At 34.0% G+C, this 144,179-nt stretch overlaps 5 protein-coding genes, 1 long non-coding RNA gene and 1 pseudogene across 7 annotated transcripts; 1 reads left to right on the top strand and 6 right to left on the bottom strand.

Moving 5' to 3' along the window:
• Positions 1 to 5,317: 5,317 nt before the first annotated feature.
• Positions 5,318 to 6,043, top strand: LOC120158321. Its single transcript, XR_005519222.1, has 2 exons — positions 5,318 to 5,377; positions 5,835 to 6,043. It is a non-coding gene; the product is annotated as an uncharacterized LOC120158321 (long non-coding RNA).
• Positions 6,044 to 14,319: 8,276 nt separating this feature from the next.
• On the bottom strand, positions 14,320 to 16,728 carry LOC120158319 (NAC domain-containing protein 79-like). Its single transcript, XM_039169193.1, has 8 exons — positions 16,388 to 16,728; positions 16,031 to 16,314; positions 15,787 to 15,912; positions 15,454 to 15,681; positions 15,131 to 15,367; positions 14,796 to 15,017; positions 14,632 to 14,709; positions 14,320 to 14,558 (listed from the first exon to the last, which is right to left on the bottom strand). The coding sequence occupies exons 1-8, from the start codon at positions 16,563 to 16,565 to the stop codon at positions 14,472 to 14,474; spliced, it is 1,440 nt and encodes a 479-aa protein (XP_039025124.1). The 5' UTR covers positions 16,566 to 16,728; the 3' UTR covers positions 14,320 to 14,471.
• A 51,117-nt stretch (positions 16,729 to 67,845) lies between these two features.
• Positions 67,846 to 90,783, bottom strand: LOC120158342 (NAC domain-containing protein 59-like). Its single transcript, XM_039169209.1, has 8 exons — positions 90,749 to 90,783; positions 69,749 to 70,039; positions 69,386 to 69,663; positions 69,129 to 69,281; positions 68,837 to 69,019; positions 68,528 to 68,725; positions 68,376 to 68,441; positions 67,846 to 68,305 (listed from the first exon to the last, which is right to left on the bottom strand). Exons 2-8 carry the CDS (start codon positions 70,014 to 70,016, stop codon positions 68,030 to 68,032), a joined length of 1,422 nt encoding a protein of 473 aa, XP_039025140.1. The 5' UTR covers positions 70,017 to 70,039; positions 90,749 to 90,783; the 3' UTR covers positions 67,846 to 68,029.
• An 8,827-nt stretch (positions 90,784 to 99,610) lies between these two features.
• On the bottom strand, positions 99,611 to 101,898 carry LOC120158357 (uncharacterized calcium-binding protein At1g02270-like). The gene is made up of 10 exons (XM_039169222.1): positions 101,748 to 101,898; positions 101,568 to 101,672; positions 101,363 to 101,468; positions 101,043 to 101,263; positions 100,876 to 100,952; positions 100,647 to 100,758; positions 100,416 to 100,541; positions 100,206 to 100,316; positions 100,019 to 100,126; positions 99,611 to 99,928 (listed from the first exon to the last, which is right to left on the bottom strand). The coding sequence occupies exons 1-10, from the start codon at positions 101,880 to 101,882 to the stop codon at positions 99,698 to 99,700; spliced, it is 1,332 nt and encodes a 443-aa protein (XP_039025153.1). The 5' UTR covers positions 101,883 to 101,898; the 3' UTR covers positions 99,611 to 99,697.
• Positions 101,899 to 113,230: 11,332 nt separating this feature from the next.
• On the bottom strand, positions 113,231 to 113,525 carry LOC120158451 (the record flags this gene model as incomplete). The annotated part of the gene is made up of 1 exon (XM_039169279.1): positions 113,231 to 113,525. A coding segment is annotated over one exon (258 nt), but the record flags the coding sequence as incomplete, so codon positions are not given.
• Positions 113,526 to 114,065: 540 nt separating this feature from the next.
• Positions 114,066 to 134,552, bottom strand: LOC120158449 (annotated as a pseudogene).
• A 356-nt stretch (positions 134,553 to 134,908) lies between these two features.
• Positions 134,909 to 137,291, bottom strand: LOC120158335 (translocase of chloroplast 33, chloroplastic-like). 2 transcript variants are annotated; one of them, XM_039169203.1, is made up of 8 exons: positions 136,884 to 137,291; positions 136,594 to 136,701; positions 136,401 to 136,508; positions 136,172 to 136,296; positions 135,744 to 136,008; positions 135,440 to 135,508; positions 135,174 to 135,335; positions 134,909 to 135,080 (listed from the first exon to the last, which is right to left on the bottom strand). In XM_039169203.1, the coding sequence occupies exons 1-8, from the start codon at positions 137,274 to 137,276 to the stop codon at positions 135,012 to 135,014; spliced, it is 1,299 nt and encodes a 432-aa protein (XP_039025134.1). In that variant the 5' UTR covers positions 137,277 to 137,291; the 3' UTR covers positions 134,909 to 135,011. The 2 variants fall into 2 exon arrangements, with proteins under 2 accessions (XP_039025134.1, XP_039025135.1); XM_039169204.1 differs by having other exon boundaries at positions 136,896 to 137,291.
• Positions 137,292 to 144,179: the final 6,888 nt, after the last annotated feature.

Here is a 144,179-nt window from a genome sequence, read left to right as displayed (position 1 = left end):
ATCGGATTAATTTCGTTTTTATGGGTACATTATTTGAACATTGTTATGTATAAATTTGTTGTGAATGTATATTTTGGTTTGATTATATTGTATGTATATTTTCATTCAGATGAGATGGGTTGTGTATAACAAAACAATCTATCTCTTCCATGTGAGTACTTTATTCCAACCATGTGACAAGTGTGACAACCCCATCAACTCACAACTCAGCTTTGAACTCAATTAATATTGTCTTTTAGCTTGATGGTTCATAAAGCATGTTACTTGAACAGCATACATCAATTATGCAATTTTCATGTTCAATTTGACACTGCATTTCAAATTCATTTCATATGTAATTGGAGTTTGAATTTAAATTTCAATTTGAGTTTGAATTTGAATTTGAATTTGAGTTTGAATTTGAATTTCAATATAAATTTCGGCTCCACTATAGCCCAAGCCAATATGCATGTTATCATTGATTATTCTTAATTTCCATTGTTTTTTTTTCAACTTTAAAAGCGAGGGAAATCCTGACCATCGTATTTTTTGGTCAACTTTAAAGCGTCAGAAATGTTTCGGGCGTATGATCTGGGTTGTATACGAGAAATGCAACAAATGACAACTAAAATCCCGATAATTGAGGGCTATAACTTGTAATAATAACAAAAATAATAGTCCGAAATGCTTCTGAGTACCACCCAAATCATAAGTCCGAAATGCTTCCGATGCTCATCAAAATCCAAAGCTCATATGGTGCCAAGAAAAAGGAAATCAAAATCCAAATCTCATATGGTACCAAGCAAAAGGAAATCAAAATCTACAACTTGAGTTTGAACATTGATATGATCTGTTCAGTTGTTATCATGTTGGGATTTTCTCTTGTGTTTGATTTTTTGGATAGTTGTTCTTTTGCTTCTTCAAGTGTCCTTAGCTTGTATTTATAGCTTGGAATGTGTTTGATGTTGTATATACCTTGATGTTGTATGTTGCGATCAACGCGAAAGTTAAATTCGCAACGCGAAATAAGCATTGCGATAGTTAAATTCGAAACGCGAAAGTCAAATTCGCAAACCGAAAATCACGTTGCGAATTTGACTTTCACGTTACGAATTTGTACCTTCAACATGTCTTTTTTTCCTTCAAACATAATGAGCTTGAATTTTTTAGAAACAACAAATCAACTTTTACAAATCAATTAAACAAGCAAAAAAAATAATTCTTATTTACAAATCAAATTAAACAAATCAACTTTTACAAATCATCTTTTACAAATCAATTAATCAAAAATAAATCTTATTTCCTCATCAATTGACAAATCAACTTTCAATATAAAATTCAATTAAACAAAGAAAAAAAGTGTACCTCAGACTGTTGTTTATGCACAAATACATTTCACGCAGCTCACTTCAGGATTAACTTGCAGAAACCAAACATTTGCTCAAACAACACTTTTTATACATCTAAAACCAACAAACAACAAATTACTGAATTCTAGGTACTTAACCAAATAGTTTCAAACCAATTAAATAGTACATATAACAACACTTGCTCAAACTTACCAATTGTTTATGTACAACTTTCAGCACGCGGATGCAGGTAGACAGCGTCTCGCATATATCGATCTGGCCATATAATGCCGAAACCACAAGCCTACTGCAGCTCTATCTGTGGGAGGTAGATACTGTATACTTCATGTCGTCAAACGTTCCAAGCACAAGCATACGAGAGGACCACAATCCCCTCTAGCTCCCTGCGATTGTTGTGGCGCAGTCTCGTCTCTGATCATTGTAATTTTGAACTTCTTTGGCTTCTTGTTTCCAGAATTTGTCCAATAATTAAGCGCATTCAAGTATTTAGCCAAATGATCGCTCCATCTATTTGTAATAATATCTCTCAAATTAGACAATGGTATGTAATTCAACATGTTGTCATATACCATTGTCTTCAGGGATGGGAGCTGAAGCTCGACGAGAAGCCAATGACGAAAAACCCGACGTAAAACATCTACCTTATTGGGCCACTGAAAATAAATTAATATAAACCAGTAAATAAATTAATAAATAATGCCGAAAAAAATTTATTTGCATTTTTAGTATAGTATTAAACAAATTTACCTCATTGCGTAGAGTATTAACCTCATTCTGCAACAATGAAACAATCTCGCGTAGAGCGGCAACCTCATCACGTAAGGTAGACACCTCACTGCGTAGCGCACCATTGTCATCGCGTAAAAAATCCACCTCACCACGTAAAGATCGAACCTCATAACGTCATGCACCATTATCTTCACGTAAAGTACAGACCTCATGACGCAAAGCACCGACCTCATCACGTAATTCCCCTACCTCATCCTGTGGAGGTGGAAAACATGGAGATAAATGTCGTGGCCTCTTTGCCGGTCGCCTATCATGAGGTGATGGTGGAGAAGAGGCTCGATGATGTGATGGAATAGGCGATGGTGGAGGTGGAGAAGAGGCTCGATCAAGTGATGGCTCCGGGTATCGAGCTGTAGAATCGACCCGATCATGTGATGGCTCTCGAGGTGGGGAGTGCTCATCATCCGTCCAATCAAAAAATCGCTTACTAGCTTGCCACCAATCAGTGACAAGCTCAGCCTCTGTGAGTGTCAGCCTCTGTAATGGATAGTTGGCCACCTAACAATATAAAAGCTCAAACAAAGTTAAACTTGTACTAGTAATAACTTGTTTATATGGTATTATTTGTGTGTTAACTTACATCATTCATCGTCGTATATGGGAGTAACTCTTCCCAATCCAACATGCGGATCCTCATCCAGGTAATAGCCATAGGAATATTATTTGATCTTTTTATCGTATATGTCAGCAAGCTGAGGAAAGCCTCAAATATCCAAATCTACAAACAATATAATACACAAACATTAGTAATTGTTAAATAATTAATTATAATTTTGGAAACATTATAATATATAAATTCTTACCTTAAAGGCCCAAGTAAAGCCTGTCAAAGTGTATTTAGAACCATCGCCCCGCAAATTTTTTCGATCCTCAAAGGCAGACGACAACTTCTTTCAGGTAGCTTTCCATAGATATGAACCCCACGGAAATAGGTTCCATGCATTTAGGTCCTCTACCAATAATATTAAGTCCTCAGAGATTAGTTGTCTGCCCTCTTTGCCTAAAAAGCCGAAATGAAAAAGTAATAAATGGCATACTCAGACAACATCAAGGTCATCCATCCGAGTAAACCATCTTTATCAATAATCTCTTCAAGTCGTCGATGTGTATAATCGGCTTCGACTTTGTCAGCTCAGGAAAAACCCGATATAACCATGATGGGCGGGCGATATGACTAGTGTACCGACCTACATCATCATGTCCGAAGCGTAGACCGGTGATTAAGCAAAACTCCTCCCACCCAAAACAAGTATACGCCGGTGCCGGAGGAAAATGAAACCATATCTCCTCATCACCACGTTGTACCCTCTCTGGTAGATCGTTAGTCATGGTCTGAAGAAACAAATGTGTCAACATAGCATCTCCACCCGTATGTTGCACTTTCAGCCATGGCCCGAAGCAAGTGTCCTCAAACAATTTTCTTTGTAGAGGTGTAAGCGTCGACGCAATTTTAGTGGCTACGCTTAATTTATTCCTTAAGGTCAATGCAGGCGAAAAAAATTTCTACAGAAACAATAAACATACCAAGTTAGATATACTAAAAACTACAAATTATACACTATAAACAAACATGATATTAAACAGTGAAAACAAAGCCAAATATGTTTCAAACTAGCACGATATTCACCCAAATCATTATTCCATCATAGTTCACAAAATGCATCAGATAACATTCCAGAAGTAAGCACTTATATAAACATTTAAAATGACAACATATAGGTTTAGTGCAGGTTCAAGGACAACATAAAGAGTAGTAGTTTATTCTTGAAACTTAAATTAGCAATACTGTGAAGTTAATATTTGTCTTTTTTTGGTTGAAGTAATGCAATTCATTCAAGTTTCAATTTGCAGAATAAAAGAAGTTTCTGAAACTTAAATTCGCAACGCGAAAATGAAAATCGCAACGCGATTTTAGTTTCGCGTTGCGATTTTCATTTTCGCGTTGCGAATTTGGTGTTGCGATTTAGGGTTACTTCAACAAAAAGACAAACAAAAAGACAAAACAAAGACAAATACTAACTTCACATGGTTAAAGACTAACAGTTTAGCAGTATTGGCAGCAACCGAATGAATTTAACAATCTCAGTTAAATGGTTAATCTAATAATAATACAAAAATTTCAAAATAAAATAATTAAAAAACTAACCCTCGATGGTTGATTTTCTATTTCTGACCGTGAATGGTTGTGAGGGTTGCTCTGAGAGATGGAGATAGACGGATTTCGTCGGAAATGGGGACAGATTTCGTCAGAGATGGGGACGGATGTCGCCGTAGAGAGTGAGAGATGGAAATGGGATTGAGTTGTGCTTTAGGGTTTTAAGTTAGAGATGATTTGCGATAATACTGTTTACATTTGTGTTGTGAAATTAATATTGTGTTTCGCGTAAAAACATTTGACTATCGCGTTGCGAATTTGACTATCGCGTTGCGAATTTGACTATCGCGTTGCGAATTTGACTATCGCATTGCGAATTTGACTATCGCGTTACGAATTTGACTTCTGTGTTTCGATTTACAAATTCGCTTTCGCGTTGCGAATTTGACTATCGCGTTGCGAATTTGGAAACTGAGTTGCGAAATTGGAATTCGCGTTGCGAATTTGAGATCGCTTTGCGAATTTATTGGTCATTTTGGCAAATCCAAAAAAGTTGGTTAAATTCGTATATTATAAGGCAATTTTGGTCACTGAGGTTATTTTCTCTTTTTTAAATCTGTATAGATTGTTTTGATTTCTAATGAATGTCTTTGCTAATGCCAATTGTAGATGTTGGTGGATGTATTTCTGGGAAACTATATGTTTCTATGTTCTTTTTTCCTTGCAATCAAGAGCTTGATTAAGATATCAGCTCGATTCTCCAGGTAAATATTTATATTTTTTTAGTGGGCAACTATGAGACAAGGTACTCATTTCAGTATTTATTTGTATGGTTATCATGGACTAACTATTTATTGCATGGATTAATGTTTTGCTCTAAACGTCACAGTTTCAGAGATCTGCTGCCTGCAATTCTAATTTCAAGATTCTTCTCATTGCGATGATGGTTTGCTTTCTAATGCCACTTGGCCTCTGGACTAGAATGACATCTTATTTCTAGAAATCATAACACTTTTCTATCTTCATCCTTCATGATCATACATCCAACTCCAGTTTTGCATTCTGCAGGTCTGGGAGTTTCTTCCTGCAGTGATTTACATCATTGATTTATTTGTTTTCTCATCTATTACAGTGGCTCTAAAAGGTCAGATAATCTATACTTTGCAGTTTTTCACATGCTAGATAATCAACATTCGTGTTTATATTCATTCTTCATAGTTGTGACAGCTGTTTCCTATTACTATGTCAACTGTATGAGCCTCGAATGTGGTCAAGTAGGGTGTTTTCCCGTTGGATTGAAGATTAATATGCCTCTAGTGGAACTTGGAATTTATAAGATATTTAGTAATTGTTACAACTGACCCTAGCTGAAGGGATGGGGAGGGGGAGTGGATGAGGATATTATGAATGAAATTATAGATTCTATCCATGCAAGATGTTATCAGTTGTGTTGATTATCATGTTTATGTTATGATTTCAGTGGCACTTTGGTACCTGAGATCTCAACTATTTTACTGAATTATTTTATTTTCTACTTGAACTTTAACAAACTCCATCACGTTTGTCAGAAACTGATGAAATGTTTCTTTCTTGTGAACTAGTGATAACCAAGTCAACTATGAATCGATGTATAGGGGCCTGCTTCATCGCACATGTTGTAAAATTTTGTATAACACAGGTTTTTAGTTAAGACATTGAGATAGTTTGAATATTTTTTTGATTGTTCACACGATATTCAAACTAAAAATAGTGTTCATTCAATTTTCTGTTATGTTTAATCTCAATTATCCATAAACGCATCCATGCTACATATTCATATTCTCCTTCATACCTTGTCCTCTCATACTTATATTATAGCATAGATGCCCTGTTACACTAAGCTCACGTTGATATCCCTAATTTCTCATTAATTCTATCAATATTGTTAAGGCAAGGGCAGGACTAGACAATGCCCCTCAACCGTTTCAGGTGAGATCCATTTGATTAGTAAAAAGACTGGTGCCTAGGCACGCTGTTTTTTTTGCAAGGAAATCACGCAAATTGATATTATTGATTATTGACTGATAAAAAGGATTGTTTGTTTTGTAGATAAACTAGACTAGACCATACAATAGCCATATACACATATAGACACCATGTTACCCTCACACATACATATGGCAGTTCACACAGGCTAATGCCTTTTTTGTGCATTGTGCTAAAGGCAATATAAGGGTTCTAAGACATTACTTTAAATTCTGAAGTACATTTCCTTCACTCTGGCTGATTTTCTTGAATGGTAAAATCAACCACTTATCCACACACACATATAAAGGGTTCTAGTGCCTAGAGTGCGCCATGCCTAAATTCTTTGTTCATCATCATTAACACAAAGGAAGATAATTTAAAGAAGTTTGGTATTTTTGATTTAGGCATCTAACCTCTGGAATTGCAATGTCTGTACAGTGTTTTTCTAAGTTAGAAGGAAAACAAAGAATTGATTGCCCTTCTTCACATCTTGAAACATATACCTTCCCCCATTTTTTCTTCGGTTTAACTACAAAAAATTAAATGAGAAAGAAAACTTATCATACTAAGGAAATCAAAAACAATATAAGACTTGTAATTTAAGAAAACAATTCCATGGAAACCAAGGAATATAGAACATACTTGGTTTGGAAGATTAAGAGTGAGCTCAAGCTCATGCATGAGCCATGGGGTCTTATTTTCTTTTTTGTTTTTATCACTAACCCGACCTTAGTAGAAAACCATGGTCTGTCCGGTTCCAGTGATCTTTGAAAAGAGGACGAATATTAGAAGAAGAGTGAGGCAGTAGGAAATGAGAATATTAGAAGAGAAAATAACCTCAGTGACCGAAAATGCCTTATAATATACGATTTTAACCAACTTTTTTTGGATTTGCCAAAATGACCAACAAATTCGCAACGCGAACTCTAATTTCGCAACTCAGTTTCCAATTTCGCAACGTGAATATGTAAATCGCATTGCGATTTTCCAAATTCGCAACGCGAATCTGTAAATCGCAACGCGAATGTGTAAATCGCAACACAGAAGTCAAATTCGCAACGCGATAGTCAAATTCGCAACACAAAAGTCAAATTTGCAATGCAGAATTTCAAATTCGCAACTGAATTTCAAATTCGCAACTAGATTTTCGAATTCGCAACAGTTTTTAGTTTCGCAACACAAATGTTTTGGGTATATAACAACGCAACAACAATAACTCATAAGCTAAATCCCTAAATCGTAACTCATTCCATCTCCATCTATCACTCTCTCCGGCGACATCCGTTCCTATATCCAACGACATCCTTCCCCATCTCTAATTTTGTTTACATAATTTTATTTCTATATAATTTTTCAATGATTTCTCTCCCAAATTATCAACTATCACTTAATAAAGGTATGTTTTCTAGAAGTTAGTGATGATATCTAGTTTATAACTCGTTTGTTTAGTAAATTAATTTACAATTTGTAGAATGAAATCATCTAATGTTGATCATGTTTGGATAGATTTGTGTTTTGGAGGGTCATGGGAGAATGTTCATGGTGTTTTACAATATGTGCCTTTACCCATGAATCTTCAACTAAAACTGTCATTAAAAAGTTAACTTATGAAACTCTAATGTTACGTGTTGCAAAGAAATTGAATTTAGAGCCTCTAAGTGGATTTAGGCTATCTTATCAGAGAAAAGATAAATTTTATTTGTTAACCGACAATGAAGATGTTGAACGATTCATTGCTTACATTAGTGTTTCGTAAGAAGATGATGTTACATTGTATGTTGTTGAACCTAGAAGTAGTGAAGTTGGGTCAGTAGCGGTAGTAATCAAATAAGTTCTTCAACCCCAGTTTATAGTGCTCACAATGTACAACGTTGTTATCAACCTCAAAATTTAATGGTTCCACCATAATTTCATCACCAAGAAAATTTGTTTCACCACATTTCCAATACCAAACACAATATCAAACACAATCTCAAACTCACAATCTTTTCCTAATCCAAATCCCAATCAACTTTCAGCACCAAATTCCGATTTTCGTATTGATCAGTTAGATGATTATGAGCCAACAGAAAAAATTGTGAGTACTAGTCAGTATTCGAACTTTGATCTTGGTCAATACTCGGACTTTGATCTTGGTCAATACTCAGATTTTGATGATATGATGGAAGAAGAAACAGACCCTGCATGTAATGATTTTGATATTGGTCAATACCCGAATTTTGATGATGAAACAGCCGCTGCAGAGGAAGATGTTGTTGATGATAATGAGGAGGAAGTTACGACTGTGAATGAACATGTTGAACATCCATTCTGTAATTCATATAACCCTGAAGAAGATAAAGAAGAAGAAGAAGTCCCCGAAGAAATAAAAAAGAAGAAAATACCACGGGAGTATAACTGGAATATGCCAGAATTACTTCAGATACCGGAAGAAGAGTTGGTAAAGATAATAGTTGATTGTTACACAAAAGTTATTCGTATCAAGAAAGATGATTGTTTTGATACAAAGGAAGACTTGGAGATAACTTTGTATACAAAATGTGTGGAATATGGCTATCAACTAAAAGTTAACAAATCAAGCAAAGATCGTTTCGAAAAAAAGTGTATGATTGACAAAAACTGTACGTGGCGTATGATTGCAAAGAGGATAAAAGATTGCAAAATGTTTCAAGTTAGGACTTTTATTGATAAACATACATGTTCAAGAACCCAAGTTTTTCCTCACCATAGACAGACAAACAAAAAGGTGTTGGGTGGTTTTCTGGCTGAGTTAATGTTTTTAAATGGAAGGGTATATCGGGGACATGAAATTATGACTGACATAAATGCTCGGTTCAAGATTAGTATCTCATATTCTCAAGCTTGGAGAGCCAAATGTTATGCCTTGGAATTGTTGAGGGGGTCGCCAGAAGCATCGTTTGCCCAACTGCCAGCTTATTATCACAATTTAAAGCTGAAAATCCTGGGTCGATAACTCATATCAAAACAGATAGAGATGGACGCTTTGAGTTGTTGTTTATCTCCATTGGTGCTGCGGTTAGTAAGTAATTATAATTTTGTTGACTCATTTTTGTTAGTTGCATGCATTTCACATTTAAATGATTATATTTCTTGTATATATGATTTTGTAGATTCGTTCGTTTATTACTTGCATGCGCCCAATTATTATAGTTGATGGAGCACATTTGAAAGGTCGATACCTTGGAGTAAACTTATTAGTAGTAGCCATGGATGCTAACAATGGGATACTACCAATAGCTTACGGGGTTGGCAAATCTGAAACCTTTGATTCATGGACATGATTTATGGGGCATCTTAGGGATTACATAGGTCTTATTAGCAATCTGACAATCATATCCGATAGGGCAAACTCAATTGACAACGCTGTTAGAAGGTGTTTCCCAGATACTTTTCATGGACTTTGTGGTGTTCATTTGTACAGAAATCTAAAATCAAGGTCTGATGGTATAAAAAATCACAAATGGACATATTGGAATGCTGTAAAAGCTTATCGAGAAGTGGATTTTAATAAGCATATAAATTGTTTAAGACGTGTTTTGCCTCAATGTGCTCAAACACTAGAAGATATCTGGTTTGAAATATGATCAAGAGTACATCAACTTGGAGCAAGATATGGTTTCATGACGTCTAATAATGCAGAATCATTCAACGCTCTAAGTCGTCATTCTCGGAAATTACCCATTACTATGTTAATGAAGTTTTTTCGAGCCTCTATTTAACAGTGGTACTACAAGAAAAGAAACTATGCAGGTATTATTTCTTTAAATTCGTAACTTATCATATATTTTACTAAGTATTATTTATTTAAATTTACAGGAACATTGGAACGTCGTGTTACACCATGGACTGAAAAAAAGATAAGGAAACGTGTTGTGAAGTCAACGTCCTGGAGAGTTGAACAATGTTCAAACACTTTGTTTGAAGTATTGGATAATAACTTAAATGGGCTTGTCGATCTAAATGCAAAGACGTGTAGTTGTAAGAAATGGCAAACATCTGGTAATCCGTGTTGCCATATTATAAAAGTTGCTCTTCATCTAAACCAAGATGATTCAAGCGCATACACTATGGATTACTACACTACAGAAGTATATCGATAGACTTATGCCGAGATTGTCTACCCATGTCCACATCCTTCTGAGTGGGACATACCAGATGACTTACAAACAATTTTGCCACCAGTCATGGAAAGCAGGCTACCTGGCCGACCAAAAAATCACGAGCGTATACCGTCTAAGGGTGAAGAGAAGAGTATATCGACATGTAGTTGGTGCAAGGAAAGTGGTCATACAAGGTTGACATGTGGATCACCAGTGCCATCACAATCATCTTTTCCTCTACCAAAAAATGGATCCTCATCAAAATCCAAAGCTCATATGGTGCCAAGCAAAAGGAAATCAAAATCGCAATCAAAATCCCAATCACAATTGGGTTCACCTTTTGGGACTTATTAACTTAGGTGATTTTTAAATGCAAACGTTGTATTATGTGTATTTTATGTGTGAATGCATACATTTTCAGTTAGACATTCATTAGTAACTTGAGTTTGAACATTGTTATGATCTGTTCAGTTGTTATCATGTTGGGATTTTCTCTTGTGTTGATTGCTTGGATAGTTGTTCTCTTGCTTCTTCAAGTGTCATTAGCTTGTATTTATAGCTTGGAATGTGTTTGATGTTGTATATAACTTGATTTTGTATGTTGCGATCAACGTGAAAGTCAAATTCGCAACGTGAAAGTAAAATTTGCAACGTGAAATCGCAAACCGAAAATCGCAACGCGAATTTGCCTTTCGCGTTGCGAATTTGACTATCGCAACGCTTATTTCGCGTTGCGAATTTGACTTTCGCGTTGCGAATTTGTACCTTCAACAGGTCTTTTTTTCCTTCAACATAACGCAGATTGAATTTAAAACAACAAATCAACTTTTACAAATCAACTTTTACAAATCAATTAAACAAGCAAAAAATAATTCTTATTTCCTCATCAATTAAACAAATCAACTTTCAATGTAAAATTCAATTAAACAAGCAAAAAAGTGTATCCCAAACTGTTGTTGATGCACAAATACATCAATTTCACGCAGCTCACGTCAGGAATAACCTGCAGAAACCAAACATTTGCTCAAACAACACTTTCTACACATCTAAAACCAACAAACAGTAAATTATTGAATTCTAGGTACTTAACCAAATATTTTCAAACCAACAAAGAGTATATATGTTAACAACACTTGCTCAAACTTACCAATTGTTTATGCAAACTTTCAGCACGCGGATGCAGGTAGGTAACGTCTCGCATATATCGCTCGAGCCATAAAATGTCGAAACCATAAGCCTACTGCACATCTATCTCTATCTGTGGGAGGTAGAAGGTGTTTACTTCCTGTCGTCAAACGCTCCAAGCACATGCATACAAGAGGACCACAATCCCCTCTGGCTCATTCCGTTTGTTGTGGCGCGGTATCATCTCTGATCATTGTAACTTTGAACTTTTTTGGCTTCTTGTTTCCAGAATTAGTCCAATAATCAATCGCGTCCAAGTATTTCGCCAAATGAGCGCTCCATCCCTTACAAATAATATCTCTCAAATCAGACAATGGTATGTAATTCAACATGCTGTCATATACCATTGTCTCAGGGATGGGAGCTGAAGCTCGACGAGAAGCCAATGACGATGTTTCAAAATAGGGATAAACACCTGCAATCATAAATAATTGCCTAAAAAGCCGGCATGCAAAAGTAATAAATGGCATACTCGGACAACATCAAGGTCATCCATCCGAGTAAAACCATCTTTAACAAATAATCTCTTCAAGTCGTCGACGTGTAAACTCGGCTTCGACTTTGCCAGCTCAGGAAAAACCCGAGATAACCATGATGGGCGGGAGATATGACTAGTGTACCGGGTTACTTCATCGTGTCCGAAGCGTAGACCAGTGATTAAGCAAAACTCCTCCTGCCCAAAACAAGTATACGCCGGTGCCGGAGGAAAATGAAACCATATCTCTTCATCACCACGTTGTATCCTCTCGGGTAGATCGTTAGTCATGGTCTGAAGAAATAAATGTGTCAACATAGCATCTCCACCGTATGTTGTACTTTCAGCCATGGCTCGAAGCAAGTATCTTCAAACAATTTTCTTTGTAGAGGTGTAAGCGTCGACGCAATTTTAGTGGCTAGGCTTAATTTATTCCTTAAGGTTAATGCAGCCGAAAAAAAATTCTACAAAAACAATAAACATACCAAGTTAGGTATACCAAAACTACAAATTATACACTATAAACAGACATGATATTAAACAGTGAAAACAAAGCCAAATATGTTTCAAACTAGCACGGTATTCACATGCTATCATTATTCCATCATAGTTCACAAAATGCATCAAATAACATTCCAGAAGTAAGCACTTATATAAACATTTAAAAGGACAACATATAGGTTTAGTGCAAGTTCAAGGACAACATAAAGAGTAGTAGTTTATTCTTGAAACTTAAATTAGCAACACTGTGAAATTAGTATTTGTCTTGTTTTGTCTTTTTGTTGAAGTACTGCAATTTATTCAAGTTTCAATTTGCAGAATAAGAGTAGTTTCTTATACTTAAATTCGCAACGCGAAAATGAAAATAGCAACGCGAAACTAAAATCGCGTTGCGATTTTCATTTTCGTGTTGCGATTTTCATTTTCTTGTTGCGAATTTAAGTTTCAAAAACTATTCTTCTGCAAATTGAAACTTGAATGAATTGCATTTCTTCAACAAAAAGACAAAAGAAAGACAAATACTAACTTCACAGGGTTAAAGACTAAACAATTTAGCAGTATTGGTAGCAACCGAATGAATTTACTAAGCAATCTCAGTGAAATGGTTAATCTTATATATATTGAATTACTAGTAAATTTATCATCAATATAAGAAAAATCTAATAATAATACAAAAATTTCAAAATAAAAATAAGAGATTAAAAAACTAACCCTTGGTGGTTGATTTTTCATTTCTGACCGTGAATGGTTGTGAGGGTTGCTCTGAGAGATGGAGATAGACGGATTTCGCCGGAGATGGGGACGGATTTCGTCGGAGATGGGGACGGATTTTGTCGGAGATGGGGACGGATGTCGTCGTAGAGAGTGAGAGATGGAGATGGGACTGAGTTGTGATTTAGGGTTTTAGGTTATGATTTGCGATAATACTGTTTACATTTGTGTTGCGAAATTAATATTGTGTTTCGCGTTGCGAATTTGACTATCGTGTTGCGAATTTGACTTTTGTGTTGCGAATTTGAAATTCAGTGTTGCGAATTTGACTTTTGTGTTACGATTTACAAATTCGCGTTGCGATTTACAGATTCGCGTTGCGAATTTGGAAAATCGCAACGCGATTTACATATTCGCGTTGCGAAATTAGAAACTGGGTTACGAAATTGGAGTTCGCGTTGTGAATTTGTTGGTCATTTTGGCAAATCCAAAAAAAGTTAGTTAAAATAATATATTATAAGACATTTTCGATCACTGAGGTTATTTCTCATATTAGAATACCTTGCGTTGTAAGTTTTTTCTTGTGGAAAAAGGCAGAATCTTGAGTTCCTGACCCCACTTAAACCGCGTCAATCTTTTGTTCAGTAATAAGGAGAGGTCAATGAATATGGTGTTTGAAGCTCTGAATATGAGTTGAGAGTTGAGGTATTTGGAAACTGTTTTTGATCCTTCCTTTTCATCTGTTTCTGCCCCTCCTTTTCCAAGTTTGTTATGCTCCCCACTAACTATTCCACCCATCATAATCAATTTATTACTAGTCGTATTGAAAAAAACAATATATATTCATGCATATAATATGCTTTTGTTTTTCAAATTATATATGATAGTTTGCACCATGTATATGAGAAAAGCTTGGGATGTAGTGATTTTCGAATGAAGATTATTAAAAATTATTATTAATTCTCCTCCATAAAAAAATAAGTCATTAATTAACTTGCAACCTTCTTGATAAATTCATACCGAATACAACAAAAACTAAAGTATATAAAATACGAATTCACATAAGTTAAAAGATTCACTCATAAATGACTTCATATTACATATATTCTAATTCAGAAATCCCGTATCAAGGACATTATAGAAATCTACATCGAATCACATATATTCAAATGCACACAAGTTATATCATATACAAGCAAACTAGTTCAAATCCAAATAACAATCTTCTTTAACTCCTCCTAAAGACCCCCAATATTACAAAAGGGAGGGGGAGAGGGTTCTTTCTGTGCTGCTGGGAATTCATGCCCACAACTGTTTCCCTGTACCTGAATCAGAAATGGAATTAAACATCAGTGTTTACTTTTTTAAAATGTTTTTTTTTGCAAAGGAGTTTCTTACAAATCCATTTGCTTCCCCAAGTTCTTCTAGTTTTCCGAAGATTTGATCCATTGATGGCCCAGCCAAATTTGATAAATCCTATATCATAATAAAGAATGATTAGTTCTACATATTGATTACCAATGACTAAGCAGTTAGAGATGTTATGGCTAGCCATATCTTACTATCTGAACTGAATCTTCAGCAGTATCAGTTCTGGAATTAGATGGCATGGTAGATCCATCATATTGATTGCTTCTTTCAGTAGCAGACACTACGTTCCCTAAGTTTCTGCCTTGTTCATTGGTGCTAGATTGATCTTGAAGTTCCTCATGTTCGGTTCGTGATAATAATTCAGCTATGTATTGTATCCCATTGAGGAAAAATTCATTAAAATCTGATCCTTCCTGAATCATAGAAAGAGAACGAAGAAAGAAAGAAAAAGGGTAAAACCCACAGCTTAGTTATTGCACCATTCATCACCACATAATGTTGATTGAAAATTTCTCACAAGACTTACTGTTGGAATGGAATCCACTGGAACGTGATTTTCAAAAGCCAAGCTAGAGCCCTCTTCAGGAAATAAAGTATTCTGTTGATTGTCATCTCCATTTGAGTTGGTTGGATCATTAGCATAGACAACTGAACTCCATGATGAATTATCATGATCACTGATCCCAACTTGATTCATAGCTGGAACACAGTCATTAGGTGCCTTTAGCTTTTGGTTTATCAACTCCCCAAAGCCTTCCTGGTTCTGAATCATAAACCAAATTTTGTTTTAGATGCACTTTTTGTGAAATTTATTTTATTAGAAAACAATAAAGAAATCGCCTATCTTACCTTTTGAATATCAGTATTGGCATTATAAATTTGAGAGTCAGAATATAGCAGGAAGTCTTCTTTCTTATAAGGAAAGGTTGGTTGATTGCTGTAGAACTCATCATTCTTAATAAGTGTATCCACAAATTCATCTATAGTCTGTTCATTGTTGACTAATTCAGATTGAATTCCACTGTTTTCAGAGAATGATACTGGCTCTTTTAATGGCTCTTTCGAGTTTAACTGGCCCTGAATCAAAGAGAAATAGGTCATAACCTTTTGATAATGTTCATCATCATTAACGTAAAGGAAGATAATATAAAGAAGTTTGGTATTTTGATTTAGCCATCTAACCTCTGGGATTGCATTGTTTGTACAGTGGCTTTCTAAGGGCAAACACAGATTTGATTGCCCTTCTTCACCTCTTGAAACATCTACCTTCCCCGCTTTTTTCTTCAATTTACAAAGAGTTAAACTTTTCTACAAAAAAATTAAAAGAAAATTTATCATACTAACAGATCCAGGGAAATCAAAAACAATACATGCCTTGTAATTTAAGAAAAAAAATCCCATGGAAATCAAGGAATATAGAACATACTTGGTTTGGAAGATTAAGAGTGAGCTCAAGCTCATGCATGAGCCATGGGGTCTTATTTTCTTTTTTGTTTTTATCACCAACCCGACCTTTGTAGAAAACCATGGTCTGTTTGGTTCCAGAAATCTTTTTTCCGTCGAATGTTGTCACTATTTGACGGGGTTTTCCCGTTGGATTCCAGTAACCTTTCTTGGTTACTCTGTTTTTTCGTTTACTATTACGGTACCTGTATCTTGGTGTGCAAAAGAAAAACCAGACGTGGTCACCTGACTGTAACTCTGACCACCCTGCAAAAAAGAAAAAGAAACAACTTACAAAGTGGGCATCCCAAAAACTAGGACATGCAACAAGTAGCTTTACCAGGCAATTCTTCAGGTTCGAATTTGCAGATGTCTTCTAATTGGGTTATGAGTGGAACGCGTGCATCACCAACTTGGACAAACGAATCACGGTCGAGTACCTGTTTTTCCCATAGATGTTCCATGGCTTCTTCATCTGTTGGGTGGAATCTAAATCCCTTAACATGCTTCATGTTCATCCAAAGTAGCTCAGCTGGAATGAAGCAACAAGATAAAAGAAAATTGAAAGCCAAAGTTTGATATTTTGTGAAGATACTCTGCCCCCACTGCTTGAACTGCTGAGTATAATGCAAGGAAACAACAAAACATAACTTGGTGTTTCATGCTAGGTTAAATTGGGTGACCAATTACTCAAAAGTTAAATAAATGGAATAATCAAATTGCAACCAATGAGAATATTAGAATAGCTTGCGTTGCAAGTTTTTTGCTTGTGGAAAAATGCAGCATCCTTGAGTTATTGACCCCACTCAAACCGCGTCAATCTTTTGATCAGTTATAAAGAGACGAAAAGAGAGCCAAATGAAGATGATGTTTGAAGCTCTGAATACGAGTTGAGGTATTTGGAAACTGCTTTTGATCCTTCCTTTTCCACTGTTTTTGGTCCACTCCTTTTCCAAGTTTGTTATGCTCCCCACTAACTATTCCACCCATCATAATCAATTTATTACTATTATTTGTTGAAGGTACTCTTTGTGAGACTGACAAGTGTCGTTCTATTCATAAAAATTAATAAGTCTCTTTAAATAAAATAGAATAAAATAGTATAGTAAAGAGAGTCGAGCTAAAGGGAATTTGAAATTCCTAATCCAATTGTGTGTCGATTTTAGTCTAATAAGTCGAAATAAATAAAAAACAAAAAACAGAGGTAGGAGGCATCTAGCAGCCTCTGCCTCATTTGCATTATTTTCAAAATAATTCCCCAAGTTAGGGGTGAATTTCCCGAAAAATTACCATAACCTTTTTTTTATTCTCTGTTAGGTATCGTTTAGATTTTATTTCCTTATCTAACACCATTCGCAGAAATACGCGTTTAAGGAGGCGCGCCTTATGTTGATCTGGCGCCACGTGAGGTAAGGCGACCCCAGAAGTGCGCCTTGTGAAATGTATAAAAAACTCGGTGCTAATTTTGTAAATACTTTTAAAATGATGCATAATATGTAATTAATTTCGTTAGGATGATATTTGTGTAAAAACGTCAACGTGTGAAAAAAAACTTTCTACATTAATATCTTTAAATATTTTTTTACAAATTATTTTATAACTCGATAAATTTTGATTTTTGCATGAAATTAAACAATACGTATAATCTAGTATAGGAAACTTTGAGGATAAATATTTTAAAATATGAATAATTTTATAAAAGTTTTATAATTAGTATTTCTTTTTCAAAATGATGATGATGATGATAAAAAATAATTTATAATTTAAAAAATTATAAATTATATATATTTTTGAATTTTTTTGACTTTATATTCTTTTTGTATTGAATTTTATTAACTTTTAATTCTTTTTTTATTGCATTTTTATACTTTTAATTACAATTGATAGATTAAATGAATTATTATTCATTTTTTTTTTAAAATCAATAAAAATGCAATAAAAAAGAATTAAAAGTGAATAAAATTCAATTAAAACGTCAACTTTATTGATTTATTTTTTGTGTAATATTATTTTTTAACAGTTAATAATATTTATTGACTTTTAATATTAACTGTTTAAAAATATAAAAATATAAAAATAAACTTTTAATTATAATTGATAGATCAAATGAATTATTATTCATTTTTTTTTAAAAATCAATAAAAATACAATAAAAAAGAATTAAAAGTGAATAAAATTCAATACAAAAAGAATATAAAGTCAATTTTTTTTCAAAATTATATAAAATTTATAATTTTTTAAATTATAAAATATTTATTATCATCATCATCATCATCATTTTGAAAAAGAAATACTAGTTATAAATTTTTTATAGAATTATTCATATTTTAAAATACTTACCCTCAAAGTTTTCCTATACTAGATTATACGTATTGTGTAATTTCATGCAAAAATCAAAATTTGTCGAGTTATAAAATAATTTGCAAAAGAATATTTAAAGATTTTAATGTAGAAAGTTTTTTTTCACACAAAAAAAAATAAATAAATAAAGTTGACGTTTTACTCAAATATCACCCTAACAAAAATTAATTACATAGTAGGCACAATTTAAAAAATATTTACAAAATTAACACACCGTTTTTTACACGTTTCACAAGGCGCGCTTTAGGGGGCGCACATTACCCCACGTGGCATAAGGCACGCCATAGGGGCGTGCCTTTCTGCAAAGGGTGTTAGATCGAGAAATAAAGTTTGAACGGTGTCTGATAGGGAATAAAAAAAAGGTTAGGGTGATTTTTCAAGAAATTCGCCCAAGTTAGGAGGCAAATAATGACTCGACTGACATTCTTCAATGCATGAAACCTCATCTTTCCCGAACTTCCTCTTCAATTTACTGAGAACAAAAGTTGTCTGCATAAATGAAAAGGGCGACAAAACAGGCGATTTGACTAAACTGACACCTTTTTGCCGAAATTCTCTCTTTCTAACACCCTTTGACCAATATTTCCCGAAGTAGCACCCTTTCGGCTGAGGTGGCACAAAGGCGCATCTCCGGGGACGCGCTTTACCTGGGTTTATGCTGACTGTGATGCCACGCGTGTAAGGCGCATCCCCGGGGACGCACTTTCACAAGGTTCTGCTGAGTCGGATGCCACGTGGGTAAGATGCGTCCCTTCCATTAAATACCATAAATGCCCATCTGTTTCCCCCCCAACTACCCCTCCTCCTCCCCTATATAAACCCCCTCAACCCCCCTCATTCTTCACACCAAAATCATCTTCTCCTCTCTTATATAACTCAAATTCTCAAACTATTTGAGTTTTAAATTTCTTATTAGTGGTAGAAATTTATTTTTAAGTTAGTATTTTTTTAAATAGTTTTTATATTTTATAGTAATATAATTATATAAATAATATTTTTATTAAAATAATATTTATATAATTGTTATATATTTAAATTTATTAATTAATTATTTTTTGTGCTAATTATATTTTTTTGCCTACAGTTATAATGGAAAGTGAAATGCTGCTGCGATTGGATGCAAACCATGTCTCCAGACATTTTAGTGATATAGTACTATTTTTTTTATAATTAATGTTAATATTTATTATTTTTAATTTAAATTTATAATAAATTTATATTAATTATAAATTTTTATAATGCATATTATTTAGGAAACTGGTCTTATTTTAGAGACTTTTATTAAAAACCCATATATACCGACACCACAACATATTTTGTCATATTTGTCTTCTGCAGGGTTCGGGTATATTACAACAATTATTGACGGTTGCAAACTCGAACCTGTCCTAATTTCTACATTGATTGAGAGGTGGAGGCCCGATACACACACATTTCATCTTCCATGTCGAGAGGCTACAATTACATTGGAGGATGTCTCTATGCATCTAGGGCTTCCCGTCGATGAGAATATTATGTGTGGTATGGCGGATGGTGATTGGCAGTCAATGTGCATGTAGTATCTTAGAGCTGCTCCGCCAGAGTTTAATGGAGGTAGAATAGTTTTATCATGGTTGAAAGCTAATTTTAAAGTTCTGAATGAAAATGCTTCAGATGATGAAGTAAAGGCATATGCTCGGGATTATATTCTACGAATCATTGGAGGAATATTGATGCCCGACAAATCTCGCAACTAGGTGCATTATATGTTGTTGCGGCATCTGATTGATTTTGATGAAGTTGGAAGATATAGTTGGGGTGTTGCAGTTTTGACATTTCTCTTTAGAGAAATGTGTCGTGCGACAAATTATAAGAAAACTGCTATCGGTGGATGTCTCATGCTTCTGCAATCATGGGCGTGGTTCCGTATGCCTTTCTTATGCCCGATCGTCAATGAACCATACGTATTACCCTTATTATTGAGGTAATTTTCGAACTAAATTTTGATTTAAATATTTTTAATTAAATAGGGTGATATTTAGTTTATATTATATTTCATAGGTGGTCGATGAAAAGAAAAAACCATAGAGATATACCTACTGGACTAGAGGAAATTCGTTTACTTATTGATACAAAAGTTAAGTCTGAGGTATATTTTGAAATCTGTTTAAATATGTATATTTTAATTTAAAATGTTATATATAATTAGAATATTGTATTTATTTGAATTGTATATTTATACTTCAGTTTTAGTGGTACCTTATGCGAGCGATGAAGTAAAGGCTTGCATCCCACCCCACCTGAGTGGGCCATTAGAGGTTTGGATGTCAATTGTACCTCTTATATGTTATGCTATTATTGAGTGACATCCAGTTGATCGCGTGCTCCGTCAGTTTGGTTGTACGCAATATATTCCTGGAGCACCTAGGAATTTAGATGACATGCATAACATCGATAGACGAGGCAAGAAAGAGGTTAACTGGGTGGTGAGACACAGAGATTGGATTGTGCTTTGGGAGAACCGGTATGCACAGCTGGCCCCTCGACAATTTTACGTTGAAACTGGTCGTATGATTACGGATAACTATATGAACTGGTTTAATGAAAATGGAAAGCCATTTCGATTTTTGACGGAAGCACGAGGGGTTAACGTTCCTAGGCGTCGAGAGAGACGTCCACCGTCTCAATATCATCGTTCCCCGACTCGTGGACGAAGAGAAGGCACTACCAGTTCTGCATCAATCCCACCACAACATCCCTATCCACCGATGATGATGCCCAGCCCTCCAGTTCAGATGTCATCTCCTTAGGGGTATATGCCAAGCCCACCAGTTTATATGCCATCTCCGCAGGGTTACATTCCTAGCCCGCCAGGTTACATGCCTAGCCTGTAGGGTTTTATGACACCATATGGAGGTTCATATACGACTATGTTTAATGATCCATCATATGGTTCATATGCATCTTATTTGGCTAGTGGTCCTTCTCTACAAACACCTCAATCTCCATCTGGGTCACAGACATCGATGCCAATATTTTCACACTTTTCTCAATTTTCTATTAGCGGTGGGATTGTTAGTAGCACTCCTCCAGGGTCGTTATTTTATACAGGCCCATCAGCGTCATCTACAACACCAGCCGAAGAAAGTGCCGATGATGATGATGATAGTGAAGATGAGGAGACTGAAGGACAAGTTCCACGAATAAATCCTCAGCGAAATAGACAACCACCGCCATGTGGAACTCATTCGAGAAGACGAAATCGGTGATCCAGTTGTATTTTAATGTTATTTAAATAGTTATATTTCATAAATTTATATAATTTGGTTATGTTATTTAAATGTTTCATGGTTGTTAGAACAATATTTTTAATGTTATTTTTTATTCAAATTTAACATTTAATGTTTTTAATATACAAATTATAGTATTCGAAATTTAAAATTAAAATACAAATTATGGTATTTGAAATTTAACATTAAATTCAACTTAATATTCCAATTGTATTTAAAATTAAAAGTTATATTCCAATTATAGTTCACAGTACTTAAATTGAAATTAAATTTATCCATACATATGATTTTATCCTTAACATATACATTAAAACATATACATTAAAACCAACTTATCACTTCATATTTATTCGTAAAAACATGTTGATGCTCATTCCATACAATTTCAATGTCACAACCAACTTATCACTTCACATTTATTCAATTTATCCATAACATTTTATCCAATATATTCAAACAACCAATTGATCACTTCACATTTATTCAATTTATTCATAACATTTTATCCAATTTATTCAAACTTCACATAATGTTTTAATTTAAGTTATGAACTTAAATTTATCCATATGTATAATTTTATCCTTAACTTGCTGAACTTCCAAAAAGAACTTAAATTTTGGTTATAATTTACCTGATTTCACCATCCATCTATAGTTCCCCGGGGGACATGAGTGACATAATAGGGAAATGATAATATATTCTCTGATAAAATAATGAAATGCCCCCCCGGGAACTCGCTTTCACCACTTTGCCAAGTCCCCTCAGAAATAATAGGTACTGCCATCTATAGTTTCCCGGGGGACATGAATGATATAATAGGGCAATGATAACATATTCTCTGACAAAATAATGGAAGACGCGCCCCCGGGAACGCGCTTTCACCATTTTGGGTACTGACGTGAATAGTTCACTCGAAGTACATGAGTGACATAATAGGACAATGATAACATATTATCTGACAAAATAATGGAAGGCGCGCCCCCAGGAACGCACCTTCACATGAATAATACCCCGGTTGTAGACACTATTATATGAAACGTATTATGGACTTTCAAAACAAACTTAAGTTCACAAGCTTTCAAATTCTCAAACTCTAAATTTCTCAAAAATCTCATTCCTCTATTCTCTGAAAAATGAGTCATCTTTCTGCTGTTGTTTTATATGATGGAGAAATTAAGGAAGCTGAAGAGGGGGTTGTTTTTTAGTCAGATCATTATATCCCATTAACCTTGAAGAGAAACATCACTCTTGAGGAGTTAATTACAAAAATTTCGTTAAAGATTCGTGTAGCTGGCCGGAGAAGACTATTTTCACTTCAGTATAGATTTCCTACTGAACTTTTTCCACTCACGTATACAACATTTCATCTTTCCAATGATGATGATGTTTCTATGATGGTTGATGCTCATATGGGGAGTTCAGAATCTCTTATTGAAATGTATGCCACTTTTATTGAGGTTCATTCTTCTCGTGGTCTCTCATATTCCTTTCACTTTGGCATTGCATATCAAGTTGATAGCCCGACGCAACTGATCAGTAATGATTTCACATCATTAATGGCGGATCCAACGCCAGATGCTGTGCCATCAAGATCAATAGGAAGACATTCATCAGCAACTGCTTATGATCTCAACCCACGTGGCTTCACCAATAATCCATATGGCAACATCTCTTCTACTTTAAGGGGCATACATTCTGCTAATGTTTTCGACTTACATATGGAAATGCCATCAAGACGACAGTCTATTCACATCCCACATGATACAATGATCTCAAGTTCAAGGGGAGGACGCGCAAGCGGGAACTTATTTGACCTCAACATTAGATTATCGGAGGAACCCTCATCTCCACCAAAAGAACCTCTTTGGGAGCCAGGTGCAGATGGTGCTAAAACGGGATTACTCGTTGAACCTGACTCACTACAGTTTAACGTACATTCTGATGACGATGAGGATGACGTTCCGATAAATACAACACCAGCCAAACTTCTTGCACATAAGGGCAGATTATGATGCAATGTACGAGCCTGAATTTTCGGATCTTCCTGATGTTGGTAACTATGGACTTTAGTCATCAGTCAACGATGGTGATTTACATATTGGAATTAAGTTCGTATCGAAGGAGGAAGCAATGATGGCAATAAAGAGTTACAATATTCATAACTTAGTTCAATCCCGAGTTGATCGATCTACCACGGAGAAATATGTCTGCTACTACGTCCAACGAGACAACGGATGTCAATAGATGACCAGTGTATCAAAGAGGAAGAGGAAGAAAAACTTATGGGAACTAACCAGATACAACGGTACTCATACGTGTTGTGCAAGAGGTATAAACCAGGATCATCCCAACTTGGACTCCAACATTATTTGCCAAGCAATCATGCCCATTGTGAAGCAAAGCTCTCATATAGCTGTTGTAGTGTTGATTTCTGCTATACAGTCACAATATGGGTACACCGTCTCCTATAAAAAAGCTTGGTTGGCAAAATAGAATGCCATTTGCAAACTTCACGGCGAATGAGATTCCTCTTACACGAGCTATCCAGTTGGTTTCATGTTGTGCAAAGACTCAATCTCGGGACAATTGTTGAGTTTGAAACTCAACATCATTACGTGAATGATCGAATGGTTCATGATCGCTGCCAATTCTATCGTGTCTTTTGGACTTACCCTCAGTGTATTAATGCAGTCAAGTACTGTAAACCAGTTGTCCAAATTGATGGTACTTTCTTGTATGAGAAATACAAGCAAGTTTTATTATTGGTTGTGGTCCAAGATGGAAACCGCAATATTCTTCCAGTTGCGTTTGCCCTCGTTCAAGGAGAAGACACTGAGTCCTGGGCCTTTTTCCTTAAAAATTTACGTTTACATGTTGTCACCAGGGAACGAGTATGCATTATTTCAGACTGAGGAGCCGGGATAAAAGCAGCAATGGAGTCTTTGGGTACAATGTATAGACCTCCACATGTTCAACATCGTTATTGTGTTCGTCATATTGCTGCAAACTATTATGGAAAATACAAGAAGAATGATGAACATCAGTTAGTCGTACGGATGGGTATGTTACTTTTCCCAATTTTTCTATCATTTTCGTATTACTTATTTATACTTCATATTAACTATTACATATTCCTAATGGCTTAGGTTACGAACTCTTACCTCAAAGGTTTGATTCTATGCTACAAGAGCTGTTTGGCAAAAATAAGAAGGGGTGCGAGTACATTATGGACATCAGTAAAGAAATGTGGACAAATGCGTATGACAGGAGGTATCGTTATGGTCATCTGACAACCAACTTGGCTGAAGCAATAAATTGAACCTTAAAGGGGGCGCGTCATTTACAAGTCACGGCGTTGGTCAAAATGACTTATTTTCGTTTGGGTAAACTCTTTGCAAAGCTCAGTGGACAAGCTCTTACTTGGTTGCAAAACGACCATATTTACCACCCAAGACTAGTAACTGATTTACAGAAAAAAGTGGTTGCATCAAATAAGATGTTGGTTACAAATTTTTTTCGTACCCGTGAATTGTTTCGTGTTACCGAAATGCCACGTCCGCTGCAAGGGATTGAAGCTAACTCTTTCAGAGTTAATCTGCAAGAGAGGTGGTGCGATTGTGGTTTCTTTCAAGCACTCAAATATCTATGCTCTCATGTCATTGCAGCTTGCTCACATTCACATTTGGATTACAAAAATTATGTTGATCCCGTATACCGACTTTCACAAGTATTCAAGGTATATGAATTTGAGTTTCCGCCTATAGGAAACGAAAGAGACCTAGATGAGATTCAAACTTGGCTTACAATTTTACCAGATCCATTGCTATTGAGGGACTCAAGTTGTCCAAAATCTACTAGAATACATTGTGATATGAATATTCGGGAGAAGTCAACAGAACAAAAACGATGTGGGCATTGTAGAAACATCGGGCATAATAGAAAAAAATGTTCAGCTCTGTTATCATCACATAACCGTTAACCTTTATGTAATTAATATTCTATTTAAATGAATGTTTTTGTTTCTAATATTTAAATGTAATTGCATTTTCTATAATTTCGTAATGTATGTACACCTAAATAATTTTTTTTTTTAATTTTTATTTAAAAATTATTTTATGATATTTATTTAATATAATAATTAATATTATTTATTATAAAAAATATTTATTAATTTTAAAATATTATAATAATTTCACCTTCTAAGTAGAGAAAAAATATTAAATTAAACAAATTAAAAGTTATAAAAAAATTTGTATACGATGACACATTTCATGTTATGATTGGAGGATTAAATTTATTAAATTAAATTAAAAGTAAGACTAAATTGATAAAATATGTAAGTATTGAAGATTAAATGTGTAATTATACTAATTTTATTAACTTATGCATCAATATTTTCGTTAAATATTGATAACAGATGACTAGATTGATAACATTTAAATAATTAAGTGATAAAATTAATAGATCGATAATCAAAATAAAAAAATAATAGATATATAACCATACGTGTAATATTATAATTTCATACATTTTTCCTATAACTGCAATAAGATCAAAGCTGGTTTTCATCTATTGTTCTATCCGATTAATGTCGTGTGGAATGCGTGAATGCCAAAGTCTGTGAAACATATAATACTAAAACCTAAATTCACTCCACCATTAACACACATTTAAAAAATGCATTCGATAATTCTTAAATTATAACCGAAACACTTTACATAATATATTAATAATTTATAATAACAATAAAAATAAAATCTTTATTATTAAAAAAATACCAGCGTGGCATCCGACTCAACAGATCCCATATAAAACGCATCCCCGGGGATGCGCCTTACACATGTGGCATCCCAGTCAGCATAAACCCAGGTAAAGCGCGTCTCCAGGGATGCGCCTTTGTGCCACCTCAACCGAAAGGGTGTTATTTCGAAAAATATTGGTCAAAGGGTGTTAGAAAAGAAGAATTTCGATAAAAAGGTGTCAGTTTAATCAAATCGCCGACAAAACAACCAAAGTACAATCATGTCATCAAAGAACAAAAGTTGTCGGAACAAAAGTTAATATATTTTAATTATATTCAATATAATTTGAATAATATTATTTTTAATTAAAAAATAAATCACATTTCCTTCGTCCTATAACTTTTGTCTCATATTGATCAAATACATAGTTTTAGGAGATATATTTGACCATATGTTAAGTTATATAAAACGATAGGAATGGCAAAATTATCTAAAAAAAGGTGATTGATAAATTTGACATATTAATAGTCGGGTGACCATTTTATAACTCTTAATAATTGGAGGACTCAATAAAGCAACATCTTTGAGCAAACTCATCTATTTTTGAATATTTTTTTGTAATAGCAGTATATACAAGTAATTAAGTCGATATCACTTGACTGCATCTTGTACCAGAAGGGTAAATATTGGAAGAATTTAAACTGATCCTAAAGTTAAGCATCCATCTTTTAATATATATGCAAAAGTTTAAACAGTTTAAGCTTATGGTAAGCTAATCCGAAAACCGTGAAGAAGTTTTGGATTTTTTCTGCGGTTACCACGCATTTCCCTTGGGGCATATCGCAGAAGAAATGCGATACTTCCTAGGGAGGGTTGGCAGGGGCGGTTGTTCTCCTGAAGATTTCAAATTATATTTTCTATTGATGATTCTAAAACTATATAAATTCTTTCTCTATCGTAAAATCTTGTATTAGTCTCTGCATAATCCATATTAAATATTTATATTGGTGCGAAAGTTCCAGCCATTGCAGCTTCGGTCGATCTCATCATGCGTGGACAGTTAAACTTCAAATGTAGATATTCGTATTACTTTCATATTGTCACCCGGTTCTATCTTATGATATAAAATCATTTTTTCTGTTCCAAATCTTTTTTTTAGTGAGGAAACAAAAAGGCTGAATTAGAAAAATGAGACTTGAACATATTAAAGAAATAAGTATCAGTCGAAAAACATTAACATTATCAAGTTGTACTTGAATGTGTTAATAACCTAAGAATCATGCAGGTTGAAATCCATGAAAAGTTCCCCAAAGTTCTCAGGGAACAATATATATTCATGCATATAATATGCTTTTTTTTTCAGATTATCTATGATAATTTGCACCATGTCTATGAGATAAATCCATTGATTACCAAATGACTAAGCAGTTTGAGATGTAATGGCTAGCCATATCATAGTAAAGAATCATTAGTTCTACATATTGATTACCAAATGACTAAGCAGTTTGAGATGTAATGGCTAGCCATATCTTACCATCGGAACGGAATCTTCAGCATTATCAGTTCTACATATTGATTACCAAATGACTAAGCAGTTTGAGATGTAATGGCTAGCCATATCTTACTATCGGAACTGAATCTTCAGCAGTATCAGTTCTGGAATTAGATGACATGGTAGATCCATCATTGTCAATGATGGCTAGCGCTTAGGTCTCATAGCTTACTGAGTTATCCTTAGGTCGAGAGTTTGAGCCAATCTCACCCCATTACCTGTTTTGTTATTTTTGAACTGACAATCTTCAAGCTACACTACACATGAATTATGTATATTGTCCAAAAGTTGCAGTTTCTTCATATATTAGCATAGCTTAGACTACTCCCAAAATCCGAAGTTTTGACATCCTTCTTTATGATTTTTCATTAAATTGCTAGGCTGATCTGCTTAAACTCTGCAAACTCGCCGAATACGCAAAACAAAAACTAATTTCTCATTTTGTGCCATCCACAACTGCTCTACGGGTTCTGTAGACACTAATTTATTTTGGTCACTATTATGCTGATGCGTGTGTTTGTGTTGATAGCCATTTGGGTCCCTCAGTACTTGTAAATTCATATTTTAGGCCTTAAATGATATATGGATCATTTTTTTTTGAACCTTTGAAGTCTTCCTTGTTTATGTTTTAGTCATGCTTCATAATATGCTTAGATAATGTCATATTTATGTTTTAAGCCCTTCTGATTTTGCTTGTATTTGATTTGATCCTTGTTTTAGCTTGAAAAGAATATGTATAAATGCCTTGACTGTTTCCTGTGTTTTTTATTTATCTTCATTTTAGTCCTTGTATTATTACATATTTGTATACGTTTATTTTATTTCCTAAAATGTTTAGAATAGTAATAATTATATATTATATTATTTAAACTGGCATTTTTAAAATAGTTATAGATATGTAGTATGAAATGTGTAATATATTTGTATATGGTTTTGGGGGGAAATTATGTATGTGCTAATATTAATAAAAAATAATTTTTTAAGTATTATACTAGGTCCTTGTGTTTAATAAAAATTTATTAATAATATCATAAAATTATATATGATTCTTTGTTAATTATTCGACTAACTTATGGAAGACCTCCAAACATCTGAGGTGCTCTTCCAAGGATTATTCGAATGAAATTATTTTAATTTATTAGTCTATATGATATATTAGTCTATTAGATATAATTTATATAAATGTATAATTTTTAATTTTTTTCAATGAAATTATTTTAATAAAAAAATATATTGTGTTTTTATTTATTTTAATTTCTCACTATTTCTTTGGTTTATTTATTTATCCGTTATATCATGTGAATTTTTGCATCCATTTATATATGTTATTTATTACTGTTGTATTCATGAATCATGCATTTTTTTTGTTTTCCAAAATATTCAAAGGCAATGTTATCTCACATCATGCGTTATGAAATTACGTCTAAAGTGACTAGATTTCAATTTCTGTTAATCCACGTAGTAAAGAAACATCCTTCCTCAATAAATTCGAGTGAATTAATTCATTTTCATCGAGTCAAGTATTTTTAAAAGAAATTCATTGTTTGTTCAAAATTGTCGAAATAAAAGGATCGCAATTTAAATTTCGAATTTAAACTCGTAAAACTTCAGTATTTTAGACAATATATAATCGAAGGTATTAATTTTGGGCGTTGTGGGGGTGCTCTCATTCCCCACGCGTAATTGACTTTCGAGCTCTTAAACATGAACCTTTGGTAATCGCATACTATTTTTTTTTGTCTTTTAAAATGCTTTTTTTTCTTAAAATTATTTTAAAAAGACATTTTTAGGTATTCGGCTTATCTAACCCAAAGGTCGACGACGAATCTAAATTTCAAATAATACAAGTTCATCTGTTATTTTATAAAGCAATTAACCTCATAATTCTTAGATTATGATATTTCTCGTTAAAACTCGAAATATGGGATTAAGAAAAAGATTGGAATACCCTTGTGCTTCAAAATGACCAAAAATAACTTTAAGTTTTAAAATTGTCGAATTGCCATTAGGCTTTAAATGACCGAAATACCCTCACAACTTAAAAATAAATGAACGTCTTTGGTAGATTTTAGAAACATCGATAAACCTAAGTGTTGTTTCACCATTCAGGTGAAGCACGACCCTAGTAGGTCGGTTATTCTGGATACTGTTGCCATATTTAAAGACGAATATTAGAAGAGTGAGGCAGTACGAAATGAGAACATTAGAATACCTTGCGTTGTAAGTTTTTTTCTTGTGGAAAAAGGCAGCATCCTTGAGTTCCTGACCCCACTTAAACCGCGTCAATCTTTTGTTCATTAACAAGGATTGGTCAATGAATATGGTGTTTGAAGCTCTGAATATGAGTTGATAAAAAAATCTGGTATTTGGAAACTGTTTTTGATCTACTTTTCCAAGTTCGTTATGCTCCCCACCAACTATTCCACCCGTCATAATCAAGTTATTACTAGGGTAAACTACATAAATGGTCATTAATGTTTAAGTAAATTTTTGTTTTCACCACTGAAGTTTCAAACGTAACAAGTTGGTCACTAACATTTTTTATTTATAACAAAATGATCACTTACCATTAAAAGCCGTTTCAGGAGTAATGGAATGCTGATGTGGCTGGACGGTCAAGATTAACAACCGGTCAAAATGGTGGACCATTTGACTTATCTCTTTAACCACCCTCAATCATTAAAACTCCAACTTTACCCTTATTTTTTACTACTCATCTTGGCTTCTTCTTCTTCCACTCAAAAATAAATAACAATAAAAGCAGAAAAAATACATCTATAAATCCTCACATGGTAACTTGAACTTCCAGGTCTTCTTCTTCTTTAACGTAGTTTCTACGCTTAAAACTTTTCAAATAGCTATTTGGAAAATTATACCATTAAGCATATTATAATTTATGACTTGGTTATTTGTCGTTTAAAACATGGCTCTTTGGAAAATTATACCATTTTTAAATAGCTCTTCTTCTTATTTCACGTGGTTTCTATATCGTATCACATATTTTATAAATCATGGTTTGTGGAGGCGGAGGCAAAGTGGAGCATGGGAGGATGTGTTCCATCAACGGAAAAATACCTTCAGTGTGGAATGGTATCCATTACTATGCATGCCATTGTTCTTACAGCTTTGTGTATGTCGAATCTTAGGTAACAAACTGCAAAGTTGAGGCAGGGGAATACTAGACTTTCCAAATTGTCAATGCTTATACCTCGTTTACTCAACGATATACAAAGCTATCAGGTGAAAATTATTGAATTTTTCGGATATTCTTGTTTTATATTCAAGAAAGATCATTGCTAATAATTTATCCGGGTAATGACAAAAAGAATAAGAAGAGAGGAAAATGAACTACGTGGAAGAAGAAGAACTGGAAGTTCAAGTCACCATGTGAGGATTTACGGATGTTCTTTTCTGCTTTTAGTGTCACTATTTTGCGTGGAAGAAGGAGAAGCCAAGATGAGTACCAAAAAATAAGGGTAAAATAGGAGTTTTAAGGATTAAGAGGGGTTAAAGAGATCAATCAAATGGTCCACCATATTGACTGGCTGTTAATGTTGACCGTCCAGCCACATCAACATTCCATTACTCCTATAATGGCTTTTAACTGTGAGTGACCGTTTTGTTATAAATCAATAACGCTAGTGACCAATTTATTACTTTTAAAACTTCAGTGGAAAAAACAAAAACTTACTCAAATATTAGTATAAGGATTATTTTATCCTTCTTGACACGCTCCATCAGTATAAGGATTATTTTATTGGTTTAAGATTTTTTTATTATGGTTTATTAAGTTTAAGATTAATTTGAGTTTATATTAGTATTATTTTATTCTCGGTGGTCAAAGAGTCATTGTTATTCTTTGAAGTCTCAGTTAGAGCACCATAAATGTTAGTAAGTGTTCAATGTCAAATGGTTAAGAGTTATCTTTAAACAAACTAATTTGTACTTACTTTATATTAGTAAAAAAATAATTTTCCATATTAATTAAATGAACAACAATATAAATACTTAAAAATATAATTAACTTGTTACACCCGATGTGAATATGTTTGTAAAGCTCGAATTCTGGGTGAGTAGATTCGGGTTGACCCGAGATAGGCTAGATAAGCCCAATTTCATTTTGGTAGAGCTTGGTCCATTTAGATGTTGAGTTGGGCTTGGTTTTGGGGCCCATTAATTAGTAAAAAGGGGCATTTTAATAATAGGATAGAAGAAAGAGGACTAAAAGAGTGATTTCCCCTTGTTTGAAAACAAAAGTTGGATCCATTTATGGTTAATGATCTCATGTTGTACACCCATTCCATATAAGCTTCACCAAATTTATCCTTATCTTCTTCTTCATCCTTTCTTTTTCCTCTTCAAGAATTTTATCAAAGATCAAAACTTGGTGGTGCTACAAGCTTAGTTGGATTTATTAAAGTAATAACATTCATCCCCACCTTTCAAGCTTTCATCTAAGCCTCTAACATCAAGATTTGGCCATAGAAACCAAAAATTAGTTTTAGTAGGGGTTTAAGAGACTAGCGGTTCCAGCTCGTTTTTAGTGGATTTAAGTTCTAGGAAGTGTCCTTAACTTCAATACAAACTCCTAGATGAGCTAGTAACTCGTTTTCTTGCCTTTGATTAGTGAAAGAAGTAGGAAAAAACTCCAAGTCTAGAGGGAAGGAGAATTGACCCTTGGTTGATTGAGGGCATTCTCAACAGCTAAGAAACTAAGGTAACACATTCACAACTCTTTCATACCATTTGTGAGTCATTAGAATGCATTTTAGCTAAAGAGTTGAGTTATGAAGTACGATTGAGCATCCATGGTAGAATCCATGTTTTGATGTTTTTAGCATGTTCTAAAGCCCTTTTATGACCCTTGTATCACATATAATATAATACCTCAAAATTTTGACTAGTGACCAAAATGCAATTTTTGAAAGTTTAGTGGCAAAAATATAAATTTGGGAAAACTTTAGGGATTAAAATTGTAATTTTACCAAAAAATTTATTTCATAAATAAATACCCATGAGAATGATATTTTTTTTTATTTTGATCTCACAATTGTATTAAAATCTATTAAGTGATAAATTTCGGTAAAATAACTGATAATTGGATCGAATCGAAAATTTAAGAAATTTTGAAGGATGAAATTTAAAGGTTAATAATGTGATTTATATATTTTTAATCAGTATAATTTAAAATGGATCATAAGTTGATTTTTCATGTTAAATCGAGATCGTTGGATTAAAGTGAGTAGATTGTAATTTTTGGAAAAAAAATACAAGGATAAAGATAGAAGCTAATAAAATATTAGTTCATGGATGATTTAAGTATAATGATGTAAGGAATGATGTCATGATAATGGTATGGTGATAATTATCATGATTTAATAATGATAAAAGGGTAATTTAGCATTAAATGAATTTTAAATTCATTTAATTTGTTTTAGGACACGTGTAATAGATATTTTAAAAGAATAATCAAGAAATTGTGTTGATTTTTCTCCTCAAAACCGTAGCCTCCATAACTAATATCGTGACGATAAACGAGACCAAAGTAAGCAAAAAGTGAAAGAAAAAGTATAAGAGTAAAGATTATCAATCCTAAAGGTTTATTAGGGAGGCATTATCATGTGAGTGCATATTTAATTTGTATTCATGTTATCGAGTGAGCATTGACATGCGATGATCCAGTGACGATAAGAAGTGTCTCTTAAATGTTATGTGAATTTTTTATTCATGCATATATGTTTACTTAATATTTAAAAGCCAATAGAATTAGTGATTAAATAAAAGATGCAAATAATGGAATCTGCCTAGAACTTATGATCTTAACAGTAAGTTTAAAAAATCACCATAAATTATAAAAAATGATTAGAAGGTGATTTTTAAATTTTTATATCATTCTAATTTTGTTTAAAACAAAAGTCTACTGATTTCGAAGTGTATACAAAAAGATATAAATTTTTAACGATGATATGTCAGAAAACATGACAACAGATTCTGCTAAAAATAGATTTTGTAAGCTATATTAGAAAATTCACTAAATTGTACAAGTTGAATTAGAAATTTTTTTCCTTATATGGTTAGATTTGTATTAGAGTATAGTTTTCAGTGGTATAAACAGAATAATTTTTAAGTGTTTAAATTAATACAAAATAAGATTTCTTTGAGGGTAGTGAAAACTGTCAGAATATGAAATTTTAGTAAATCATGTATTTTATGACACTCTTATTTTATATGTTATCTTAAATGTTTGAAATGAGCTAATTTCATTACATTGGAAAAATAGACATGATATTTATTATATGATGATTGTGATATGTATATATTAAAAAGGAAAGCGATTAATGATGTTCAAGATATAACCATATTATATGGAAATAAAATATTTAGGGTATTAACTGACCATTGTGTTATTATATGAAAGGTTGGACATATATTGATATCTTTGGTAAATGAATCACATGTAATAATTAATGGAAAATTCCATTACATTGAGAGTCGTAGGTACAATTGGCATGCCATGAGGTAGAGTGATTATATGGTACATGAGTGTATATTGTTAGTATGTGTACTGTAACACCCCCAACATGTACCAGACCCGAATACAAATCCGAGGTGTCACATTGACTATTTAAAACGATTACATTTATAGAAATAATGGAAAATTTAAACTTTCATTAACATAAAGTTAACCATTTACATAAGTAGAATCAAAATATTACAAAAACCGATCAGAGCATATGTAAATAACAATTTGTCTACATGTCAACACATTTGATACAATAAAATACATACTGTGTAATTTATTTCTGATATGATCTTCGAGTGGAGGTATGTTGTTTTGTATATCCTAGGTCTGATCTTCCTACTTCTCAGTACCTACGTGTAAAAATCTTACACGCTAAGTCATGGACTTAGTGAGGCATATCATATAATAAAATAATGCATTTCCTAAAGTATGAACATGCAATCCAGTCATTCCATATGTAATCACATTTATCATTTTTCTATTTAATCATATCATATATGATCCACCATTAACCAATAATAACATGATATCTTATAAGAACGTAAACTCTTTTATATATTTTATGTGCCCATGTATATTACTGAGAACTTAAGGTATGTGAGTACTTTGAGGTTGTGCACATATGCTGTCACCACAGCTCGTATAATTTCCACTTAGTGGCATATGAAATTTGTCCCAAAGGACCTCATGTATATCCCAAAGGACCTCGTATGTCCCGAAGGACCTCATATGTCCCGAAGGACCTCATATAACCCTCGACTCTTGGCATGCCAACTATACATATAGCTCTCATATCACATAACACAGACTTAAATATTTATAGTTCTATATATCCATATCATCACTAATTCATCATATATTTATATACTCATATCATTTCTCTTATAATCACGCACGTCTTATCATATACCATGTATCACATGTACATATAATCAAATATATCATGTCATATAGCTTATGTTGTTTGATTATGTTCACATGGATCATATAGCATATGTCAAACATATAAACATATAACATTTATGCATGTGTTTATAATAATCATAATATATGCATGTTCATAACTATTGAACCATGAACTTTAACATAGGAAATAGACTTATCACAAGTATTATTTCCATAAAACTACATCTATACTATAATATGCACTCACCTTAGTCTCATTTGATCCCAATCACTTCTATGAATTACTTTCTCTCTCTTGATCATTTATAACTCTTTGGTTGTTCTGAAACTTTCTTATGCTCGATATCTACACAATCATACATTTTATGTACATATCAACATTCTAAGTATCATAATTCGATCCTTAATAATCCAAGCTAAAAGAAAGGCTTTATACAAATTTCCACTTTGAGTAGTATCGGTACCCTATGTATGGTATCGATACTTTCCTAACTATGGTATCGATACCAAGCTTTGGTATCGATACCCATTTTTGATTATGTAATTCTTATTTCAAAAATGGTATCGATACATGCCTTATGGTATCGGTACCCTTGGTATCGATACTACCCTCCAGGTATCGAAACTCCATGAATAGCTTGTCAAATTCGGGCTTATGGTATCGATACTGTTCAACCAGTATCGATACCCCTACTCCAAATTTCATTCATTTACCCTTGAAGTATCGGTATTAGATTAAGTAGTACCGATACTCAGCCCAGAAATCACTTTTTAAACCCAAAATTTACCCATATTAATCTAAACCTTTCATTCATTCACCCTTTTCATACACTTAAACTCACATACGCATTCTCTAATCAATTTATATTCATATAACACACCCTTATGTTCCAAATCTCCTCCTATATCTTGAAATCAAGAATCCTACCAATTTTCCAACATATTCTAATTTTAGTTCTAACATTTCACACTTCTTAACTTATCTGATGACAAGTCAATTCTAGTCTCAAAATCTAATTACTATCTCTCTCCCAAGATTTCATTTAGAGATCCCTTATCTTTAATCTTTCCTAACTCCTTTTTCTTATAGTTTTAAGACAACTTAAGCTTTCCTTAAGCTTAAGTATCATCTAAGGAACATAAACCAAACTTAAATTCAACGAATAATCAACTCACAAGAAAACTCACCTTTGCTATGGTAGCTCACGGCTGAAAGAAGAAGAAGAAGAAAGTTCTCTGGATATTTCATTTCCCTTTTCTTTCAAATCTCCACGTGTATATATCCTCACCATATCAGATTTTTAATTCATTAATTGATCAAATGACCACATTGCCCTTTCATTCATCATTCTTTGCTATTTAGTCATATACAAAAGTTTTCATACAAGTCCCTAAATTGTTCAATTTATCTACTTTAGTCACTAAATTTTGAAGTTTTATAATTTGGTCACTAACCCGGTGTTGAGGATGTTACATGCACAACACAATATTTGGTGTAAAACATACTTTCAGGAAACATTATATGGCACAACATAGCACATGGTGCAATGTATCCTCATTATGTACTTTTAGGATACATTATATGACACAACATAGTACATGGTTCTTGCACAACACAATATATGGTGCAATGTGTAACACATCCAACCCGTACCCGACCCGAATACGAATCTGAGGTGTGACATAGACTTTTCAAACTTTGACTCTTAAAGAAAATCATGGAAATTTTAAACTTTCATTAAAATAAAAGTTAACTTACACAAGTTCGACCAAAATAATACAAAATTGATCAGAGCATTTGTAATTCACAAATTGTTTACATGACAACACACTAGATACAACAAAATACATACTTTACCAATTACTTCTGATCTGATCTTCTAGTAGGGATGATGTCCTTGCAACTGCTAACTATGATCTTCTTGTTTCTTGGTACCTACGTGTAAACCACTTACAACTAAGTCACATACTTAGTGAGGCATAAAATAAACAGGTAACAATGAATTCATAAACATGTACTACTATTATTTTATCATAACATTCCACTTTGCATATAATTATTAAACTATCACATATATGATTATAACATGTACCAATGGAACTTAATTTCTTATGAGAGTTCAATTTAATTTATCTCTGATTACCCATGTTCATTATTGAGAACGTAAGGTATATGAGTACACTGAGGTTGTGCACTAATGATGTCACTACAGCTCGAATAAATTATCACTGGGGGCACTGAATATTTATCCCGAAGGACCACTATGTCTCGGAGGACTACTATTATAACACCCCAACCCGTACCCGACTCGAACACAAGTCCGAGGTGTCACTTTGACTTTTCAAACTTTGACTCTTTTGAAAAACAGAGAAATTTAAAACTTTGTTTAAAGCAAAATATGCTAATTTACATAAAAATGACCACAAAATACAAACTCCATCAAAGTACTCGAAATTAACGACTTATTACATGCCAACACTTTATACACACCAAAATACATACTTTGTTGATTCCTTCTGATCTGATCTTCTAGTAATAATACTGTCCTTGCCACTTCTATTCTTGCTCTTCTCGTTTCTTGGTACCTACGTGTAAATCACTTACACGCTAAGTCATAGACTTAGTGAGGCAATAAATAAACATTTAACAACAAATTCATGAATGTGCATTCTTATCATTTGATCATGACATTTCAATATGCATGTATCTATTACATGATAACATATATAAGAATGTCATGTACATGTAAAACTTACCTTCTTGTGCCACTTTCACTTTAATTTTTCTTTCAATTGCATTGCCCATGTATATTATTGAGAATAGAGGTATGCGAGTACACTGAGGTTGTGCACACATATGCTGTCACCACAGCTCGTATAAATGTCCCAAAGGACCTATCATATTGAAGGATGTCATCTGTGTCCCGAAGGACCTGTCATCCCGAAGGATGTAATCTGTGTCCCGCAGGACCTATCATATGTCTTATAGGACATATGTAACCCTCGACTCTTGGCATGCCAACTATACCTATAACTCTCGTATCATATACTATGGGCATTTATTATGAATACATTTCTCATCACTTGTTCTTTCGCTTCTGTCACATACCACATGTATGTGTAACTATGTATTTCATATCATATCACATGTATCACGTATTACATATTCATATGTCATTTCATATCATATCACATGTATCACGTATTGCATATTCATATATCATTTCATATAATCACATAGCTTATCTCATTTCACATTGGTCATATCTCATAGCATATATCACATATGTTTCATACTCTTATATTTATGCATATCATGTATTCATGTACATGTAAAAATCACATATCAAATAACATTTTAGGAGTCACTTCTTACCATAGTAACTCCATCATTGGCTCATCGCAAGCCAATGTTCATTCAATAATATAAGTACAATTAAAATTGCACTCACCTTAGCCTTGTTTGATTTGAATCAATTCTAATCCTTTGATTATTCCAGAACTTGTTTAGGCTCAATATCTTTACCTAGCTTCCACGGTTAGGAGAAGAAGAAAGGAAGAAGAAAGAGTTTTCAGATAACTCTTTCCCCTACCCCCACGTGATTCATTCATATTATTGGGGAAAAAATATCTTTATGCTAAATGACCATTTTGCCCTTTAATTCATTTGATAATTACTAATAACTTTCAGGAAACATTTTCGAACAAATCATTGGACTATACAAATATCATACTTAAATCACTAAACTCTGAAGTTTTATGATTTAGTCACTAACCCGTATTTTGGGATGTTACAAATCTCTCCCCTTAAGAAAATTCGTCATCGAATTTTCATTGTACAAAGAGATGGGAACTGTCTACTTATATCTTATTTGCACTTCCATTTTTTTCTTTAAATATATATATAGAACTTCTGTTAACTATCCACTATCTTAATTAATTTTTTTCCACTTTTCTTCAACTGCTTTGATCCAATCCGTCCATACAAAATCTCAATATTTCTATTCAACTAACTTAATAGTTTCCAGCATTTCTTTTACACAATGTCACAAAAAAACTATTTTGATATCTTTCTTTACTTGCGAACCTACTACTCATTAAATAAACTCAATAATAACTCTTCCTATGACAACATATTGACTTTAAGTCTTTAACTTTCCCTTCGTGGTTACAATTACTAAACTTATTTTCAATCAACAAGGAATTACATTCATTCCTATCTTTTCACTCATTCGATTCTACACCTTTTAATCTTTATAAATTCGTATAAATATAATGTCGCTCATCATGGAAATAATAAGGTTCTATCTATATGGTAATCTCAATCCTTATCACTCAACATCATGAGTCCGTTGATTTCTTTCATCAATCTCTAATGACTTACAACATAAACTAAACATTTATTCTTATACCATCTTCATCCAAATTATTATACACATTTCTTTCTAAATTTTACTCATATCAATCTTGAAATTGATGTCAATACCCTTTTTACCATCTCAAAAGTAACATGCTTATGTTTAACAACTTGATTAGAGAGAATACTATCATTCAAATATATCTCAAGTTTCCTTCATACATATAAATAAATCCTTATCTCTTTTACTATATTTACATGGCTAAGAAACACAACCTTAAACCAATACATGTTACACTTGGTTAACTTAGTCTGACATTCTTTTTCCGATCTTTTAAACTCTATTATACGCTCCCCTTTGCATAATTAATTTTTTTTCTAATACGATACTTTAAGAAAACTTTATCGTCTTCATAAAATTCAATTTATTTCTGTCTCAAGTCTGCCTAATACTTCTGTCGATTAGATGTCATCTTGAAATTATCTTAAATTATCTTTACTTTATCCTCAACCACTTTCAATAAATCATGGAAAATAAAATTCTGATCCTTTAACTTGAACCAAATTAATGATGTCCGACATTTTCTCCCAAATAAAACTTCATACAGAGTCATTTTAATGCTTAATTAATAATTATTATTATAGACAAATTCTACTAAAGGTAAATAATTTTCCCATGATTCTTTGAACTCAATCATACATACCCTTTTTAAAGTATGAATCATATGTTAAACTCACTATTTGTCTATGCATAGATATCAATGCTACAATTAATTTAAATTCCTAAGACCTTTTCAAAGATTTCCACAACTTTGAGATAATCTTAAATCTTCATCAGATATAATTAAGACATACAATTTACAAAATCCAACAATCTTTTCATATAACCTTACATACCTATCCAAGAAATATTTACCTCAGTATGATAAAGGATACTAACTTAATCAGTTTCTTCATAAACCTCCAAATTCATTCTCTACTGAAATTCTGATACAAAATTCATAACTCTTTATCCTTTACACTTAGAATTGAAAAATTCTTGCTTTTATACCAAACTTATACTTTACACCTTATCATAACCCTTTTCATTCTTAAACCTTTAAACTCTATCATTTAATTTCCTTATCTCTTTATTCCTTCACAAATCAAAATCTCGTTGCAATCTAAATCATTTTATTCATTTTTTTTACTCCATTACGTTTTTCATATCTATATGAAAAACATCATAATAACACTTATACTTATATTTGATTACTAATATTTATCACATTTTCATAACCTTAATATTTAACATTATTTTCACATAACTTTATTCTTTATCCTTTCTTATACTTGCATTATTTTTATTTCTCAAAACGCCTTTTAAAAGCTGTAAATACTCTTCTCATTGCCTTAATCATATATGTATATGATCCAAATACCTAACCATATTCAAATCCATATCATACTTGATTAATTCACTTTATATTTTCTTCCAATCAGAATTATCTCAACAATTGTTTACTTAACTTATCAAATCCACATTCATTCTCATGTATCATGAAATTTTATTTGTTCACTCTCAACATTTCAACATCTTCCATCTTATAAAATAATTACTGACATATCTATTTCTTAAACTTTTTCCGAAACAATATTCACATCAATAAATCTTCCATTATTCCCATTACAACATTTATTTACCATATTTTAGCTCAACTGCATAGCAACTAAATTATCTCATCTAAATTCTCCACTTTATAATAGTGGATATCCTTTAACATTATTTAATAGCACCTTAATTTTTTAAACGAAATCTTTAATTTTTAATCTAGGGTACAACCCTTATCCACTCAATCATATACCATATTTTCAATCAAATTATTAATATATATATATATTCCAATGATATCTTACTCAACTTTTCAAACTTGGACTTTTACTTATACACAATATTATTTCTCTGATTAAAATCGAACATTGTAACTTTCTTTATCTTATAAATTGTTCACCGACTTACTCATTCTCAAACTTTTCTATTACTCTATATCTTCTCTTGAACATTCAAATCCTTATCCCATATACACATAATTAAACTTATTTATATCCCTTTAAAATATTTTTTTTCTTCAATTTTCATAACTTCTAACAGAGCTTTTAACCCAATTCACAAAGGTTGTCTTTAACTCTGACTTGTCATCAATTAACTCCTTGTTTTATCTTCAAATATCAGACCCTACTGCTATAGTCTGTCTAACTCTCATCTGATTTGATTCTCTGGCGAAGAATACAACTAATTCATATCTGGTTTGAAGTTGAAAGCTAGAATCTTTATCTTTCTTTAATGGTGCTTAACTCTATTAAACACTAATTCTCTTAATCATCTGAATTTTTTTTCCAATCCTTTTATTCTTAGCTCTCTATAGAATTTTAACGCGATTAATCATTTCTTGAATTGAGAAAAATTTCAAAACCAATAACACTCTTTTAATTTAAGGCGTAAGCCCTAAACAACCAATCACATGTTCTTCCTTATCCTTCCTAATCAAAATCAACACAACAATAAATATGTTTAACTTATTAAACTTATACTCATACACATTCATGTGTAACTTCTTTGTTAATCTCATATATTTGATCTTCATTTCTTTTATGAACTGATCATTCATGTACTTATTCATAAATTCTTCTACAATTGATAACCACGTCACTTGATATTTTAACATTCTTATGGTGGAATTTATTCACCATACTTCTAGCTTACCTACGTAGTAATAAAACTACTCAATTTAACTTCTCCACTTTGGAGAAATGAAAATTTTCTAATATTATCTTCCTACCATTTAATCAAATTTCCATAACAATGGAACATTTCTCAAATTCACCCTTAAACTTAGGTGTTCTCAACTCTTTTCAATACATTAATTCTATGAATTATAGAAGTATAAAATTAAAACACATAATAATATCATTCAACATCATGAATCACTCTCTAATCTTATACAGACATTCCCTGAGGTTTTCGCTCTTCTCCCTGCCTGGCCAGGGCAGGTGAATGCTATTACCTTCAGGTCTATCACCTTGTATTTCACTTTAGAAACTCTTATGATCATATATCTAATATAACATAGTATTTTAATTCTATTAGCAAGACAGTACACTTAATATTCCATCAGATCAGAAGTTTTCACTATTTTGTTAGCATGTATACCTTATAAAACGCTCTAGACTCCGGTTTATACTGAGAATCGACTAAACCTTAGCTCTGATGCCATTAAATGTAACACCCCAACTCATACCCGACTCGAATACAAGTCCGAGGTGTCACATTGACTTTTCAAACTTTGACTCTTTTGAAAAACAGAGAAATTTAAAACTTTGTTTAAAGCAAAATACGTTAATTTACATAAAAATGACCACAAAATACAAACTCCATCAGAGTACTCGAAATTAACGACTTATTACACGCCAACACTCTATACACACCAAAATACATACTTTGTCGATTACTTCTGATCTTCTAGTAATAATATTGTCCTTGCCACTTCTATTCTTGATCTTCTCGTTTCTTGGTACCTACGTGTAAATCACTTACACGCTAAGTCATAGACTTAGTGAGGTAATAAATAAACATTTAACAACAAATTCATGAATATGCATTCTTATCATTTGATCATGACATTTCAATATGCATGTATCTATTACATGATAACATATATAAGCATGTCATGCACATGTAAAACTTACCTTCTTGTGCCACTTTCACTTTAATTTATCTTTCAATTGCATTGCCCATGTATATTATTGAGAATAGAGTATGCGAGTACACTGAGGTTGTGCACACATATACTGTCACCACAGCTCGTATAAATGTCCCGAAGGACCTATCATCCCGAAGGATGTCATATGTGTCCCGAATGACCTGTCATCCCGAAGGATGTAATCTGTGTCCCGTATGACCTATCATATGTCTTATAGGACATATGTAGCCCTCGACTCTTGGCATGCCAACTATACCTATAACTCTCGTATCATATACTATGGGCATTTATTATGAATACATTTCTCATCACTTGTTCTTTCTCTTCTGTCACATACCACATGTATGTGTAACCATGTATTTCATATCATATCACATGTATCACGCATTACATATTCATATGTCATTTCATATCATATCACATGTATCACGTATTGCATATTCATATATCATTTCATATAATCATATAGCTTATCTCATTTCACATTGGTCATATCTCATAGCATATATCACATATGTTTCATACTCTTATATTTTGCATATCATGTATTCATGTACATGTAAAAATCACATATCAAATAACATTTTAGGAGTCACTTCTTACCATAGTAACTCCATCATTGGCTCATCGCAAGCCAATGTTCATTCAATAATATAAGTACAATTAAAATTGCACTCACCTTAGCCTTGTTTGATTTGAATCAATTCTAATCCTTTGATATTCCAGAACTTGTTTAGGCTCAATATCTTTACCTAGCTTCCACGGTTGGGAGAAGAAGAAAGAAGAAGAAAGAGTTTTCAGATAACTCTTTCCCCCACCCCCACGTGATTCATTCATATTATTGGGGAAAAATATCTTTCATGCTAAATGACCATTTTGCCCTTTAATTCTTTGATAATTACTAATAACTTTCAGGAAACATTTCCGAACAAATCATTGGACTATACAAATATCATACTTAAATCACTAAACTCTAAAGTTTTATGATTTAGTCACTAACCCGTATTTTAGGATGTTACAACTATGTCCCGGAGGACCACTGATAATCCCTCGACTCTTGGCATGCCAATTATACCTATAGCTCTCATATCGTATAACATGGGCTTAATTACGAGTTTCTGTCACATTTTCAAATCACTTCATCTTTCTCATATAAATACATCACATCCATAAATATATGAACCTTTATCTTTTCATGCACAACGTAGAATTATCCTTTGATGATATCTTTCATCACATATAGTATCATATTAAAGCATGGATAAATTATGCATATAATCACTTTAATCAATATATATATACGTATGTACATGAATATGAAATCATGAATTCAACTAAAAGAGATAGACTTATCACAAGTCTTATCTCCATACATGTAACATCCTAAACTATGGGTTATTGACTAAATCGTAAAGTTTCAGAATTTGGTGACTAAAGTAGAAGAATGAAATAGTTCAATGATTATTTGGAAATATTACTTGAAAGATGTTAGTAATTATTAGATGAATTGAAAGGAAAAAGGGTCATTTGCAAGGAAAATAATTAAAGATGGTTATATATTAAACACGTGGAAGAGAAGAGGAAAAAAAGTGATTTCTAGAGTTCTTTTCATCTTTCTTCTTCCTTCACGCATGAAAACCAAGAGCTAAAGGTGAGTTTTCTGATTTTTGAGTTTCTGGTTAAATTTAAGGTTGAGTTTTGATTATTAAGTGATAATTAAGCTTAAGGAGAGCTTAAATTGTTTTGAAACAATAAGATGAAGAGAATAGAGGGAATTAAAGAAAAGAGAGGAATAAGTGAAATCTTGAAAGAGGGTTCTTTAATGAGATTTAAGAGTGAATTTGTCTTGTCATCAATCTAATTAACATGTATGAAGTGTTATAATTGAATTTGTAATATGTTAAAATTTGGGTATGATTCTTGAATTTCATAAGGAGGAGAGGATATAGAGGTTAAAGAAGTGATTATTGAGTAAAATGAGTGCAAGTATGTGTATGAAAGTTAGGAATATTAAAGGATGCGAAAGATAAAGATTTGAGCTAAAAAGAGAGTGAATTTCGTGCTCAAGATGTAATTTCTGGGTAGTGTGCATCGATGCATCTTCAATGTGTATCGATGCACTCTCAAATAAATAACATCAAATGTAATTAGTGCATCGATGGGGATGCATCGATACACTGTGGAATGTACCGATGCAATTCAATAGGAAATTGAATAAATCTTTATTTAAGTCTAAGAAATGATAGATTATAGTATATCAATTGGATACTGATAAGTATTAATATATGATTATGTAGACACGATCGAAAGCAAAGTTCGGATAGGTCGTCAGAGTATGATACGCAAGAAAGAGAAAGAGCTTGGTAGTGTTATTGGTGATCAGGTGAGTACATGATATGAAGTGTAGTTATGTTAAGGAATTATATTTTGCGAGAAGTCTAATTCTGATATTAGGTAATATGAGTACCCAGATGTAAGCATGTAGTGATATGATGATCAGAGAAATTCGAGTCTATGCATATGTTTAGATGTAATTGCATCTTTATGTTTGTGATCTAGGTGAATATGCCTTGTTACATTACATGTTATGAGATATGTGTTGTATGATAGTGATATATGAGATATTGATAATAAGTCATAAGATTTCATGCATATGTAATATAAGTTAAAAGATAAGAAATAATATGTTATATGCATATGAGAAAAAGGTATATGTGAACTATATGAAATGGGATAAAGAACTATATGATGTGACCATGTGTGAAAAGGATGAATAATGTGAATTTCATGGAAAAATGCTACGTGAAAGTAAACTACGCGACTATGTGATCATATGAAATGTGATAGAGAGCTATGTGAAAGAACTATGTGATATGAATATGTGAATGTGTAATGAGGTAAAAGATAATGCCCATGTCATGTGTTGTGAGAGCTATAGGTATAGTTGGCATGCCAAGAGTCGAGGGTCTACGTGGTCTTTCGGGACATAGTGGCCCTTCGGGACATCTACGTGGTCCTTCGGGACAAATTCTACACCCCTAGTGGGAATTATACGAGCTGTGGTGACAACATAGTGCACAACCTCTATGTACTCACATACCTTAAGTTCTCAGTAGTGTGCATGGGCTAACCAAAAAGGATAACAATAAAATGTGAGTTGTAATGAGAAATGTGTTACATGTTTTATATGAGGATATATGTGAATGTGTGTATGTGTTACAGAAAAGAATGTGTGTTATGGGTTATGGAATTTGTTATGTGATGTACATGAATATATGTTTATATATATATATATGTATATATATATGAATGAATATCAATGACTCATATGATGATGTAAGAACATGTTATAAGATATAGAATATGAAAATAAGAGATCATATGAACAAGCGATAAGAGATAGAAAGGATAATTATATAAGAGTGTGAGAAAATATAAATGATGACATGCATGTGTGTATGTTGTTACATGAAAAAGTATGTATACAAGTATGATGTTGTATTACATGATATGTACATGCATTTGATAATTTACATATGTATTTATATGTCTCACTAAGTCTATAACTTAGCGTGTGAGTGTTTCACACGTAGGTTCAGAAAAGCAAGAAGAGAAGCTAAGAGGAGCAATACAGGTTAGTTTCTCCTTACTGAAGGTCAGATCAGAACTTAAATGAATAACATGTATTTTGTTATATAGAATCTAGTTGGCATGTAGTTAAAAGATTTGTATTAGATACACTCTGATCAGTTTTGTAAAACCATATATTTTATATTATAGAAAGTAAATGGTTTTATTAGAAATATCAAACTGAATCTTGGGTATTTTGTAAAAGTAAATGTTTTGAGAAGTCAATGTGACACCTCAGACTCGTATCCGGGTCGGGTACGGGTTAGGGTGTTACAATACAACTCTATCTAGGGTATGCACTCACCTTAGTCTTGCTTAATTCAAATCAATTCTAGCACTTATCTCTCTCTCGACCGTTTCTAATCCTTCGATTGTTCTGGAACAGGGTTACATTCAATATCTACATAATCATACATTGATACATATTAGTATTTCAATCGGAACACTCTAATCCTACATTTCTTAAACTAAAAGAAAAGTTTAATCTCAATTTCCCTTTAAGTATCGGTACCCACTATAGGGTATCGGTACTACCCTAGCTGAGGGTATCGATACCTACCTGGGTATCAGTACCGAAATTGCATTCGATATTTTCCTAGTATCGATACATCTCTTATAATATCGGTACCTATGGTATCGATACCACCCTCCCAGGTATCGATACCCTTTGAATGCATTCATTATTTTTACTCTTGAGGTATCAGTACCTGTTGAAGCAATACCGATATCCCCTTACCCAGATTTCCTTTTTGAGCTCGAAAATCACTCTAAATCCACTTAAACACTTCATGTTTCATCCCATATCATGTTCTTAACTTACATGCACATGTTTAAACCCATTAATACTCATTTATCGTATCTTAAACCTTAAAATCCTATCCTCCATATGGAATTCAAGAATTAAACTCCATTTTCAACAAGTTCTAATCCAATTCTAACACTTCCTACTTCTTAATTCACTAATGACAAGTTAAATTTAGTCTTGAAATCTAATTATTGTTCCTCTACAAAGATTTCATTTAAACACCCCTCATCTTTAATCATTTCTATTCTCTTCATCTTATTGTTTTAAGACAACTTAAGCTTTCCTTAAGCTTAAGTATCATCTAATGATCAAAACCCAACTTAAATTTCAACTAATAATCAATTACTAAGAAATCATACCTTTGCCTTGACCTCTCACGTATGAAGAAGGAGGAGAATAACACTCTGAAAGCTTAGATTTTTGCTTCATTCATTTCCACGTGGGCTTAATATAACCAAAATAAAAATTTAATGATTCCTTTCCAATGACCATTTTGTCCTTCACCTCCTTCTTCTTTGCAATTCAACCCTACACAATATTTCCCATATAAGTCCTTGAACTATTCAATTATTCTACTTTAGTCACCAAATTATGAAGTTTTACAATTTAGTCACTATTGAGGATGTTAAAAATATGTCCTCATTATTGATATAGTGATGTTATGTTCTACAGTACCTATATGTTTATATGAGGCACTTTCAAGAGCAATTTATCTACGAGGCACTTTTGAGTGAATATTGCTCACACTCGACGAGACTCACGTACCTTGCATTCTCATTCAACATACATTTGGGTTATACTTATGTGAAAGTGAAAAGTACAAGTTATATGATTTGAATGAAAGCAAATATTTCAATAAGTATTCTGATTTAAAATAATTTGCTTTAAGTAGAATTGTGTTTTACAAAAAAGAAAAAAACTTCAATAAGTTTATTTTATATGTTTTCATATTTTATATGAAATTATTATATTAAGTTTTACATTAGATTATATGTCCATTGATATTCTATTTTATTATTATTATTAATATCTCACTAAGTGTATACTTAGCGTGTGACGGATTACACACGTAGGTAAAAGAAAGCGAAAGAAGTAGGAAGCTGGGCTTGGCATCAATCATCAATGAATATTAATAGGTATCATTAATGGCATGCTATTGAAATTTAAATTTTCTAGGTGGTATGTATATGAATAAGAAGTGTCTTTAAATTATTAACATTGTTATGTTTTTAAATTTGAATTATAATGGCTCTGATATGTCTGTAAACACTAAATTTTTCATTTTATTTTTAAAATTATTATTATTATTAAATATTATTATTATTATTAAAATTATTAATTATTATTAATATTATATTATTATTATTATTATTATTATTAAATAAATAATTACAAGCCCAAGACCCGAAGGCCCGTTTTATAAATCCCGGAGCCCAAACCCAAACTAGATAGAAACCCTAAACCCATTTAAGGTTTATGCTAGGGTTTCTAACCCACCCTATCTCTAGTCGTCGCCGCCGCTGGGATGGAAGATGAACAGCCGCCACTACCGACGCTTCCACTGCCAGGTGACCCAACCATCTGCTGCCGACGCTCCACCGTTGCCATGACGCCTCGCCGAAGATTCCAAAGGCCAGCTGCCCCTCCACACATCGAAGCTTTATGGTGAGTCACCACATAGTTTGGTGACTCACCAAACTTCACTCATGGGACCGGTCCGTAGAAGACACCGACGAGGCTTATAAAAGCCGACCATCTGCAAAGAAAAAAATAGATGAACAACAACAACTAAGAGAAGTAGTGGGGAGAAGAACAAGAACCATCGACACACACCCAACATAAAGCAATAAACGAACAGCAAAAACACGAACACACAACATCAAACCAAAGGAAAAGAAAGAGATCGAGAGAACTTACCCTCGTTGGAACCTCCCTACGCCGCCAAAAAACCAAAATACCTGAAGGTAACAAGTTTAGATCTAGGTCGATTTAAGGATTTTTAGGCTAAACGGTCCTCGATTTTGGTTTTAAGGAAAACGAAGGGTGTTTTGGGCTACCGGCTGAACTCAATCTGGTGGGAGGTATTTAGAGAGAAGACAGAGAGAAATTCCTTCTCTCATTTAGATAGAGAAGGATAAAAGAAGAAATGAGAAAAATGGCCCTTAGGGCCAGCCATTTGGGGGCTTAAAGACCTCTCCCTAAACGACGTCGTTTTGGGGAGGGGTATGTGCATAATTTGGGCAAACCCTTTCCGTAGTACCCAGAGTTTTGTAACTTTACATTTTAGTCATTTAAATCAATTTATAATCATTTTTTAATTCGGCCTCTTAATTTTATTTTCTTTATAATTTAGTCACTAATATGATTTTATATATTTTAGGTAAAATAACAAATTTAGCCACTTTAATTTTAATAGTTTATTTTTTAATCCCAAATAACTAATTAAGGCAAAATTACACTATTAGTACCTAAATCTCATAATATTTCGAATTAAAGTTATAAATTTTAATATTTTACATTTTATTCATGTTGTTTTAAATTTATTTATTTTAGTTACTATTTAATTGTAATTTATTTTTATTATTATCTTTTTAATTTCAATATGTTTATTTTAATACTTTAAATATTATTTATTTTAGCATATAAAAATATATTTAATTAAATAATAATGTTTATTTATTTTTAAATATTAAGATAGGGCTGTCTTAAATTAACTAGAATTCATATTATGATATTTTTAAATAAATAAATATTGTATTTATAAAAACAAATATATATATAGTTATTTTAGTTTTATTCAAATTATTATATTTTTCTTCATTTTATATTTATTTAATTTTAGTCATATTAATATATGTATATACATGAAAGATTAATAAGTATTATTTAATTAATTTCACAAATTAATTAAATAATAATATTTATTTATTTTTAAATATTAAGAAATGGTGCTCTTAAAATAACTAGACGTCCTATTCTGGTATTTTAAAAATAAATAAATATCCTTCTTATAAATATATATATATATATATATATATATTTACTTTGTTTTTATTATTTTTAGGAAAAAATATTATATTCTTATTAATATTTATTTATTTATTAATATTAAAGAAAGGGACTGTCTTAAAGCAACTAGATGTCATTTTCTAATATTTTTAAATGAATAAATACTTTATTTATAATTCATAAAAATTATTTTAAATATTTTTCTTCCTTATAATTATCCGATTGAATATGAAAGGATCATAAATTAAATTTATATTCGAATTCTTAAATTCTATTATTAAAGACAATTTATAATCAACAAGTACCAATTTTGGGCGTTGTGGGGGTGCTAATCATTCTCCAAACGTAACCGACCACGGATCCCTTTTTATTATTAAAAAGAACGAATTTTTGGTTAAAATGCAGACCAATTTATCTTTTAACTGATGTTTTCTTAAAAACTATTTTAAAAGATGATTTTTAGGTATTCGACATACCCAGCCCAAAAGGCCGATGTCGACTCTAAAACACCAATTATTTATTCACATTATTTTTCCCGCCAAGTAAAATTTTGTGCCCGGGCGAAAACCGGTTACGATAACTTGGCGACTCTGCTGGGGACCCTGGTCAACCTAAGTCGATTATATATTGTCTCTATAATTAGAAATTGAGAATCCAATTTTATTTAATTTATGATTCTTTTTATTTATTTCAATTTATTTTATACTCTTGTATATTAATATTTAATTTCTTTTTAGATATTAATTTTTGTGAAAATTTCTCCTCACACACAACACTTGCATTGTATAAACATAAGCTCTATACTTGAGCTCTTTCCCTTTTAAGTGGGAGTGAAAGCGACGTCTTTGTGAGAATTTATTCTCCGTGTCAGACCTAGCAAGTAACTTTTGGGGTTCATATACTCTATATCTTCGTGAGAATTTATTCTCCGTGTCAGGCATAGAGAAATGTGTCCCCTCGAATTGAACTTGATCCGCTTAAGTCTGTAATGGACTAGGGTTAAGGGTTTGACAGCCCAAGGGGGCATCAACATGGACAATTCGAGTACCTTTACTCATAGACCTGAAACCTTGCATATAATAAACCCTAGAAATTCACCCGATCTAAGACAATGCTGAAACTCTGTCTATAGGTGAACACAAAGGAGAAATAAGCTCTAGCTTTTAATTTATTTGATTTTTCCCTTCTTTTTTCTGAATAAATGCATGCGAACTAGAAATCATGCAGTTAGGTTAATTTTTCCAAACAAAGTATGGAACTAGAAAGCATGAGGTTAGGATTTTTATACCATGATAGATAGGATCTTTCCTTTCCATTAATTGGTACTAACCATTTTATTTTTTCCTATTTTTATTTTATATTTTTAGATACATTTTATTTTGCTCTAATTTATTTATATTGATTTCTTTTGCATTGCATTGTATGATCATGTTATAACCAGAATGTGTTGATTCGAAAGAGTGTTCATCAAATTGAAAAGTTTTCATAAATGAACAAAAAGTTTTATGATCAAGCAAAATATGATGCAGCCAATGAATGACATCCTGAGGGAACTCTGAGGAAATAAGGGAGCTATGCACATAGAGATCCTGTAATATTGATACCAAAAGTATTCCACAAAGATCATATTAGATTGATACCAAAAGTATTCCACAAAGATCCTGTTCGATTGGTACCAAAAGCAGTTTATGGTAAGAGTATCAATAGAAGCATTCAGAAGAAAGGAGGTTTTTATGAAGCTCAAGCATGTTATTTGAAGGATCAAAACAAGAAATTAAGAACATAAATGGAAACCATACAAGGGAAAATGAGCAACATTGTCTACAACTCCGAGAGTTGACACATAAGATAAGGAAAAAGACAATGTTATGAAAGAAGTTACTGTCCAGTCAAGCAATATGGCTCTTAAGTGATAGACTTAGCTGACTTTACAAGGAATTGAAGCAAATTGATAACTCAACTTTTAAGCATGAATAAAAACTAACTTGTCTTTGTAAAATTTAGGAGTGAAAGTTATCCCCTATATGTAAATTTTTGTTGAAGTTAGGAGTGAAAGCTATCCCTATATATAAAGTTTTGTTTGATGTACCGAAACTTTTGTGTTCAATGAAGGCTGTTTTAAGATGATCACTCTTGAGTAACACCTTTTTCATACATATATTTTGAATTTTGCATCTTGCATTGCACAGTTTGCATTCTTATTTTTGCATTTATGCATTTTCAAATTTACATTACATTTTTATTTATTTAAGTATTATTATATTCATTAATTATAAAAACATGTAAATAATTCATAAAAGGTTTTGTAACAGTAAAACCGAGATCATTCATTCATATTATTTATCATCATCATGAAAACAATTGAGCAATCTTATGAGGGATTACAAGATCAGTGGCCAGATCAATTGACAGGGTTACATCATAATACGAGATATGAAGAGATAACTGCTAAAGAGCAACAATGATATCAAGTTAATGCACCAAGAATGATAATATACCCTGGGGCATCTCACTCGAACTTAAAGAATAGCCTCATTAATTATTCACAATATGAGGAGAGATTCAAGAAGGTGGATGAAGTAATCAAAAATATGAAAGATGTTATGCCCACCACAAAGAATTAGAAGTAAGAGAACTTAGCCTGATTCCAGATTTGGTTATTCCCCATGAATTCAAAATGCCCGATTTTGAGAAATATGATGGCACCAGTTGTCCCCTAATCCATCTAAGAATGTTTTGTAGAAAAATGAAGGATATTTAAATTATGATGATTTGTTAATTCACTCCTTCCATGATAGCCTCGTTGGGCCAGCAGTAGTATGGTACAATCATTTAAATCAATAACAAATCAAGAGATGGGTTGATCTAGCTGATGCATTTTTGGGACAATATCGGTATGTTAAAGGTTTAGCTCCAACACGTATGGATCTTCAAGGAGTAAAAATGGAAGCCAATGAAGGGTTTCAGAAGTATGCCTTAAGATGGAGAGGAGTGGCAGCACAAGTTCAACATCTCATATTAGAAGAAGAGATATCACATATGTTTCGTGATTCCCTTCCCGCTCTTTTCTTTGAGTTAATGTTGGCAAATCCTACGAAGGAATTCAGGAATCTTATGAAAAATGGAGAATTAATTGAAAATGTGATCAGCAAAGGAAACTCAAAAGTCACATCCAAGAGCCTGACAGATCAAAGAGCGAAAGATGATGATGTGAATGAATATCGCATCCAAAGTCCCTGCAATTGCAAAAGAAAAAGAGCAAGTAGTTGTTCGGATCGACCAAAGAAAATCACACGATCAAGAAAAACTTTGGAAGTATTCCAAACTTCCATTTCAGACCTGTACCCTCATTTGGTTAAAGGTTAATACATTACACCAATATTGGTGAAAGTGTCACCAAAACCTTATGCCCATTGATATGATCAAAATAGCTTCTGTAATTTTCACTTGGGGGTAAAGGGGCATTCAACAGGGAATTGTTGGCCACTGTTAAAAGAAATAGAGGCGCTCGTTGAGAAATAAGTCTTGACACAAGAAATGATCGAGAAATGGGGGAAATAAGGATAAAAATCCTGGGCCAAGTACATACCCAACATTCGAGGAATGATAAAACAAGATAAATAAACAAGTGGAAGTTGTTATCTACCACTGTAGTACTTTTCTATTTTCAGCATCTTGTTTGAACATGTTTTTGTTCATTTCTCTGTCTTGTTGTGATAAATAAATTTTTGTTGTTTTTATGGTTATGAGCAAGGAATTAAATTTTAATCTTGAAATTTTTGAGTATCAAGTAGATTAAATATCCTTTTTCAAGAATTATAGATCTTTGGCAAGTGGTAAAATTATACCTTCCATAACCCATCCAACGCCAATTACTTGATCCTTATAAAAACTAAATCCTGCCATAAATATCTAAGACTCGGAAGTAATGTCTCTACCTATTTTTGATACACCAAATCCAAATGTTTACTTTCTTGGCCAGAGTTGATTGGTTTATAACATTCCACCATATACACGACTTCAAAAGTCACACATTTTCCTTCCAAATACAAAACCATCATAAACCAAAAGACCTCAAAAAAACCAAACTTTCAATTATCCGTGAATCTTCCTGCAAGAAGAGACGAGATGAGGAATCATGGATCAACTTATCAAAGATAATTTTGAGTGATTGGGACATACTCAAAGAAGAAAAAAGGGGGATTGATTTTGATAAATATATCATGCATTAATTACTTTGTTTTCATGTAAATAAAGTTAATATTGAATATTCATCCCACTGGGGATACATATTTTTACAAAAACTTTTGTATATGAGATGATGAACGGCTTGTTTCATTTATCTTTTCAAAAATAAATATATCCCTTGTTGTCCCCATTTGAGTCTGAATTATTTTTCTTCTGATTCATCCCTAACCAAGGATCACCTCCACATTGGGGGGCAAGGTGAAGGATATCTGCTAACAGGAATAAAGATTGTCAATCTAGTTTTATCACGAAGGTAAATCTTCATGAAATAAATAGAGTTTTGAACTACAAGGTAGGTTAAATACAAAGTGCTTGAAGATCAAATCCAGACTAGATGAAAGAATTTCTGAAATACAAGAGGAAAATGAGGTTCTCAAAGCAATTTAAGTCCTATACTTATTCATCAAAGAAAAAAAGAGAAAAAAATTGAATCAAGATGGGTGACTCATTGAGCCTCAAGCTACAAGGTTGATCAAGAGCAATCAGTTCAAAGATTCATATTCAACAAGAAGAGCAAAAATGATGAAGATATGAGAAAATGGAAATGAACTCAAAAAATTGAAGTCTAGAGGGATCCAAAAGAAAAATGACAAATAAAAAGTAGATCCAAGTTAAGCAAGGCAATATTAAAGCAATCAGAATGAATCGATCCTTGGTTCAATTACCCTTAAACACTTGTTTGAGCCTTTTTATCCCTTTCTTTCATAACCATAAGCCCTGTCCTACGTTACGTACCTGAAAAGTCCATTCTAATCATACATGGATTTCTATGTGAAAGACACTATCTTCATATTTCATTCTGCCTCTCAGGATTGATTTTTATTTGCAAAAATTGATTTTTAAAATCTTTAATGCATGATATGAAAAATGATAAAAAGGGGTTCAAGATGTAAATTTTGAATAACATCTTGAAACCAAAGGAGGATTCGAGTTGAAAACCTGAAAAGGCAACTCGAATATTGAATGGTGCAACAACGACATAAGAGACAATCTTAAGCTTTTGACGAAGCACCACACATCCTAAAGACGTTCATGAGATTTTGGAATCAAGAAGTATCTCTAAGAGATTAGCAAAATAACCATTTCTTCAAGTTAGTGGAAGCTCAAAAAGACATATATGCTGGACCAACCTGAAAAACCTCACTTTACCAGAATCAACCTACACCTTAAATCAGTCAATAATTTTAACACTTGCCATAGGACTATGATTTTTTTTATGTAAAAGTGTAGTTGATTTATTTGATATTCATTAAACTCATGTTTTATGGTTTGATTTTATTGTGAACCTGTAAGGAGCAATACTTTACAAAATTCTATTATTCTTTGATAAAGAAATGATGAAAAATATTTTCAAACATGACAGTCTCAAATAAGGAAGGTCCTTGAAGCAAGTTGTTGCCTATTTTACCTTTATTGAAGAAAGAATAAACGATGCCAGAATGATGAAGCATTTCACTTTCTTGAAAGCAAGTAGTCCAAGAAGCCAAAAAGTCTAGAGAATTGAACTTGTGACGCTCTCCTATGACATTATTAGCAATTCATCAAGAAAGATTATCACTTATCTCATGCTGAGGGAGATAAGCATCACCAGACAAATTACTTTCCCCAACCATCAATCCATGTCCCCTAGAAGATCCTCCAATCACAGAGCCATAAGTTCTATTAGGTGTATTATGGAATGAACAAATCCACCACCTGCACTCTGGTTATACCGTGATATTGGCTCAAGTCTTGATACATCATTGCTACTACTTACATGCTGATCATTTCCCTTGTCAGGATTATATCCATTATGTCCTTCAAAAGATTGTTGAACTTGAATTTGAAAACTTATGGGGACAGAATAAGATATTGGAATAGATTCTACACTTATAGACCTTTCATATTGGGAAATATTGGTTACAAGATACCAAAAGTAGAGATAACCAGTTTTATCATCAATCAAACATTTTCCTAATTCGGGAAGAGTCGGATATGGATAGGCAGTGCGTATCTTGGAGAAACAGAAAAAAAGTTGTTGTAGTAGCTATTGCAAGAAAAGGCACCAATAAAAATCTTCTAGTTCATCCCGATGATGTTTATTTTTTCCAGTAAGGTTGTTATACGGGATGTCACCGACAACAATGTCAAATCCGCCAAATCTACTCATCAATTGCTCTAACCGATCATTATTCAGTTCTTGAACATCTGTTTTCAAAGGTATGTCGAGCCGGTAGAGGGTAACCTCTGCACCATCGATCCCAGAGAAAAGAGACATAACATTGATACCCCTGGGGAACATGTCTCTTAAAACCGAAAGATGATAAGCCATTGTGTCGACCTGGAATGATTACCAAGCGATTTATACCACTCTGTCTGACTAGATCCCTCCAATCTAAAAAATGGTCACCTCATTCAGAAGAGGCACATATATCAGACATTTTCGTCCGAATGATTGATTACTTCTTAAGTTTGTGACAACATGAAGAGAATTCCTCAAGTTACTTGATAACTGTTGTTTAGTGATACCAGAATGAAAATATTCAAGATAAATATATTTAGGGCACGAGTAGAGCCACGAGTACCCTCAGTGGGGCATTACCAAAATTGGACCTCGTGGGGAACATGAGATTCAAATCAAACAAACATTGAGAGTAAGACTTACAGTTTAAAATGTTGGGGCATCTCGAAAGCCCATTTTAGACAGAAATGATCCATGTGGGCATTTTGAAGGCCCACGTCAGTATGAATATTTAGGCATTTTTTAAAGCTCATATTAGCAAGAAGCAAATATTGGGGCATCTCAAAAGCCCATTTCAGACAGAAATGATCCATGTGGGGCATTTTGAAGGTCCAATTCAGACAGATCCATGTGAAACATCTTGAAAGTCCATTTCAACTAGAAATAAAATGTTGGGGCATTTTGAATGTCTAATTCAAACATAAATGATTCATGTGGGGCATGCTGAAAGCCCATTTCAATCAGAATCAAGAATGTTGGGGCATTTTGAACGTCTGTATTAGCAAATGCTGGGGCATGCTGAAAACCCATATCATCTTGCAGAAAGATCATTGATTTGAGCAAATATTTCCAATAAGATAGAAAGGAATGAAGAATGAAAATGGTGAAGCAGTGACAGTCAAGCTGACTATATATAATTACTTTGTTTATCAGGCAGTTGTATTAGGGTCCTATTGTTGAACAAATATTTACTCAACAATTATGGTTTCAAATACCCAATCTTTTTAACCATGTATCACATGACAGCATTTTCTTTGTTAAGCTACATCACGGTTGCATGGATAAAGATGGTCCTCATGCAGTCCATTTGATCCAGGGTTCATTTCCTCAAGATCTCGGCTTTGAATTTGGTATTTTGTGTGTCAGTAATGATTAGACATATTTCTTTGAGGTTTTTGGCAGTTAGTTTCAATCATACTATTGGGGTTACAAAGCTGTTTTTCACATCAGTTTTTTTTTACTTGATGAAATTGAATAAAGAGGCTCAGCTTATGAACATTACCCTTATTCTTGTTGTTACAGGGGTTATCATTTTCAGTCAGGATGAACTGAGTTTTCATCTATTTGGTTTATCATGTGTGTTTCATCTACAGCAGTAAGAATTCCATAGACCTCCTTCTGTACATGGCTCCTATAGCTGATGTGTTTCTACTTCCTACAACACTTATTATGGAATAAAACATGATCGATATCACATTTTCCCTTGCCCGAGATGATATCAAGATCAGTTGGTATCTCTTATTCAATTCGGCACTAGCATATTTTGTGAATTTGACCAACTTTTTGGTCATGAAACACACCAGCATCCCATTTGTATTCCCACTAAGTTTTGTTCTCAAGTGGTCTTGTGATATCATACAAAACCTTTGAACACTATGCAAAGAGCTTCACTGGCAAACATCTGTGCAGAAGCCACAGGAAAGGATGAATGTGTTGTCAAATGTATACGAACATCTGTACAAATACACAAGAAAGACGAATGTGTTGTCAAATATTTTACGAACATCTGTGCAGAAACCACATGAAAGGATGAATGTGTTGTCAAATGTATTACGAATATCTCTACATAAGACACAAAAAGAATGAATGTGTTGTCAAATGTTTTACGAACATTTGTGCAAAACCACAGGAAATGATGAATGTGTTGCCAAATGTTTTATGAACCAGTGATTATGGTGTTGAACTAATGTTGCAATCATATGGTATTTCCATTTATGAACCCAAGATGAATTTTGACTTCTTCAACCCCAAGGTTATAAGTGAGATATAATGAAGATTTCTTTCCACAAAAGGGAAGCTGAAATTTTGTCAAATGTTTTACGAACATCTGAGCAGAAGCCATAGGAAATGATGAATGTGTTGCCAAATGTTTTATGACCCAGTGATTATGGTGCTGAACCAATATTGCAATCATATGGTATTTCCATTTATGGACCCAAAGATGAATTTTGACTTCTTCAACCCCAAGGTTAGAAGTGAGATATGATGAAGATTTCTTTCCACAGAAGGGAAGCTGAAATTTTAACAACAAAAACTAGTGGAGCCAACTAAGATTGAACAATAGGTTGTTGTTAAAGATCTTGACATGATATGGTCCAAGTTGCCTTGTTCGAGATCTGATTAGATGTGGAGACATGAAAGAAATTAGGATAAATCTTACTTGTGATGTGTTTCAAGAGTCAAATCAGAACAGACACGCTCTCCTAATTAACCCCTGCTGAGTTGGGCATATCTACATCTACATTCTTCAAAGATGATATATTCTCTTTTCAAAGATGAAAGCTTTATTGGATTTCTACACAAGTCCAGACGAACAAAACCGATGTTATTAAAGAAAAAAATGGGACATCAAGGTCATAATTCTAATTACGGCAAGAGTTCCATAAATGAAACAATTCTTATGAGACTTTAATGCAAATGAAGAAGACACAAAGATACAAGTTGATCAGATGGTTCTTCAGAAATGCAAGCTTGATAGCATAAGTTGCTACACTGATATATGCAGAAAACCTTGTAAAGAAATGATCAAGTGAAGGAAGACCGAGTTCACCACTTTGAAGTCAAATGAAGATTTCCTTAACATTTTTGCATTTATAAGAACATCATTTGCATAATAGAAAATGCATTACATTGATACATTTGATTGCATTCAAACATGAGGTTTTTACATATATTCAAAGAAGTTTCATGATGAAAAATACCTTACAAACTGAAGGTAGAATTCAAAACCTCAAATGCATAAATCACACAAACATCTGAAGAATAGATGGATGCAATCTACAGATGAAGCATTATTTTGAAATAGGGCATGTTACCCAATCAACAAGTTATTTCGAAAAATGAGAAAATGATTTCCAAAGTTTCTCATTTAATCTTTTCTGAAAATGAAATTGTTGAATAGTAAGAAAACGATTTCCAAAGTTTCTTACTTAGTAAACTATTTCCCACATCTGTAAGACCTACAGTGCATGATGTTTTCAAAAAGCCTTTGGGAGCTTTTTGATATTTAAAGCCTCTGGGTCATCTGTAAGACCTACAGTGCAAGATGATAAGACCTCATGGCCATCCTTAAGACCTATAGTGCATGATGTTTTCAAAAAGCCTTCGGGAGCTTTTTGATATTTAAAGCCTCCAGGTCATCTGTAAGACCTACAGTGCAAGATGATAAGACCTCAGGGCCATCCATAAGACCTACAGTGCAGGATGTTTTCAAAAAGCCTTCGGGAGCTTTTTGATATTTAAAGCCTCCGGGTCATCTGTAAGACCTATAATGCAAAATGATAAGACCTCAGGGCCATCTATAAGACCTCCAGTGCAGGATGTTTTCAAATGAGATTTTAAGAAACTGATTTTCAAAGGTTTCTTGATCTTAAATCCTCCGGGTCATATGTAAGACCTACAGTGTAAGATGATAACACCTCAGGGCCATCTATAAGACCTCAGGGCCATTCATAAGACCTCTGGGCAGAATGTTTTCAATATTTTCATCATACTAAAAAAAGCCAAATGAAAAAATTATTTTCTTTTTCGTCTTTGCTCTATTCTTCTTAACACAAGAATGAACAAAGAAGGGCATCTGTAAACACTAATTTTTTCATTTTATTTTTAAAATTATTATTATTATTATTATTATTAAATATTATTATTAATATTATTAAAATTATTAATTATTATTAAAATTATATTATTATTATTAATAAATAAATAATTACAAGCCCAAGACCCGGAGGCCCGTTTTACAAATCTCGGAGCCCAAACCCAAACTAGATAAAAACCCTAAACCCATTTAGGGTATTTACTAGGGTTTCTAACCCACCCTATCTCCAGCTGCCGCCGCCGCTGGGATTGATGATGAACAGCCGCCACTACCGACGCTTCCACTACCAGGTGACCCAACCAGTTGCTGCCGACGCTCCACCGTTGCCACGATGCCTCGCTGAAGATTCCAGAGGCCAACTGCCCCTCCACACGTCGAAGCTTTACGGTGAGTCACCACATAGTTTGGTGACTCACCGAACTTCACTCATGGGATCAGTCTGAAGAAGACACCGGAAAGGCTTATAAAAGCCGACCATCTGCAAAGAAAAAAGAGAGGAACAACAAAAACTAAGAGAATGAGCGGGGAGAAGAACAATGACCATCGACAGCAGCGACACACACCCAATAGCAAGCAAAAAACGAATAACAAAAACACGAACACACGAAAGCAAACCAAAGGAAAAGAAATAATCGAGAGAACTTACCTCGTCGAACCTCCCTACGCCGTCGAAAAACCAAAATATCAAAGGTAACAAGTTTAGATCTAGGCCAATTTAAGGAATTTTATGCTAAACGGTCCTCGATTTTGGTTTTAGGGTAAAACAAATTGTGTTTTAGGGTAAATTTGTAATTTCTGACCACCGTGAACGGTGACCGGCGGTGGCAGTGGTGATCGGTGACGCTGCCGACCAAACTCTCTCCGATGGGAGGCATTTAGAGAGAAGGCATAGAGAAATTCCTTCTTTCATTTAGAGAGAGAAGGATAAAAAAGAAATGATAAAAATGGCCCTTAGGGCCGGCCATTTAGGGGTTTAAAGACCCCTCCCTAAACGAATCGTTTTAGAGAGGGGTATGTACGTAATTTCACTAATGGGCAAACCCTTTCTGTAGTACCCATAGTTTTGTAACTTCGCATTTTAGTCACTTAAATCAATTTATAATCATTTTAATTCGGTCTCTTAATTTTATTTTCTTTATAATTTAGTCACTAATATGCTTTTATATATTTTAGGTAAAATAACAAATTTAGCCACTGTAATTTTAATAGTTTAATTTTTAATCCCGAATAACTAATTAATGATAAATTACACTATTAGTACCTAAATCTCATAATATTTCAAATTAAAGTTGTAAATTTTAATATTTTACATTTTATTCCTGTTATTTTAAATTTATTTATTTTAGTCACTATTTAATTGTAATTTATTTTTATTATTATCTTTTTAATTTCAATATGTTTAATTTAATACATTTATATTCGAATTCTTAAATTCTATTATTAGAGACAATTTATAATCAACATGTACCAATTTTGGGCGTTGTGGGGGTGTTAATCCTTCCTCAAACGTAACCGACCACAAATCCCTTTTTATTATTAAAAAGAACAAATTTTTGGTTAAAATGCAGATCGATTTATCTTTTAATTGATGTTTTCTTAAAACCTCTTTTAAAATATGATTTTTAGGTATTCGACCTACCCAACCCAAAAGGCCGATGGCGATTCTAAAACACCATTTATTTATTCACATTACTTTTCCCTCCAGGTAAAATTTTGTGCCCGGACAAAAACCGGTTACGACAATGTCTATAAGGTTTAAATGAGTCGGGTATATATATATATATGTTCTAGTGAGTAATATATATAGTTATAAATATGGTTTTTAATCTTGATGTTTGATAAAGTTATATTTTTTATTTGTATATATATAAATTTTTATTTAGGTAGTTTCACTCTTTATACGAAACAATATTGAACTGCCTTGTTGTTGTTTGAAATCGAACTTGAATTGGATCTCAAAATAATATATTATGATTTTACTCAACTAAATAGTTTTGTTATAAATGTTAAATTTGGAAGTTTTAAAAAGAATAAAAATCTGACCGATTTTCAACTAGGAAACACTTTAAATGTTTGATGTGACATCTATAACTCATATTCAAGTATGTATACGGGATAGGGTGTTACACATAAGACTTTAATAATGGTTAAGGACCTCAATAGGGCATCTTGGGTAACTTTAGGAGTCAAATTCGTGCCGAAACAAGGCATTTCTGGATTTGGGTATTGGTACTGGAAGAACAATACGATATTGTTCTTGGGAGGAACAAAATGAGGGAATTTTGGCATAAGAGTATCGATATGAGTATCGATACCGTAGACCTAGTTTCGAGACTTATAAGAAGGGTATCGAGGCTGATTTTCTAGTAGTCAATTTTGGTATCGATAATCATGGAGAGTACCAATACTGAGGTATATTTTTAAAACAACAAAGCAAAATTTGGTATCGATACCTCAGAGAGTATCGATATCCTAGCACGGGAGTATCAATATTTGTTCATCAATATCGATACTGTCATTCCATCTTAGCTTAAAATTAGTCATTAGTATCGATACTCAAGGACGAGTATCGATACTAGTGAGTCGGTACTGATACCAAGGGCTCAATATTGGTAAACGCGTACATTTTTGGACAAATAGTTCAAGAGAGTTAGAAGAAATGTTAAGGACCCAAAAGCACTCAAAGTACTCTCAAATAAAACTAAAAGTGAGAACCGTAATAATAATAAATTAAAGCTAGAAACAAGAATAATATAGGATGTTATAAAACTAGCCTTGATTGATGCTCGGAAAAACAATTAGGAAACCCAAGTTACTTTAGTAAATGTTATGGTTTTGAGAAATAGAATTGTTCGAATATCCTTAGGTAGTGCTCGGGGCACTTTAAATTGACTAACTAGGGTGTGAGGCTTGAACACCCACGAGTGGTGGGTTAGTATGGTATTGTGTCGGATGTAGAGATTCTGGACCTCACCTTAGGAGATTAGAGGGGTGTGTGTCCCGAGATGTGTAACCATCCGACAACACCATGATGTTTACCCTATAGAAAAGTGGAGTATACATGTATACCCACTATATTTATTGCACTTGATAGCATGAGCATTTGATGAACACTTTTAGTATGGTTTAGTTGTAACACCCTAATCCAATCCAACCCGAAAGTCGATGGATTATGATGTCACACAAACCATATATGTGGCTAACCATTTTTTAAAGTATTTTATCAAATGAGTAAATAAATGCCATTCAAATACCATACGCACATAAAATATAAATATTTAAAATACGGGGGAGCTCTCGACATAAGTCTCCAAAATATATCAATAAAAAATACAGAGTTTACGTCCCAAATAAAATAAGGGTCTATGACAGTACATGCCCACTAAATATTAAAGACATACTCGAATAGTGATCAAGTCTGAAAATCTCCTATCTAGCGACGTGCACCTCGAAACTGGCACCTAAGGACTTGTGCAGGAAAACACATTACATACGCTGAGCTCACAAACTTAGTGCCTCATAAATAACCCTACTCTACCACATGTATTCAACATAAAAGCATGTTATAAGTATGGTCATGAATAATTGCAAAGACTAGAACAATACAAGTAAGTATCGTGGTATAGTTCGGGGTCACTTAGCCTCGCGAAACTCACACCCCTTTTTACTACTAAGACACTTTAGGAAGACCTGGGTCACATAGCATCAATGTCTCCCTAAGCTTCGAGTTAAGTCCGAATCGCGTGTCGATACTTACCCTGCTAGTCTACCCCCTAGAGTACTCGGGACGTATCCGGGTCACATAACATCAACACAACATCCAACTATCATTAGAGTGCCAAAACACTAATTTAGATTTATCTGGATAATTCTTACACAATTACACTAACATCATTAACTGACTCGGGTATCTTCATCATCTCTGAGAATCAAAAGAAAGCATAAGTCTTATGAAATCTTACCTCATTAAGGTCTTATATTATCACACATTTAATTATGGTTATCAATTGTATTCTTATGGAATAGTATACCCTTTTTAAGGAATCTCACATACCTTTCTCGAATTTGCCAGCAAAACTTCCCAAAATTTAACGTGGTTATCGACACTAGCATGGGAGTATCGATACTCATCCTCCTCAGTATTAATAATCTCTTGGGTATCGATACCGATTTTTACATTTTATGTTTCATAAAATAACTCAGTATCGATACCCATATGGATAGTATCGACACTACCCCATTGGTATCGATACTTTCTTGAGTATCGGTACCACGATTTTATTTTGGAATCCTGAGTATTGATACCACACGAACAGTACCGATACTCTATTCTAAGTATCAATACCATCCTAACCATCATTTGAATTTTTGCTTTTCCACGAAGGAAAGTATTGGTACTATTCATCTAGTACCGATACCCCTTGATCGAAAAGCCTTATTTTACTAGCTTTAAATCCCCAAAATCATTCTTAAAGAGTCTTTAAGTCCCCCAAGTAGTGTTTAAAGCTTATTAAACCATAAGAAACATAAAAGGGCAAAATTTTACATAAGAACAATAATAAATCCTAATTTCATGCTTTAAACCCCCACCCAAGTGCACACAAAGTTCCATACACAGAAACATGCATCAAGGCTTTACATATTGATCTACAAGAGGAAAGGTAAGGTTAGAAATGTTTTATCTTGCACTAAGGAGTTGTAAGAACAACCCCAAGCTCACCCAAGTGTCTCATTTCCTTTGCCTTGACCCCTTGAACTTTCCCCCACTTCTTTAACTAAAACAACCAATATAAGTGAGTCATTAACTCACCACAGAAGATTAAAGAAGTTAGGAATGAAATTTCTAAAGCTTAGGAAGAAACTAGAGCCTTCTAAGAGCCCTAACCACAAAACCCTTCTTAAACCCAATTATGGCCACCATGACCAAACTCAATTGTTGTGAGCTTACTTTGAAGCTTTAGGGAAGGTGATTCTAACTCTTACCTTCACTAATCCATGATAGGAATGTTGACCAACAAGTTTCCACCTTTGCTTGAGCTTAAGAAGAAGGATTAGAGGGTTTGAAATGAAGAAAGAAGACAAATGGAATAAAAAAGAGGAATGAACGAGTCACGTTTACATCACTATCCTTAATTGATATTCATCCTTTGAAATAATTTAGGGTTAATTACACTCCTAGTCCTCCTCTTTTGATGCTCACTTTAAAAACACCATTTTTTGCCTTATTGAGTCTAAGCCCAAAACCAAAACTAACTATAATTTAGCCTAAAACTCCAAATGGTTTCCTTAGGTTAATTTAAGCCCATGTGAGTTTTACCCAAAACTACTAACATAGAAATCGGGGTGTTACATTAGTTGTTAGTGTGGCACTAGGCTAGTGAGTTCAGTGTTCAAAATTTGTTTTCGTGCGCAGGTATTTAATAGGAGTGACCGAGAAGCCTTTTGTGCAGCAGCAACCCAGACCGATCGAGTAGCAAAGTATGTATTGAGTCTTATTCCTTAGAGGGCGTGTATTATACATAGACCTTTATGTACTTGAGTCGTAACTTTATTTTTTGTAATACTCAGATGTATTATTTTGATATACTTCTTTTGGGAGCTCCTCGATGTAAACTATATATATTTATGTCTTATTTACTTCACTTTCAATGATTTTAAACTTATGATTTAATAAGTATTTAAATAAATTTTTTTGGGTTAACCATTTCGGTGGTCTCGTGTAGCATTCTAATCGACCGACTTTGTGTCGTATCGGATTAGGGTGTTACAATGTTATTATACCATCCAAAGGTCGCATTATCTACTTATTATGGAAACAATGATTTGCACACACACAAATTTAGACAAATGGACTAAGGGTGTGTTTGATAGTTGTAAAATATTTTTCGGAAAATATTTTCTTCATTTTCCTGTGTTTGATCGTTGTATTTGATTTTCTTCAATGTAATTTATTTTCCTAGTTCCTTTTTATTTTCTGTAATGTTTTTCTCCTTCTGATTTTCCGTAAAATATTTTTCGACTTTTCACTTTAAAATATAAGCACACAAAATAATATTATTTTATTTATTTAAAATTAATATAATATTTTCATGTCATTTCAAAAAAGTATATTAGTTATTAAAATATTTAGTATATATAACATTAATAATATTATATTTTTCAATATTATAATTTAACTTAATAATATATAATAAATTATTAATATAATTTATATTATTTATTAAAATATTTAATATTTGTATAAAAATAATATTGTTTAATATTTAATACTATTAAAATATTTAATATATATAATAAAATTTAATAATATATAGTAAATTATTAATATATATTTAATATTAACTTTTTTGGAAATTAATTACCGCAAAATAATTTATATATTAAGTTTTAACTAGTCATAGTTTGTCCAACCGAATATATATTAAATATTATTTATAAAAATATTACTAAAAATTATTATTTCTCCTCCATAAAAAAGAAGTCATTAATTAACTTGCAACCTTCTTGATAAATTTATAAAGAAAACAATAAAAACTAAATTATATAAAATTGGAACTCACATAAGTTAAAAGATTCACTCATAAATGACATCAAATTACATATATTCTAATTCAGAAATCCTGTATCAAGGACATTACAGAAATCTACACATATATTCAAATGCACAAAAGTTATATCATATACAAGCAAACTAGTTCAAATCCAAATAACATTCTTCTTTAACTCCTAAAGACCTCCAATATTACGAAAGGGAGGGGGAGAGGGTTCTTTCTGTGTTGCTGGGAATTGATGTCCAAACCAAATCTTCATCATCAGTACGTAACCTTTTCCTGGACATATTTACTGCATGAGGTGAATTCATCATGCCTGCACAACACAAACTATCTATACATGTTAGATGTTGCTCTTCGTTGATGCTAGGTTGATTGTCGAAGGCATCGGGTGTTTTTCGATCTTCCGATATCCCAGCATCTAAAGTCCAATCATCAAACGTTTGCCCACAACTGTTTCCCTGGACCTGAATCAGAAATGGAATTAAACATCAGTGTTTACTTTTTTGCAAAGGAATTTCCTACAAAGCCATTTACTTCTTCAAGTGCTTCTAGTTTTCCGAAGATTTCATCCATTGATGGCCCAGCCAAATTTGATAAATCCTATATCATAATAAAGAATGATTAGTTCTACATATTGATTATCAATGACTAAGCAGTTAGAGATGTTATGGCTAGCCATATCTTACTATCTGAACTGAATCTTCAGCAGTATCAGTTCTGGAATTAGATGGCATGGTAGATCCATCATTGTCAATAACTAAGTGATATCGATTGCTTCTTTCATCAGCAGGCAGTAGGTTCCCTAAGTTGCTTCCTTGTTCATTGGTGCTAGATTGATCTTGAGGTACCTCTTGTTCGATTGGTATCCCAGTAACCGAGGGGAGCTAAATCATACAATATTAGTCAATTAGTAACAAAAAGCAAATATAAGTTCGGTTCAATTTTGTTTAGCAAGATTCACCACATGAGAACCTCTTCCCGCCCTAAGGACTTACATTTGGAATTGCATATTCTGCAACAAGGTTTCCGAAAACAAAAGGCAAAGAGCCGGTGCCACCGGTACTAGGGCTACCGCTGACAAGATATGAATTCCACAACTCCATAGATTGATGTTCAAGCCCTTGATGTTCATCAAGAACTTCCACCTGTTCTAACATCTTGTTAGGGTCCTCTTTGTCCTGTATCATTTGCAGACAAAATAATGATAATTTTACATATATACATGTAGCTCGTCATATTGACTATGAAAAACAGATCAATTATAATCTTAATCAGCATGAAAATTACCGTGAGGCATCTAGCAGCCTCTGCCTCATTTGCATTATTTTCAATATAATTCCCCAAGTTAGGAGGCAAATAATGACTAGACTGACATTCTTCAATGCATGAAACCTCATCCTTCCCGAACTTCCTCTTCAATTTACAAAGAACAAAAGTTGTCTGCAAAAATGAAAAGGGCGACAAAACAGCCAAAGTACAATCATGTCATCAAAGAACAAAAGTTGTAGGTACATAGCATACAGAGAAAAAAAAAACATATATACCTGGTTAGAAAGGTCAGTAGAATTGAGCTCATATTCATTCATGATCCAACCGGTCTTGATTTTGTCTTGGTCACCAACACGCCCCTTATAAAAGACCAACGTCTTTTTCTTGCCAATCACGGTCTTCATGTCCCTAGCCATAATCTGGCGAGGTTTGCCCGTCGGTTTCCAGTAACCTTTGCTGGTTGTCCTATTGATCCTCGAACTGTTCCGGTACTTAAAACTTGGTCTGTAAAAGAAATACCACACCTGATCGCCGGAGTGTATATTCGAATGTCCTACAAAAGAAAGACAATATCATGTAATTGTATCAAAAAGGGTGTGTGAAACTAGACCTACCGGTGAAATATAAGTAGTTGTTACCAGGTAATTGCCAAGGCTCTAACCCGCAAATATCTTCCACTTCAGCGATAGCTTGGACAAGAGAATCACGGCCGAGGTTTTTGTTTTGTAGATAGAAATGGAGGAGCTCGAAATCCGTGGGGTGGAATCTGTACCCCGTTATGCTGAGTATTTTTTTCCACAGATAGTAACCAACAGCAACCCAGAAGAGGTAATAGCAATAGTAATTGCTGAACCGTTCTTCATTAACTATTGACCGAATGATGTGGTAACCCTTTTTGTTCCTCATTCCAAAACTGAAAAAAAGAAGAAGCGAGGCCGGTGATCTGATGGAAGTAGAAAAGAGATTAAAAAAAATCGTTGTTGTGTTGTAAGAACAGAGTGAAGTATGAAGTGGTTTATATGGCACTGGCACTGGCACTGGTCCTTGAAGTGAATTGTCCTCAGAAATTACATAATTTGTGGCTTGGGGCCTAAGTTCCAAAAGTGAGAGCGACCCTTCCCAGAAACCGCGTTTACATTTTTTCCTATTTACTGAGGGTGACGTTGTAGGCATTAGATCATTTCTCCAACGTGGCAAGGGTTTTGTGCATATATGGAAATGATAAAGACCAAAGAGTCGGGAGTGCTAAATAATGAAGAGGAAGGATCGAGAATTTTGACTTGCTTAGTAAAAGGATTGACTAAAGTTGGTCTGATTCTGTTCATTTTCTTTTCCCATATGTTACTAGGATTTTGTCCCCTTGAACTTAATGCAAGGGAAGTTGCTGAGATAGTGCAAGAGTCGACCCCACGTTTCATCATCCAATCACATTGATTGTCATTGCTTTGTTGGTTCTTTTTTAACCAACTTTTTTTTGGATTTACTAAAATGACCAACTAAATCGTAATGCGATCGATAATTCGCAACGCGATCTCCGGTATCGCAAATCAGTTTCGAGATTCGCAACGTGATTCTGACTATCGCATTGCGATTTCCCAAATTCACGTTGCGATTTTCCTAATTCGCAATGCGAATACGTAAATCGCAACGCGAATTTGGAAAATCGCAACGCGGATTTGGAAAATCGCAATGCGATTACGTAAATCGCAATGCGAATACGTAAATCGCAACGAGATTCTGACTATCGCAATACTGAATTTCAAATTCGCAACTCGATTTCTGAATAAGCAACATGTTTTAATTTCGTAACACAAATGTTTTGGGTACATAACTACGCAGCAGCAGCAACTCATAACCTAAATCCCTAAATCGCAACTCATTCCATCTCCATTTATCACTCTCTCCGGCGACATCCGTTCCTATATCCAACGAAATCCTTCCCCATCCGGCAACAGGTTTTAGTTTTTCAGCTCGTTTGTTTAGTAAATTAATTTACAATAATGAAATCATCTAATGTTGATCATGTTTGGATAGATTTGTGTTTTGGAGGGTCATGGGAGAATGTTCATGGTGTTTTACAATATATGCCTTTACCCATGAATCTTCAACTAAAACTGTCATTAAAAAAGTTAACTTATGAAACTCTAATGTTACGTGTTGCAAATAAATTGAATTTAGAGCCCCTAAGTGGATTTAGGCTATCTTATCAGAGAAATGGTAAAGTTTATTTGTTAACCGACAATGAAGATGTTGAACGATTCATTGCTTACATTAGTGTTTCAAGTGATGATGTTACATTGTATGTTGTTGAACCTAGAAGTAGTGAAGTTGGGTCAGTAGCGGGTAGTAATCAACTAAGTTTTTTAACCCCAGTTTATGGTGCTCAAAATTTAATGGTTCCACCACAATTTCATCACCAAGCAAATATTGTTTCACCATATTTCCAATACCAAACACAATCTCAAAACCCACAACCTTTCCCTAATCCAAATCCCAATCAACTTTCAGCACCAAATTCCGATTTTCGTATTGACCAGTTAGACGATGATGAGCCAACAGAAAAAATTGTGAGTACTAGTCAGTATTCGAAATTTGATCTTGGTCAATACCCGGACTTTGATCTTGGTCAATACTCGGATTTTGATGATTTTTCAGAAGAAGAAACAAACCCTGCGTGTAATGATTTTGATATTGGTCAATACCCGAATTTTGATGATGAAACAGCCGTTGCCGAGAAAGATGTTGTTGATGATAATGAGAAGGAAGTTACGACTGTAAATGAACATGTTGAACATCCATTCTGTAATTCATATAACACTGAAGAAGAAGAAGAAATCCCCAAAGAAAAGTCCCCGAAGAAAATGCCACGGGAGTATAATTGGAATATGCCAGAATTACTTCAGATACCGGAAGAAGAGTTGGTAAAGATAGCAGTTGATTGTTAAACAAAAATTATTCTTATCAAGAAAGATGATTGTTTTGATACAAAGGAAGACTTGAAGATAACTTTGTATACGAAATGTGTGGAAGATGGCTATCAACTAAAAGTTAACAAATCAAGCATAGATCGTTTCGAAAGTGGCGTATGATTGCAAAGAGGATAAAAGATTGTGAAATGTTTCAAGTTAGGACTTTTATTGATAAACATACATGTTCAAGAACCCAAGTTTTTCCTCACCATAGATAGGCAAACAAAAAGGTGTTGGGTGGTTTTCTGGCTGAGTTAATGTTTTTGAATGGTAGGGTATATCGGGGACATGAAATTATGACTGACATTAATGCTCGGATCAAGATTAGTATCTCATATTCTCAAGCTTGGAGAGCCAAATGTTATGCCTTAGAATTGTTGAGGGGGTCGCCAGAAGCATCGTTTGCCCAACTGCCGGCTTATTGTCACAATTTAAAGCTGAAAAATCCTGGGTCGGTAACTCATATCAAAACAGATAGAGATGGATGCTTTGAGTTACTGTTTATCGCCATTGGTGCTGCGGTTAGTAAATCAATATAATTTTGTTGACTCATTTTTGTTAGTTACATGCATTTCACATTTAAATGATTATATTTCTTGTATATATGATTTTGTAGATTCGTTCGTTTATTAATTGCATGCGCCCAGTTATTATAGTTGACGAAGCACATTTAAAAGGTCGATACCTTGGAGTAAACTTATTAGCAGTAGCCATGGATGCTAACAATGGGATACTGCCAATAGCTTACGGGGTTGGCAAATCTGAAATCTCTGATTCATGGACATGGTTTATGGGGCATCTTAGGGATTGCATAGGTCATATTAGCAATTTGACAATCATATCCGATAGGGCAAACTCAATTGACAACGCTGTTAGAAGGTGTTTCCCAGATGCTTTTCATGGACTTTGTGGTGTTCATTTGTATAGAAATCTAAAATCAAGGTCTGCTGGTATAAAAAAATCACAAATGGATATACTGGAAGGCTGTAAAAGCTTATCGGGAAGTGGATTTTAATAAGCATATAAACTATTTAAGACGTGTTTTGCCTCAGTGTACTCAAACACTAGAAGATGTCGGGTTTGAAAGATGGTCAAGAGTACATCAACTTGGAGCAAGATATGGTTTCATGACGTCTAATAGTGCAGAATCAATCAACGCTCTAAGTCGTCATTCCCGGAAATTACCCATTACTATGTTAATGGAGTTTTTTCGAGCCTCTATTCAACAGTGGTACTACAAGAAAAGAAATCATGCATGTATTATTTCTTTAAATTCGTAACTTATCATATATTTTACTAAGTATTATTTATTTAAATTTACAGAAATATTGGAACATCGTGTTACACCATGGACAGAAAAAAAGATAACGAAACGTGTTGTGAAGTCAACGTCATGGAGAGTTGAACCATGTTCAAACACTTTGTTTGAAGTACTGGATAATAACTTAAATGGGCTTGTCGATCTAAATGCAAAGACGTGTAGTTGTATGAAATGGCAAACATCTGGTTATCCGTGTGGCCATGTTATAAAAGTTTCTCTTCATCTAAATCAAGATGATTCAAGCGCATACGCTATGGATTGCTACACTACAGAAGTATATCGATAGACTTATGGCGAGATTGTCTACCCTATTCCACATCCTTCTGAGTGGGACATATCAGATGACTTACAAACAATTTTGCCACCAGTCATGGACAGAAGGCTACCTGGCCGACCAAAAAGTCACGATCGTATACCGTCTAAGGGTGAAGAGAATAAGAGATCGACATGTAGTCGGTGCAAGGAAAGTGGTCATACAAGGTTGACATGTGAATCACCAGTGCCATCACAATCATCTTTTCCTCTACCAAAATATGGATCCTCATCAAAATTCAAAGCTCATATGGTGTCAAGAAAAAGGCAATCAAAATCGCAATCAAAATCAAAATCCCAATCACAACCGGCTTCACCTTTTGGGACTATTAACTTAGGTGATTTTTAAATGCAAACGTTGTATTATGTGTATTTTATATGTAAACTTTTAACATTTTCAGTTAGGCATGTATTAGTAACTTGAGTTTGAACATTGCTATGATCTGTTCAGTTGTTATCACTTATTACACATTCATTTGAATATCGCAACGTGAATTTGACTATTATGTGTATTTTATGTGTAAACTTTTAACATTTTCAGTTAGGCATGTATTAGTAACTTGAGTTTGAACATTGCTATGATATGTTCAGTTGTTATCACTTATTAGACATTCATTTGACTATCGCAATGCGGAAATCGCAACGCGAATATGACTATATCGCAACACGGAAATGACTATCGCAATGCGGAATTGACTATCGCAAAGCGGAAATGACTATCGCAACAAGAGAATCGCAATGCGAAATGAAAATCGCAATGAGTGAATCGCAATGCGAAAATGAAAATCGCAACGCGAAATTAGTTTCGCGTTGCGATTTTCATTTTCGCATTGCGATTCACTCATTGCGATTTTCATTTCGCATTGCGATTCTCTCGTTACGATAGTCATTTCGCGTTGCGATAGTCTTTTTGCATTCAACATAATGCAGATTGAAATCAACAAATCAACTATTACATTTCAATCAATTAAACAAGCACAAATATTATGTACACATCAATTAAACAAATCAACATTTACAAATCATCTTTTACAAATCAATTAAACAATCAAAAAATAATAATGAAATCAACTTTTGCACCCATACATCCATTTCACGCAGATCACTTTAGGATTAACCTGCAGAAACCAAACATTGAATCAACAACACTTTCTACACATCTAAAACCTACAAACAGCAAATTATTGAATTCTAGCTACTTAACCAAACATTTTCAAACCAAAAAGAGTAAATATGTTTAACAACACTTGCATTTGACTTACAAATTATTTATGGACACTTTCATAACGCGGATGCAGGTAGGAAGCGTCTCGCATATATCGCTCTAGCCATAAAATACCAAACCACAAGCCTACTGCACCTCTATCTCTATCGTGGGAGGTAGAAAATGTATTTCCTGTCGTCAAACGCTCCAAGCACATGCATATGAGAGGACCACAATCCCCTCTGGCTTCCTTCATTTGTTGTGGCGCGGTCTCGTCTCTGATAACTGTAACATTGAACTTCTTTGGCTTCTTGTTTCCAGACTTAGTCCAATAATCAATTGCATCCAAGAATTTAGCCAAATGAGAGCTCCATCCCTTAATCATATCTCTCAAATAAGACAATGATATGTAATTTATCATGCTGTCATATACTATTATCTTTAGGGATGGGAGCTGAAGCTCGACGAGAAGCCAATGAGTATGGTCCAAAACAGGGATAAACACCTGCATCAAAATGTAATAATTCAAATTGCGCACTTATTTATGAACACCTTTAAAATATTTAAACAAATATACTAACCTTATCGACCTCCCACCATGCAGGATAAAGTTTAGCTTGTCCATTAGCCAACACATATGATTCCTGTCGTTGATTCTTCAAGTGAACTACGTGAAAAGACATCGGCATAATTGTATATCGCGTTTTTTAAATATTTTTCTTCAATTTCCTTACAATTAGAAGACGTGTCACCCATGCATCAATATGCTGTTTTATAAAAAAAAAGACATATATTAGTGAATTACATAAATTTTAAAAAAAATTAATCAAACTGAAATATAAGAAATATAAGACTTACCCCCCATCGAAATAGCCGTTGTCTTCAACCCCCTAATAATACACCCCACCAAGACCGTTCAATCAACAAATGCATATCATCGTTGAGTTTGTATATGTCATTGTAATACCCTTGGCTCCGCTCATGTAGATAAAAATCAACTGCGATCTTAGCCCAAAGGGTATTATCCAGAATTGTTTCCGGTAGTTGTTTCCTCTCCACTTCATCTGCCGGAATGGTACTGCCGGTAACTTATACGAAAGCCAACAGTCATCCATCATGTCGGATACGTGAGGGGGCTTCTCAATAATTCGATATATTACGCCGTGTGAATCAGGCTCTAGAATGTTGGGAGGGACCTCTTTAACGATGACAGTGGCCTCTTGAATGGTGGGAGGGGACTCTTGAGGGATGATAGGGGCCTCTTGAACGATAGGGGAGGCCTCTTGAACGATGACAGGTGAGTCGGGCTTTTTCTTACGGATTCTTCGCACTATTGGGGTGAACGGAGACGTAATGGCACGTGCACGCTGTCTGATGCGTGAACTTCGTCTTGCAAGAAAAACCCGACGTAGAGCATCCATCTTAGCGGGCCACTAAAAATAAATTAATACATAAATCAGTAAATAAACAGACATGATATTAAACAGTGAGAACAAAGACAAATATATTTCAAACTTGCACGGTATTCACCCAAGTCATATAATATATCATTGTTCACAAAATGCATCAGATAACATTCCAGAAGTAAGCACTTATATAAACATTTAAAAGGACAACATATAGGTTTAGTGTAGGTTCAATGACAACATAAAGAGTAGTAGTTTATTCTTGAAACTTAAATTTTCAACACTGTGAAGTTAGTATTTGTCTTTTGGTTGAAGTAATGCAATTCATTCAAGTTTCAATTTGCAGAAGAAGAATAGAATCTGCAAATGACTATCGCAACGCGAAAATGACTATCGCAACGAGAGAATCGCAATGCGAAATGAAAATCGCAACAACAAAATCGCAACGCGAAAATGACTATCGCAATGCGAATTTGACTATCGCAACGAGAGAATCGCAATGCGATTTTCATTTCGCATTGCGATTCTTTCGTTGCGATAGTCAAATTCGCATTGCGATAGTCATTTTCGCATTGCGATAGTCATTTTCGCATTGCGATTCTCTCGTTGCGATAGTCATTTTCGCATTGCGATAGTAAACTATTCTTCTTCTGCAAATTGAAACTTGAATGAATTGCATTACTTCAACCAAAAGACAACCAAAAACAAATACTAACTTCACAGGGTTAAAGAATAAACAGTTAAACAGTATTGGCAGCAACCGAATGAATTTACTAAGCAATCTAAGTGAAATTACGAGTAAATTTATCATCAAGTTAAATATGAAAAATATTAAACTTACCTTATTGCGTAAAGTATGAACCTCATTCTGCAACGTTGCTACAATCTCACATAGAGCTGCTACCTCACCACGTAAAGTAGACACCTCAACACGCCATACACCATTGTCATCACGTAAAGTACCGACCTCCTCACGCAAGGCATTGACCTCATTACGTAACTCCTCTAACTCATCCCGTGGAGGTGGAGGTGGAGAACAGAGATAAACGTCGTGGCATCTTTGCGGTCGCCTACATGAGGTGTGGTGGAGAAGAGGCTCGATGATGTCACAGAATAGGTGATGACTCTCGTTGTGGAGGTGTATATTCGGGTCGATCAGGTGATGACTCTAGGTGAGGTGATGGCTCTCAAAGTGGTGGCTGCTCATCATCTGTGCCATAAAAAAAGCTTACTAGCTTTCCACCAATCAGTGGCAAGCTCAGCTTCGTGGGTGTCAGCCTCTGTAATGGAATGTTGGCCTCCTAACAATATAAAAGCTCAAACAAAGTTAAACGTGTACTGGTAATAACTTGTTTATAAACATATGGTAGTATTTGTGTTAACTTACATTATTTATTGTAGTATACGGTAGTAAATCTTCCCATTGTTGCAAGGACCGTTTCCTCTTCCAGGAAATAGCCCTAGAATATCATTAGAAGTTTTTAATGCATATGTCTACATGGCGGGAAAGGCCTCAAATATCCAAATCTAAAAATAATATAATAACAAACATTAGTAATTGTTAAAGAATTAATTATAATTTTGGAAACATTATATAAAAATTATTACCTTAAAGGCTCAAATAAAGCCTGACAAAGTGTATTTGGAACCATCGCCACGCAAACTTTTCCGATCATTAAAGGCAGACGAAAACTTATTCCATGTAGCTCTCCATAGATACGAACCCCACGAAACAGGTTCCATGCATTTAGGTCCTCTACCAATTTAATTAGATCATTAGGAATAGGTTGTCGGGCCTCTCTGCCTAAAAAGCCTGCTTGCAAAAGTATTAGAAGGCATACTCGGACAACATCGACGTCATCCATCCGAGTAAAACCATCTTTCTTATTCAATAATCTCGTCAAGTCTTCCACGTGTAAATTCGACTTCTCCGTTGATGCTCAGGAAAAACCCGAGAAAACCATGATAGGCGGGTAATATGTCTAGTGTACCGATCTACATCATCGTGTCCGAAGCGTAGACTGGTGATTAAGCAAAACTTCTCCCGCCCAAAACACGTATACGCTGGTGGAAAATCAAACCATATCTCTTCATCACGACGTTGTATAGTCTCTGGTAGATCGCTAGTCATGGTTTGAAGAAACAGATGGGTCAATATAGCATCTCCACCCGGATGTTGTACTTTCAGCCATGGCCCGAAGCAAGTATCCTCAAATATTTTTCTTTGTGCAGGTGAAAGCTTCGACACAATTTTTTTGGCCAGGCTTACTTTATTTCTTAAGGCCAATTGAGCCGAATAAAAGTTCTGCAAAAACAATAAACATACCAATTTAGATATACCAAAAACTACACTGTGAAGATATTAACAATAAACATAAAGAGTAGTAGTTTATTCTTCAAACTTAAATTTGCAACACTGTGAATTTAGTATTTGTTTTTTGGTTGAAGTAATGCAATTCATTCAAGTTTCAATTTACAGAAGAAGAATAGTTTCTGAAACTTTAAATCACAACACGAAAATGAAAATCGCAACACAAAAATGACTATCACAACACGAATTTGACTATCGCAACGCGAAATGAAAATCGCATTGCGATTCTCTCGTTGCGATAGTCAAATTCGCATTGCGATAGTCATTTTCGCGTTGCGATTCACTCGTTGCGATAGACATTCTGGGTTTCAAATACTAAAATTGAAAGAAACTTGAATGGATTGCATTACTTCAACCAAAAGATAAAACAAGACAAATACTAACTTCACAGGGTTAAAGACTAAACAGTTTAGCAGTATTGGCAGCAATCGAATGAATATAATAAGCAATCTAAGTGAAATGTTAATCTATTATTGAAAACACCAGGAAACTTATCATCAATTTCAATATGAAAAACCTAATAATAATGCAAAAATTTCAAAATAAAAATAATTAAAAAAACTAACCCTCGGTGGTTGATTTGGTTGATTTTCCATTTCTGACCGTGAATGATTTCGTCGGAGATGGAGAATGTTATCATCGTGGGAACTGATTTCGTCGGAGATGGGGATGAATGTCGCCTTAGAGAGTGAGAGATGGAGAAGAGACTGAGTTGTGATTTAGGGTTTTAGGTTATGAGTTGCGATTACGGGATATACTGTGGACGGTTCAGTGTTCCGATATATTAATATATTCGTGTTTGGAATTTGAAAAAAAATACGCGTTAATACGAATGGCGCTATGTAAGTCGCATTGCGATAGTCAGATTCGCATTGCGATTTACGTATCGCATTGCGATTTTCCAAATTCGCATTGCGATTACGAAAATCGCATTGCGAATTAGGAAATCGCAATGCGATAGTAAGAATCGCGTTGCGAATCTGGAAACTGATTTGCGATACCGGAGATCGCGTTGCGAATTATCGATCGCATTGCGATTTAGTTGGTCATTTTGGCAAATCCAAAAAAAGTTGGTTAAAATCGTATATTATAAGGCATTTTTGGTCACTGAGGTTATTTTCTCTTATAAAAAAAGGCTACTTGTAGACATTCTAGAATCTCCATACCGTGTTGTTTCTATTGGCATATCATGATTTATGTAACCCAGTTTCTCATATTTTAGTTCTCCAATACAAATATAAAAATTATACCTTTAATAATATGTATCGAAAAAAATTAAATTGTAAGAGTAAGAAAAAATAAATAAATTTATTTTTATTATGTTTAATAAACTATTTACTAAATACATAACCATCTCATATATTTTAAGGCCCTGAGTGATACTAAAATGTATATCTTTATAAAACGAAAGTATATTCTAATACTTTAAATAATTAATTAATATTAAGTTAATAAATCGTATAAAATGATTAAAATAAGGGCTTAAATTATAAAAGTAAAATGTATGATTGAAAAAATTAACGGCATCGATTATAAAGGTAAAAAGTGAGAATTAAAAAAAATTAAGAACCTCAATTTTAAAGGTAAAAAGTGAGATTACAAAAAATAGGGGCCCTAAATTCTACAAGTAAAAAATGGGATTGAATAAAATAGGGGACTCAATTATAAAGGTAAAAAGTGATATTGAAAAAAATAATGAGTTCAATTATAAAGGTACAAAGTGAGATTGAAAAACTTAATATCATCAATTATAAATGTAAAAAAATGGAATTGAAAAACAAAATAAAGGCCTCAGTTATAAAAATAAAACATAGAATTACAAAAATAGAGACCTCAACTATAAAGATAAAAAACTAAAATATAAAATAAACAATATAATAGAAAATTTAAGGAGCCTACAAAAAATGAGAGGTCTAAACAGTTGCTCAGGTGCACTCCTAATAGCCAAAAAAAAAATAAGAAGTAGAATTTTAATGAAAAGCAAAAAAGAATTTAAAAAACATCATATCAACATCGTTGTTGATTTTTTTATGATAGCTAATAAAATTAAAATGTAAGGTTAAGTATAATTTTTAAAAAAATTAATAATTGAATAATCAAAGCAAAAATAAAATAATAAATAAATGATTAAACAAAGAATTTATTATTATTAATTATATAAAAATTCCACAATTTTAAGCCCGCGCAAGAGAGGCCCTGAACAAATGCCCCTCTTATCTATGCTTAAATATGCACTACAGCAAAATGGGTTTATAACGATATTTTTAGCGGCGTTTTAGAATAAAAGCCACAAAATAACAAATTTCGCGGCGTTTAAGCAAAAACACCGTTTAATACTCATACCTTAGTGGCGTTTTTATACAAACGTCTAAAAATTCATACTTTAGTGGCGTTTTTATACAAACGCCGCTATAGATTCGTACTTTAGTGGTGTTTTTATACAAACGCGCTATAGACTCGTACCTTAGTGGTGTTTGTACACAAAAGCCTCAAGTTTTCAGTTTCTAAGAGTCTCGCGCCCCTTTAATCCTTTTTCATTTTTTCCCTTCACCTATTTTTTCATTCCTGTCGGAAGTTATTGGAAGTGGAGGTAGTGGAGGGAGAGGGAAGAGAGGAAAATGGGTTTTATTGGAAGTGGAGGTGAGTTGTATTTATTCTCTCTCTTGATATTGTTGAAGGGTCTTCAAACAATTTGAAGTAGAGTTTGGATTATAATTTAGGGTATGAGGGAAGAGACAATCAAAGGAAAATAAGAACCAAATGGATCTGAATATGGACTTGAACGCCCCTCACTCAATGGGCACAACTATCACCGGGGTCACCTACAACAGCGATGTCGTCCTCGGCGCCGACTCTCGTACCGGCACTGGTATTCGATTACTTTTTCTTTCTCTTATTATTAGAAATTTGAATTTCCAAATAATGTACTGATTTTTTTGATTTGTTTGATTAGGGATGTATGTTGCTAACCGAGCATCTCACAAAATTACACAACTCACTGACAAGGTTTACGTTTGCCTCTCTGGATCCGTAATTCTTACTAAATCGATTCTCGATGGTCTATAAGGCGTGGTCAAGAAGGCTGTTGGACTTGGCGGGTGGCATTGGCTGGTAATTCTTTCAAATTTGACTCCCCCCCACCAAAACAAAAGTAGCGTGGATTCAATTTGAGCTATTATCAAATAAACGTTTTGGTTTTATTTCATTTATTTATATTTTTTTCCTTTTCATTTTTGTGAATTTTGCATTGAATCATTCTCTCTGATCCAATTTGGTTTTACTTCTTTTTCTTGTACTTGGTGTTCGTAATCTACTCTGAAGTCTTGATATTTATTTTTTAAAAATTAAATTTATTAGGTGCTGATCTTCATATTTGGTGTTACTTTTTTCGATTGCATGATTGAGTATTCTTGTTGATCTTGGTTTGGGAATGTTCAAGGAACCCATATTTTATATTCTGAATTCTGATTCAGTTCTGTCTTGGTATTAATCTCTCAAGCTTTTTGCTTATCTTGTGCTATTTGAAACTTGCAATCGTTTCTTAACCCGATTATCTTTCCTTGGTTTTTAAGAAAAATCCCCCCTTTTCTGTTCCATTTCTTTGCAGTTTTCGTAACATCTATCTGCAATTCTCATGATTGAATATGGGATTTATTCATAGCTTTGATTCCTTAAAAATTATATAGTGCTTTTCATTTATCTTTTCTATTTATTATTTCTTGCCAAATATCCAAATCCACTTATTGGAGCAGTATATTAATCATTTACTTTGTTGTTGATTGTGATATTCATTTGTCCAACTAATACTTGGGATTAACTATTCCGAGACTCAATACCTTTGATATAAGTGATTTGGATGATAATATTCTGTAGCGAAAACTGAAAAGTAGTTGAGGTTGGTCCCTCCATTGTGTCTTCACCTTTAACTTTCACTATTTCTAATCTAAAAGCTCCATTGTCTCATTTCTTTATCTTTTTATTGGTCCCTCCATGCTCTTTTTTTCTTCCATCTCTCAATTTTCAGCATCTGATGACACTCAAAAGTCCCACAGATCTCTTTCTTGTGACTCACAGTCTAAGAGTTCTGTTTCGACACCCCACGAGTCCACGGTATATGATTTTTAAAACGCTGTATTTATTTCTTGTATTTTTGTGATATCACATGTTGCCAATAAAATTTGTTCCCATTTGAAACTTTGTCGAGGATGGAAGCTGGTCTATATTCTCTCAAAACATTATACGTTTGAGTTTTCAACTTCATTTGTTGATTTTTTTTAACCTAATAAAATTTGGTGTCATGGCTTCAGGAAAACCTCTAGTCCAGTTGGTGTAAGTTTTATTTTTGTTAATTGTTGGATGTGAACTAAGTTGTTCGAGTCATATTTTGATTTGCCTGCTTGTATGTGTCAATTCTCGTACATTAGCTTTTTGTCTTCTTAACTTGGGTGTTCCACTCCATGCTGCCATGTAACCCAGCCTGTGGCCCTAAAGGTCGATTGAAGCATCAGAGGTCAACGCGAATGGATCCACGAAAAATCCTTCTTGACATGGCAATCATGTAAGTCTATGTTATGGCATGAGAGAAATAGAGTAAGATTCGAGAAAAGAATGAGAGAATTTAGAGAAGAAAACAATCATTCATTCATTGCATAAGGGAAAATGTTGATTACACAGCAGTTTTATTTAGTTACAGGCTGGTACAGAGAATCTAACAATGCCAGCTGGCATTTTATGCTAACAAATTGCCTAACATATTGATTCATATTATTCTTTGGTTGTTACAGGTATGGGCCATCCTGGTTGGGCCTCTCCACGTTGCTCTGGATATCTTCGGCTTGCTTCAACCCATCAAGTAACTCTAATCCCTTTTCTCCTCATGCTTCAATTCCCTCTTTCATTTCAATTCCAAAATTACTCTCCATAATCCCTAACCCTCGTTCCTCTTCCATTCCCAATTTCTGCTTGTTCGAATCCTGCTCATTTCCTCGATCTTCCCTTTCTTCTCCAACTGTAACAATACCCACCCCATGAGACCTTGTCCCCAAGATCAAATGTAGGAAACTGACCGCGTAACACCGAGTAATCTTCCCAAGTATCATTTGCTTCATCCTATTTTTCCATCGAACCAAAAGCTGAGTGATTGGTTTCCCATTTCTATTTACGATGCGTCTCCCAACAATTTTTAAGGGTTTGATTCTGAACTGATCATCGTCTTCTATTTCAGGAGGATCTGTTGCAGCACGTGAGGAGTCCCCGATGAATTTCTTCAAAAGGCTGACATGAAATACTGGGTGGAGTCTCGATGAGGTTAGTAAGTCCAATCTATAAGCTACTTCCCCTATCTTTTCTAGTATCTTGTAGGGTCTATAGTATTTAGCTGCTAATTTCAAATTTTTTTCCAGGGCAATTGAAGACTGCCTATATGGTTTTAATTTGAGGTAAACCAATTCTCCAATAGTAAAAACCCTTTCCGATCTACTTTTATCTGCTTGCTGCTTCATTCTATTGTTGGCTATTTCTAACTGATGCTTAACCAATTGCCTCATATGTTCCCTGCTATGCATGATTTCACTGACTGACTATAGTGTAGTATATGTAGGCCAAACCATAATAGGTGGTTTGTACCCATATAAAGCCTGAAAGGGAGTCAGTTTTAAGGTAGTATGGTAAGTGGTGTTGTACCACCACTCTGCCTGGGGTAACCATTTAGCCCACTTTCTAGATTGATATAAACAAATACCCCTTAAATACTGCTCCAAACATTGATTTACCCTATTTGTTTATCCATTCATTTCAGGATGATAAGCAGTGCTGAAAAGGGTCTTAGTACCCAATTGTTTCATCAATTCCTTCCAAAACAAACTAGTAAAGGTCTTATCTCTATCAGAGATGGCCATTTGAGGTTGACCATGTAATTTATAGACATTATCTAAGTAGAGTTTAGCTACCTCTGCTGTAGAATAAGGATGAGATAGGGACAGAAAATGACTGCATTTTGTAAACTTATCCACAATGACCAAAATGCAGTTTTTCTTAAGAGAAGTAGGCAAACCTTCAATGAAATCCATAGTTATAATATGCCAAGCTTGAGTAGGAACAAGAAGGGGCTGTAGCAAACCAGGTTTTGTTACATGTTCAACCTTAGTTTGCTGGAAAACTTCACAACATCTCACATAAGTAGCAACCATAGGTTTTAGATTTGGCCAATAAAAGTTTAACCTGATTCTATAATATGTAGCATGTGCCCCAGAATGTCCATCCTGAGCAGAATCATGTAGAGTTTGAATAATTTTCACCCTAAGGCTTCCAGTAGCCCCAATATAAACTCTCTCATTATATCTAAGATAATCCTTAGAATATTTCCATTTACTGTCAGCAGAAGGATTAATAGTCAGAATATAAATCTAATTCTGAGATAAAGAATCACCCTGATAGCTTTCTTCAATTTCTTGAACCCAAGTAGGCACCAAAACTGTCACTCCCATAGCCAAATACTGAGCTTGATCCTCCCATCTTCTAGATAAAGCATCAGCAACCACATTTGATTTTCCTTTTCTATACTGAATAGTATAGTCTAATCCCAACAGTTTTGTCAACCCTTTTTTCTGAATAGTGGTAGTCAGTTTCTGTTCTAAAAGAAACTTTAAGAGCTCATGGTCAGTCTTAATCACAAATAGTTTACTCTCCAAGTAGTGTCTCCATTTAGAAACAACCAAGAGAATAACAAGATATTCTCTTTCATAAATAGATAGTGTGAGTGTCTAGGACTCAAAGCTTTACTCAAATAAGCAATAGGTCTGCCTTCTTGTGAAAGAACAGCCCCCACACCCCTAAAACTAGCATATGTTTCTAGATTAAAGGGTTTAGAAAAATTTGGTAAAGCTAACACTGGAGCAGAACTCATAGCTCTTTTAATATCTTCAAAAGCAACACAAGCAGTAGAATTTCATTGAAACCCATCCTTTTTTAACATCTGTGTCAATGGTATGCTAATAATGTCATAATTTTTTATAAATCTTCTGTAGTATCCTGTCAGACCAAGAAATCCTCTAAGAGATTTAAGGGATTTAGTCTTAGGCCAAGTATGCATAGCTTCCACCTTACTAGGGTCTATAGACACCCCTGTAACAGAGATAATATGGCCTAGATATTCCACTTTAGTCTGACAAAAAAAAAACACTTGGAGAGTCTTGCAAATAATTGGTTCCTTTGCAAAACTTCCAAAACTAATTGTAAATGTTCAACATGATCTGCCATACTGCTGTTGTACACCAGTATATCATCAAAGAAAACTAAAATAAACTTTCTAAGGAAAGAATTAAATAATTCATTCATAAGAGTCTGAAATGTAGTCGGAGCATTAGTAAGGCCAAAAGGCATTACCTTAAATTCATAATGGCCTTGATGTGTTCTAAAACCAGTCTTGTAAATGTCTTCTAGTTTAATTCTAATATGTCAATAGCCTAACCTCAAATCAATTTTTGAAAAGTAAATTGTCCCATGTAGCTCATCCAATAAATCTTCTACAATAGGAATAGGAAACTTGTCTTTGATAGTCAGACTGTTTAATTTCCTGTAATCCACACAAAACCTCCATGTGTCATCCTTCTTTTTAATAAGAAGGCAATGAGAGGCAAATGGGATTCTTCTAGGTTAAATGACAGAAGAAGAAAGCATTGTAGTTATCTGTTTCTCAACATCAGCCTTCTGATTGTGAGGAAATCTATAAGGCCTCAGATTAACTGGTGTACCATTAGGTTTAAGTGGAATGACATGATCATGAGACCTCTGAGGAGGTAGCCCTTTAGGTTCAGCAAAGACTGAGCTGTATTTCTCCAATACATGTTGGAGTTCCATAGGAATAGAAGAAGAACTTCCTGCCATAGTCAATAGGACAATATGTCTCATAATATCATAATCCCCTGCACTTTTTTAATAATGTAGCCCCTAAAATTTGTTGCAATTCAGTTAAGGGCTGCTGTCCTTGAATATAAATATGCTTTCCTTCATGATCAAAACAAGTCATATTATTGAAGTCCATTAATATTGGACTAAATAACTTCATCCAATCCAATCATAAAACCATATCACTCACACCCAATTTAAGTAATCTAAAATCATGCAAAAATGTATGTCCCTGCATTTGCCACTGTACTTGGTTGCATCTAGCAGTACTGAATAGTTGCTGACCATTAGCCACAGTGATGGCCAAATGATAAGGGGTAGTAATCTGAATGTCAGCATCAGCCCATTTAGGAGCCAAGAAACTGTGTACTACACTATCAATTAGGATATTTAATGATTTTCCTTGTATAGAGCCCTAGATTATCAATGTAGTATGACCAATAGAGCCAGTAATAGCATTCATAGAGATTTCTAGGGTTTATTCTTCTATTTGTGGAGACTGATATGAGTCTATAGGCAAAAATTCAACTGTGTAAGTATCAATTTCCACAGAGATTACTAGGTTAAATGACAGAAGAAGAAAGCATTGTAGTTATCTGTTTCTCAACATTAGCCTTCTGATTATGAGGAAATCTATAAGGCCTCAGATTAACTGGTGTAGCATTAGGTTTAAGTGGAATGGCATGATCATGAGACCTCTGAGGAGGTAGCCCTTTAGGTTCAGCAAAGATTGAGCTGTATTTCTCCAATACATGTTGAAGTTCCATAGAAATAGAAGAAGAACTTCCTGCCATAGTCAATAGGACAATATATCTCATAATATCAGAATCCCCTGCACTCATTTTTAATAATGTTACCCCTGAAATTTGTTGCAATTCAGTTGAGGGCTGCTGTCCTTGAATATAAATATGCTTTCCTTCATGATCAAAACTTAAAGTCATATTGTTGAAGTCCATTAATATTGGACTAAATAACTTCATCCAATCCAATCATAAAACCATGTCACTCACACCCAATTTAAGTAATCTAAAATCATACAAAAATGTATGTCCCTGCATTTGCCACTGTACTTGGTTGCATCTAGCAGTACTGAATAGTTGCTGACCATTAGCCACAGTGATGGCCAAATGATAAGGGGTAGTAATCTGAATGTCAGCATCAGCCCATTTAGGAGCCAAGAAACTGTGTGTATTGCCACTATCAATTAGGATATTTAATGATTTTCCTTGTATATAGCCCTAGATTATCAATGTAGTATGACCAATAGAGCCAGTAATAACATTCATAGAGATTTCTAGGGTTTCTTCTTCTGTTTGTGGAGACTGATCTGAGTCTATAGGAAAAAATTCAACTGTGGAAGTATCAATTTCCTCAGTAATCATCTTCAGCTGTCTATTTTTACATTGATGACCTAGGAGGTATTTTTCACCACATTTAAAACAGAGATTATTCTTCCTTCTGTACTCAATAAGATTCTTCTTAGGGTTTGATACTGTTGTAGGTCTTGTAGTTGTTGGTAGTGAAGATGGTTTAGAAACAGTAATGGGATTTGGGTAGGGTGGGGATTTAAAAGAAGGCCTCAACCTTCTGTTCTCAAACTCCACAGATAGTTCATAGAGTTTAGCTTGCTTACTTGCTTCAGACAAATGTTTAGGATCTAAAGCCTTAACCCTATGCTTAATATCATCTCTGAGTCCACTAATAAAAAGTGACACAAAAATTCCTCAGTCAAAGTAGGATTCTACAAAAGCATATGAGGTTGTAACTCCTCAAACTTCTCTTGATAATCCTCACATATCCTTTATGAGTTAGCTTAGTGAATTCCTCCACAATATCAGAAAATACCTTTCACTAAATCTATGACAGAGATCAGCTTCAAACTCATGCCAAGTTACATTATGCTTCTGCATAATATAGCCATCAAACCATATTTCTGCTTTTCATGTAAGATACATAGTAGCCACCTCAACTCTATGCTCTACAGGAAAATTGCATAGGGAAAAATACTTAATGAACTTTTGAAGCCACCCCCTAGGATTTATTCCTTCAAAAAATGGCAGTTCAATTTTAGGTATGTGATACATACTCCCTGAACTGCTAAATGAACCCCCTAGTCCCCTGTTTTCAGCTTCCAGCCCCAGCATAATAGGTTTAGTGTGACTGTTTTCACCCATTTGATTTTTAGGCCTAGAATTGTTCCTAAGGGCTAAACATGCATCAGGCTTATCTTTCAAAATCCCAGGTTCATCAGTCTTATAAGTGAATTTTGATTTACCCTTCACTACAGTAAGCAAAACAGGATTTTTCTAACCATTTTTAGAGTTATTAGGAGTTTGTACCTGATCACCTACAGACTGCTCTTGTTCACCATTTCTGCCAGTTAATATCTTCAATAACTCCTCCACATAGCCTTGATTAGTGGACATTCTTGCCTCTAATGCAGTAATCCTATTTTCTTGAGTCTCCCACCATTTAGGTGGATTAGTCTCATCTTGGCCTTGTATCACCAAAGCAACTAGGTCTTCAATCTGTTTTTGTATCCCAGATAAATAAGTTTCCGCCATAGATTGATTTTTCTTTGGCATCCCACAAATTTTTTTGCCAGAATCGAAGCTCTGATTACCAAATTGTTATGGAATGAGAGAAATAGAGTAAGATTCGAGAAAAGAATGAGAGAAATTAGAGAAGAAAATAATCATTCATTCATTGCATAAGGGAAAATGTTGATTTCACATCAATTTTATTTAGTTACAGGCTGGTACAGAGAATTTAACAATGCCAACTAGCATTTTATGCTAACAAACTGCCTAATATACTGATTCATATCATTCTTTGGCTATTACAGGTACTGGGCCATCCTGGTTGGGCCTCTCCACGTTGCCCTAGATATCTTCGGCATGCTTCAACATATCAGGTAACTCTAATCCCTTTTCTCCTCGTGCTTCAATTCCCTCTTTCATTTCAATTCCCAAATTACTCTCCATATTCTCTAACCCTTGTTCCTCTTCCATTCTCAATTCATGCTCGTTCGAATCCTGCTCCTTTCTTCGATCTTCCCTTTCTTCTCCAACTGTAACAGTCTACAATTTTCTTTATCTTATGTATATATGCGCTAATGCCATGCTAACCACTCACATTCAAATGCATGCAGAGATGTACTTTTCTTATGCATGCATAGAGAATAGACTGATTCAAAAATAGACAATGAAAAGAGTTAAATTATCTAACTTTAAAATTAATAAATATTTAATTCAAAATTTAAAAGATACAAGATTTAATTTAATAAGTTTCAAATAAATATATAAGACTAAACTTGTCATTAACAAAATTTTGTACTGAATGACTTCATCCCACAATAAGATAATTAGGTTGAACCTTAAGGTTCCTACATGGAATTAGATTTTAAAACTTTCATATAATCTAGGTTCTTTTTATACTTTATAAATAATTTAATTTTGTATCCCTAAAATTTTATAATTTTATACTCTTAAATTTCTAGTATGTATTTCAAAAAATTCACACTCTAACCTATTGTAATTATATCATTATATAAATTAATTTTGACATATTAATAGCTCGTATTATATAATTCATGTATTGTTATAGGTTGTTATCATGTTTTATTTGATTTTATTGTGTCATGTTCAAAGTTATCTAACCTATTGTTTATGCATATATAATAGGTTTACGATGCGTTTATCAGACAATCAACTTCAAGCTATGATGCAGATGATACTACAAAATCAACCCTAGAGTCCACCATCTTAGGTGTTATTATTTTTTATTCTAGTTAACAATGTTGAACTATATTATGTTTTACATTAATGTAAACTTTGGTTTATTATTAAGGATTTCAAGTTTGTTTTCTGCATGTCAAGTTTATTAGATAATGTTACAGGTTAAATTTTGGTAACAAAAGAGTATAAAACAACATTTGAAAAATTATTTTTAATTCATAGCGTTTTTATTATATAAAAAAAGCCACTAAATACATAGTTAATACCGGCGTTTTTGAAAAATGTCACTAAAGTTTAAATCTTTTGCGGCGTTTGCTTTTATAAAGAAAATATCACTATATACATAGTTAATAGTGGCGTTTTACATTAAAAAAACGTCAATATATAACATAACATTTAGCGGCATTTTGAGAAGAAACACCACAAAAGAAAAGATAAATAGTGGCGTTTGGAAAAAATGCCGCTAAATATCATAACATTTGCTGCGTTTGTTTCAAAGGTGCTTTTTGTGGCATTTGTTTTTGCACCACAAAGGGTTTTAGTGACGTTGTTGAAAACATTTTGATGTTTCGATATAACAAATTAAGTTAAATGAATTTTAAGATTTTACAAAAGATTTTCTAAGTATATTAGATGTAATTATTCGAATATCAAAATATTACTCCAAGTCTTTCAAAGTTCATTTTAATCCTTTCTAAAGTGTAAAATTGTGTTTTATACTTAAAAAAATTTCAAAACAATTTTACAAAGTATTTCGAACCGTTTCAAAGCCAAAAATTCCAGATTGTCCATAGGGAACCGATTCCCCCTGAATGGTTTGACTCCGAGAAAAACAGAATGCTCGGAGGGAACCGACCGATTCCCCTGATCAACGGTCGAAATATTTGAATTTTACACTTAGGGAACTGATTCACTATGAGGGGGTATCGATTCCCCCCACGCTCCAAGTTGTTTTATTAATTTATTCTCATCCCCAAACGGCTCCAAAACATCCCCAACAGCTATATACGACTTCAAACACATTCCAAGCTATAAATACAAGCTAAGGACACTTGAAGAAACAAGAGAACAACCATCCAAGCAATCAAACACAAGAGAAGAGTTTTTCATTCTTATTTCATCTTTCTCTTGTAAATATTTTGTTCTTGTGAGCTTAATTCTTGTAAACACCTACCTTAAAGAGGTTTTCTTGTTTACATTTCTTATCTTTTTGTAAAGGGGAAAGGTTCTAGTTTTGCCCGGAAAAACTAGGGAGTTTGTAAGGTTACTCTTTATCCTCAAAAGAAAGAACAAATTAGTGAATTTGTTGGAAAATCCTTGGTGAAGAGCTAAGGTAGTGGACGTAGACTTTGGTTGAGAAAGTCGAACCACTATAAATCACTGTGCAATTTTCTATCTTTCAATCTCCTTACTCCCTAAACACAAAACCCTTCCAACCCCTCTTTGCAAACCATTCCGGTTGTCGATTCGAGCTTCTGAAAATCTCAACAATTGGCATCAGAGCCTAACTCGTTAAGAAGGTTTAACCACCTTTAGACGGTCCTCGAAGAAGCTCTACCAATTCTCGACGCAACCGACAAAGAAATGACTTTTTCCTCCAGTGCTTATTATCTTGAAGAATATCCTATTATGGATTCACAACCGGTTAACAAGTCACATTTCTTCAATGGAGCAAATTATGCCCATTGGAAGAATAAGATGATGTATTTTATTCAATCCTACAATCTAGGAGCTTGGAACTCAATCATGGACGGTTACTCCTCTCCACCCGACAAGTACAACGACTGGAGTAGAGAAGAGCAGAAATATTTACAGCTTAATTCTAAGGCTATACATATTCTATTATGTTCTTTAGGCCCAAATGAATATGGAAGAATCTCATCTTGTTCCAGTGCCAAAGAGATTTGGGATAAGTTCCAAGTCACTCATGAAGGAACCGACGAAGTGAGGGAATCAAAGAAAAGTCTTCTCAACCATAGCTACGAGAACTTCAAGATGAAACCCGATGAAGACATCAAAGCTATGACGGATAGATTTTCCATGATTGTCAACGGTCTCAAGAGATATGGAGAAGTAATCCCAAATGAGAAGCTTATGAGGAAGATGATCTACTCTCTTCCAAATGAGTGGCAATCAAAGAAGACGGTCATTATCGAAGCAAGAAACCTAAAGTCTCTCACTCTCGACGAGCTAATTGGCTCCCTTCTCACTCATGAGATGATGGTGAAGGAAGATGAAGAAAATGAAGATAAGAAAAACAAGAAGAAGAAGAAGAATGAGGAGGTAGGCATTTCCTTCAAATCCACCAATGAAAGCTATCAAGATTCAAGTGATGAGGTGGATGAAGACGATGATGAACAAGAAGAAGAGATGGTCAAGCTCTTGAAGGAACTCAAGAGATTCATGATTTCCAAGGAAGTGAAACATGAATCAACCAAGAAGAAGAGTCCCCCGGTATGTTTCAATTGTCAAAGAAAGGGGTATGTCAAGTATGAATGTCCTCTTCTAAAGAAAAAGGTGAAGAAGGCATTTGTTGCATCTTGGAGTGATGAAGATGAAGTAGTTAACCTATGCCTCATGACCACTCAAGAAGAATTCGATGTATCTTCTAACTCAAATGAATTTAATTCATTTACTTTTGATGAGTTACAAGATGCTTATAATAGGTTGTATTTGGGATTTGAGACCATGAATTCCAAATACATGAAATTAATTTCAAAACTCAAAATTAAAGATAATTTGATTTTGAAAGCAAAAGTTGATTTTGAAAATCAAAATGAAATTTTGAAAAATAATTTAGAGATTTCAAAAATCAAAATAAATGATTTAGAAAAAGAAAATTTTGAGTTAGGAGTTAAGCTTGAAAGCTTAATAAAAGAAAAAGAATTAATTTCTAAAAACAACCTATTATGTTTAAATATGGCAAAATGCTCACATTGCCATTATCATGGTCATATGGAACATACTTGTCCTTTGAAGAAAGGAAATCGTTTAAAATTAGACAAGTATGGGTTCCGAAAGGAACAAGGGGCATTGAAACTAAAGTTCTAGGATCCAAAGCAATTTGGATACCAAAATGTACTTAAAGGCCTCTTGTAGGTGTGTAGGAGCAATGGTGATGAAAATGATGATATTCAAGATGCTCTAGCCACACATGAAAAGGAATGGGTAACCTCTAAGCTTAATGTTTTTTATTTTAGTTATTTGGTTGCTCATAGGATTTATGCATGCATGAGTTTTGATTTTAAATGATTATGCATTGTTTTTAATCTCATGTATGTTAAAAAAATTTTGGTTATGATGAACATTTTAATTTTTTAATGAATTTTTTTAGTTCATCATAATAAAATTTTGGTCAAAATTGGTTTTAATGCAAATGATATCTCTCTAACAATTGTTATCAATTTTTTAAAAACTTTGATTTTACAAATTTCAAATTTTTGACCTAAATTTAAATGTTTATGCATGTAATTTAAATGAAAATGATATCTCTCTAATAATTGATATCAAAAGTTTCAAATGCATAACATTTTTGAAAAACTTTATGCATATGCACTTAATTTCAACAATTGGTTTTGCATAAAGTATTTTAGTCTTGAATATATTGAATTTCATGTGCTACTAACATGTTTGTTATTCTTTGTAGAAATTCAATTTTTTTAAGTGTTAAGTTCTTAAAGCTAAATTTTGATTGGAATGCATTTATTGAGGGGGAGCTTTGATTTTTCAAATGATTTTTAAAAAAAGTCAAATTTACTACTTACTCTCCAAAGTTATTTTGAACTTCAAAGATTGAATTCTTTTTGATTTAACAAAAAGGGGGGAGAAGTGTTAAGGTGTTGAGGGAGAGAAGTGTTAGAGTAAATGGGAGTAATTTCAAACTTGATTTCAAAATCTTAAAATTACTCAAATGTTTTGTTATATCAAAAAGGGGTTATATCAAAAAGGGGGAGATTGTTGAAAACATTTTGATGTTTCGATATAACAAATTAAGTTAAATGAATTTTAAGATTTTACAAAAGATTTTCTAAGAATATTCGATGTAATTATTCGAATATCAAAATATTACTCCAAGTCTTTCAAAGTTCATTTTAATCCTTACTAAAGTGTAAAATTGTGTTTTATACTTAAACGAATTTCAAAACAATTTTACAAAGTATTTCGAACCGTTTCAAAGCAAAAAATTTTCAGATTGTCCACAAGGAACCGATTCCCCCCTGACCCCCCTGAATGGTTTGGCTCCGAGAAAAACAGAATGCTCGGAGGGAACCGATTCCCCCCTGATCAACGGTCAAAATATTTGAATTTTACACTTAGGGAACCGATTCCCTATGAGGGGGTACCGATTCCCCCCACACTCCAAGCTGTTTTATTAATTGATTCTCATCCCCAAACGGCTCCAAAACATCCCCAACAGCTATATATGACTTCAAATACATTCCAAGCTATAAATACAAGCTAAGGACACTTGAAGAAACAAGAGAACAACCATCCAAGCAATCAAACACAAGAGAAGAGTTTTTCATTCTTATTTCATCTTTCTCTTGTAAATATTTTGTTCTTGTGAGCTTAATTCTTGTAAACACCTACCTTAGAGAGGTTTTCCTGTTTACATTTCTTATCCTTTTGTAAAGGGGAAATGTTCTAGTTTAGCCCGGAAAAACTAGGGAGTTTGTAAGGTTACTCTTTATCCTCAAGAAAGAACAAATTAGTGAATTTGTTGGAAAATCCTTGGTAAGGAGCTAAGGTAGTTTGACGTAGACTTTGGTTGAGAAAATCGAACCACTATAAATCGATGTGCAATTCTCTATCTTTCAATCTCCTTACTCCCTAAACACAAAACCCTTCCAACCCCTCTTTGCAAACCGTTACGATTGTCGATTCGAACTTCCGAAAATCCCAACAGCTTAAAAATGCCGTTATATGACTGAAAAAACGCCGCTAAAAACTTGTTTTGCTGTAGTGACGGGCATGGATTTATGCATGCCATGCAGGGAGCAACCAATTCTTCCTGTTCGTTGGGGCAATAACTAGCTCATTTATGTACTTGTACTTGTACCATACGAGATTGATTTCTCAGTTTTCTTTTCCTTTGGAGCAGCTCATGCCCACTGTGATGACGGTAGATAAAAAAGGTTCAAACAATTTTAAGCTTATGGTAAGCGAATCCGAAAATTGTGAAGATGTTGAGGACTTTTTTTGCGGTTACCACGCATTTCCCTTAGGCCATATCGCAGAAGAAATGGGATACTACAAGATGATGCATCAGATCTTTAGAGTATTTGTACTCCGAGAGAGGGTTGGCAGGGACACTCGTTCCCCTAAATGTTTCAAATTATATTTTTTATTGATAATTCTAAAATTTTATAAATTTTTCCCAATCATAAAATCTTGTATTCGTCTCCATATTATATGTCCAGATTATATATTTATATTGGTGCGAAAGTTCCAGGCACTGCAGCTTCTGTTGATCTCATCATGCATGGACTGTTAAACTTCAAATGTAGATAGATATTCGTATTACTTTCATATTGTCACCCGGTTCTATCTTATGATATAAAATCATTTTTTCTGTTCCAAATCTATAGTGGAAGATTACAAAGGACTAAATTATGGTTATTGAGTTGGTTACAAGAAAACTAAGTTTATATGACCATGCAAATTTCTGGTTTTCACTTTCATGTTGATATCAAAATCTAAGTGGACATTGTACATTTGAATAGATATATGGTAGATCTAATCATAATTAGTTTCTTTTTTAGTCTACAGGAGCCTTTAGAATTATGATACTACTATACGAGTGTAAGAAGAGTTAAAGTCCTTGTCGAAAATCTTGGCGTTCCGCTTCTACATGGTAGAACAACTAGGATGGGCATGAGTCGGGTTTGGATCGAGTTTCGGCCAACCCGACCCAACCCAACCCAAAAAGTTTACATTCTTCACTCGATCCGAAATAATAAAAATATTATTTTTATTCAATAAAACAATGGTTTAATTGAAAAAATAATACATAGAGGATTATTATTATAATTATTCCTAAATATAAGGTTTTTTTTTCAATTTGGGTATTTTTCACCTTAAACCCGAATCCGACCTGACCCAACATCACTTTTAAAAAATCTGGCGCGATCCAATCCGAACCCAATTTTTTTAAAAAAATATCTAACCCGATTGGGTCAGGTCGGAACCTGTCGGGTTCGAGTCTTATGCCTATCCTAAGAACTACTAAGGCAACCTATCATTATTTGCTCAATAGATTGAATCAACGTCTTTTTGGGTGGGCTGTGAAAACTTTATCCTTAGCCGGTCGGATAACTCTTGCTAAGGCAGTTTTACAGGCCATTCCAATGTATGTTATGCAGGCTACTTGGATCCCTAAAGCCTTGTGTGAGGAGATGGAGCGGGTAATTCTTCGTTTTGTTTGGGGATCGATTAATGGGAGTGTGGGTGTCCCTCTTGTAAATGGGAAGCAATGCAAACTAGCAAGGATAATGGTAGTTTGGGCATGAAGAATCTTCATATTCAGAACCGTGCTTTCTTAATGAAAGTGGCCTTTCAACTCGTTACTAGGCCACATAAGTTGTGGCTACAAACGATCCGTGCAAAGCATAAGCGGGAGGATCCGTTTCCACTTACGATTCAGCGAAGGAGCGGCTCGAGATTGTGGAGGGGTTTAAATCTCATCTGGCATGACCTTACCGAAAGTATTTCATGGGTCATTCGTGATGGTACAAATACAGATTTTTGGTATGATCATTGGCTGTATGATGAAAATCGCTTGATGTTTTCCTATGTTGGTTCGGACAGCCCAAAACCAATGTCCGTGAGAGAAATGACTCTTCCTTCAGGGTCATGGAACTGGGAGATGCTCTCAGGGACCTTACGGGAACATATCCTGCAGCGTATTGCTACTATCTGACCACCCCAAGATCATTCGGGATCTGATATCCTGGCTAGAGATGGGAATCGGACTGCACTTTCTCTTCGAATTCGGCTTATGGGTACTTAGCGCAACCAAATGGGAAAGGCGACCACAAATGGTTGAACTTGGCTTGGGATTTGGAAGTTCCACAAAGAATTCAAGTGTTCATTTGGCTTGCCTTGCACGATAGTTTACTCACGAATTCGGAACGGTGCAGGCGGCATTTAATTACCGTGGAGGAGTGTATGATTTGTCACAGGGGTGCCGAGAACTTGGATCATGTTTTGCCTCATTGCAATTTGGCTAGGTCAGCTTGGTCCAAGGTTGTTCGAGCCGATGAGTTGGGAACCTTCCTCTCTATACCAATGAATGAGTGGTTTGTGCGTAATCTTAGCTCAAGAGGTAATTTTGCTTACAATAATAATAATTGGCATAGTCGATTTAGTGTTTACTGCTGGCAGCTGTGCAAGGAACGTTGCAAGGTGGTTTTCGATCCGAGCCACATTGAGAGAGAGGATTTCATCGTCAGATGCAATCGGTTTGTTGAGGACATTTTCCGGGCAAACGATATAATGAGGAACTATAATACGGCGGTTGGAAGCTCACGCGGTGTGTGGGTAAGGCCTTTAGTTGGTTGGGTTAAGGCGAACTCGGATGGTGCAGTCCGAACGAATGATAATATGGCGGCAGCAGGGGGTTTATTGCGAGACTCAGATGGGAACTGGCTATTTGGGTTCTCTCGTAGTTTGGGTAGATGCTCAATCCTCGTGGCAGAACTTTGGGCTGCTCATGATATTCTCCTCTATGATTGGGACCTTGGTTATCGAAGGATTGAATTGGAAGCGGACAATCTCGAGGTTTCGAGAATTTTATCATGTTCGTCAGACGCTCTTCGTGGAAATTCGTTGGTGGCATCTCTTCATGAGTTGAGAGAGCATGATTGGGCTGTGCGAGTTCGGTACATTCGTCGGGAACAGAACCATGCTGCCGACTGCTTGACAAGCCTCAGCCGTGGTGCGCCGATTGGAGTGATGGAATACCAGAATCCACCGCAAGTGTTTGCGTCGACGCTGCTCCAGGATTCAGGGGCATCTAGTTGATTTCGATGTTATCTGTATTAGCAAAAAAAAAAAAAGTCCTTGTCGAAAATGTTTTGAATAGTTTTGTAAATTACTATTGAAGTATTAGTCAAGAAGTATAATTTTATCAAACCATCTGTTATTATGTTTATTTACATTTAATGGGTTTTTTTTTAAATCCATTTAATGAGTTTGAATTCAACATATCAACCCTTTTTCTTAGCGAGGAGACAAAAAGGCTGAACAAGAAAAATGAGACTTGAACATATTAAAGAAATAAATATCAGTCGAAAGACATTTACATTATCAAGTTGTACTTGAATGTGTTAATATCATGCAGGTTGCAGTCCATGAAAAAATTTCTCAAAGTTCTCAGGGAAGACCTATTAGAAGCTTATTATTCCTGGATCTCAAGTGTTTCTGTCATGAGCAAATTAAAGGTGTATAACAATATCCAGACACATAAATCGCCATGGGGCCAATCAAATTGCTGGAGATATTTCCCAAGGATATCCTCGACACATAGTGTAAGTGGAGTTAGTCAGATAGTGCAAGAGTCGAACCCACAATCCATCGTCCAATCACTTTCGTTGTCATTGCTTTTTTGGCCCCTTTTTGTTTCCCTTTGATCTCCCAAAGAATATAACTGTCAGTTCCGGACATTCTAGAATCTTCCATGCCATGCTGCTTCTGTTCTCTTCATTGGCATTCCATGATACATATATGCCATGCAACCAGCAGCAGCCCATTCTTTCAATTTCTTAATCTTTTTTGGTACCAAAACTACCCATTTGTAGTTGTACCATTAACATAGGGACTGATTTCTGTTCCTTTGGACTAGCTAATGCCCAACGAGATGATGACTGTAGATCGAAAAAGTCCAAGTCATTTTCTTCTATCAATTATAATAAAATGAATACTTTAAAATGGTAAATAAAATAATTTCCAGATTATATCGGCAAGGGGTGGTGGCGCAATTGGCTAGCGCTTAGGTCTCATAGCTTCTGAGTTATCCTTAGGTCGAGAGTTTGAGCCAATCTCACCCCATTACCTGTTTTGTTATTTTTGAACTGACAATCTTCAAGCTACACTACACATGAATTATGTATATTGTCCAAAAGTTGCAGTTTCTTCATATATTAGCATAGCTTAGACTACTCCCAAAATCCGAAGTTTTGACATCCTTCTTTACCTTTCTGATTTCTTTCATTGGTTCATACAACTGCTAGTTCAAACTTCAAACCCTGCACAAGCTTTATGATTTTTCATTTAATTGCTAGGCTGATCAGCTTAAACTCTGCAAACTCTCCGAATACGCAAAACAAAATCTAATTTCTCATTTTGAGCCATCCACAACTGCTCTACGGGCTCCGTTGTGGACACCGTAATCTCACGGGTGAGAACACTGCAGTGAGTCGAGCATGATCTGAAAGAGAGTAGTTTTCGGGCCATATCCCTTTCTCCACTTCACGAGGGAAGAGAGCTGCATTCTTTACTGCAAAACCAATAGCCTCTTCTTCATTACCTTCATTCGAGTCGTCCAAGCTGCAATCATCGTCCGGATCTTCTGACCATGTATAGTTCCAGATTCTCTGTAGTGATGTAAACCGGTTACTAAATGCTTTATTCTATGTTGTTTAAGCACATAAAGGTTTACAACATGATAGATACATGCAGCAAACCTTAAACTCTTCATAATCTAAAACACCATTTCCATCGAAGTCTGCCTGGACCCAGAGATCTTTCGTATCCTGGAAACTTAGTCCATAAGAAAGACCTGTTAAGTTTACCTGTACATGGTTCAGAAAAACCTGAGAATTTTATCCCTGCAATTATACTAATTATATCGAGAAAGTGAATAAAGAGCACCTGTCTAAGAGCCTCACAGAAAGCCGAATAGGTTATATAGTCGACATTGTTGTCAGCCCTTAGAAAGGCAAAGGCATCTCTTTCGGCCAATGAAGCCTTTTGAAGTTGAAACTAGAACCAAGAAAACGGGTACCGAATAAGTTACAATGTGAGGTAGAAAGAATTTGGAACAATAAACTAACAGATTAGTGTGAAAAATGCTGAACAAACCTTTATTATGCCAAAAGCTGCTTCGGCCCAACTTATCTTTAATGGTTTTCGTGGCTTATTAGGATTACGAAGCCATATGAAATCGACACTGCAGATGTTTCCTCTATGATTCCGATGACTAACCCACTGTAGGATATATGAGCAACATGTTTAATCAGTAGGCACTGTATATTTCAACAATATAATGGTCTGTTAATGAGATGCTAAAATCTGAGATTGAATAACACTAACCTTGTCAGCATATACACTGTTTGTATATTCATGAGCAATATCATAAGATGACACAAATCCCTGGGACCTTAGGAACTTGTAGACATGCCCACGCTTGCTTCCGTTCCAGTCACTGAAAAACAAATAACATTGAGAAAACAAAATAAAATGAGACCAAAGCAAAAAGAAGAAGAAAAAGCACCCATTGCTGAGTAGATCATTGAATGATGAAACTGAAGATAATGCTTACCCGCATAGTATGACAGGCATGTGGGTGACTTTGTTTTCTTTCTGATATGTTTCCAGATATAGTAATATTTGATAAACCTATGATGAATACCAAAACTGCAGATTAAGTATGGTTTGTATCTTAGAAATGAAACGAACAATATGTCAAAGAAGATGATATTAATCTACCTGGTGCAGTCTTACTACCGATAAACTGGAATCGTGAGGAAACAATAGGTGGGTGTTGACAATAATAGTTTCTTGTTGAACACGGGTATTCTTATTTATTGAAGAAGGGAAAACTGATTGAACATGTAACAATTGAGCAACTCGGTCTCCACAGTCATTGAAGAGCAATTCTCTATAATTTAAGACCCTGAAGTAGTCCTTGTGTATAGCAGTTAGTAAACCTGGGGAAGTAAATAAGAAACCCCTATCAAGCTCAATTTATAAACAAATTCTTAAAATTTGCCTCCATTGTTAGAAGAAATCAGTTAAAGAACTCATACCATCTCCTCGGTTGTTGGTTCGTGCGAGTTTGAAGGTCTGGTAGTCTGCAGCAGCAAGCCTATCTTCAAACATATGCACCAATTCCTCGTTTCCAACCCAAAATTCCTAGCCATTGAATGAAACAAATACATATTAAATAGATACTCATGACATCAGAATAGAAATAATGGCTGTTAATGGATGAAAGGGCACATTGAAAGGAACCTGGAGACAGATGATGGAAGAACATTCATAGAGCAACCAATCTAGAATCCTTTCATTTCTAGCTAACCAAAAGGCTCTAAAATCACTCTCTCGTATGTTGGGATTCTGTTGCATCATCACACATGATAAAATGAGATTAGCAAATCTTACAAAGGGAGAAGAAGACGAAGAAGAAATCACCTGCTGATCCAATCGCTTGTAGATGGGAGCCAGGATGTTGAATGTGGTACAGGAAACACAAGGCTCTTGTTCCACTGGTGATGAGATTTTACCAGATTTAGTCCTCATAATCGTTCCTCTATATGAAACACTCATTCTCGGTTGAATCCACGTTAACAAATTCAGGGTCGTAATAAAATCCTGCCGACACCTTTTTCGAAACAAAAACATCGTTACAGTAGGTATAATTCAAAGGGAAAAAAAAGATACAGAATCCCAAATAAGCCAAAAAGATTCCAGATTTCCACATACCATTTCGAAATTATTGCTACTTGTATAATTATCTTTGTTGTTGTTCAAAATTTAAGAATTTGGTCTCTGGCTTGTGGGCAGAGAATGATGCAAGTATGCCTTGATTCAAATGTTCCAGAATCCAAATTGTTGACAAGAAAAATAAATAAAATATATACAAGAAAAATAAATAAAATATATGATGGAGAAATGAAACATATAATTCAGGGAGAGGGAGGCAGCCCAGGTCCCTCTCCCTCAAGCGTATCCTTCTCGTGGGGGGAGGTAGTCTATGGTTTATTATCGTCCTTTCTGTTTCATCTTTTAACTGTAACAACATTCTTCTTCTTCCATTTCTGGTGATTAATTTTTGGGGTAAATTATCTATTCACCCACCTATTTTGACGTTTTGGTTATAGTTACCCACCTATTATTTTTTTATTCGACCAATAAGAGGGTGATAACAGGAGGAAAATATCAACCATGGCCACTTTGACTTAAAGCCAGACACTAAACCACTGGACTAAGTATAATATTAGTGTTATTTACCCCCGAACTTACATTTAGTTTATATTACGTTGTCGTGGTAAAATAAGGATCAAGGAGCATCAACCGACTTACTTAAGTAGTTAAGGAAATCGATGTTGTTTTTAGAGGTTATGGGTTCGAACATCAGCGACTGCAGCAGAGTGATTGAAAGTTCATTGTGAAATAATTGAGAGTATTTAAAACAGATACTATTTTATAATCATCTCTTAACTTAATAAAAAAAATTTAGGAAGTGTTTGGATGGGGGAATGTGGGATTCCCATGGGAATGGAATCCACATTCCCCCGTTTGGTTAGGTCGGGAATCCCATTTCCGGTAATGAAAGATTATCAATAGTGGATTTTTTGGGGTATATTACCGGGAATGTCATTACCTCCATTTTCTTAGGTATTATTGGATTACCGACGTTTTGGACTAAAATGCCCTTAAATTTTTATTTTTTTTAAAAAATATTCTTCTTCTGTCATTGAATGATAAAAATTCTACGAATGTTAAATTACAAATTTATCCTTAAATTATTTTAGATTTTAAAAAAAATCTATAATTAAAATTTTATATGAAGTTCATAGATTAAAATAAAATTTTACCCTATCATTAAATTTTTTTTATATTTTTAATTTTGTAAAAAAATTATATAAATATTATGAATTTAAATTTTTTAAAGAAAATATATAAATATTTTTCAACTTGTAATATTATACAAATATATAATAAAGACAATTTGGTCAAATATACATTTTAATAATCTTTTATTCCTTTAACCAAACACGATAATCTTACATTCCTGCTAAGCCAACCAAACACAAAATACAACATTCCCAGTAATCTTATTCCCTGGTAATCTTACATTCCCACTGGTAATCTTACATTCCGTGAACCAAACGCACCCTTAAGGATCACTATTTTCCTTGTAGTAAACCTAATTTATTAATTTCATCATTATCATATTTTCTCACTAACTTAATATTCGAATAGTATTAAATTATATCGTTGATTGTTTTGACTAACAAAACTGTTAGTTTTTGTTTATGTGAATGCTTGTTTTTACATCAACTAATATTACTGACGTGACTCCACAATCACGTATCATTCATTAAAAAATAAATAATAGAATATTTTAAATATTTAATAAATATTTACTAAAATATTTAAAATATCTCATCTCGATGGCCTCCACTGCAAGCGACGGTAACAAGGGAGCAAGAGACAGTGAACCAGTGTCGGACGGTCGATGGCTGGAAGAAATATAAGAAACTTTGATTCCAAAGAAAACGAAAGACTAACATGAAAACGACATCTACTCCGCTACTATAATCAAATAAATGAATAGATTTGTGTTAAAAACACTACTAAAAATCCAAATCTTCTATACCAAATTAAAAGATCAAGAATGAAACTTTGATTCGAAAGGAAGCGAAAAGATTAACATTATTGTAGTAAAGGATAAGAAAATGATAATGAATCCATTAAAACTACTGTAAAAAAAAAAGCAAACCCATAAATCAAATCTCCATAAAGGAAACGAGAACAAAATTTAAGTGAAAATCATTAATAGTTAAAAAAGAAAAGGAAAACTTAGAAGGAACAGACCTTACTAGGATTCAATCAATGGAACGAAATAAGTATAAATGAGATCTAAGAAAAATATATTGTGGGTTATCTCCCAAAACGTAGAGCCTTGTCTTCCTTCGTAACGAAGTCGATTGTCACCTTCTTTCTGATGTCGACACCATCAAATGGTCATCGATCATGAATGAAGGTGTTTTACTTCGAAGGAGTCGAGAAGTTTTTCCAAGATTTACAGCAAACTACAGTAATTTGGGGAAACAGACTTCAGATCCATGATTAAGATGTTGAAGCGAGCCAACTGGTAAAATTTGGTCTTGATCAACCACCGACGATGACGGTCAATACGGTGATCACCAGTGATCGATTGGTGAAGTGACCTGAAAACCGATGGAGCAACCGTGCATGAGAATGAAGAGCAAGGGTGAAGGGAAAAGAAATAAAGTGAAAAAAATATTAAAATGGTGATACATATTTGCTTCGAAAACTAAGTAGTTTTGGGATCATAACTTTAATCCTTCGACGTGAAAATAGCTGGCGTACACATAAGCAAAAACTAACGGTTTTGTTAGTTAAGATGGTTAACAGTATAATTTAATGCAATTAAATAACTTTGAGGATTAAATTGATGCGATAATATGATAAGGGTGAAGTTGATAAATTGGATCTATTACAGGGGCAACAGTGATCTTTAAGTCTAAAATAAATTATATTTGTTGAAACTAGGGATGAGTATAGGTTAGGTTCGGGTTCGCCACTCGAAACTCGACCTTACACAAGTTTAGGGGTGACTTCACCCAACTCGAATTCGGCCCAAACTTTTGATATTAAACCCGAACCCGAACTCGACCTGACCCAATAAAAATAGATAGGGGTGTAAAAAACTGACCCGACCTGTAAAACTGACTAAAACCGAATCGAGTTAAAACTGTTTTTGACATGCGCTGTGACGATCCGAAATCGACTTGAGTCGGAATTGGTGTTGACCTGAACCCGAGTTGGACCTAGAAATTGTAAACCTACATTCGATCTGAGAACGACCTGAACCCAAGTTGAACCGAAAATATGATACCCGAACCCGAACTGCATCCGACTGATATGAACCCGAACCCGAGATTGACCTGGTAAATAACTGGTATTACCCGACCTGTTTTCAACCTGACCTGTAATTGACTCTACCTATAAATGATCCGACATGTTGTTAAAGTGATATGATATTATCCTGACTTATAAGTGAAGTTACAATTAATATAATTATGTTATTTTAAATTTATAATAAACTTATGATAAATAAATTATTATGATGATTAAATTAATATGATTATTTTTTAAAATTTTATCATAAATTATTATGATAATCAAATTAATATGATTATTTTTTTGAAATTTAGTTTTATATTAATTATAATTTGTATATTATAAATTTGATTTTTATGTTAACTCCAATTCATAAATATCTTTATATTTATTATATTATAAATTTTATTTAAAATCACTAAATTAAATTTAAATATTATCTTATTAAACTTGATTTTATTGAATTATATTAACTAAGTTAAAATATTCATAAATCTAATTTACTTTTAATGTGAAAATTGAATAATAATTTTAGTAAACTTAACTTGATATTTTAAAATCAAAATATATTAATTAAAAGACTTATTAAATATTAAAAACTTGAATAACATTACAAATACTAAATAAATGTTTATAAATGAAGGTAATTTTATTACACTTGAAAAAAACTAAAATTACAATAAAATCAACTAAACAAAATAAATGTATGTTGAAATAAATGCTCTCAGATCTTATAGCTAATGTTTACGAGGCTAAAAAGCCTAACTATACTACCAGAAATATCATCATCGAGCATATACCTAAATGATGACAACATGTTTAATTATGGGCAACTTTCTAACTTTAAAAGCCAAAATATCACCAATATAATTAAACACGAGTAACTATTTAGATAAGAAATTATAAGGTTCTAAAATTGATTTAAGTTAGACCAATGACAATAATTTACAAGGCATTAGTGAATAATAGACAACAACAACAACCGGCAAGCATCAATGTACCAATTTAGCAAGCATCGTTGCATCGATTCAGCAAGCATCCTGCATTAAGAAAGCATACAATCAGTGGTAAAGCCAAAGGAAAAGACTTATTAATAAACAATTTGGATTACCTTTACAACGAAGACTCGTTAACCATAGAAAGGTATTCTTCGTCCTTATCCTCCGACTCAAAACCACAGAAAAGTCTTATGCTTTTCATGTTCCAACATGCAATACTTAGAAACAGTATACCTAAATATATCCTTAACAGAAGAATTAAGGTAATGATGTAAATCCCTAAGTTTTTCATGCTCAACAATACTATATGCATAACCATGACACATAATAACCTCAGCAAACAATTCACAGTATTTGTTTTGATCAAAATAAGCTACACTAACAGGATTTTCAGCAAGAAAATTCTTATATGCTTCGCATTTCTCAGTATGCCTTTTAGGGTAAGAAGTACCAATATAAGAATCAGCTTTATACCTTTTAACTTTGCAAAACTTACACTCGGCATAAACAGAACCATCATCAGATTTGGTGAATGTGTAGTGGTCCCAAACAGGAGAGGTTCTTCTCCCAAATTCGGATGAACCAGTGGACTTCCTCTTAGAGGATTTATTTAAATCAATTGCTTCGGACAATACATCATTGATATCCCCTTACAAAAAAAACATGATTAGTTTACATTACAACAATAAACCAGTATATCATTTACATCAACAGCAATAAACCAATATATATATATATATTTATATATATTTATATATATCAACAACAATAAACCAGTATATATATATATATATCAAACATATACAAAGAAATGAATGAACAGTTTACCTCTTTAAGAATGATTGTCATTCTGATCTGCTGGTTTTGACCTACAAAACAAATAAATAATAAATTAATTTGAATATTAAAATAAAATGAAAAATGAAACAAAAAAGAATGGGAAATACTTGAGTAATTCAACTCGTATGAAAAATGAAACATGATTAGTTTACATTACAACAATAAACCAGTATATCATTTACATCAACAGCAATAAACCAATATATATATATATATATCAACAACAATAAACCAGTATATATATATATATATATCAAACATATACAAAGAAATGAATGAACAGTTTACCTCTTTAAGAATGATTGTCATTCTGATCTGCTGGTTTTGACCTACAAAACAAATAAATAATAAATTAATTTGAATATTAAAATAAAATGAAAAATGAAACAAAAAAGAATGGGAAATACTTGAGTAATTCAACTCGTATGAAAAACTATCCATGAAACCGTAGGAAAAAAATAAAGGTTTCGAATAGATGAACACGGATGAACAATGGATGAATTTGTGGGTGTTTGATTGAAATAAACACGAAATGGTTTGTGTTTAGGTGTTTTTGAAGATCAAATGAGGGTTTTGGGGAAGAACTGGGTGAACAAATGAAGAACACAGAAGAATATTTGGGTGTTTGATCGGAAAAAAAAAACACGAATCGTTTCTATTGCTTCCAAAAATAACTTGTTCGAATGCTCTGTTGTTTTTTTTTTGTTTTCTAATCGAGAGCCCCTCATCTTTACTGATAAGTGTTTCCTAACTTTTAATTCTCTTCTCTTCTGCCTTGAATCAAGCGTATGGTCCCTAGTGGAGTGCAGAGTATAGGCACGGTGATGTGGGGCAGGGGCGTGGGCTGCTCGAGTGTTGTCGGGCGTACACGAGCAGGACGTGGGCTGCTGGACTTTTTAGCAGTAGTATCAAGTGCACGCTCGACAGACGGCCTAATTTTTAATGATATATATAGTTGGTATCCATATAAATGATAATAAATATATGAATGTTATAGGATTATAAATGTATTAAAAATATATATTTGTATAACTTTTTTGTTAGGACCATCTAAATGCAATACACGAGGATACTTGGAGTGCTTCCATCACTTGGCAATATGACATTTTAATTTTATATTCAATAATTAATAGGATGACGTGGAGTAGATCTGTGGTAGGGAGCATGGAATTTATACATTCAGTAGTTAATTAATTTATATTATACTCTAAGTATAAGGTGGGAGGTCTCTTAGGCTCATAAACACACATGCATAGTTCACGTGGAGCAAGGCACGCGGGGAGCAGACAGGGCGTGGGTGATGGGGAACCGAACTGCTCGGTCAGAGTGCTAGCATGGTGCGGGCGACAGCCCCAAGGGGCTTCACGTGGGGGCACTCGGTTGGGATGCTTCAAAACGGGTCTTGTAACCGGGTCACTTGTAATGGGTTTGGATCGGGTTGTTTTGTTTGTAATTTGGGGCTCGATTATTTGTAAACTGATTTGGGCTTGTAGTGAAGCCTGCTAGAGAAATAAAAACATACACAATATTAATACTAATAATAATTATAATTTATAATAATAATTATTATAATATAATTTTTTATTTTTCGGACAAAACGGGTGTCTACATATAGTATATAAATATAAACTATAGTATATATATATAGTTCATATGTAAACTATATAGTATATAAATATCAACTATAGTATATATATATAGGTCATATGTAAACTATATAGTTTATATATATAGTTCATATATAAACTATAGTTCATATATAAATATCAACTTTAGTATATATATAGTTCATATGTAAACTATAGTTCATATATATAGTATATAAACATAAACATAAACATAAACATAAACATAAACATAAACATAAACATAAACATAAACATAAACATAAACAAACATAAACATAAACATAACATAAACATAAACATAAACAAACATAAACAAACATAAACATAACATAAACATAAACATAAACATAACATAAACATAAACATAACAAACATAAACATAAACATAAACATAAACATAAACATAAACATAAACATAAACATAAACATAACATAAACATAAACATAAACATAAACATAACAAAACATAAACATAAACATAAACATAAACATAAACATAAACATAAACATAAACATAAACATAAACATAAACATAAACATAAACATAAACATAAACATAAACATAAACATAAACATAAACATAAACATAAACATAACATAAACATAAACATAAACATAACATAAACATAAACATAAACATAAACATAAACATAAACATAAACATAAACATAAACATAAACATAAACAAACATAAACATAACATAAACATAAACAAACATAAACATAAACATAAACATAACATAACATAAACATAAACAAACATAAACATAAACATAAACATAAACATAAACATAAACATAAACATAAACATAAACATAAACATAAACATAAACATAAACATAAACATAAACATAAACATAAACATAACATAAACATAAAAACATAACATAAACATAAACATAAACATAAACATAAACATAAACATAAACATAAACATAAACATAAACATAAACATAAACATAAACATAAACATAAACATAAACATAACATAAACATAAACATAACATAAACATAAACATAAACATAAACATAAACATAAACATAAACATAAACATAAACATAACATAAACATAAACATAAACATAAACATAAACATAAACATAAACATAAACATAAACATAAACATAACATAAACATAAACATAAACATAAACATAAACATAACAAACATAAACATAAACATAAACAAAACATAAACATAAACATAAACATAAACATAACAAATAAACATAAACATAAACATAAACATAAACATAAACAAACATAAACATAACATAAACATAAACATAAACATAAACATAAACATAAACATAAACATAAACAAACATAACATAAACATAAACATAAACATAAACATAAACATAAACATAAACATAAACATAAACATAAACATAAACATAAACATAAACATAAACATAAACATAAACATAAACATAAACATAAACATAAACATAAACATAAACATAAACATAACATAAACATAAACATAAACATAAACATAAACATAAACATAAACATAAACATAAACATAAACATAAACATAAACATAAACATAAACATAAACATAACATAAACATAACAAAACATAAACATAACATAAACATAAACATAAACATAAACATAAACATAAACATAAACATAACATAAACATAAACAAAACATAAACATAAACATAAACATAACAAACATAAACATAAACATAACATAAACAAACATAAACATAAACATAAACATAACATAACATAAACATAAACATAAACATAAACATAAACATAAACATAAACATAAACATAAACATAAACATAAACATAAACATAAACATAAACATAAACATAAACATAAACATAAACATAAACATAAACATAAACATAAACATAAAACATAAACATAAACATAAACATAAACATAAACATAAACATAAACATAAACATAAACATAAACATAAACATAAACATAAACATAAACATAAACATAAACATAAACATAAACATAAACATAAACATAAACATAACATAAACATAAACATAAACATAAACTAAACATAAACATAAACATAAACATAAACATAAACAATAAACCATAATCCTTAAATTCTAAACCTTGATCTCTAAATCCTAAACCCCAAACCATATATACTATATGGTTTATATATATATATATATATTAGTTGTTTTAATTTTTTTCTTAACTTTTAAAATGAATGTAATTTAGTCCATTTTACAATTTTTTTCACATTTGATCCCTTTTGTGTTGTTTAATTTATTTAAAATTTTATTTATAATTTCATATTTGTTCAATTTAGTCCTCCACATTTTATTTGCATCTGAAATTGACCCATACTTATTACTTATTTCTATTTGTTAATTGGCCCATAACTTTTTAAATGAGTATAATTTAGTACATTTTTGTATTAATTTCAACCTTAAAATTTAAAATTATTTCGATTTGATCCCTTTTGTGTTTTTTTAATTTATTTAAATTTTTATTTGTAATTTCATATTTGTTCATTTTAGTCCTCCAAATTTTATTTCTGAAATTGACCCATACTCATTACTTATTTTTATTTTTAAATTGGCCCATAAATTTTTAAATGGGTATAGTTTATTACTTTTTTGTATTAATTTCAACATCACAATTTAAAATTATTTCGATTTGATCCCTCATCAATGTGTGTTGTTTAATTTATTTAAATTTGTATTTCTAATTTCATATTTGTTCAATTTAGTTCTCCAAATTTTATTTGCATATGAAATTGATTCATACTTATTACTTATTACTTAATTCTATTTTTTAATTGGCCCATAACTTTTTTAAATGGGTATAATTTAGTACCTTTTTGTATTAATTTCAACCTCACAATTTAAAATTATTTTGATTTGATCCCTCATCAATGTGTTGTTTAATTTATTTAAATTTTTATTTATAATTTCATATTTGTTCAATTTAATTCTTAAATTTGTATTTTTCATAAAATTGAATCATGATTATTTATATTCTTAGTAATTTACTTTAAATCATACACAATTACAAATTGCAATTCAACGTTCGCGAAAGAAGAAAATAATTAATCCAAAAATAAAAATTAACCCGATTTGAACTCAATCTGTATCTGATAGAGATCCGACCTGAAATTTATCTGCCAATGATGTGACCCGATATGAACGAGATCCGCCTGAAGTCTATCCGAACCTGAATTAACCTTCTTTTTAACTGCTTTGGACCTGAACTGGCAACGATCCGAACTGAAAGTAACCCGACCTGAACCCGAACTGTATCTGGTGTCAAATCAACCTGAAAATGACCCGACTTGATTTGACCTGGATCCGACCTGATCCGAGTCGAAGCATCAAATTTACCTGACTTTACCTGTATCCGATTTTACCCGACCTGCCAGGATCCTACTGAAACCTGAACGATTACCCGATTTTACAACCCTAAAAATAGAGATCTAATTGAAAAAATAATATATAAAGGGTTATTATTACAATTATCCTTAAATATAAGATAAATTTAAATTATTTTCTTGTTGAGTTATATCAAGTATTTTTCATCCTAAAACCGAAATCACCCGACCTGAACCTAATTTTAAAAAAAATCTACACGATCGGGTCGAATTCGGATCCCGTGCAAATCCTAACTAAAGCTTAGATTTAAACCCGGAACACTTAATAAATGTATTGAAAAATTTAGACGTTAACTAGGCTAAAAATTTATTGTTTCACCAAAATTTATAATTAGTTAAAAAATAATTAAATTAAAGATAAACAATTTGTTCACTTCATTTAAAATTAAGAAAATAATTAAATAATCATTTATATATTTTATAAACCATATTTGATAGATTAGAATGTAAATTTTTATAATATTTATTTTTCAAAATAATTTAAAATTTAGAACATATTATAAATTTAATTTTTAGAATGATTTAATATTAATTTTATAAAATATATGAACAATTATTTAATCGTTCTCTTATTTCTAAATTAAGTGGGAAAAACATTTAACTGTAATTTAACAATTTTACATGTTAAATTTATGTTGAAACATAAATAAATTCATAATTTAGTGGCGAAGCTTTTAAAAATATGCTTTTCAAATTAAGCTGAAAATCACGACCCTAAAAAATTATTTGTTCTACATTATTTTAGGCTTTAGCCTAAAAGAAAATTCTCAAGCATACTTTTCAGAGAGACTTTTTTGAAATGAAAAATATGGCAGAACGGAACCTTAACACCAATGAATGTGAGATTCGACAGAGAAGCTGAAGAAGCAGGCTTACCGCGTTCATGAATTTCCAAGCAATGAGCATTACTATAATTATGGTAAGGGAAAACCGCCGAGTTTAGGCTGCAAGTTGTGGTTGTTTTCCAGATCAATGATCAAGATGATCTTACAAGGAAGTTTTCCAGATTAATCAAAATAAAGCATGTACAAAAAAGAAATCTATTTATCAAGAAAAATAAGGAAAACCAAATTGGTTTGTTAGTCCCAAGAATTTAGGTTGCAGTAATACATATAAGGAAAACGAGTGGAAGACGTAAGAAATACAGATCGCATCCGAGAGGAAACATAAAATGTCTCTGATTTGAATGATTAGAGAAGACCACACAATACAGAAAATCCAAGCAAGACGAGCCAAACAATATGAACCAAAAGCAGAGCTTGACCAGGAAACGAGGCGCTACCTCCATTCCCAACCTCGCAAAATCCTACTTTCGCCACGCGGGTACCGGCGCACAACGCATCGGCGCAACCGCACCAGTAGGTGACGCCATCGACGCCGCACACGGGCTCCGTTCGGAAGCAATTGACCGGCACGATGCCGGCTTGGTGAATCCTGCGCAGACGCCTTCATTCTCATCGGCGTTGGTGAAGCCTTCGGAAGGTAACCGGATAGATCCTGAACTATCCGGCAATGATTGCACGATCGGCGTCCGTAAACAGAAGATAGGAGGAGGACGATTAAGAAATTGAGCTGAATTGCCGTGAACCCCGGCATATGTTTTACAATTGAAAGGATTCTTGCAATTGATTCTGGAACCCTAACCCAACCTTTTTGCGAGGGCTACCACTGTGACAATTCTTCTTCACCAGGCAAACGTCGTTCAACTAACTAACCTGACTTTCTTTTCAATTAAATTTATTTATTCCTTGTTAAGGTATTTAATTCAATTTCTTTTGTAGATCAATTCCCGTTTCCAGAATAAGCCCAAGCCCATTTCATCAGGGCTTGCATCTATTTCTATTGAAGAAAAAACCCATAGGATTGAACTCAACCAATGCCTGAGCAACTTGATTACATTCTCCGTGAGAGAAACTAAAAACAATAAAGGATTGGAGATGGGTTTTTCTTTCCTTTTGAAAGTACTGGCAGAATAACAAAATATTAGATCAAGTATCCTTATCCTTCACTGTTATAGCAGAAGATTTGAACCATGGTACCCACACCGAGGCTGTCTTTTGGTATAACCTGTATGCTTCAGTTCTGTACTCCTGCTTCAACATCCGCTGCCCCACAAGGAAAGTAACATAAGCTAAGCACATACTATTGATCAAACATCCCACGTAGGTCCATCCATGACCCAAGTTCCATGAAAATACAGCCAGCCCCCACCACCATAGTTGTTCCCCAAAGTAGTTTGGATGCCGCGAGCACCGCCACAAGCCACGGTTGAGGTTCGGGACCATAGGTTTTCCGAGCACTTTTAGCTTGGTATTTCTAGTCACAAAATTATGCAGTTGGCATATCTGCAAAGCATGCTATGACAAACCACACAAACAAACTCCAGTGGCAACAAAATCCCAGATATTCAAGGGCTTATCTACCAAGTGGACGACATACAGCGGAAGACATATCCCAATCAGAAGTATCTGCATAGTTGAAACACCAGTTAGTTTAGTTCATGTTCTCTCATCAGCTTTTTATTAATGTAATGGTGTTTGCTTTCTTCTACTTAAGGATCAAATTTTTATTTGTTATTAGAGAAAGAACCAAATCGTATAATACAAAATATCTGGAGAATCATTGCGAAACGTAAACAGAGAAGAAGGAAATCCACCACCAATGCTTGCCGTATTGTAAGCGCATATCAGCGAACCACCAGTCTTCTCTGGCACCCCACTGTCATTTTTCTCGCCTGAAATAGCTATGGGCCAGCCTAATACTCCAGACCCAAGTCAACACTGTAACGATCATTGTCCACCACCGATCAAATTGAGCCAAAGGGTGGATTGCATAGTAATGAAGTAACAACACCGGTATCACCGTCCAATACAGATCAATCATCTGAAACCAACCAAAAGAAGGCAATAAGGAGGAGTAGAATTTAAATAATTACAAGTAATAAAAGAAAGGCACTGACCCAGTTGCTGGATTGGATGAAACCAATGAGCCAGAAAAGGACATTGACATTGAAGAAGACATTGGCTAACAGAAGAGGGTGATGGAAACATCACGACCACAGAGGAGAAAGGTGAGCACTGTTGCTCTGGAGATGACTAAGGAAATAAAGATAGAACAGAATTGAAGGGAGCGGAACAAGAAATGCCACGACGGCATTTTCAAGTTGCTGCTTCTGCTCATGTTTGTTTTTCCTCCCGGGGACTTCGGGGTCGGAGGGAAAGCGAGGCACCACTTTTGTAGCTGTCGTAACCGGTTTTTGTCCGGGCACGAATTTTTTACTTGACGTGAAAAGTGATGTGAATAAATGATTTTTAAAATAATTTGGGAGTCGTCATCGGCCTTTTGGGTCAGGTAGGTCGAATACCTAAAAATCATCCTTTAAAAGAGTATTTAAGAAAACATCAGTTAAAAGATAAACTGATCTGCATTTTAACCAAAAATTCATTGTTTTTAATGATAAAAAGTGATTCGTGGTCGGTTACGTGTAGGGAATAATTATCACCCCTACAACGCCCAAAATTGGTATTTTTTAATTATAAATTGTCTCTATTATTAGAAATTTAAAAATTCAAATTATATTTAATTTATAATCCTATTTAATTTAAATATTTTTAAGAAAATATATTAAACACAAATAAGATATTTACTTATTTAGAAATATCATAAAAGGACTTTTAGGTGCCTTAAGACAACTCTTTTCTTTAATATTAATAAATATTATAATTAAATTATAAATTTTTTATCATAATATTTAATTTTAAAATATCATAATAGGACATCCAGTTGTATTAAGACTGCCCTTTTCTTTGATATTGAAAAATAAATATATATTAAAATATAATAAATAGAAATAATATTTAAATATAAACAAGTAAAATTAAAACATAAATAAACAATAATAAAAATAAAATTAGAACTATATATTTAAAAACAGTAAAACTTTATAATAAATGAAAATATTTAAAATTAGTGACTAAATTATAATCTAATAAAATTAAATACCTAATTTATAATTAATTATTTAAAAATACAGGGATTAAACATGCTATTTTCCTTATTTATTAATCTGGTGACTAAAATAAAATTATATAAAATTCGAATATCAAATTAAAATAAATTAAAAATATATACTTTGGGATTAAAATATTAATTATTAAAATTAATGGACTAAATACGTATTTTATCTAAAATATTTAATATTACGGTTAAGGGCTAAAATATAAATAAATAAAATGTAGAAACCAAATTAAAAGGATCAAAAATTTGAATCAGTGACTAAAATGTAAAACATATAAGATAGAGGGACTACGGACGGGGTTTAACAATTAAAAATTACACAAATAGCCCTTCCCAAAACAACGTCGTTCGGGAAGGGCTATTTAAAGCCAGAAACGGCTGGCCCTTCGGGCCAGCTCTCTCATTTCTCCCTTTATCATTCTCTCTCTAACTGAGAGAGAATGAAAAACGCTCTCCCTTCTCTCTAGCTTCCCTCATCGGAGGGAAGCCGGTCACCAGGCGGCAGCCGTCTGCCGCCGTAATTCTCACTTTCGGCCACCGAATCTGGTGGCCGGAAATTTTTTTTATACCACAACGTAGATCGGACCGTCCTAATGACGGTTCCGGTGTTCTTTTCTTTTAAATAGCTCCCGATCGGAGCAAATCTAGGAAAATACCTTTGGTTTTCGAAGGTTTTTGGTGATGTTTGGAGGGGTCCGACGGTCGTGGCTTCCTCGGTAAGCTTCTCTCCTTTCTTTTCTTTTGTTTCTGGTTGCTGTGTTGAGGGTTTGTTATGCTTTGATTTTGCTGTTGGTTGCTCCTTCTCTGTTGGTTGCCACTCTTTTTTTCTGTTCTGTTGGGGGTTTTTTTCTTTGCAGGTTGGGTGATGGCCTTATAGCCATCACCGGCGCTCGTCTCGGACCGGTCCTAAAGGTGAAGTTCGGTGAGTCACCGGACTTCCAGTGGTGACTCACCGTTGGGGCGACATGTGTGCGGCTGGGACGTGGTTCTTCTGGAAGCTTCCGACGAGACGTGGCAGCGGTGGAGATGGTGGGAGTAGCTGCGGCGGCCGCGTGGCCCTAGGGTATCATCACCCTAGGGTTTGTGCTGGATGAGTGTGGGCCGTTGGATCTCTCAGATCCAACGGCTGAGATGATGAGGCGGCTAGGGTTAGATCAAACCCTAATATGGTTTTAGGGTTTAGTTAGGCAATCTGGATTTGTAATTGGGCCAGACAATATGGGCATGTTTGTAATAATAATATAAATAATATAAATAATAATATTTATAATAATAATATAAATAATATTTAAATAAAAAAATGAAGAAAAAAATGAGTATCTTCAGCTGCCCCTCTTTGCTTATTTCTTGTGTTAACAAGAATAGAGCAAAGACGAAAAGATAATAAGTTTTTTTTTCATTTGACTTCACTTGATTAATATAGAGATGTTTAATAAATTCTTCTCTTTCTTCAGATGAGTTCTTCTCATTACGAACTTTCCGCTGGGGATGATGTTGACCTATTTCCTTCTGTGATAGAGTCATCCAAAAGGTTGAATAAGCTATTCTCATTATGAACTTCTTCTTTCTTCTTCAGATGAGTTCTTCTTATTATGAACTTTTTCTAGAAAGGTTGATGCTGATCTATCTCCTTTTGTGATAGAATTATGCAAAAAGTTGAATAAATTCTTCTCCAGATGACGAGTTCTTCTCATTATGAACTCTACCTGGCAATGTTGATCCATCAAATGATGAATTTAAACAAAAGGTTGAACAAATTCTTCTCATTATGAACTTCTTCTTCCTTCTTCAGATGAGTTCTTCTTATTATAAACTTGAACTGGTAATATTGATCATGAATTCAAGCCAAAAGTTAAACAAGTTCTTCTCATTATGAACTTCTTCTTCTTTCTTCAGAAGAGTTCTTCTTATTATGAACTCGAACTGGAAATGTTGATTCACCGAGTGATGAATTTAAGCAAAAATTTGAACAATTTCTTCTTCTTCAGATGATGAGTTCTTCTCATTATGAACTCTACCTGGCAATGTTGATCCATCAAACGATGAATTCAAACAAAAGGTTGAACAAATTCTTCTCATTATGAACTTCTTCTTCCTTCTTCAGATGAGTTCTTCTCATTATGAACTTTCTCTGGAAAAGCTGATCCATCAAGTGATGAATTCGAGCAAAAGGTTGAACAAATTCTTCTCATTATGAACTTCTTCTTCCTTATTCAGATGAGTTCTTCTCATTATGAACTCGAACTGGAAATGTTGATCCACCGAATGATGGATTTTAATCTTTGCTAAAATCTTTGAAATTCCTGTCAAAATTCAACATGGATAAAATGAATGAAAATGCACCTATTTTTGCAAATGCCTAAATATGATGCATGAATGTTAAGTTATTTGATTTCAGATTGGTGAACTGAGTATTTCTTCAGTTGTGTAGAAATCCAATAAATCTTTCTTCTTCAAATCGGAGAATCTATCATCTTTGACAAATGTAGATGTAGATATAATGTCATAAAATCTCTTGAGAATAAAACTCAATAGTATAGGCTCTTGAAAAGCTCGCACTCATGCAACATGTTGATTCTGATAACAACTCATCTGATTATGAAGTGATCTTTCAAGATGATTTCACAAATATTGATAGTTCTTTTGATACTGAGGAAATCTTGAATTCTAGTTCTGATGAGGAGAGTAAACTGTTATACTTGACGAAAATGGGATACTCAAATGATATGTCTTCAATAGTCATAGAGATATAATCCTGATTCATCAATTGCAGAGTTGACAAATTTTATATGTACTGCTCAAATGGCTAAGGATGCTGACATACTTCTTCCGGTAAAAGATAGGAAGCCATTATGCAATGATCCCAATTACAAGAAAAGGCGAAACTTGGGCTATGATTTTCTTAAAAAAGAATAAGCAGAAGAAGCTTGAAAAGAAGCTTCTTAATGAAGACGATCATGCAATTCATCTTTCAATTTCAATGATTGGTTTTGTGGTTCTTACCGAACCAGATCAGATGACTCAAAGAACACTTCCAGAAGATGCTATTGGGTCTTCTTCTTTCTACTATGAGCAAATTCATCTTTCAAATCCAATGATTGATTTTAGGGTTCATACTAAATCAGATCAGATAACTCAAAGAACACTTCCAGAAGATGCTATTGGGTATTCTTATTTCTACTATGAGCAAATTCATCTTTAAAATCCAATGATTGATTTTGGGGTTCATATCAAATCAGATCATATAACTCAAAGAACACTTCCAGAAGATGTTATTGGGTCTTCTTATTTCTACTATGAGCACATGGCACTTGCTCCAATTAATGTTTGGACTGGAATATCCTAGTACTTATTTGATGTAGAGCCAGAATTTGTAGATTCGAAGCATTTTCATGCTACTACACTGAAAAGGGCTATATTCATAATTCTGCCAATTGAGAACAGATTTCCTCTTATTCTGCTTCCTTCATGTGCTATACATGATGCTTTTCCATTGACAAAGAAATGATGGCCTTCCTGGGATCCAAGAACAAATTTGAACTGTTTATAAACATGTACAGGAAGTGCCAAATTGACAGAAAGGATCTGTAAGGCTCTTGAAGCTTATGACAATGAGCCACATTCGAGTGTCTAAAAGCATGTTCTTGATGATTGCTGAAAATGGAATCTGGTATGGGTTGGAAGGAATAAAGTTACGTCATTTGAACCTGATGAGGTGGAAATGCTTCTAGGTTTCCCTAAAAACCATGCATGAGGATCTGTATAGAGATATGTTCCATGGTGGTATCAATGTTCTGTCTCTTTTCTCTGAGATCAGTGATGCAGAGGTTGCTTTTTACTGTCTTGGCATACTTTTGAAAACAGATGTGCAAGAACTGAATGATGATCGGTTGGAGCAATTGATGAGTAGATTTGTCGAATTCGACCTTGTTGTCAGTGGCATCCCGTGTAACAACCTTAATGGTAGCACTAAACATCATTGTGATGGCTAGAAGATTTTTGTTGGTTCATTTTCTTGCAATGACTGCTACGACAGCTGTCTCTTCTGCTGCTCCAATATATCCCACTTTTTCGAATCATGGAAAGGTTTGGCTGATAGTAAAACTGGTTATCTCATCTTTTGTAATCATGTAACCAATGTTACCCAATATGAAAGGCATACAAATATAGAATCTGTTTCAATGTCTTATTCTGTGCCATAAGTCCTCAAATTCAAATTCAGCAATCTTCTGAAGGACATAATGGATATCATCTTGACAAAGAAATTGATCAGCATGGGAAAGGCAGCAATGTTGTTCATGGCTTTATGATGGTGATAATTTGCTTACTTTGTATTCCAAAGTATTAACATAAAGTGATATTCAGAAATCTTTAACTTATTTCAAAATTATGTTAATCCATTTACAAAATAAAAGAATAAATTGAATTTTCGGAAATAAATTGAATCTCAAATAAATTGAATTTAAAGAAAATAAACTTGGAATTTATTAATAAATAGATAGAATTGTATTCAAAGTTATGGCAAGCATAAGAATGATAAAAATTCAAATGACTCAACAAATTATTAGCATAAGTATTTCTAAATTAATCAAATTGATATAATTTAGAGTACTGATGTAAGCTTTTGTCCGAAAGATCTCAAACGTTGTCAGAATGCTTATAGATGTGAAGTTCCTCCCAAACTATCAAAATCTTAAGAGGGTTCAATTTCCAGATGCCTAATATCAACATGTATTTGAGCCGCCCTTTTAGGTTTTCAACTCAAATCCTTCCTTTGGTTACAAGATGCCCTTTGCGGGTTTTCATCTTGACCCTCTCTTTTTCTTCTTTTCTTTTTCTTTCTTTTTCCCTCATTTTTTCTTTTTTTGTTTTTGTTTTTTTTCAAGCATAGTATTTCTTGACAGAATCCGAGTTTATTGGGTTTCTCAGAATTTTTCCATCTATTTCTGCCAAGATCAACGCTCCTCCGGAAAAGGCCTTTTTTACAACGTATGGCCCTTCCCAATTAGGCATCCATTTCCCACGGAAATCTTTATGTATAGGCAAGATCTTTTTTAGTACTAGATCACCCTCTTGGAATTCTCTTGGATGTACTTTTTTCATGAGACTCATCATCCGTTTCTGATACATCTGTCCATGACAAATAGCTTTCAATCTTTCTCCTCAATAAGGTTCAATTGATCAAATCTAGCTTGGTTCCATTCAGATTCATCCAATTTTGTTTCTCTCAAAATTCGAAGCGATGGAATCTCAACTTCAATTGGTAAGACTGCTTCCATCCCATATACTAAAGAAAAAGGTGTTGCCCCAGTAGATGTTCGAACAGTAGTTCGGTATGCATATAGAGCAAAAGGTAACTTCTCGTGCCAATCTTTGTAAGTTTCAGTGGTCTTTGTAATGATTCTCTTGATGTTCTTATTTGCCGCTTCAACTGCCCCATTCATCTTTGGACGATATGCCACTGAGTTTGCATGTTTGATCTTAAACTGTGCACAAAGTTCGGTCATCATTTTATTGTTCAGATTTAGAGCATTATCTGTAATGATCCTTTCTGGTAGGCCATACCGACAAATTATCTCTTTCTTTATGAATTTGCAGACTGTGGACCTCTTAATGTTGGCATACGAAGCACCTTCAACCCACTTGGTAAAATAATCAATTGCCACAAGGATGAAACAATGTCCATTCGATGCTTTTGGTGTGATTGCCCCAATGACGTCTATTCCCCACATAGAAAATGGCCAGGGTGCTGTCATTACATGTAAAGGAGATGGGGGTACATGAATCTTATCCGCATATATCTGGCATTTATGACATTTCCTTGCATAATCAATACAATCTGTGTGCATGGTAGCCCAATAGTATCCATATCTCATTATTTTTCTGGCCATGGAAAGACCATTTGCATGTGTTCCATATATTCCGCTGTGTACTTCTTCAATGATGCTTCTGGCTTCGCTGGTATTTAAACATCTCAATAGCATTTGATCATTGCTTCTTCTATACATAGTCTCGTCATCAAGAAAATATCCAGCATCCATTCTTCTCAAGGTTCTTTTATCAATTTCAGATGCATTTTGTGGATAACTTTGATTTTTGATATATTGCAGGATATCATGATATCATGGTTTACCATCTACCTCTTCTTCCACACTATAACAATGTGCAGGAATTTTATATACTTGCATTTTGATTGGCATCATATCAACTTTCTTAGTTGCCTGAAACATAGCAGCTAATGTAGCCAAAGCATCTGCCATTTGATTTTCTTCTCGAGGGAGATAATTGAAGGTGACTCTCTCAAATTCTTTCACTAATTCGAGGGTAAAATTTCGGTATTCCAACAATTTGGGATCTTTTATTTCCCATTCTCCTCGTAATTGATACACCACTAACGATGAATCTCCATATATTTTGAGACATTTGATTTTTCTTTCTATAGCTGCTTTCAATTCCATGACACAAGCTTCGTATTCCTCCATGTTATTGGTGCAAAAGAACTCCAGTCTACTTGTAAAGGGATAATAAATATTTTCTGGAGAAATTAACACTACCCCGATTCTTCATCCCAAGGCATTGGATGCTCCGTCAAAGTAAAGCTTCCAAGATGCAGATGCATCATTTGTTCCGACTTCTTCATTCATGGATATGCATAACAAATCTTCATCTGGAAAATTGAAACTCAAAGGTTGATAATCATTTGATACACGGTTGGCCAGAAAATCAGCTATGACACTTCCTTTTATCGCTTTTTGGTTGACATATACAATATCAAACTCGGATAATAACATCTGCCATCTAGCCATTCTGCCTGTCAAAGCTGGTGATTCCATTAAGAATTTCAAAGGATCAAGTTTGGATATCAACCAAGTAGTATGATATAACATATATTGTCTGAGTCTTCGAGTAGCCCACACCAAAGCACAACATAATTTTTGTATTGGTGGATATCGAATTTCACAATCAGTAAATTTCTTGCTCAGATAATAAATGGCTTTTTCTTTTCTTCCAGATTCATCATGCTGTCCCAGTACACATCCCATCGAATTTTCAAAGACTGTCAAGTAGAGAATTAACGGTCTATCAGGCATTGGTGATACTAAAATTGGGGCATTGGATAAATATTTCTTAATAATATCCAAAGTTTCTTGACATTCATCATTCCAGACTTCAGGATTGTTCTTTCGAAGTAATTTGAATACTTGATTACATTTGTCAGTTAATTGAGAAATGAACCGAGATATATAATTTAATCTTCCCAAAAAGCCTCGAACTTCTTTTTTTGTATTGGGTGGTGGAAGATCTTGAATTGCTTTTACTTTATCTGGATCAATCTCGATTCCTTTTTTGCTGACCACAAATCCCAAAAGCTTCCCAGAAGTTACCCCAAAAGTGCATTTAGCAGGGTTGAGCTTTAATTGATACTTCCTCAATCTATGGAAAAGCTTTCTCAAATTTTGAATATGTTCTTCTTCAGTTCGGGATTTGGCAATCATGTCATCTACATATACTTCAATCTCTTTGTGCATCATGTCATGAAACAAAGTTACCATGGCTCTTTGATACGTTGCCCCTGCATTTTTCAATCCAAATGGCATTACTTTATAGCAGAATGTGCCCCACATGGTTACAAATGTTTTTTTCCATGTCTTCAGGATTCATTTTTATCTGATTATATCCTGAAAAGCCATCCATGAATGAGAACCATGCGTGTCATACAGTATTGTCCACCAAGGTGTCTATGTGAGGTAATGGAAAGCTATCCTTCGGACTAGCTTTGTTGAGATCTCTGTAATCCACACACATTCGAACTTTCCCATTTTTCTTTGGTACGGGAACAATGTTGGCTATCCATTCTGGGTATTTGGCTGCCTGTAAGAAACCTGCATTAATCTGCTTCATCACTTCCTCTTTGATCTGCAATAACATTTCTGGCCTCATTCGCCTGGCTTTTGTTGGACCGGTTATATTCTGGATTGATTGGAAGCTTGTGTATCACTATTTTGTACTCAAACCAGGCATATCTTGATAAGACCAGGCGAAGATATCTTTGAACTCTTGAAGAAGTTTTATCAATTCTTGTTTTATCTGGATTGTCAGAGTAGTACCAATTTTCACCTCTTTCATTCTTCATCTGTTCCCAGATTCACAGTCTCAATCTCTTCTTTGTGAGGTAAAATTTGTTTATCTTATTTTTCTACCAGTCTTAATAATTCAATAGGAACATCACATTCCAGTTCATCCTCACACTCATGATTTCCTCCAGACATATGGGCTGCTCTAAATTTATCTCTTGATTAAATTTAGGAATAAACATGCTATTAACATTGTGACACCTGCAAATTTAAGTCGGACATATTTCCGAAAGAATATAGTAAATTTATGAAATAAATAATGTAAAAATGTAAGAAAATGTAAAGAATGATTGCCATCTGAAAATTTTAAAGAAAATTTCTTATATTTAATATTAGGTGAATTAACATAATTTCCTTTACAAGATAACAAAAAGTTTTCATACTTTTGGGCTAAACATAAAGATTAGTTCTGAATATTACTCTTTGTTAATATTAAAAACTACAGGAAGGTCTTCAGTGGTCCAATTGTTGAGTGTTTCTCCAGGAAAACATGGCGAATCCTATCCAAGTATTTGCCAGTCTTGTTGTCATTCATGATCATGTTGATAAATAATCCCATTCATAGCTTCTTCAACTATGCTTTGATCTTTCGTCAACTTTTCTTCTTTAAAGGCCTCAACAAGCTGTTGTTCTACATTAATTGTTCCCCCTATCTGAATGTGGTCTTCAACTGTGGGAAAGACATGTGTTCCCAAAGGATTTCTTCTCCTTTCAACCTGCCTTCTGTCTTCGCACCTTCTTTTCATCTCTTTGTTCTTTTGCTGAAAATTGGGCTTAAATCCAAGCCCAAAACGATCTTTCTTCATCTTTATACTTACTGGAACTGAAATCCCTTGAAGATTCTTTCCTAAACCTTTCCCAGCTTTAGCTCCGATGCCTAAAGTTTGTCGTACCATCATCTTGGTGCAATCAGATAATCTGGGATATGGAATTTTGCTTCCTTTGCAATAAAGGTTGCATTGAAAAATTCAAGAGCTCGAAAAGAGTATTCAAGAGCATCATCATTGGTTTCAATATATGGAACATCACTTGTTATAGACGCAATGATTTCTTCTTCAGCTCCTACGCATATAGTTGTCCATCAACACAAATTTCAATTTCTGATGTAATGAAGAAGGAACGGCTGCTGAATGAATCCATGGCCTCCCTAATAATAATTATATGTAGGGTGGATGTCCATCACCACAAAGTCAATATTGTACACGACTGGTCCGATTAACAACGGTATTTCCATTTTCCCAAGCACCTCTTTTTGAGTACCATCAAAAGCTCGTACTACATTCTGATAACTCTTCATGTGTGATTTATCCACAGGCATTCTTTGAAGTGTGACTAGAGGCATCAAGTTGAGAGCGGATCCATTGTCAATCAATACTCCTGGCAAAACATGACCATGACAATGTGTAGTGATATTCAAAGCTTTTACTGACCCCATTCCGCCTTCAGGTATTTCATCATCCGTGAACGTTATGTAATTGTCAGCGGCTATATGTCCCACAATTCTGTCAAGTTTATTGAGGGATATATCTTCAGGGATAAAGGTTTGATTAAGCATTCTCATCAAAGCATTTCTATGTGCTTCTGAATTCATCAATAGATCAAGAATAGAAATTCTCGCTTATTGTTTGTGTAGTTGTTCAACCACACTATACTCACTATGTTTCAGGAATTTCAAAAATTCTTGCGCTTGTTTTTTCTGTTACAGGCTCATTGAATGCTGGAGGGGATTCATCATCAAATACCTTTTGGGGTATTACCATGGTTTTTCCTTTTGCTTTCACTTGTTCCGAGGTATTGGATGTTTTGGGAGAGTAACATCTCCCACTTCTTGTAAAGTATCTGACTTCACTCACTGCTTCAGATGTCGAACCCAGACTCTGTATTTTCTCTTCTATTTTTTCTAGAGAAATAGATCCTCCTACCATTGAAACATTAGTAGATAATTCCAAGGTACTCTGCGGGTATCCTTGTATGGAAATGGTAGAGGAGTGGTGATAACTACTTTCGGCTTTGTTGGTGCAGGAATCACCGTAGATGATTCACATTAATGATCACAGGATCACTTGTTCTTTGATTAGGTTTAGAATCATCTGATGAGCAAACGTCATCTTTTGTCTTCTTCAAAGAACTCTATCTCTCTGTTATTCATCAATTTTTGCACCAAATCCCTAAACTCATGACATAGTTAAATTTCATGCCCCTTCTCTTGATGATATTCACAGTAATTCTTGCCTTCATTATGATTTGGCCTGAATTATCGTGGAATTATACCGGCTAAAGAGAGTTGTTGAAATATCCAAATAAAAGAAGATTTAATTTCAGAAATGTCAGTTTTTGCTTTCTTTCTGTTCTCTTCCTGAATTGCATTCACGTTTTTATCTCCATGATTTGGCAATGGATGCTTTGATGTAGATGGTGAATTGAATTCCAACTTTCTAGTGTTGATCAAATTTTGAACCACTCTTTTGAATGCCAAACAGTTTTCAATAGAATGACCCGTAATTCCTTCATGGTAAACACAGTGTGCCTTTACATCATACCATGGAGGGAATGATGGTTGCATAAGAACGAAAGGATATGACCGTATGACATCTGCTTTTAACAGCGAATCATAGATATCTGCATAGGGTACTGGTAAAGGTGTAAAAGATAACCTTTCACTTTCCTTTCGAGATCCTCTAGACTCTGCTCGATTAGTGTTTGTTTCTTCTTTCTTAACCCTTGGCTGGGTTATTGTAACACTTTCGATGAATCCTTGTTGTAAGAGTTTGCATTGTTGACTTCATTCTCTTTTTTCCAGTACATAGGTCTTTTGGAACTAGACCCCTTTGATTTAATTTTGCCACTTTTCAAGACATTTTCAATGAGTTCTCCATAAATAACTAAATCTGCAAAATTTCTGGTTGGATTCCCCATTAGATGATTTAAATAGGGAGCTTTTAAAGTATGGACAAATATTACTGTGGCCTCTTTTCTGACAATGGTGGTTGAACCTGGGCTGCCGTGTCACGCCATCTCTGAGCATACTGTCTGAACGTTTCGTTATTCTTTTTCTCCAAATTTTGGAGAGTCCATCTATCAGGGACCATATCTGTTACGTGGCGGTACTGCTCTAGGAATGCTTTAGCCAGATCTTTCCAAGATCTAATGTTGGCTTTGGTCAATTGAGTATACCATTTTAAGGCTGGTCCTGTAAAACTATCTTGAAAGCAGTGAATTAATAATTTCTCGTCTTTCAATATCCTGCCATTCTGCGACAAAACATAGTAATGTGGATGAAGGGCATGTAGTACCGTCATATCTATCAAATTCGGGAACTTTGAACTTGATGGGGAGGATTAGGTATGGAACCAAACTCAACTCACTAGCGTCAAACCCATAGAATGATTCAGTTATTTCCACAGATTTCATTCATTCTTCTAAACTCTTGATATATCTGGTCAATTCTTCATTTACTTTTTCCTTCTCATTCAGCTCATTCAAATCTGGGATTAGATGCTCAGTATTAAAATCCCCTATTTTCACATATGATATAAGTGGATTTTTGCTTGAAGATGCAGGATCCACTTGTCGAATTTCATGTGGTTTGGCTTCTTGAAATGCTGATGTGCGGGCATTGATTTGTAGGTGTAGTACCAGAGTGATAAATTGGTTCTGGTGGGAAACTTAGAGGATACATAGGTTCTTGGTCGAAAGATACAGGATTTTCATGCATTTTCCCAATGATACCCTGCCTTTAAACATGTCTTCTATTTTCTGCATCATGTTGTCTTGTGAGTTTGCAATACTGGCTTCAATTTTCTCTAGTTTCATTCTCATTTCTGCTTGTTCTTTATTATGCTGTTCCTCAATACGTTGTATTTTATCCTCCATAATTCTCTTAGTAGCTTGTCTAGTACCGTAGTGATGTTGTATTTCTCTTTTGGCCAGAATAACTGCGATTGAAAATTCTTTTGATATTATTTTTCAAATTTTAATTAACGAATGTTATAAAAATAATGAAAATAATGCAATGAATGTATGTATGCGGAATGCATGTATGTAAAAGGTATTGATCCCAAAAAGTTAATTGTCATAGAACAACTTTCATCGGCATACAAAAGTTTCTTTATAATAGTTCATAATACAGATAAGGCGTAGCTTTCTTATTAAGCTCTATAATTTCTTTCATTAGCCATGACACCTTCTTTCCGAATTTAGAAACTGGATCAACGTGATGCTCAATTATTTTTGCTTCAACAGCTAGTTCTCCAACATATCTAGCAACTTCGCTCATTGTACCATGGCCTCGATACCATATTACTTCTTTCTTCACTTCTTTCTACATAGAAATCAGTTGATTTTGCCATTGTTCATTAGTTCCTTCAAGAGTTTGCTCTAACTCAGTGATTCTGACTTGACAATTGTGAAGAGTTTTTTCAAGATCTCTAATGCGTCTTCGTAGTGAAGCACTTTCCTCATTACTTCTTTGAGATCATTAGGTCCTAGACGAACCTTTTCTTGAAATAATGACTCTTCAAGTTGCAAAATGTAAGCGTTAAACTCTGAGTTTTTGTTTCTAGACTGATCCAGATCTTCTTCAAGTTTGTTCGTGCTTCTTGCGTTCTTTGATTAAGCTTCTGGATTTTGAACATTCTTGTTTCTACATCTTTGCATCCAATTGCTAGCCACTTCTTACTCTACCTCAAGTTTGGTATTGAAATTCTTTTCTTTCCAGCTCCCATTTTTCTTTTTCAATATTGAATTCTTTAATCTTTTGGCCCCTGACTTCAAGTTCGGCAATCAGATGGTTCATTTCAGATTCAAATCCTTTAAACATGATATTTTTCTCACCCTCAAATTTATCAAGAATATCACTCTTCATCTCTTCTAAATCTTTGGCTCGATCCCTTTCTTTTGCATTTCATCCATGATCTCGCGGTGCTCAGCTTTGTTTTATAATTCGCTCTCTTCTGTCAACCTCAAAATCTTCCATTTTTTGTTTTCCTTTCTCAAGGCTTTTGAGTAGACGGCTATTATTTCCTTTCAGATCTTCAACTTGACTTTTCTCGATGTTCAATTCTCTGGTCATTTGTACTGTTGATTGTCTTCGTCCTGATGCTTTTCGGGATTTATATAACTTCTGGTAATTTTTCTTTAATGCTCTGAATTCACCATCAACTTTTTCTTTGTTTTCTCTCAACATTGCACATTATGATGAATGAAAGTCAATGTCAACACCCAACATAGCTTATATCGTCTCATTTGCTCTAATTCTCTTGACCAATCTTCTCTTTCTGCTTCAAACTCAGCTCTCAGGATTTCAATCTCTGATGGAACCACCTTAATGCGATCTTCCATAGAGATATCCTCAGTTTGGTCTGGTAGAGGAATATTTTCATTTTTCCTGACAGATCTTCATTCCTCATAATCAGGAGTTAACATTTCTTTTGCTGCTTTAGCTCGGATACAAAAAGTTGTTTTTCAAGCTGTAAAAGCCTCCATAATATTTCTTTTATAATTTTTGATGTGGAATGCGAACTCAGATTAATGTAATCCAGCAGTGACAGGTACAAATTGACGACCTTCATACTGTCTTATGACCAGAAGTGGTGCATATCCAATTCCTCCCCACAATCCGAGTAGCATATCCAATTCCTCCAAACAATGTCATTGCTTTGCAGATTTCGAAAGGCATTAATCCACATATCTTTCTTAATTTCTTTCGGCCATTCTTGCTCCAGAAATTCTTTTAATGGTGAGTAATTTGTATTAAAGCGTCGGTATGAAACCTTTTCTGTCCTCCAAAAATGGCTACGGATCCAAACATATAACAATTGGGTACACCCTGAGAATCGTCCACCTCTTAGCTTTCTACAAGCATTTAACGATCTGAAAGTCTCTGCTAGAATTGCAGAAGCAGGATTAATCTTTTTTGGTAGCTGCTCAAACAAATCTACTACTGCAACTTCAATATATCCTAATACTTTGGGAAGATGACCATACCATACATACCCAGAGCAAATAGATCGAATCGTACTTTAGTGTCTGGATGACTGAATAAGTTCTTTAATGTTAGTCCAAGCAATGCCTTCGCTTTCGCCCTTTTGTTTTGTACGGGATGCCACCCATTCTTCTCGTACCCCGGTAATCTTTGCTAATTTAACTCGAAAGGGTTGAGTTTTAATTGACTTTGAATAAATTCGATTCTCCAAAGCCCCTTCTATATGTAACAAAGTTGTGTACTCTTCAATAGTAGGGACCAAGTCCTCTTTATTGAGAGTGAAGCAATTGTACCCGGGATTCCAGAATTGAATTAGGGCTCGAAGTAAGTCATCATCAACTTCAACATAGAGAAAATATAGGATGTCTCCGTAAGTCTGATAAAACTGCAACTTTTTGTTTGAGTCCCAACTTTCCCAAATGCTTCAAATCTTGCATATCATTTCTTTTTAGCGAAACTGGAGCATAACTGGCCAAATCAGATACATAGTCATCTTGCAGACTGTCTCCTCCTTGTCTTTGTAAGTCCTCAGCCCACTGTCTTACTTCTGAGTTTAGAACTATTTGATTTGAACACTTTTATCCATGGATGAAGGCTTTCCAATGAGACAATTAACACGAAGATCAATGCCTTTTATCCTGTATGATGCTATGCAAACAGAAGAAATAAAGAACACACAAAAAGAAATGAATTAGTTTACATAATAAAGAAAAAATAATAATTTAATAATAATGTCTACTTAAATATCCTTATTTAAACATGCTTTCTTCATAATTTAAATAATTTAAACTCACATGCAATTTAATCAGTAAGAAAATAAATAAATAAATTAAAAGGAAAATTAGAATTCATTTCTCCTGTGTGTACACCTTTTTTGGACAAAATTTCAGCATGGCTTCAAATCGGAAGAGTTTCTAGAGTTTATTATATGCAGGGTTTCAGATCTAAGAATAAAGGTACCCGAATTGTCCTTGTTAGTGCCCCCTTGGGCTATTAACCCTCAATCCTAGTCCATCACAGACTAAAGTGGATCGAGTTCAATTCGAGGGGATACACTTCTCTATGTCTGACACGGAGAATAAATTCTCACGAAGACATAGAGCATATAAACCCCGAAAGTTACTTGCTAGGTCTGACACGGAGAATAAATTCTCACGAAGACGTCGCTTTCACTCCCACTTAAAAGGGACAAACTCAATTATAGAGCTTTATGTTATGCAATGCGAGTGTTGTGTGTGAGGATAAATGTTCAAACCTCTGACAGAAAAAATAAATAATGAAATAAAATGCTTGTAAATAAAATGAAATATAAATAATATAATAATAAGTATAAAAAATTTGAAAAGAAAGAATTATAAATTAAATATAAGAATTTTAATTTATAATTAATAGAGACAATTTATAATTGATTTTAAAAGTTGACTCGGTCCCAGCGGAGTCGCCAAGCTGTCGTAACCGGTTTTCGTCCGGGCACGAATTTTTTACTTGGCGTGAAAAGTGATGTGAATAAATGGTTTTTAAAATAATTTGGGAGTAGCCATCGGCCTTTTGGGTCAGGTAGGTTGAATACCTAAAAATCATCCTTTAAAAGAGTATTTAAGAAAACATCAGTTAAAAGATAAATTGATCTGCATTTTAACCAAAAATTCATTGTTTTTAATGATAAAAAGGGATTCGTGGTCGGTTACGTTTAGGAAAAGATTAGCACCCCTACAACGCCCAAAATTGATACTTTTTAATTATAAATTGTCTCTATTATTAGAAATTTAAAAATTCAAATTATTTAATTTATAATCCTATTTAATTCAAATATTTTAAGAAAATATATTAAACAAAAATAAGATATTTACTTATTTAGAAATATCAGAAAAGGACTTCTAGGTGCCTTAAGATAGCTCTTTTCTTTGATATTAATAAATATTATAATTAAATTATAAATTTTTTATCATAATATTTAATTTTAAAATACCAGAATAGGACATCCAGTTGTATTAAGACTGCCATTTTCTTTGATATTGAAAAATAAATATATATTAAAATATAATAAATAGAAATAATATTTAAATATAAACAAGTAAAATTAAAACATAAATAAACAATAATAAAAATAAAATTAGAACTATATATTTAAAAGCAGTAAAACTTTATAATAAATGAAAATATTTAAAATTAGTGACTAAATTATATTCTAATAAAATTAAATACCTAATTTGTAATTAATTTTTTAAAAATACAGGGATTAAACATGCTATTTTCCTTATTTATTAATCTGGTGACTAAAATAAAATTATATAAAATTCGAATATCAAATTAAAATAAATTAAAAATATATACTTTGGGATTAAAATATTAATTATTAAAATTAATGGACTAAATACGTATTTTATCTAAAATATTAATATTACGGTTAAGGGCTAAATATAAATAAATAAAATGTAGAAACCAAATTAAAAGGATCAAAAATTTGATTCAGTGACTAAAATGTAAAACATATAAGATAGAGGGACTACGGATGGGGTATAACAATTAAAAATTATACAAATAGCCCTTCCCAAAACGACGTCGTTCGGGAAGGGCTATTTAAATCCAGAAATGGCTGGCCCTTCGGGCCAACTCTCTCATTTCTCCCTTTATCATTCTCTCTCTAACTAAGAGAGAATGAAAAACGCTCTCCCTTCTCTCTAGCTTCCCTCATCGGAGGGAAGCCGGTCACCAGGCGGCAACCGTCTGCCGCCATAATTCTCACTGCCGGCCACCGCATCCGGTGGCCGAAAATTTTTTTTTATACCACAACGTAGATCGGACCGTCCTAATGACGATTCCGGTGTTCTATTCTTTTAAATAGCTCCCGATCGGAGCAAATCTAGGAAAATACCTTCGGTTTTCTAAGGTTTTTGGTGATGTTTGGAGGGGTCCGACGGTCGTGGCTTCCTCGGTAAGCTTCTTTCTTTTCTTTTGTTTATGGTTGCTGGTTGAGGGTTTGCTATGCTTTGATTTGCTGTGGTTGCTCCTTCTCTGTTGGTTGCCTCTCTTTTTTTCTGTTCTGTTGGGGTTTTTTTTCTTTGCAGGTTGGGTGATGGCTTTATAGCCATCACCGGCGCTCGTCTCGGACCGGTCCTAAAGGTGAAGTTCGGTGAGTCACCGGACTTCCAGTGGCGACTCACCGTTGGGGCGACATGTGTGCGGCTGGGACGTGGTTCTTCTGGAAGCTTTCGACGAGACGTGGCAGCGGTGGAGATGGTGGGAGTAGCTGCGACGGCCGCGTGGCCCTAGGGTATCATCACCCTAGGGTTTGTGCTGGATGAGTGTGGGTCGTTGGATCTCTCAGATCCAACGGCTGAGATGATGAGGCGGCTAGGGTTAGATCAAACCCTAATATGGTTTTAGGGTTTAGTTGGGCAATATGGATTTGTAATTGGGCCAGACAATATGGGCCTGTTTGTAATAATATTAATAATAAATAATATAAATAATAATATTTATAATAATAATATAAATAATATTTAAATAAAAAATGAAGAAAAAAATGAGTATCTTCAGTAGCAACTGGTTTCTTTCACTGCCCTGTGGGACACGGCTAAAGAGAGACCAAATGATGAGCTTGATTTTCACCTGGTGTGGGTAGCTCATGCATTGGTTCCAGTCCCATGCCTCAACCGTTTAATCACGATGCTTCCTCATCATGATTTTCGGGCTACACTTTATTGAAGGACCTCATTAAAGGCTTGCTTTGGCATTGTTAATTAACATAGATCAAATAAAAATTACTGAAAATTACCTTAACTAAACTCGGTGAATAAAATTCAAATATTCATTTCAATGATAGGTACATGTAATTTTATCTATGTAGTTGGATTTAAATCATTCTTTTATATCAAATTAATCAAATGACAATGTAATAAGAAGGAAAAGTATCTGACTTGTCCTTCCGAGTTGAATTGCAAAATTTAGTAGGACCATTTTTTTCTTCTTACAAGCAATTGGTGGAGCATAGTTAGGATCTTACATGACATCGTCCTAAAAATTCCAAATCTTTAATAGAAGACGGTAAATGCCACCTATATTAGCAAGCTATGTTTGACCGTATTTTGAGTGCAAATGAATGTAACATGGATTAAAAGAGGGGAGAAAAGGTTGGGAAAAAGCAGCGAAACGATTTATGAAATAAAGTATTGCAGTGATTGAAGTGCATGCATAATATGATTGAAGCATGTAATGGTGGTGAGTTAACCTGCACAAATCCCCGCAATTCACGCACCCAAAAATAAGGTAAGCCAGTTATACTGCACCACTACCATGCCAGGCAACGGTGGCTGGGCCAGACCATCCTTATTATCCATTGATGCTCCTTGCACCTTTATGAGCTTAAACAACAAAGGTAAATGCTCCACAAGAAAGAGCTAATTCTTTCCTTGAACAAAAGATTATGTAAAAAGTACTTTCAAATATAAATGAGGGGCATACTTTGGAGGAAACTGTAAATCTGTCTCTGAACAAAGACACCAATACAAGTAGTTCGAGAAAAGAAAACAAAAGAAACAGATGGGAATACATGGAAGTGAAACAAAAAGAACCTTAGCCTGAATATATGCACTTAAATCCTACAAAAGCTCAATGGAATCCCAAAAATACAAACTATGCCCGTTAAAGCATATGCATAGAAAGTTAAACAAAACTTCTTAGGATTCTTATTCAATTTACCAAAAAAAAAACAAAACTAAAGGAAAACACATATGACATAGAAAGTTAAACAAGACCAGATGAAACTTGCATTCGAGCAGATCCCATTTATGTTGTTCTCATTTAGGCCCATTGCCAGTTGCAATATCCCTTTTTATTGCTCCTTGAATCCATTTGATAAAAACCCACTGGAACAAAAAAAAAAAACTTGGGCATTAGAAAAAAATCATTTGTGTTCCAATTCAGCCCAAACAGAAACTAATAAATTGTGGAAGCTTTACCTGAAGCCCAAGAATAACTGGGATCCACAATTTTCCTTTATCGTTAACGTCGGACCCATCAACCAACTTCTTGCTAACAACAATAACTTGACACTTGTTCGTTGCAACAGTTGTGATGGCTTTTACTAAGTTCAGAATCCAAGCTTCGCCATTGGGAAGAATCTGTATAGAAATAACATGTAATTTTCAAAGAATCAAGGCAATCAAATATATGAAAAGGTGATAAATAGAGAGCACAATATGAAAGGGAAAAAATGGGTTCAAACCTTTTCGTCATTGTCATTTTTATTGCATCTTCCACTGTTTTCAACCAAAACAACAGGAATGACAGAATCCTAAAAGCAAGGAAATATCTAAAAAAAATGTAATCACAGCACTCTAAGCATACCAATAGAAAGAAATAGTAACTAATAAAGATAAATTTACAAGCTAAGATATCTTTTCAGACAACGGAATTACAAATGAGTGACAGATACTATTTTACTCAGACATCAAGGAATATTGGGGGAACAAATAAGCTTTTGATCCAATATGTGCCTAACATAAATAAACCTGAAAGAAAATACATACATCAAACTCCTTTTTCCTAATACGAGCTCCAATGCGAATGGCCTTTAGGACACTCTCGGATCTTTTAGAAGAAAAAACATCATAATTCAGTCCATCTGGTGGACAAAGCTGAGCATGAGTGAGCACAAGGAAACTTTTGCGCCATATTTCTTTGCCAAAACTGTTGCTAATAGCCCTTATGACCTGCTTATCCAAGTCATCCACTCTATAGGCATCTAGGCGATCAACATAAAGCAAAACATCTATGGACTTATTCAAAAGAAACCTGCACGACAATTAAAGATTTTGTTCGTAACCAAAATGAACAATAACATGTAGGGAAACTAAAAATAATCCTAAAATGAAAATATGACTAGCATTCACTGAGAACCATATCCATCGTGAAGAATATAAGATTCTAGGTTAAACAGCTTAATTACTCTACTAACCCTTTGATCAACTGAAGAGCTTGGTAGTTGACATAGCCAGCCTCTACAAGCCCTGGAGTATCAATTACATTCAATGTAAACCCAGCCCACGTGCGTGAAGCCATTACGGGTCTCAGCCCCTCAGACTGCAAAATACACAAATGTAATGAAGACTAAAGCTTAAGAATATTAAAACAGCATAAACGAATCAAGCGAAGAACGCAATGGAACAGATAAAACCAATACTCACCTGGAACGCAGTGACTCGAACAACTTGCTCCCCGAGAAGAGAATTGATAGTAGAAGACTTTCCTACACCGCCTTTGCCCATAACAAGGATAGTCAAAGTATTGACATTCTGCATTTTTCTTACATTAAACAATCTTGTGTAAACATGTTGTTAAGTCGAAGTAAATGAAATAGATTAAAGGGTTCATCAAAACCTCTTGCTTCAATTTTCCCAACAAATCAAACAATTTTGTTTGAGTAGCAACGGGGAACTGTTGAAGGCCGAGCCATTCACGAGGGAGAGCAGTACTCATCACGGTAAACTGCATAAGAAATCAGGAAAAAAAAACTCGAAAAAAGCATCCAATAAAAGCAATAACCCTAAACCCAAAAAGTGGATAACATGCTAAAAAGGATTTGACCCATCTTAGAAATGCAGCCGAAATATGATATAGGAACGTCTCCTTTAGAGAGAGAATGAAATAAAGAGAATTGGCGAAAGAACCTGTATTTTTACCAGCCTATCTTCGTGGGTGCAACTTGCGAAAGAGGAATGAAGAATTTGGAGAGGTTTTGGGGGTGGATTTTGTGGGGCTAGTGGATGAGAACAGGAAAGAAGATGTTGTTTGAGGTTGGGGAAGGCTATCTCATCGAAATTCACTGTTTGGGAACAAGTGGGCTCAAAGTTTAACTCTCTTCTATACAGCCTATACGGGTCGGCCCATTTAATTCCCTCATGCCTGTTCGACCATACTTTTACAACTACAAAAGTGTTTTTTGCTATCAAGACAAAAGTGAAAACCCTAATGCACGCTCCTATTTCCTCGAAACCCCCTCCAACCCCCGTAAGCCTTCTGATCCGTCGCCTGATGACGTTCGTTTCATCAAGAAGCCTCATCGGGTTGGTGACAAACCTTTAGATGCTTGCTGTGATGCAATGGATACAAGCGGCAACCGTGATATTGACTTACCACAACCTGTTATGCCATCTGAAGCCCTGGCTAACCCTGGAACCGCCTAGCTCAGTGGGGACTGAGAATGATCCAAATCCTTCGAAGTCCTCAAGCCCCCCTCTTGCGCGCTCTGTCTTACAAGGAAATCCTAATGGGAGATAGCACCAACCAGCCAACCTCGGATGAAGCTATTATCAATGATGAAGAAATTGAATTGTTTTAGTGAGATTTTGCTCGATCAGTCATTGATGGCATTATTTCTATCGATTTCTCATCCTGCGTAGTGGCAGCAAAAAGCCTAGATCAAACGGTGGTGGTAAAACTTCTGGGGATAAAGATTAGATATACAACGTTGTGTAATAAAATATATAAACTATGGAAGCCTTCCCAACCAGCTCGTGTAATGAATATTGAGAATGATTACTTCTTGATCATTTTTTGAACACAATCTGATTTTTTAAAGCTATATTTGAAGGACCATGAATGATATTAGATCACTATCTGATTGTTGAGCCTTGGACGGTTGATTTTTCCTCTGCTCAATCACACCCCATGAAAATCACAGCTTGAATCTGCCTCCTGGGCCTACCCGTCACTCTATACAAACGTAATCTCCTGACTGAAATTGGTGAGAGCATTGATCCGGTGATCAAGATCGACTTTCAAACCGAAAATGATCGTGGAGGCCGCATAGCTGTTAGAATCGATCTAGGTAAACCCCTCATCTCTAAAATCCTGATCAATGGTAGGCTTCAATCCATTGAATACAATGTGTTACCTGCCATTTGTTTCGAGTGTGGTAAATATGGTCATGTCAAGGACATAAGCTCTATGATTACCAGTGCGTCTCAACCTACCCCTAATCCTGAGAATGCTAGTCCGACCCCGGCCCCAAAGAACTCATCCTTCGGTCCTTGAATGATAGCAACGACCAAGCAAAGAAAGGTCTCTGCGAAACCCTCCGACCATAGTAAAGAAGTACATGATCATTACGACAACGGTTCCAAGTATAATCATATCTTTGATGTCTCCGAGGATGATCAACCTGACTTGCCTTCCCCTCTACCTCCTTGTGTCAGTGAGGCCACTGCTCATAACCCAAAATCTGTTCAGACCAAGTCCACTGCCACCACCAGCAAAGGAAAGAAAACTGTTGTAACAACTTTCTCCAAGGCCAGAGAGGGCATTGCTCCTCGTAAACGTTTAACGGTTCACATACCAACCTTCTCCTTAAAACCGATCCTTCGTCGCCTTCAAAGTTCCACCAGAAGCTCTCATATTTCCCCTCCAGTTAACATAGGAACCATATTGAATCCTACATCGTATACTGCTTTGGTTTTATCCGAGAACCATTACCCCGATATAATGCGTAGGGACAATAATAGCCCTTCTTCCAGCCAGGTCAAAATCCAACCAGAACCTCCATATGTTATCCCTACAACGACACAAAATAAGGAAGTGATTCTCTCAGCTAATTCAATCACATCTAGGGACCTCCAGAACGCCTCGACTGTCACTCCTGATCCTATCTCGGATGAAAGTCTCTTGACGTCGGTGGTATAATAAAGCATTGTTACCTTCACACTCCCATTTATTTAATGATTAAAATTTTTGTTTGGAATGACAGAGGCTGTGGTAGCTCCAAATTTATTACAGTTGCTAAGTAGTTTATTCGGGAGAACTCTCGGGATATTATTGGTTTCGTGGAACCTCGCGTTAGTGGCTCGTGTTAAAAGTCAAGCCTACCATTGTTGAAAGTTAAAGAAACTTTCGGTGGCAGCAGCAATTGTTCAACAATTACTTTCGGTGGCAGCAACAATTGTTGAATTTAAAAAAAATAGTTAAATCATAATTTATTCATTATAATTTAAGGTATTTACAAATTAGTCCTTAAACTTTAACTATAAATACCTTAGCTCATTTAGTTTCAAAATCATCCCAAATCATTCTAGTTTTCTCCTAATATTAGAGAATTTAGAGAGTTTCTTGAGAGTTGTTTTTTTTTATCAAGAGAGAATTATCATTGTTTTTTCCTTGATAGATCGAGAGAGGTTGTAATTCTTATTTTCTCATAGTGAAATTCTTCTACCGTTGCCCGTGGTTTTTACCCTATATTATTTAAGGGTTTTCCACATAAATTTTGTGTCTTCTTTATCTTTATTTTTATTTTCTCAAATTATCAATTGCGATTTTGCTCTATCCGATAGTCGTCTTCCGCAACAATTGATATCAGAATTTGTTACTAAATTGCTTGGTTTTCCTAATTCCCATTGGATAGAAGCTTTGGGTTTCTCTGGCGGGATTTGCCTTTGTTGGTTTTGTTGGGAAATAAACGAGTAAACAAGTAATTACCCTATAACCAGATTAGTAAGAATGTGAAATAAAAGCGGAAAAATAATACCCGGAAATTGATAACGGAGTTCAGCCAATTGTGCTTACGTCTCCGGACTGCTGTAGATCTTTTACTAAGAGAGAAAATTTACAGGTGTTTACAAAACACTCACTACTCACAAGAAACTCTCTAGTATTGGGAGAAAGAAACTATTTGGGATTTGGGATGATTTTGAAGCTAAATGAGCTAGGGTATTTATAGTTGAAACTTAGGGACTAATCTTTGAAAATACCCTAAAGTGAAATGACTAAAGTGAATTTACCCATTCCTATTTTCAACAAACATCTACCAAACTTTACCAAACTTTGAAAAACATTTTTCAAAGTTGGTTGCCAAACTTTGAAACTAACTTTTAACAATCTCCCACTTGAAGACTGATTTTAATTTGTCTTCACACCTCGATCAATGCATCAGTATTTCTGGTCTTGTTATTCTAGCATGCCAACTGAAGCTGAACACAACTTCAGTTTGTCCGTAGTCACCATCTTTGTCAATATGTCTGCCAGATTTTGAGCTCCACTAATCTTTTCAAGTTTCAAAATCCCATCTTCCAGAAGAGATCGAATAAAATGATATCTCAATTGTATGTGCTTCGTCCTGGAATGAAAAGACGGATTCTTTGCTAGATGGATAGCACTTTGACTGTCGCAATACAAGACATTGTTTTCTTGTTTCTTGCCTAACTCTTTCAAGAAACTTTGGAGCCAAACCATCTCCTTGCTGGCTTCCGTAACAGCGACATATTCTGCTTCAGTTGTGGAGAGAGCAACTATCTTCTATAGTTAAGAAACCGAACTCACTGCAGTTCCTCCTAGAGTATAGACATACCCTGTAGTGCTCATTCTGATGTAAATATTTCCGGCTAAGTCAACATCTACATAGCATGTCAGTATCGTATCTCTACCTTTGAAACAAAGTGCTTTGTTTGTAGTACCCCGCAGATATCTGAGGATCCATTTAACTGCTTCCCAGTGTACCTTGCCTGAATTATTCATGTACCTGCTAACAGCTCCCACTGCTTGAGCAATATCTGGTCTGGTACAAACATGGCATACATTAGACTTCCAATTACTGAGGCATATGGCATCTTCCCCATGTGTGCACGTTCTTCCTCCGTCTTTGGTGACTGTTCTTTGGAGAGACTAAAATGAACACCTAAAGCTGTACTTACTGGTTTAGCATCTTGCATGTTGAACCTGGAGAGTACTTTGTTGATGTACTCAGCCTGTGATAACATCAAAGTCCCCGACTTTGTGTCTCTCTTGATCCTCATCACAAGAATCTGCTTTGCAGTGCCCAGATCCTTCATAGCAAACTGTTTCGACAATTTTTGCTTCAAGTGTATAATCTCTTGCATGTTTGAGCCTTCAACGAGCATGTCATCAACTTACAATAATAAAATAATGAAGCTATTATCGAACCTCTTGATGTAGCAACAATGATCTGCTTGGCATCTGGTAAAACCACTGCTACCCATGAAGCTATCGAACTTCGTGTACCACTGTCTAGGAGCTTGTTTTAAACCATACAAGCTCTTCTTCAACCTGCATACCAGGTTTTTCTTGACTGCCTCTATGAAGCCTTCTGGCTACCTCATATAGATTTCTTCCTCTAAATCACCATGAAGGAAAGTTCTATTTACATCTAACTGCTCAAGATGTAAATTCTCTGTATCTACAATTTTCAATACCAGTCTGATTGTAGACAGCTTCACGACTGGAGAGAAAATTTCATTGTAGTCAATTCTGTTGAGTTAATCGATCGATGGAATCGGCCAAGAGGGGGGTGAATTGGCAATAAATATTTTGGTGGAAGCTTTTGCAGAAAATTAAAAGTAATTGCACAGCGATTTACAGTGGTTCGACTTTATCAATCAAAGTCTACGTCCACTACCTTAGCTATCCACACTAAGGATTTTCCAACAAATTCACTAATTTGTTCTTTCTTTTTGAGGCCAAAGAGATAACCTTACAACTCCCTCAAGAATATACCCCAATTCTTGAGAACACTCTTTTCTCAAAGAGAAGATTACAAATTTGCAAACTTACAAGAAAAAACCTCACAAGGCAAATATGTTTGCACAATTCTAGAACAAAGAAAGAACACTCGGGAATAAATACAATTGAGCACAATAAGTGTTCTTGAAAGAAAATGAATATTGAATGAAAAATAGGCTTGAAATGCTCAAACTTGAGGTTTGATGCTTTCTCTTTGATTCTCTTGATTCTAGTTGCTTGATGTTTCTTGTTTTGATCAATGGCTTCTAAGCTTGTTTAAATACACCTTGAATCACTTCTGAACGTTGGGGATGATTAGTGGAGTCAATAGAGTCGTTATTGTGTAAAAACAATTAATAAAACTGGTTGGGAGCGTCGGTTCATCGATGCATGACCATAGTGCATCGGTGCATCAGTGTAAAATTCAAATATTTTGACCGTTGGAACACTTAGTGCATCGGTGCACCAAGTGTGCATCGATGCATAAAATGCATTCGATGTTTGAAAATAGCCTGAGTGTATCGGTGCATTGCTTGTGCATCGATGCATGAAATGCATTCGATGTTTTAATAAAACCCAAGTGCATCGATGCATAGAGAGTGCATCGATTCATGAAATGCATTCGATGTTCAATTTATTCAATGATGCATTGATGCATGGATTAATGCATCGGTGCATGCCTTTGAAAAATTGATTTAAGGCTTAATTTTGGTTTAAAATACTTTGTGAAAATTGTTTCAAAAATAGTTTAAGTACAAATCACAATTTTACACATTTAGTAAGGATTAAAATTGATCTTGAAAGACTTGGAGTAATAATTTGATATCCGATTAATTAATTCGAATATACCTTAGAAAATCATTTGTAAAATCTTAAAATTCATTTAACTTAATTTGTTATATCGAAATATCAAAATGGTTTCAACAATCTCCCCCTTTTTGATATAACAAAACACTTGAGTAATTTTAAGATTTTCTTTGAAAAACTATTTTGAAAATCAAGTTTGAAATTACTCCCCCTTACTATAACATTTCTCCCCCTTTAAAACATTTTACACTTCTCCCCCTTTTTGTTAAATCAAAAAGACTCTAAAATAACTTAGCACAAGGTTTTGAAAAACTTAGCCAATTTATATTTAGAAACTTAAAGATTAAGCTGCTAAGATCAAAGATCAAAAGAGATATTAGCCATTAGTTTCATAATCAATATTCATAATAAAATGTGAAATGTCATAATTGGTCATAATGCAACTAATATGTAAATGATGCAATAATTAAACCAAACCAAATATTTATAATAAGTTCAAACAACCAATCATTCAACTCCAAAAATAGTAAAATGTTTAATCAATCCAAGTTTTAAGTTTAATCCTAAATATAATCAAACTAAAATAAGTCTAATAATCCATAGAAGGATCAAGAGGCGGATGAGGAAATCGGGCTTGCATCTCAAGAGAGAGAGCATCCATGCGAGCAAGCATCTCCCATTGAAACTCCATCTGACGAGATTTCAAAGTGTATAAGCGTTGATTTACTGCTTCGCGAGTAGCATTCAAGTGGGATTCGATGGAAGCATACCGTAAATCAAATGTCTCCAAAAAACGAACAAAAATATGGAGGCATTTGATCTTCTTGTGGAGTTGGTTCCGGTGCAAGCTCGTCATCGGGTACGTGATCATCGATGTCTTGCAAAAGCTGTTGAAATTCAGGATCATCTTCAGAAGTCGAAGCTGGAGGAGGAGGAGGAGGAGCACGAGAGGAGCTAGGAGCAGCTCGTGAGGAACTAGCTCCCGGAGTTTGCTTTCCGGGTCTAAAAACCCATTGACCGGTTACCTCGTCTTGTTTTCAATCTGCTTTCTTCAAGGATGTGAGATTGATTGGATTTTGGAGAGGAATAGGATTGTCAAGAGAGACATCCAAACCGAGTTTGATAAAGAGATTGCTAAGAAGACAACCATAAACTAATGTTTCAACATGTTTGGATGGGATAATGTTTACGGTATCGACTAGAACACTAAAGATAATCTGTGAAAGATTTATTTTGATCTTATTCTTAATACAATACATCCACCATAAATCTCTAGCACGAAGAGTGGAGTACCTACCCGCTGATGGTCGAAACCACCATGAGATTATTAAATGAAGAAAACGATCGTGATGAGATCGAAGGGTACTAACACTAGCGTTTGGGAGATATGGATAATCCACAGTTTCTTTTTCGTCATAGACACCATCGTCATCTAACCCAAATTTTGAAGCTATAGTTGCGGAATCAATAAGAATATATTATCCTAAAAGGTAGGATCTAATTCCCATAGTTCCACATTGACTTTCGTTTTGAATACAGACCGTATTAGAATAGAAAATGCGGACTAATTGATGAAAGACGACAGGTCTAAAAGAGAATAGTTTATCAAACTTCCATGTTCTAAGAATCGAGAGGTATTCAAATTTAAAGTC

This window comes from Hibiscus syriacus, unplaced genomic scaffold, assembly GCF_006381635.1.
Source record: "Hibiscus syriacus cultivar Baekdansim isolate YM2019G1 unplaced genomic scaffold, ASM638163v2 tig00111311_pilon, whole genome shotgun sequence".
Taxonomy (NCBI): Eukaryota; Viridiplantae; Streptophyta; class Magnoliopsida; order Malvales; family Malvaceae; genus Hibiscus; species Hibiscus syriacus.
The sequence above is the reverse complement of the archived record's forward strand: the minus strand, read 5'-3'. Positions and strand labels throughout refer to the sequence as shown.

Bases quoted from the DNA above. Each gene is read 5' to 3' on its own strand.
- LOC120158319 (XM_039169193.1), bottom strand. From the start codon at position 16,565: ATGAACATGAAGCATGTTAAGGGATTTAGATTCCACCCAACAGATGAA. The intron at 16,315-16,387 runs GTAAAGCTACTT...TCTTTTTTGCAG, and splicing joins CGAACCTGAAGAATTGCCTG to GGTGGTCAGAGTTACAGTCA. The intron at 15,913-16,030 runs GTATGTTCTATA...ATTTTTTTGTAG, and splicing joins CTCTTAATCTTCCAAACCAA to AAAAGTTTAACTCTTTGTAA.
- LOC120158342 (XM_039169209.1), bottom strand. From the start codon at position 70,016: ATGAGGAACAAAAAGGGTTACCACATCATTCGGTCAATAGTTAATGAA. The intron at 69,664-69,748 runs GTAACAACTACT...TTTCTTTTGTAG, and splicing joins AGAGCCTTGGCAATTACCTG to GACATTCGAATATACACTCC. The intron at 68,442-68,527 runs GTAAGATATGGC...ATTATGATATAG, and splicing joins CTGAAGATTCAGTTCAGATA to GATTTATCAAATTTGGCTGG.
- LOC120158357 (XM_039169222.1), bottom strand. From the start codon at position 101,882: ATGAGTGTTTCATATAGAGGAACGATTATGAGGACTAAATCTGGTAAA. The intron at 100,759-100,875 runs GTAAGCATTATC...TTTGTTTTTCAG, and splicing joins ATGCCTGTCATACTATGCGG to TGACTGGAACGGAAGCAAGC. The intron at 100,317-100,415 runs GTTTGTTCAGCA...TCTTGGTTCTAG, and splicing joins CAGCTTTTGGCATAATAAAG to TTTCAACTTCAAAAGGCTTC.
- LOC120158335 (XM_039169203.1), bottom strand. From the start codon at position 137,276: ATGAGGCTTCTTGATGAAACGAACGTCATCAGGCGACGGATCAGAAGG. The intron at 135,336-135,439 runs GTTTGAACCCAT...ATTTCTATACAG, and splicing joins AAAATGACAATGACGAAAAG to ATTCTTCCCAATGGCGAAGC. The intron at 135,081-135,173 runs GTAAAGCTTCCA...TTTTTGTTCCAG, and splicing joins CAGTTATTCTTGGGCTTCAG to TGGGTTTTTATCAAATGGAT.